The sequence below is a fragment of the Amblyomma mixtum genome, chromosome 1, assembly GCF_055824585.1.
Source record: "Amblyomma mixtum isolate Tamu chromosome 1, ASM5582458v1, whole genome shotgun sequence".
Classification (NCBI taxonomy): domain Eukaryota; kingdom Metazoa; phylum Arthropoda; class Arachnida; order Ixodida; family Ixodidae; genus Amblyomma; species Amblyomma mixtum.
In genome coordinates, this window is record NC_143012.1 from 83,973,092 (window position 1) to 84,101,066 (window position 127,975).

A 127,975-nucleotide genomic window follows, 5' to 3' on the forward strand; every position below is an offset into this window, starting at 1 on the left:
GTTTCTTCGTAAGCAAAACTTTCAGCCATTTGGGACGCATCCGATTTCGTGAAAAAAGTTCGAATGTATCTCCGATGTTGATGGCCCTTACGGGCCGCTTCATCTGCTTTTTCATTAGCCAGAATGCCACAGTGAGCAGGTACCCACTGAAATGTTATGCAGTGGCCTGCGGCAATAGCTAAATGATGTATATACCCGATGTCGAGGGAAACTGGCTGGTGATTCGTTTTCTTCAGCAGGTTGGCCAGGATCTGCAGAGATGCTTTTGAATCGGTGAAGATATCCAACGGCCGGCGGTTCGGCGCAGGATGTAAGAAACAGCTTCCTTAATGCCGTGAAGCTCAGCTGTCGTAGAGGATGTCCTCCGCTGCAGCCGGTAAGAAAGGGCATGGTCTGTTGAGGGCACATAAAGGCCACAAGAAGAGGTTTCTTTAGTAGTTGAACCATCGCTGAAGATATGGATGTGCTGCGTATATTCCTCCGTTAAGTAGGCGAGAGTAGTTTGCAGAAGCGCTGCCTGTGGCATGCGGCTCTTTGCATTCACACCTGGAACAAACTTCTTCACCTTTAGAGGAGAGAGTGTCCATGGAGGAAAGGCCATAGGTAGTAGCTTCTGTGGCTGATTAATAGTAGGAAGGGGCAGGAGATGTACTGCCTGGCCAAAGCTAGAGTTGCTGTGAGTTAGATGGACGCGGTGTAGGAAGTGTTTCTTCCCTTGCAGGACATGGCGGAGATGGGTACGCATAGTTTCCTGGGCGGCAATCACCTCTAGTGGGAGACATCCTGCCTCCGCTACTGTTCCTGACGCAGAGGAACCTTTTGGGAGGCCAAGGCATATTCGCAGGCAGTTGTTCCGTGCGGCATTGAGAGTCTTATTGCTAGATGTAGATAATCTTTGAAGCACTGGTAGACAGTAGCGCAAGGTTCCTTCAACGTAGGCTTTTTCAAGCAGAAGCATTGATCGGCAGTTGCTACCCCACCTTGTTCCCGCCATGAACCTGAACACTTGCGATGCTGCAGTAATCCTCTGGCGGAGTTTTTTTATCTGAGGTGACCATGACAGATTGTAGTCGATTACAACACCCAGGAATCGCTGAGATCGTACATATGGCAGCGATCGTCCGCCTAGGAGCAGCGGATATCGGGTCATCGTTTTTCTTGTAAACGCCATTGCAACACTCTTTTCTGGCGATAGACGGAGACCTCTGGAAGCCAGGTACATCGAAATGTGCAATAGCGCTCTCTGAAGACGTTGCTGGGTAATATAGCGCGAACGTGATGCGGTCCAGATGCAGATATCATCAGCATAAATTGTTATACGGACCCCTCGCGGAAGGTTTCTTCTTATGTGAATAAGGACAATATTGAACAAGAGAGGGCTGAGCACCGCTCCCTGTGGTACGCCCCTCTCCACTGCGTGAAAGCGTGTTGGACCGTCTGGAGTGGACATAAAAATTTGCCGTTCTTTTAAATAATGCCCAATCCACTTGTGTAGCCTTCCTCCAAGGCCAAGACTGCCAAAGGCTGCGAGAATTGCATGGTGAAAGACAGAGTCAAAGGCGGCCTTGATGTCTAGGAAAACGGCTGTCGGGATGTACCCAGCATGAAGGTACTCCTCAAGTGATGAGACGAGGGAGATGATATTGTCAGTCGCCGACCTGTTTTGACGGAACCCATTCATTTCTTGGGGGAACTCATTTCGGCTTTCTAGGATAGAAAATTATGCGCTGGAAATTGACTATCCCCTTTCGTCTGCCACACCCTGCACTGTTACGCTAGCAGGGTCGAGAATCGGCCGACGCCATTGGCTGGAAGGGGGTCCTTTGACGGGGGAAAGCCGCTTTTTTTCTTGAGTTGTATCCAGCTATGGCAAGGTAATCCGTAAGCCTAGACTCGCTTAATGACGGAGTTTAAAATGTGGACATGCGACGCGAAGTGGACATGTTTTTTGGGCGTATGTCTGACCCGACAGGACGCCTTCGTTCAGACAAGAGCCGTTCACGACCGAGTCCACACCTGGCTGCCGAAGGTGACAGGGAGCGAAAGATTTGTTTAAACGATGACTCAGGGTGCGCGTGAAGCCTATCATTTGCATATTCAATCAGCTCCTGGAACCATGCAGCGTTTGCGGGGCCGTATTCGAGGCTTACTGCTGGTTCTGGGGAAAAGAAAGGCGCAGTAAACGTCTCACTCCCTGTAGACACCTCAGCCGTGCCGTGAGGGAAGGGTACGAAGGAAGTTGTGAGAGAACGAAGAGTGAGACCGTAATGGAAGGGGGTGGTGGTGGAAACATTCATTGCCAAGCAATGCAGAGGGTACAAACCCTGCCTCCCCTTACGTGGCAGGAGGCAACCTTTACGGGGTTGTCCTTACTATTTATTTATTTATTTATTTATTTATTTATTTATTTATTTATTTATTTAAACATACTGCAGGCCCTTTTCGGGTCCATGCAGGAGTGTTTACAATGCGTCATTGTGATCAAACAGAGTAAAAACAAAAATTCAAAAATACAGAGATGTTCTCTGATCCAAACACAAAAAGCATAGAAGAGAATTAAAGAGAAAAGTCAATTTTCCCGATATAATTAAGGACTAATTTCATGGACCTCACCGCATCTTCAGGCAATTTATTCCAATATGACATAGCATCTGGAAACAGGGACTTGTGGATATTTACACTGCTGACTGGTTGACGCAGTGTTTTACTATGGTTAGTTCTAGACTAGTGTTTGAAAGGCGGGATAAGTATTTCGAATTTGTTATTTTGAAGTGGCTGTGGAGAAGTTGGAACAAAAACTTTAATCTTGAAATGATTCTTCGCTGTGACAGGCTCTGTAAATTTGATTGAATTACTAGACTGATACCGCTAGTTTGGCGTGAATACTTTGAATAGACAAACCTTACTGCCTAAAGGGCAAAGGACAGTCCGTGGAGGGCTATCCGCTTCAAGGCGTCGGTAATTATCCGGTCAGCAGCAGCGGAGCTGGCCAGGAGAGTCTCCCAGTGTGACTCCGCCGTGGTTGGGGATGGAGGGTGTGGGAAGGTGGGGCATCTGAGAAGGGTATGAATAAAGTCTCCCAGTTTCCCGCAGAGCTTAAAGGAGGAAAGGAACTGATCGGGGTAGCGGGCATGAAGACGAATAGGGTAGGGAGCAGCACGGGTCTGGAGTCGACGCCAGTGGGAGGCCTGGGTTAGGGTTAGAGAGCCGGCGGTGCGTAAAGGCTCCCGTAATACTGTGACATCGCTACAGAACCGCAAGGAGACGATACGCTCCTAACAGGGGCGATAGCTTGACAGGGAGCGGTCGGTGGCCTGGACACAGCTGCAGACAAACACATATACCCTGACCAAAACATACTAAAATCCACCCCTCCGTATATGAGGACACACATTTCCTATGCAGGCAGACACCCACCCTCTATCACGCCACATGTTATTGCCAAAAGCAAACGGCGGTGGTAAACATATAACGAACCCCAACACGGAGCATTGGGAGGCTGCGGTGTCCAGCCCTGAAGTCGACCATCTGCTCCAGCTGGTCGAACGAACTCGCCAAGCAGCAGAAGATGTGAGACAGATACTGCGCCATTTCCGTTCCTCAAAAACCAATTTACCCTGGACCGAAGGTGCCAACCATGGAGACTCCAAGCATCTTCGCCTCGACTTAGAGCGATGTTTCTCAATCAATCAATAAATCAATCAATCAATCAATCAATCGCACAACACACGGTCGTCTTTGCGTTTCGTCTCCATCGCAACTCGGCCGCGGCTTTGATCCCCCGTGTGAGCAGCCGAACTCCGTAATCACTGAGCCACCGCGGCGGGTCTTGGAACCTTGCACGGCGTGCTGCTACCTCATCATCATCATCAGCCTGACTACGCCCACCGCAGGGCAACGGCCTCTCCCATGTGTCTCCAATTAACCCTGTCCTTTGCCAGTTGCGGCCACCGTATCCCCGCAAGCTCCTTAATCTCATCCCCCCACCCAACTTTCTGCCGCCCCCTGCTACGCCTGCCTTCCCTTGGAATCCACTCCGTTACCCTTGAGGACCACCGGTTATCTTGCCTTCTCATTACATTCCCTGCCCAAGCCCACTTCTACCTACCTACCTACCGTGCCCTATAGTTATAACTGCAGTCATAGTTATAAATATAGTAATAGTTATAAGCCCACTTCTACCTACCTACCTACCGTGCTCTGCAGTTATAATCCCCGCGGCGTGCCCGGGGAGGAGTGTGTCGAGAGCGGTGTTCTTGGCGCTCGAGTGGAAGGCGGCGGCGTGTCTTGCGTGGGCGTCGACGACGCTCGGTTGCCGTCGGCGGCGGCGGCAGCTGTCGGGCTCCATAACCATCGATCACAGCTTTCACAGCAGACAGGGCGGAGGGCACCACTCTCCGGCTCTTCGGCGCGTTCGCGGCCGATCGGGTGGCGATGCGTATACGTGGGCACGGACGTGCTGGACACATCTAAGCCTCAGTTGGACTGAGGATGCTAAGACAGCTCACCCGTTACCGTACCTTAGCTGTACAGTCTTTGTCAAAAGTAACCAGGCTTCATGGTTTGCTTCTAGCTTCTATAGTGGAGCCCTTGTGGCTTTCCTAAAGGTCAAAATGTGTTGGAAGGTATGAAGACCGCCAGTCGTTCCCTTTAACGACCATTTCAGCTTCAGGGAAGCTGGAAGGGCTCCACTGTACGAGCTAGAAGCAAACCATGCAGCCTGGTTACTTTTGACAAAGACTGTACATGTCGCAGTGTGTAGGGGTGGAACGTTAGTGCGACTGAAGCAAGGATGAAAAGTTTGGCAGCGGTCCAAGTCTGCCGAACCGAGATTTCGCGTAGCGAGCGCGCAGCCCCGGTTTATATACCCCATACCCTGGCGTCACAACTGTAAGTTGAATCACGTGACACCACGCGTTAACCACGTGGCTTCTTACCGCCCTCTACCGACAGCTTGAAAAATCAGAGGTCAAGGTCGAAGTTTCAAGGTCAAAGGTGGTCCACTAAGTGGACCGCACGTGGTTAGGTGTATGAGCATAGCAACACTAGCCATGACTTATCTCAAGGTCGTTTCAAGGTCATTCTCAGCTATAATAGTGTAGCTTTCGCTACAAAATTTCTTCTGAAGGTGCGGGGAAGTGGACCCACATTCTAAACAGAGAGGAGTGTAAAGAGAGTAAGCTCACACCCTTTATAAAAGGGGGTGCCTTTTTACTCCCATATAGGCGTATTTATGTTTAGAGTGGGACTTGCAGATTGCGAGTCGAGCACACAACCCATTGTCCACAAAACTTTTTTTTTCTTTAATGCTTAGGCCTTCAATGCCTTTCTTTAATGCCGTAGGTGAACCTAGTATATGTGTTGCCTTACGAATGCATGCTGATGAGTAAGTGCATTAGAAAGTAACAGATAAAATAAGAATGAGATAAAGATAAAAGAAAAATAAATAACAGTGCTTTCGCTTTCAAAGCACGTAAGCAGTCTTATTAAGTGCCCTCCGCAAATTGTTTTTATTCGTCCAAAAATGCATATACGGTCTGCATATTTGTACAGGACCTGATGGATTTGTACTTGAAAGGCAAAACCGTAGGGTGGGAATGGGAGACGCGAGGCAGATGTGTTGGCGCCTGCCCTGCCTTATCGAATGCCTTATCGAACAGTGCAGGCGTCGCTGACCGTGACAGTTTCGCATTCCTCCGAGATTAGGCGAGAGTGTCGAACCATGGCCGAGTGCTAGCCTTTATAAAAATCGTGTATAGACAGTCTGCAGACTTCTTATGGACTCTATTGCCTTCCGATAGGTATTTTTTTCTATTCATAGTCTACAGACTCTCTATAGATTAGTCTAATTAAAGTGTATTGCCATAAATCTATAGATTATCTATAGACTGTCTGTAGCATTTGTACTGCCTATAGACTCTTCTCTAGGATTTGTCTATGGAGAGTCTATAGACTTTATAGACAGAAGTCTATGGACAGTATAAAAATCTACTAAAAGTGCATGGCCATAAATCTATAGATTGTCTATAGACTGTCTGTAGCATTTTTGCTGCCTATAGACTGTTCTCTAGGATTAGTCTATAAAAAGTCTATAGACTTTATAGGCAGGCAGAAGTCTATGGACAGTCTATAGACTGTCTATAGATAAGTCTATTAAAGGTGTATGGCCATAAATCTATAGGCTGTCTATAGCACTTGTATTGCCTATGGACTGTTCTCTAGGATTTGTGTATAGAGAGTCTATAGACTTTATAGACAGAAGTCTATGGACAGTCTATAGACTGTCTAAAAATTTTTGTAAGGGCTCGCCGGTCGCACTGCGCAGCCGAGCGCGCTCCCCAGCGTCTCTCGCGGCAAATCTTACAGCAGTCGCCAATGCCTGGGCTGCGGACAAGGCAGCAGCAGCTGTTTGTATTTGCATACATAAAAAAAAAAGACACTCGCCAAGCGTTTCGCAGAAATGACCCAACTTACAGCGGGACGGGCACACACGCGAAAACAGCTGCACGTCTACGGTGACTGACGCGGGCATCTCAGTCGAGGCGTCCTCTGTGAAAGTGGTCGTGATTGACCGGCGGAGCTGATTCCTGAATCAGTCAGTCAGTCGGTTGTACATGGGCTGTCAAAAGTTTACGGACGCGGCTTGGCGAAGATTCGTTTCCGTTCAGGGCGCAATACTGTTTAGACAGCTAATTTTGGTGGTATGTTTTTTTTCTCTATAGTGATGCGGAAGACACTACTATGCATGAATTACAACGGGGTATTCGCCCTCGACCGCTAAATAATTTATAATCGAATTTTTCTGTCATGCTGTTTCGGTTTCAGTTTCAACAGCCGAACGGTGACTGTGACGTCAAAGAGAGGTTATAGGTCACGTGAGGAACGGAAAAACTACGATGTAATCGCTGCTTCATCGTTTTAATTCGCTACAGTGTTGATCCTCAAGTGCCTGAATGATAACAAGTTCAAGTTTATTTTCCTTTCGAATGTAGAAGCACCGATTATATTTCAGTTTTTCATGCCTCACGTGACCTATAACCTATATAAAAAGATCAAAATGCTCAGACAGCGTATGAGTATCGAGCGTCATTAGCCATCTTCGCTGTATCCGGCAAAATTTTTTCGTTATATCGGGATGTCTACTTTTTTTGATGCCAACCTATACAGCGCAAGAAGACAAATCGTTTGACACCACTTCGAATGTCCTACGTCAATTAGTTTGGACGTAATGGACGGTTGAAGATTCAAGAAGCCACGGTTTGGGGAACTAAATGTCGTCGGTGCGAGTCCCTATGATGCGCTACGCGTTGATTCGACTAGTAATCTTATGCTCCGTAACGCGCCAAATCTTTTGATACCACTGCGAACATTCTAGGCCAATTGGGTGGCCCACAATATGCGTACCACTGGTACCACCCACTGGTCCCACTTGAATGGCCTTGCGATACTAATACGACCTTGAGTAAAACGAGGATGAGTGCTATATCTAAACCTCACGTTGCTCACATATAAAACTAATTTTTGTGACCACTGAAAAGGACATTGGTTTTCCAGTATACTCAACTCGCTTACGCCCGGTAAATTATTTGAATTTTTTTTGGTTTCGACGACAGTGGAATGCCATCGGGCTGAAAGCCCTGCTGCCTGGTTTTCGGGGTTGTCCACCTGTCGTAGCAGTGACCCCGAAAGGCCATTAACCTAGCAGTAAATTGTATTAATATGTCAGGCCTAAGTGTATATATGTGTCAAGTTTTCCGGCTTTTGAAACGTCCTGGGCGAAACTTTACGTGGGCGTCACTGTTCCTGTGGCGTATAAAGGAAAAATGAATAACCGCCTACCTTGCACCTGCTGGTCGTCCCCACAGCATGTGCGGTTTGTAAGGGAAAAAAAAAAGAAACAAGGACGCCTTCTGTTCGTTCCCCCGCGCCGAGTTGTGGCTTTATGTATGAAGAGCTTTGATCGTCCAATCGCGAGCTGTAATTGTCGTTGCGTGTTTTATTATTATTTTTTTGTTCGTCGTGATTTCAGTCGCACTACGCCCTTGCTTCCACATGTGCAGCAACCGCCGTGCTGCATTGTGTTTTAAAGTACGGGAGCAGAAATGGAGCGTCCCTGGTCGCTGCCGGAGGTGACGTAGCGTGACGTCATAACCCGCGCCAGCTGCCCTCGGCCGTCCCTCAGTGGAGCCTTTGTGAAAGTATATTTATGTTCGGGGAATCCATCCAGATGCGGTCCATTCCAGTCGAGAGAGTAATTACTCGTAGCATCCGCACGGGTCGTACAGCTTTCTCAGAAACTTCATAGTTGAAGAGACGTTCGTCCTGATGCGGGGTTCGAACCCGGGACCACCGCCTATCCGGGACAATTGCTCTACCGACTGAGCCAGCCCAGGACGACTAGTAGCAGCTTTAAGGGGGCCGTCTTCGTTAGCGTGGAGCTGTAGGCGCCCATGTATTTGCGAGCTAGACAGTATTCTGGAAGCCAGTATCATAGGACAGTTCGTAGAAGGTAAAGTTTCGGAGAACACTGCGGCCTGTCGGTCTAGGCGAGGCGGCCTAACCTTCCCGCGTAAACGGAACGTGGCGAGGTAGGAGGCTCGGGCCTTTTATCAAGTGTGAGCTTGAGAACAAGTGCAGTATTTGCGTCTTGCCTGGAAGGTCTGGAAGTTTTATGCAAGGCATATTGACGATCATGCCGTGCGTCGCGAGATATGTGCCAAGAAGTGAAACGTGCAAGATTGTAATCAATGCGGAAAGCTGGGTTAGTTGGTGTGTAATCATTAATTCAAAGACTAGCGCATAAGACTAGGACACAGACACAGAAAAAGACAGGACAAGCGCTAAACGACCAGTTGTTCGTTTAGCGCTTGTCCTGTCTCTTTCTATGTGTCCTAGTTTTATGCGCTAGTCTTTGAATTATTGGTGCAGGATTGTTGCGGTGGTCTTTGTGCGCAGGCGCGAGATTAGCCTTACAGTGGTCTGTCGTGTCGGCAGTTGCTCCTTCTGAGTCACTTAATTGGAAGGCTCTATCTCTGCCACTGACCCATAAAGGCCAGTGAAACGACCTGAGTTGAAAGATGACACGATGCTCACACATCTCGCAGAAAGCAGGTAGGCAGGAAAACGAAACTGTAACGCTCGGCTCACGTTGGCATAGCGGAGCAGCGAAAGAGGGCTGAGGCGCAGCGCTCGCGACCGCAGGACTGGGATGTTCCCCTTCTATCGGGATGAGGGACCAATCAAATAGCGAGGGCCTCACACGTAGCGGGCGCGGTGCGGTTCCACGGAGCGTCACCTGCGCCATACGAAGTGTCAAGTGTGCGCATAGTAGCTAGCGCCATCTGTGGCTTGCTGCCGCCAACATGAACTGCGCATGTGCAGTAGGGCTGGCGGTTTGTTTTCAACCAGTGGAGCTGGAAGAGGAGAGGCACGCATGCGCAGAGCGACCATGTGAAAAAGGACTGTGGTCGGCTTCCGCGGCGCGCATGGCGCTTACTATACATTACCGGGGCGATTGTGACCACCTGATCTGCGCTATCAACTTGTTTGTTTAAAATATCCGGTTATCTTGTCACGGGTCCTCCAACGTATGTGCGGAAGAGTATAAAGGCGGGGGTACGCCGTTTTGACGGATGGGAATGAGCCTGTCAAAGCTCCTTGGGGAGCAGGGCATCACAGTTGTGTGTAGTGACGTGAAGTTGGTCGTGCAGTACTGAAGTTGTCTTCTTCGTGTTTTCGTCAGCCTTGTCAGGAGGCAGGCGCAGTACAGCTGCGCGGCATAATGGTAGCACTCCCGGACGGAGCCAAACCCGGAAAGGCACGTCTTCCGGGTTCAAAAAAAGAAAGAAAGAACGGCAGGCTATCGCCATAACGACACGCAGGAAATGTTGCGTGGCAATTAGTGCAACGGTCGCCCAGAACAACGAGAGCGCGAAGAAATCTGCGGCGGGCCTCTCAATTTCGAGAGCGATATGGGGAAGACCCGCGACGAGGTCACTCTGGGGTCTGGAGAGTGTGGAGACGCGTGGACACAATATTACGCTCCCGTCGTCGCTGGCCGCACAAGCGTGCACGCAGCAAGTTCCCCCCGCCCCCCTCCGGCCGCGATATCTTTTCGGTCAACACAGCCGTCTCCCTCGGAGACGCGCAAACGCTGGCTAGGCCGCGCCGAAGCCTGTACGCGTGATTTAATTAGCGCCCCGGGGCAGCAAGCGGTGGGCCCGGAGTTTATCTTCTCGTCGCCTGCCTTTTCCGCGCCCTCCTCCCGGCTAACCACCTCTTTATACGGGGGCGCTGCGCATGGCGGCGCCACGGTCGCGTTTTGTTCCGCCAATCACGGGACGCCTTTTTCCGGTCACGTGGTGTCGCGCTGGCGCGCGCGTCTCGCAGTTCTCGTCTGCTCCTGTTTTCGTGCCGTCGGGACGCGGAGTGCGTGAGCGAGTTTTATAGCCTTCACGTTCGTTTCTTCGAATCTTTTTTTTTTCCTCGTTCCTTTCCCCGAGCGGTCTGGTCGTTGCTGCCGTTTCGTCACGCACGCGCCAGCCTTCCCAATTACGGGGCGCCGGTTGCGTCACGTGCCGAACGCGAATTCGCGTCGTCTGCAGTGCTTGCGTGTGTGTGTGCGCGCGCGCTTTTGCATCGGCCGTATTATGTTGTGAGTGGCGCAGAATGCGTTCGTCGTACGACGGCTGTTGCGTCACGGGACCGAAGAAGCGTGGCGAATGGAAGTGGGCGTGTAGTCGTCCCCCACGTCGCGATGTTACATCGCGACTGCGTCAGTGTAGCTGCGGGACTGTATCCTCCGCCGGCACGCGATTGCGGATAACGGAGTTTTGCCGCGTTTATGCGCTGCTAGAGAGATGCTGCTACGGCGGTCCTAAGTAGCGTTAGCTTAGGAAGGGCCGCCGTAATTTATAGCCTTGGTTACTGGGAACGCTGTGAACGGACGGCCTTGGCTGGTAAGGACGTTCATTTATTTGTTTTCTTTCCTGTTTATCACAATAATAATGACGTTGCAGCGAGATTGATTGGGGGGGGAGGGGGGGGTGCTTACATGAGCACTGCAGACTGTGCGTCACTCCCTGTGACGTACTGCCCCGGCTATAGGAATGCTGAGCACGATTCGGCGATCAAACCTCTCGAGTGGATTGCCTTGCGGAAATTAAGAAAGTACTTTATACATATGTTAGCACATGCCGGTGATGCGTTTGCGTAGGAATCCAGGAAACCCATAAGTGTTCTCTGCACGCGATCGCACCTAACTAAACTTAACTCTGCCGCGTCCGTCACTTACGATCCGAGAAACACGGGCATATCGCAGAATTCAATTACAATTACTCTTATTATTTTAAAGGGCTAGCGAATGTTATGTCCAGCAGGACTGGGCGATTAGTGTCGGGGGTTGAAAAATTGTAGCGGACACCTAAGGGTGTGACGCGATTGCGTAATGGGTCAATTCCCGCATATGCAGAAGGTCAATTTTCTTCACATTCATTGATCCCTGGGAGTCCTGGTACTCGTCCTGGCGCAGTGGTGCTGCGGTCAAGCGGTAGGCCTTGTGCGACCCAGGTTGTTCTTCCCGAGCGACCAGTCATTAGAGAGTTTTAGTATTGCGGGCTTTGCGTAATTGCGTGCATAGCGGAATAGCGGGATCAGACTGCGCATGCGCAGAACGCTAACGGGGAAATAGCGTTAGCGTACGCACGCAATTTTCAGAATTTAGCGGTGCGGCTTTTGCGTGTTTAGCGTGAAAACATGGCGGCGTCCCTCCAAGCGAGAGCCGCCCGCTTCAGCCGATTCAGCAGTCCTTGCGATTCCGGTCGGCACGTTTACCGGCAACTACGGGTGTAGTTGCTTTTCGCTATGACTTACCTTGCTTCGACGATAAAGTATAAGCTGCCATTCAGTCCAGTTTTTGAGCTACGCTCTCGATTCTGGAGCGCGCAAGCCTAATGGGACCTCCAGCTGCACTGCTACCGTCTGCAACTGCCCGAAAGGCAGCCGAAACCTAGCACAAACTTCCGGAACGAAACAAAAATAGATATGGATCTTTTTCGAAGTGTTTTATGGACTTAAATGATGTAAAGCGAGTTTAATTAAATTTCAAATAGTTTTTTTGACATTACACGTCATGTGATGGCAAACATTCTTGCTCGAACGGCTTGTAGTTAACATTGCCTTGACTAGATGGCGCCACTGCTTTACGTTTGTTTTTTTTTCATTTTATTTAAATTTCGGGGTCATTTTGCAGACGAAAATAAGCACTACAGTAATAATTCGTTTAAAAAACTCGTAAATATTATATTTTGGCAAGGTAGCGGCAGTGGCGTCCATTTTAGAAGGACCGTTAGCATCCATGTCAAGCAGGTGGCGTTTAACGTTTTCAGAATGCTATACTAAAACTGTCTGTGGGGATAAGTTGCTTGCGGCACGCTAACGTAATTTCCCTTATGTCCGCTATCACGCTAACGCTATACTAAAACTCTCTATTAACGGCCAGTTTGCTCACTATCCAAGCGGCGTTTACATGACGGGGTTGAGTTGGGGAGTTGAGTTGTAAACCGGTTACTGGATTCAGGAGTTGAGGGAGCGAGTCCAGTCAACTCCGCTTCAGCGGGTGCGTTGACTCGCTCGACCCCAACGGCAGATGGCATGTAAACCGGATCGAGTGGAAGAGAGGGAGGGGAGAGGATAAATGGGAGCCTGTTTTTCGCCTGCGCCATCGCGCCTCCGAGACAGTGGTACGGGCCGCTATCTTGGAGGCTGCCACTGCCCTCTCCCGCTGCGCTGCTCGACGCCTGGTGTCGCTGCAGTTGGACCGGTCTCGACTCGCTAAAACCGAGTTCATGTTAACACGCAGTGGTCGAGTTGGGCTGACCTTGCTCAACTCGATCCCCTGACTCGACCCGCCGCTGTCAGGTTCATGCAAACGAGGCTCCAGTGGACAGGTTGGGATGACATCGCAAGGTTGCTCTCTGGGGACGACATACCCCGTATCCTCTCCGTTGGCTTTCGCATGCTCAAAAAAAAAAACCGTGTGTTGTAATTAGCGAGCAGCGTTAACCTTCGCCATAAAGTATGTGCGTCGCGAGCATTTTCGCAAAAGTCGCTTAGAACTCCGCTTGTTCACAGTAGTTCTAACTAAATAACTCCTTTGACGCGCATTTTGGCGTATTAGGCCTGGCTGTAAATATTATTTGATTTAATCACAACCTCTACTTTGGCGGTGTGCCAGTGATGAGACCATGTGGTGCACACTGTAGTGCTGCGTTGTGGATAACAGGGTGCTCGGTGGGAGCCTTTTTGGAACTGTTGTCATTTTATCTTAAAGCTACTGTTGTTGAATGGCAAGGCATACTGTTTACTCAGAAATCGGGGGTATGTATTGGGTCAAAAGTGCCTCCGGTATATTGAGTTATATTTTTCTTAGTTTTGTCGATAAGGCCATTGGAAGTATTTTGGGGTCCCGAAGAAAACGGGTCTTCAGGTATGTAGATGACTATCTTCTTTATGTTGAGAGCGGTCACTTCCAGGGACAGATAGACAGCATTTTGACGATTTTTGAGGATTGCGGACAAGGCTTAAAATTCACCTTTGGAACACCGCAAAGAAAAGAAGTACACTTTCTTAATATAAGATTGGTTTTAAAGCCAGACCATGTTTGCAGGTCTTTCTTTCAGAGGTCAATGAAGCCCTTGCTCAGTTACCGTTCTGGTCATTCCAAGATAGTCAAATGTGGTACAGCTGTTTCTTGTTTAGGTTCTGCGATTAACAAGTCATGCGTGCATGCTATCAGTCAGAGTTTTATTCAACAAGTTCAGAGGCTGAGGTCGGCAGGCTTTCCGGATGATGCTATAATACTGGCACGCAATAAAATACTTAAAAAGATCAAGTCCTCTTGTGGGCACGAGACGCCAGAACCAGGTAAAAAAGAAATTTGCTGTCGTGCCCTACGTTCACCAGTTGTCCAACCGTTTAAAGCAGGTAGGCCGCAGATATGGGGTAGATGTACTTTTTTCTGCACCTAATAAGCTGGGCAAAATTTGCGCAATTGTTGATAGGGAAAGCAGAGAATAAAAACAAAAAAAGAGTGTGAAGTAAATCATGACTTAAATTTCGTCCCTTGTGCCAAGGGTGTGGTGTACAGTGTTCCCTTCACGTGCGGAAAGAACTAGTATAATATAGGCCAGACGGGAAGGTGCCTGAATACCCGCTTACGTGAACACAGCACCTCTTTAAAGGGGCCCCTTCCTCAAACCTAGCCTTGCACAACAAAGAATGTCGTCATAACACCTCCGCGCCTGCTGCCATGTACTCCACTTTTTAACGACACAAAGGTCTTGTACAATCACAAATATAGACTGACTAGGGAAATCAGCGAGGCATTTCATATTCACAAAAACTTCGACACATGCCTAAGCACCCCATCCGTCCTCGTTCATGACTGTGAACTATTGTATCTTCACTACCTTGACTGATGTTGACATCTTATCAGTGTTGTTGGTGTAGGTCATGCGTGCTCCTGGTTGATAGGAGGGTACATTTTATATGTTCCTTTTCAATAGACCTTCGGCTGCTAGCCAGCGCCTGTCCCGTCTTCTTCTCTCGTGTCCCTGTTGTTGCGCTGTTTTCTTCAAGTATGTACCAACTCGCCATTTTATTAAACAGTGTATGAATCTTCGTCTTTCTTTCCTCCTACGTGTTACCGTATAACCCAGTGGGCTTTCAATGGGGGTGACTAGATTTTTGACGCAACTCCGTTCGGATTACATTGCCCCTTGCGACTGTGACCTCCCAGTGCTTAGTTTCAGAATGCGACAACAAATTTATTGGCGGCATGTCCCTGTGTGACTTTAATTAGTGAGTAAAAACAAAGCGACGAGCGGATATACCGGGTGTCCCAGCTAAATGTAACCAAACTTTTAAAAAAGGCGAAGTGTCCTAGTCCAGTGAAACCAACTCAGGGTTGTTCATAGTCGCGTGGCCTAGTCTTGAGTATTTTTTTCTCTCTTCAAAGTTAATTCATTAGTTAAGTTTAATTACCTAACTTTTTAATTATTGACTTCAGGAAGAAAGTGTCAATGCAAAAGTTTTAGATCACCTCGAAAAACCGCTAGCAGTGCTGTTTCCGTCAATTTACGATTTACGTAGCTTCATTTATTGGCCTTAAAAGAAAGTTGTCACGTGACCAGCTGCTCGCTCACTTCTCTGCCCCAATGTGCACCCAAAGTCTCATCGAGGAGAGGACTTCAGAAAAAAACGGATTTTATGCTTTAAGGCGCGTCTTGGGACGTTGAAGTGGCACAGTTGTCATGTGGACGCTTTTTCTTATTGTGCGGGTTTTTTTAAAGGCCGGTAATAAAGCTACTTTACGTAAATATTACTTTGCTGCAAATGTCGCAGTAAGCTGTTTCTCAAAGCGATCTACAACTTCTCCATTGACACTTTGTTCCTCAAGTCAGTAAATAAAAAGTTAGTTAATTGAGCTTGGCTAATTAGTCAACCTTGAAGAACGAAAAAAATACTGCAGACTAGGTCACGCCACTCTAAACAACCCTCATTGGATCTCAGACGGCTAGGACACCCCGTGTTTTTTAAAAGCTTGGTTACATTTAGCTGGGACACCTGGTATAGTTGATAGATTATCGGGGGAAGCAAGCAGTCTGGAACTTGACGAACGAGAGATCGAAAACACTGTACGAGTTTCCTGCATTGGGCCGTTTGTTTTCCCGTAATGAAGAAGAAAGGGAAAGAGAGTCTGTGTGTCAAGGCGCTGCCGGAACGAAGTGTAGAGCCGTGTTTTCTGTCTCGGGGAAGTTTGTGTACCGAGGAAACAGAGCGAGGGGAAAAAGGAGGTCAAGGACTGGCTCGTAGGATGTGGTCGGGACAGCGCGTGGGAGTCCGGGCGGTCGTCATTAGGGAGGAGCCTTCACCATCCTACACACTCAATCCACGAAAGGAAGAACTATGTTTCGGCGTCCCATCAATCTCCCGGGAAGAGCTCCTCGTAGTTACTCGGTAGGACGTCAGGGGGCGCCACCGTACGGGTCGCGCTCCCGGCGTGTCGGTGGCGCCGCCTCGTGGACTCGGCGCGAACCTGCCTTCTGCACTCGGCACCGTGCGCTCGTCCGTGCGTCGCGTCGCGGCGGGTCGGTGGTGGTCGACGCGGCGAGTTTCTCTGAAGCCGGTGCGGCGCTCCGCCGAGCTCCTGCGTCTCTCCGCCTCGCCCCTGCGACGAACTCGTCGGCGGTGCTCGAGCCGTGCGTGCGCTCATCTTCTAAACAGAGGTCGTGGCCTGCAGCTTAGTGTGGCCGCGGTGTGTTGTGTACTTTGAAGGAGTGAGGGCAAGCAGCCAGTGCTCATCGGCACCCACGGCCGCTAGTAGTGCCCTGCGGCGAAGCGTGAACGCTCTCTCCTCCCCGCTGTGCGGCCGTTCGTTGTAGTGAGGAAAGGCCTCGCCGACGACGCATCGGCCGTCGCCAAGTGCCGTCGGAATCAGGGTAACACAACACGTTCGGGCGTCGATCGATAGAAGGCAAGTCAGTCGCCGCCAGCGACGACGACCATGGAGGTTTCCCCCCCCCCCCCTTTCCCCCCCGCAATCTTTTTTTTTTCCAGTCTATTTTCGTCTGCTGTTTCTCTCTAGCATTCGTAGCCGTCTCGGAAGCTTCCAGCCTCGAATTGCCCGTTTTGGGGTGTTTCGGAGGCCCAGACGTGGTCTTTAGAATTCCTTACTCATTTTTTTTTCTTCCCCCGTGGCGCCCAACCTGACCCCGTGACCTCGCGCTGCTCTCTCGCAACGCCTTCGCGCCGTGCGGCGAAGCCTAGCTCCCCCCTCTCCGCTCCTTGGCAATTACCGTGCGGTGAAGCTTCCCTTTCGGGAGCCGCCGCCGCGTCTGCCGCTCAGGTGTGCTCCCCCCGCGCGCTGCTGCGGCAGCGTGGTGGCAGCGAGGTCTATCGGCGCTGCAGCGATGTGGCCGCGCTGTTTTATCGGGCGCCTCGACTCGCGACTTGTTTTCGGCGGCTCTCGGGTCTCGCTTTGTCGACTGACCGTGAGCTTTTTGGAAAGCGCGCTACTACGAGTGGCGTTGGTTTTCTTGTTTTTAATTTTATTATACCGTGCGCCGGTGATTTGTAGTTGCGTGTGCGAAGTGTTCGTTGGCACTCTCTACAGCTTCCCCGACGTCCTAAGGATTCTGGCTTCTTAGATTTAGTCGTGCGACTTTAGGAATACTTTGGCTCTTCCGTTGAGCCGTGTATTTGTGCCGTTTCGATGGGAACCGGCGGCGCGACCCCGCTGACGAAAGGTCGCCCATAAGCCTCACCTGGAAAAGCAGGGGGACGTGAGTGAATATGGGGGCTTTACCCCAGGGCTTTGATTGACGGAAGAAGTTTTTTTTTCTTCGGTGGAATCGGCCGTCATATCCTCCCTCATGTGAGGCGGTGAAATCGGCCACTGTGTAGGCATGAACGAGTGCGGAGTTTTGGTTTCGCAATCAGTCGGGCACCCGTGCTAGGCCTTCTTCGCTACAGGAGGCTGCGCGCAAAAAATGTGAACGACGGTGACCCTTTCCGATTTGACCTCGATAACTGCCGCTTCTTTTTTTCATCCACCCGGTTGACATCACTTTGTGGGTGATACATTCCGCGGTGTAATGGTTGGGCTTCCTGAAAGTTCCCGGCGTCACCTCGTGTGCGAGGAGCGATTATGCGCGCACTGCTGTAGGACCGGCAACTGTAGAACAAATTTTACGGGGCAAAGCAGATAGGAGGAAAGAAATATGTATTTCCCCTGACCATTCCAGCACATCACTAATTAGGAAGTGGCTGTTAGCTCTACCAGACCTCCATCCCTCCCCCTTTCATGATTTTTATTGTATTTGTTTGCCTTGTATTGTTCACTCCCTCGTGTAATGTCTCAGCGTGAGAACCCTGAGGAATGAAACAAATGAGTGCACTTACATGACCGAGGAAGGCACAGCCGCAGGACGTCCACTCTAGGTCCCACATGCCCCCCATAGCCCAAACCCACCAGGGCAGTGGGCATAGCTTTGAGTGCCGGATGGGCACGGGATTTTTTTGCTGACCAACATGACCATGGAAGGCACGTCCCACTTATCCCTTATAGCCCAAACCCACCAGGGCAGTGTGGCACAGCTTTGAGTGCCGGGTGGACACGGAATTTTTTTCCCGACCAACATGACCGTGGAAGACACATCCCCAGCACGTCCACACTACGTCCCTCATAGCCCAAACCTACCAGGGCAATGTGGCATAGCTTTGAGGGCCGGGTGGACACGTTATTTTTTTTCCGACCGACATGACCATGGAAGGCACATCCCCAGCACGTTCACTCTGCGTACCACTTGTCCCTCATAGCCCAATTCCACCAGGGCAGTGTGAATTGGGCACCAGGAGATGACGAATTTCTTCAGTTGCGATATACTGCAACAACGACGCTACATGTCTACTTTCGGAGATAATGCCGCAGTACGATTGTCGCTGTGATATAAAAGAAATTTCACTTGTAGGATTGTTCCCGGCCGCGGCTGCCGAATTTCGATGGAGGCGGAATTCTAGAGGCCCGTGTACTGTGCGATGTCAGTGCACGTTAAAGAACCCCGGGTGGTCGAAATTTCCGGAGCCCTCCACTACGGCGTCCCTCATATATCCTGAGTCGCTTTGGGACGTTAAACCCCCCATAAACCTACTGGTAGGATTGTGAAAAAAAGTTGTATTCGTTTTTAAAGAAGCCGCCATGCATTCCTTTGCTGCTTGCCATCACGCACCTCCCCCTTTCTCTCTCTCTCTCTCTCCCCTCCCCGCCCCCGTGACGTACAGGGTCGGAATTTACGGTATCCCCGAAACTCAAAATATCTGTACGGGGTTAGAAGATTCTTCTAACCTCTGAGAACCTTGATAGCTTTATCAGCATCCTAAGTGCCAGGATATGCCGATGAAAAGCAAACCCTGTGACCTGGTAAACTTTGTCCAAACCTGTACGTATTTCGCGCTGTCCCATTTTGCTACCCTTGACGTTTGTGCGTTACGGATGGAGACCTTTTCTTACGGTCTCAGTCTACCGTCTGTGCCATTCTGCTATAACGAGGGAGCGGCGCTTCAGCGCTAAATTCGTTCTCGCTCACGCGACAGGCAGTGCCTTTGCCGAAGTCTGCTTCCCAGAGAAGATTCCAGGGTATACTTTTGCTATTCTTTGTGGCCGTAACCCTGAGCACTGTACACTTGAACCGTTGTGTGCGAACGGGCGACTGCCACTGTCTTCTTAATTGGGTGTTGTTGTTGTTAGCCTTTGAAAAGGTGGCACATACCCACACTGGGGGATCGGCCAGGCATCGGGTGGAGGCTGGTATGACAACCGCATGCGCATATTGTCGCGATAGCGCGGAGCTTGTAGCATCCGGAGCAAAGCTCTCCATGCTACTGCCGAGGCCATTTGGGACGCGCGTGGTCGCTGCGGATAACTGAGGTGAAATCTTGTTTGCGAAAACATCGTTTCGCTAACTTGTCGGTTTAGTGCGACGACGTATGTGGCTTACCACGCGGTATTCTCCCTACGACCGCTAAATAATTTATAATCGAATTTCTTTCTCGTGCTTCTGCGGTTTCAACACTCTGACGAAGACTGTGACGTCAAATAGATAGGTCACGTGAGGCATGGAAAAACTGCAATATAATCGCTGCTTCTGCATTCGTTGTCATTCTGTCTCTTGAGGAAGGCTGGCTCCAGCACTGCAGTGAACTAAAACGACGAAGTAGCGATTATATCGCAGTTTTTCCAAACCTCGCGTGACATACAAACGCATTTTGACGTCATGAGCCATCTTTCGGCTGTTGAAACCGAAACATCACGCGTCACTGTAGAACATGCCACCAAAATTGGTTGTATATACTCCTTGAAGCCACTGTGCGTGCGCCTCACTTCGCGAAAGCACTGGCCGTGAAGTAGTGCAACGCACTACTTCACGGGGCCAAACCCAACCAAGAGCCTTGCTGCGTCCCTGACCCTGAGGGCGCAGAAATAAAATATGTATTGCCGCGACTGGGATTCTAACCCGTGGCGACGCGAACAGGTCGGCTACGCTGGCCACTGCACGAGAGCACTGTGCTATCGCCACAGCCGGTCACGCCTATAAGGTTAAACTGCAACACACTCTATGAGCGAACCAAGCTAAACACATGCTTTCGCACGTCTACTCGCCTCAGCAACGTTAAAACACCACCACTTTCTTGTCACAGTACATTCCATCAGAGAGACACCGGCACTTCGGGTGGCCAGCGGCCGGTGAGAGAGGCACATTTTTACCCGCACACCATGTCAGCCGAGCGCAATCACCAGATCAACTATATGCGTTCAGCGGGTCGATGGGAGCGGCCTTTTTCAAAACAGCCGAGTCCAGCTATATAGGGGACCTAGACTAAACTCGCAGGGAGGCAGGACAGAGAGCCGTTGAAGCTCACTTCCGAGGATCGAAACCAAGGGAGCAAGCGTACCTGTCCCGAATACACGTCCGTCGAGAGCGCTCGATGAGCGAAGGAGGCGAAATATCGAAGCGGGTACTGCGTTCCACGAACTAAGCTTGCGCTCAAGCGCGGCAGCAGCATAGTCATGCGAGAGACGAAGGCACAAATCAGTGTACCTCGTTCATTATGCGGGACACCACTCCAGTGCCCCACTGAAACATGGAGAGAGAGAAAGAGAGAAATACTGAGAATCGGGCTAGTCTCGCTACCGCGGAGCGATTGCCGGCAGCAGTTCCACTATAGGGTTTGGTTTGGTTGGTGGGATTTAACGTCCCAAAGCGACTCAGGCTATGAGGGACGCCGTAGTGGAGGGCTCCGGACAATTTCGACCATCTGGGGTTCTCTTACGTGCACTGACATCGCACAGTACACGGGCCTCTAGAATTTCACATCCATCGAAATTCGACCGCCGCGGCCGGAATCGAAGCCGCGTCTATCCGGTCAGCAGCCGAGCGCCGTAGCCACTGAGCCACCGCGGAGGGCTGCTAGTCTCACTATAGTGCAAGCAACTTCAACCTAGGGCCAGGTGGTGTAAGTGAACACTGCTTGCTATGCGCTGAACGTGGATCCACGAGGGGAAGGACACAACTGCAGAAAGAGGGGACATCCCGCGCACTTCGCTGACGGCCGACAACGACAGGACGTCCCTGGGATAAGACTAGATCAGACTCTACTGTATAATTTGCTTCGTGAGGGCGGTCCCTGTTTTCGCCTGGTGCTCAAGGACTATGCCACACTGTCCTAGCGGGTCTGATGAGCCAGGTGGATATGTTTGGGACGTAGAATGGACGTTCTGCGGCTGTGCCGCCACACGTGTGAAGACCAATCGACGAACCTGGGGGATAAACTGCGCGAGGTTCGAAATCATGAAGGGGAAAAAAATAGTAGGCTTTTAACGTATTGAAACCAGAATAGACATGCGAAACTTTAGCCTGGTTAGCTCATGGTTTTGCTTCGCTGTGCCGCGGGTACGTCTGGCGACGATATCAGGCTCAGGTTAAGCTCTGATCGAGGTTAAGCTCATCTGATCTGTTCGCGTCGCAGACGGAAGTTGATGAAGACGACCATATGCAATGCACAGCGCGAGAGTGGGTTGCAGTTGTAAGGCCGGAATACATGCAGCGTTTTTACACGGCTGCAATTCGACGATTTCCGCCCGACGGCGCGCACTCGACGCCCGGCGTCGAGAAAAACGCCCACCGCCGGCGATCTGCTTCCGCTGCAGATACTGACGCGCGGCGTCCGGTGCGACCGGAAGCGGCGGCTGAAGCGAGCCAATAGCAGCGCAGAAAGCCCGCTCTTCCGGTCCTCTGCCTGCCGCCGCCAACATGGCCGACGAGCTACGCAGTTATTTTGGCACGTAAATGTTATTATCGTGAAAACAAACTCTACATCAGACATGAAATGTCACTTTTTTGACAGAGAACACGGCCGAATCTTGGCTCTAAATGCCTGCGTTTCCTTCCTGAAACGAATGTGTCGTAGAAAACCGCAGCCGGTGGTGTCCGCGGCTGAGCGGGCGCCCAAAGGTACGCGACGCCATGCATTCGAGCACGCAAATTCTTGCAGATACTTAAGCACACGTGCTAAAGCGAGCGCACTGGTGTCGAAGTGAACACTCTCGTGATTTTAACAGAAGAGACAGCGTCGCTGCTCTCACAGACCTAACTGCTCAGTGGTGTTTCCCACTTGTTGATCGCAGTTGCTTTAGCGTCGAGGGATACGCGGCGGCGCGCCGCCGCTTCTTCGCTCCGTGTATCTCCCGCCGGGCGTCGCGCCATCGCGACGTTTTCTGCCGCGCGAATATCGTCGAAAAAAAAAAAAACGTCGCGTGTATCCCGGGCTTAACACGAGGCGTGATCGGCTGCGCCAACAGCACAGTGCTCTCGTGCAGTGGCCAGCGAAGCTGATCTCCCTTATAAAAATGGTCTATAGAAAGTCTATAGACTTCTTATTGACTCTACTGACTTCCTATAGATATTGTTTTTGTCTATTCACAGTCTATAGACTATCTATAGACAAAAGTCTACTAAAAGTGTATGGCCATAAATCTATAGATTGTCTATAGACTGTTAATGGCATTTGTATTGCCTATAGACTGTTCTCTAGGATTTGTCTATAGACACTCTATAAACTTTATAGAACTTTATAGTCTATAGACACTCTATAGACTGTCTAAGGTTTGGTTTGTGGGGTTTAACGCCCTAAAGCGACTGAGGCTATGAGAGACGCCGTAGTGGAGGGCTCCGGAGATTTCGACCACCTGGGGTTCTTTTTAACGTGCACTGACATCGCACAGTACACGGGCCTCTAGAATTTCTTCTTCATAGAGATTCAGCCGCCGCGGCCGGGATCGAACCCGCTTCTTTCGGGTCAGCAGCTGAACGCCATAACCACTGAGACTGTCTAAGACTTTTTGTAAGGGCTGTTCGCGCCGCCGCGGGTTCGAAACCCGCTCGCGGCAATATTCGCTTTATTTATTTATTTAGGCAAGGCTTCAACGATGAAACGGCTTCCGCAATTTCAGTCACGCAGTAGAGCTTTCGCTGTAAAAAAAAAACATCTAAAAAAGCCGGACAGCCCTGCAGCCCCGACGTACTAAATGTTCTCATAGCCTTAGTCGCTTTGGGACGTTAAACCCCATAAACCTAAACCGTACTAAATGTTCTCAGGCCCTCGATAGATAAGTCCAGCCGCGTTGCTCAACTGGTTTGTTTCGGTTTGGTTTTATGGGGTTTAACGTCCCAAAGCGACAAGGCTATGAGACACGCCGTAGTGGAGGGCTCCGGAAATTTCGACCACCTGGGGTTTTTTAACGTGAACTGACATCGCACAGTGCAGGGGCCTCTAGAATTTCTCCTCCAAAAAAATTCAACCGCCGCGGCCGGGATCGAACCCGCGTCTTTCGGGTCAGCAGCCGAGCACCATGACCACTGAGCCACCGCGGCGGCTCAATTCTCCAGCGACACAACCAGGTACGAAGCGAAGTTCACCGACAGACCCTCCACCTAAGTCTCTCTCGAAAACAATTTGTTCAAGCGCCGCGGGAAGCAAGTGAACCTAGAGAGATGTATTATCAGCAGCGAGTGAAACACGAACGCGCAAACTGAGATGGCAACACAAAAACACCAGAATTTTAGCTCCTGGAAAGGAAATACAAGCGAGGTTGATTAACACTTCTGAAGAAGAATCTTCGCGCCTTCGAAATGAAATTACCCTTCGCTAGTATTGAGCTTCCCCTGGCTGAGAGCTTCTTATTTTGTTGTTCGTGGCTGAATTGTCTTGTTCGCGTTTCATTTGTTACTGATAGTACAATGATGCCTTACGCGTCGTTGCAAAGAAGAAAACACGCGCGCATAGCTTAGGTGTCTATACTCCTTTTAACTTCATGTGGGATTGCGTCGGGTCTCCTCGCGCGCGGGGCGTTGGCCTCTTGGTTCGCTGGCGCCTTCGCTTCCCGCGAAGCGCCGGGTTTCTGCGGACGTTGTCGGGACGCGGGCCCGCGGAGCGTCCCACAGTCGCCGCGGCGCGACCCGGGCTCGCACGTTGACGCCTGTCCCATCCGCGCGCGTGGCTGGAGTTTCCGCACCGCGCGATCGCGAGTAGCGCACGGGCCGAGCGAGTGCCTGCCAGTGTATCGCACGCGTTGGGGCCGCAACCTGAAGAAAGAAAGAAAGAAAGAAAGAAAGAAAGAAAGAAAGAAAGAAAGAAAGAAAGAAAGAAAGAAAGAAAGAAAGAAAGAGAAAGGAAGAAAGAACGAAAGAAAGAGAGTAAGAAAGAAAGGAAGGAAGCTTAGAAGGGTTGTTTTGTAGACCCGCAGACCTGGTGTTGACACCTGTTGCACCGCGGACGCGTCGGGTCTCAGTCAAGTCGGGAAGTGCGGGTCCCTGAACCGATCAAGGATGCCAGCTCTGTTGCCACTTAGAGCGCGGGCCCCTGTAAAGTTTGCTGTCCCGTGATGAACCGCTTTCCAGCGAAAGTGTAGCTGGGTAAACGTAGTCGGAGCCGCTATGCGCAGCGCGGGTCTCGACTCGTGATTCTTATAAGCCGCTCTCCTGATCCAGTGTCAAACTGTGACCCTCAGGGACGCCTCTCAGAAGCTTCAGCAGCTGTGACAGCACTGGTTAACGCGGAATGGAAGCGCTACAGCTCGCCTGAAAGCGTGAAACTGCGCAACAATAGCATCGTTTTTGAGACCCCCAGCTTTGGGTTTCGAACTATGGCCCGTCTTCACGTCGATTGGCGAGAGCGACTGAGGTATCCTCGTTTTGTTTGGCAGAGAGTCCGCGGGTGGTGTCGCGTGCGCCCGACAACACTGTGACTGAACAGGTCCCCTTCGAGCGAAACTAAAAAGCCAACAACCGTGAGCCCGCATTCGGGACGATAAAAGGACCTTTGAACATCAAGAAACACGCACACGTTTGAACCGCTTCCCTGGAAAGTCGGCTCCGCCCCTATAGTGGTACCCTCGCAGAGAAGAAAGCTTTACAGGCGCTGTTTCCTCTGTTGTAAGCTAAGCCGGCTTTCGTGGTATACTTTAAGAGGGTTATCTTCGTGACTTTTCGTGCGGATTGACAGCGATACCCGAACCACGACCCAACCCCAAGCACACGGATGGGTAGATGGAAAATAGGAGCGTCCCCTTTAAAACGGAGTGTTGGCAGTTGCCACCCTGCTCGGCTTTTTTTCTTTATTTTTTTTTAACTGTGTTATAAATTTGTCTTAAAATTCGCCGTTTTCTTTAAATAGGCTTTCAGTCCTACACTTATAACCTTATGTCAACTCTCTGCTTTTAAGCCACACATACCCGCAACAGAGCGCCGACTTGAAGGTGCACATTGGTGTAAAACCCACCTGTGTCTCGTGACCGGTTAGATCGCATTCTTCCCAGAATGCGATGGCTCCGGCCCATCTGGGTAGTTGGCCAACCCGCCGCGATGGCTGAGTGGCTGTTTCGTTATAGGGCGGGGACGCGGGTTCAATTCTCGTTCCTGGTGTCTTTTGCGTTCGCACTGCACAGCTGATCTTGATAACAGCCCCGGCCTAAGCTTGCCGGGGCAACAGTACAGACCACCCATGTCTTAGAACGCGCACAGTGCATGCACGTTCCCTTAGGCGAGAGGGTCGGTCATGCATGCTATTCGGTTAAGCAGAAGTCGTAGTTCAAGAAGACATCCTCTACAGATCAATTCTAATGAGGTCAGTAGGTGGGAATGCATTTCTGCAGCTGTCGCTCACATATACGCGAAGCGGTTTCGCGTACGTGTGCATATGCAGTTTTGGGCAACGAATCCTGCATCGATGCAGGTCCACGGCGCTTCTCCGTGTTGTTTCTCTCGTCGCTCCTTGGATTCGTGCGCAGCGCGGGTCCAGCTTGGGCACATTTCTCTGTTTCTTTTTTTTGTCCCAATATAATCTATGTCTCCTCACCTTCCCTTCGCCAGTTCACAGTAGTAGGCCGTATAATGATGGCGCTCTGCCTTTAACTCAAATATAACTCTTTCTCTCTCTCTCTCTCTCTCGCCGTATGCTGGGCAAACGGGCACTACTTGTAATAGGGGAGTGATTACTCATTGGCATCCACCCGGGCGCAGCCACACGGCTACAAAGGAAAGCTGTACAGCTTTCTCAGAAACTTCGTAGTTAAAGAAAAATTCGTCCTGGTCCGGGGTTCGAACCCGGGACAACCGCTTCACCAGAGCAGTCGCTCTACCAATTGAGCTAACCGGGACGGCAAGCTTATGGTAGGACGAGAGCGAATTGATCAATAACTCGAAGTGGGAACTGTGTTGGTGAAATGTTTCAGGGGAATTCCCGAAGGTGGAGTAAATTTGTACTAAGGGAGTAATTACTCATTGGCATCCACCCGAGCGCAGCCACACGGCTACAAAGGAAAGCTGTCCGGGGTTCGAACCCAGGACTACTCCACCTTGGGGGATTCCCCTAAACATTCCACCAGCACTACTTGTTCGCGTTCCCATTGCTGTGTGCTTATCTTATCTGCTTTCCTTGGGAACTGAAGCGCACCCTTACGCTCTACACATGAATGCGCCTATATGGGAGTAAGAAAGGAGTGCGCTAGAGGACAGCTTTACACCCTTTTTACTCTTTTCTGTGTAGAGTGTAGTTTCTCCGGATGGACGCGTTGCGGCGCAGCTGGCGCTAGTTCCTCTTCGGCCCGCTAGAGGGCGAAACACCTGGGAGGCGCAGTGCCACTTGGAGACGTCTTTTCTAACTTATTTTCGGCCTGCTGTCAGAATTCTTGAGCGATTGTTTCTATACTTGGTCCAGCTTCTTTCGGGCTTTGCTTACAGACCCTTAAAACTTCCAAGACTCCCGTCTGCCGCTGCGCCCGTGCTTTCTCTATCACCAGATCCACCAGTACAGTGCAAACTTATCGATGGACAATCCATAGGCCGATCATAGACCGTCTATGTGGTCTGTGTCAAGAAATTTTTTGTAAAGGCAAGCCAGACATCGCGGGATTAAATCCCCTGCATTGGCGACTGCCTGTCGATGATGGGAGAAATGCAAAAACGTCCTTGTGTACCGTGCGATGGTAGGCGCACGCAAAGAAACGCAGGTTGTCGAAATTTCCAACTACGGCGTCCATCATGGCTCAGTTGTAGCTTCGAGCGCGTGAAAGCACACATGCTGTATTATCTGTCTTCTGAAGAGGGGTATCTGCTCCAAGTCCTAGTCAATTAATCCTTTCGCCGTGTGTTCGCGCGATTCGAAATGAGGTCAGTGACCTTTTTGGCGCGTTCTGAGGTGAACAGCGAGCAGAGCGCGTAGCTGGCCACGCGCTCACCGAGCGGCGCTTTCAAATGAACTCTGGGCCACAAAACGTGAGCCCTGTTAAAGGGCAACTGCACCACTATTTGAAAATTCCGCGATATTCTAGGATTCCAATTTATAAAGGCTGCAGGTAAAGCGTGCCAAGTGTTTTTGCGCTGGCATTTAAAACAGTGCCGTAATTGACCATTGAATTTTAGGCTTCTCCTCAACGTACCGGAGCAGTGCTGGGAAGCTGGTGTGATGTCGCGGAAGGTATGATTTCAAATTATCGCAGCCGTCAACCACGCCCTGCCATGCCTCGTTGGACGCTGCCAAACAACGCTCGGCAGGCTTTGCCGTTGCTGGCGTTGTTTTCTTTTATGCGAAGCATATTGCTAGAGCTACCACTCACGCCGTCGCCGTGGGACCCCCACGTGACACCGTGACGTCACACCACGTGAGATCGGATGAGAGAGCCGGCCTCCACCTCGCGCCGTCGCCGTGGGACCCCTAGCCGTCACACCCGCGCATTCCCGCGCATTTCGAACGCGCGTTCACACTCGGTGTAGGTGAAACGCTCGCTCCACCGGGCAGGCAGACGCGGCTTCCGTGGCAATCCAGGCGCTCACCCAACGCGCGTCTCGGGGTTAGTCGGCGTTCCGCTGTAGCCATGCCGTTGTCTTCCCCCACGACGAAGGCTTCTAGTGGTTGTATTAAAATGACCAAGTATTCAACCAAGGAAAGCCATGTATTACCAAGCCTAACCACTAATATGCTTCGCATTCCCCAGGCTTAGCCAAGCTGAGCCTCAGTAATTTTTTCTTTCTTTTTTCCTTCAAAGCAAGCATTAATGCGTTGGAAAGGTGCCGTCAACTTCGATGACGTCATCGTGCGCCCCTCACTTGGCGCTGTGCGCTGCGGAGAAGCTTGAAGACCATCTCGCCATTTTAATCGGCGATTACGTCACCATTTAAAATGCTAGCCCAAAAGGACTTCGCATGTTTAAACTACAAGTTTCACACATTCGACCCCCTTTAAGCTTGTCGGTTTCGAAAACCTACGCAGTTGCCCTTTTTGGGCGCATGTCTCGAGAGTAATAGCATAGTCCTTGTGTCAGCAAAAAAAAAATTGAGATGGCACCATCAAACTGTCGGTGCATTCGTCATGTGATCGCTTTTGTAGCGCGCACTCCAGTTCTTGAAATACCTCCATGACGTCTTGTTTTGAGCATTAGCGAGCTTTCAGTATTTCTCACAAGGTAAACGTCAGCCGTTAGCAGTATTATGGACTTATATGAAAGCGAGGACTCTGCTTAGACAGCCGCAACCCAGACACATCTGGATGTGTTACTGATCGCTACGCTAGGTCTTCCAGAATGACGTTGTAGGCAAGTTAAGGTAAAAATGGATGCGAAGGCTGGACCAGTGTACAAAAGTCACTTTTCTGTAAAAAGCAACGAGAGGAAATAAGCGCGTTAATTGTTTCCCACAAAACAGCCGCTAACAAGGTTTACTAGCGCCCGTCGTGATCGCACAGGGTTTTTAGTGTCTCTATGTTGCAGCCAAGCTTTCAGGTGATAACCGGTAAAGTAGTGTCCATCCTAAGCCCAAATACCGATCCCCAGAAAGCACAACTACCAAGCGAATATGAGCCTGTTGGCCGGAAAACAGCCGCCGAGAGCAGGGCTCGCACAGCCGCTCGTGCCCCCTCGCCGACAGCTGCGCCACTAGCGGCGCGCGCTGTCCCTATATGAAACTTTGGCCGCAGTTTCGTGACCAGAAAAAGCCATTGAAGGACTATGGTAATAGTTATGCGGGCCTCATTGTGGGTGTGCTTCTGGTGGAGGCAGTGTGGGGATTAGCGCCAAAGCCGCGCATTGCCAATGGCCTCCGTGCACTCCAAACTGAAAGGAGTAAAAACGGGAGGAAGCTCCCTTTTTACTCCAATATCGGCGTATTTGTGTTTAGAGTGTGATTATCCAGCGGTTCAACCATGGCTAGGGCTTAGTGCGAGCAGACCGCCATGCGGACACGATGCGTACTACCGGAGAATTGGGAATGGGACGGACCCCGCCTCCGTGATTCGTTCCGGATGTTGGTGCACGCTGCGCTTCGCATGCCCTGTTTAAAACGAACTCGTGCGGCCGGACAGGGCGGGAAACGATTGCGCAAGGCTTTTTGCCTCTTTGCATCCAAGAAAGCAGCTTCACTGCTGCGAGATCTCGGACTTCGTCGATGCATGCCAACTGGCCCAGTTTTCTAACCGGTGGCTTAGTCGGCAAGCGTTCATACAGCCGTGGGTGCCCTTGGATCTCTTGGCATTAGAAAAGCGCGGAAACTGGACGCCTCTTTGGATGCCTATACCTATGTATGACCTCAGGGGAATCAGCCGGTGGCTGAGGATGGCTGATTACGAGAATGGTCCGTGAAGCCCCGCTGCGAACTGTGGTCTGCTGCGGACTCATGGAGGACGCCGCTTAAGCGGTTAAAGCTTTTTGTCGATGTAGCCTGTGTAATGGCGTGCTTTTTCTTCACGCAGAGGACCGCTTCTCGCAATTGTGACGCGCAGAGCATTGTCACCACGAACTGATCGAATTGCAACTGCGTTCGATTCCTTGTGTGTTCAGTTTCGTGTTGCGCTCTTCCACGGTTCATGTATGCGGCCAGACAGCGCGCTAAAAAATGGCTGTTTTACATCTTTGTCTACTTCTTGCAATCACTTCACTCTGGTCATGTATAGGGTCAATCAAAAGTTCCCAGGCCACAGGATCTGCTTTTGAGCAGTTACGACACCTCCGAAGCTCAAAATATCTAGAGGGTAGAAGAGAGTTCGAACTTCTGAGAACCTTAATAGCTTTATCGGCATCTTAAGCGCCAGGATATACCGATGAAAAGCGGAGCGTGTGGCCTGGGAACTTTTGACCAACCCTGTACACGTATAACGTGATAGTATGATAACGCGCGCGGTATCATAACCGATCGTTGCGACGTCTAGCCCTGGCGCTTCGCCGCCAGGTGTACTCGTGTCGCAAAAGGAGCAACGAGAATCCGCGAAGCCTGTTGTTTGTTCGTCTTTCCAACTTACTTATTTTGTACCTTTTCTCTTTTTCCGGTTAATTCGCCTAATCCATTCGCATTGAATACCCTCTTCTATTCACTGATAGAGGCCAAAGGCGGCTAACAGCCACGGCTCTCGGTCCCTTTCATGTCACGTCGCGAGCTTTTTCTTTTCTTTTTGTTTTAAGTCAGGATATAGCGAAGAAAAGGAGATATAAAACGAAAGAGGGGGGGGGGGGGGCGAAAGCCTAGTTGTTTCGTTCGTTTATCTGCTTTATATATCATTTTCTCGAGCACCTCGAAACCGTTGCTTTACTGAAACCCTCTCCTTCGTTGGTTAACGCATGCCGGGCACGTCGACTGGCCGATCGTCGTCAAACACCCTAACCTAACCGAAGCGTGTGAGTGGATATACGTGCGCACTCTAAACAGACTCGCGGGGGGGAGGGGGGGGGGATGCGCTCATAACCCCGCAGCCAAACTCGGCCTATATATATACACGCGCCTTCGTTTCGAGTGGGGGCAAGTTTGTTCCCAATTCGGAAACCACGCGCATACCGTATTTCCTCCAGGCAGCGGCGACTGCTCGATTAGCGACGCGAAAGCCCGCGAAACCGCTCCGGACCGGTTAATAAGAAAGCCCCTTTGCAAACTTGAAACAGCCTCTGCCCCCCTTTTCCACCGAAATAGTCTCGCCTGCGGTTCGCCACCACCACTGCGGTCGCTGCATTAGCATTCCTCGCAATCGCCTCATCGCCGCCTCCGCCACTAACGTATTCCGTCCGGTGCGCCGAATGGGGCGCTTTCTATAAATGCGTAAACGCGCGCCCACTCATTCTCCTGCCCGCGCAAGCTGGGAGCGGATTTGCGCGGCCGGCCGGTGAGCGGCGCGAGTGGAGAGGGAAAAAGAAAGCCCGTTGATTTCTTCTAGCATGCCTCTCCCCCCCCCCCCCCCCCCTCCCACCTTTTGTTCTTAATTTCGTCATTCGTGCGCTTGTGCGTTCATATTTGCGTGTTAATGTAGAGAAAAGCTCGCGGGGGCTTGGACGCCAGATGTTTTACCACTTTTTTTGCGTCAGCACTGCACAGCCCACCTCGATAACCCGTAAACGCCACCTGTGTCCCTAAAAGCTGGTTTGGTTTGGTTTACGGGGTTAAACGTCCCAAAGCGACTGAGGCTATGAGAGACGCCGTAGTGGAGGGCTCCGGAAATTTCGGCCACCTGGGGTTCTTTAACGTGCACTGGCATCGCACAGTACGCGGGCCTCTAGAATTTCGCCTTCGGTCCCTAAAAGCGTATACAGCGTATACGCGCGACCTAGTGTAGCGTGCGGTGCGTGCTACGGCCGCGTTGGTACGAGGATAGGTTATCCGTCGTTGTCCAGGTGACCTCAAAACATTAGAAAGGTGTTGGTGAAAACTATAGGTTTCTAAGAATGCAGGAGTGCCTTTCTGCTATAAGTTTTGCCGGGCTAGTTGGTTTGTACTGGTGAAAGGTGAAACTGCTCGAAAGTGTGGGGAGAACATTGTAAGGCTGAGATCTTGGTGAGTTGGTATGCATTCATACTGGTGAACAGCGCAAAACTGGTAAAACTGGCAAAACTGGCATACTGGTGAACAGCGCAGCGCTTGTCTTGTAGTTGTCCCGCCTTTTTTGCGCTGTTCACCAGTATGAGAACATTGTAAGGAACACGCACGACACTTAGGAGCGCAGAATGTCAGCTTTTCCACTGAATTTCCACAGCAGATTCTTTTTTTAGTGCGCTATAGTACTACTGCGCGCAGTCGCGGATTTCGCCGGGGTCCGTCCGAAGCCGCGCCGTGACTTTGAAACTGGTCGTTAAGGGTGTGGCGTGGCCAGCCAGTAAGCTTGGTGAAAGCGATTGGTATTATACCCTGGGTGACGAAGACGATGCACTATCGCTGTTTTATCCTACCCTCTGTGGAATGCGAAGTTGCGCGACATGCGTCTTTGTAAAAATGGGTTAATTACTCATTGGCATCCACCCGAGCGCAGCCATACGGCTACAAAGGAAAGCTATACAGCTTTCTCAGAAACTTCGTAGTTAAAGAAAAATTCGTCCTGGTCCGGGGTTCGAACCCGGGACCACCGCTACACCGGAGCAGTCGCTCTACCAACTGAGCTAACCGGGACGGCAAGCTTGTGGTAGGGCTAGAGCGAATTGACCAATAACTCGAAGTGGGAACAGTGTTGGTCAAATGTTTTTAGGGGAATCCCCCAAGGTGGAGTAGATTTGTAACATTTGACCAACACTGCTCCCACTTCGAGTTATTGATCTATTCTCTCACCCTACCACAAGCTTGCCGTCCCGGTTAGCTCAGTTGGTAGAGCGACTGCTCCGGTGAAGCGGTGGTTCCGGGTTCGAACCCCGGACCAGGACTTTTCTTTGTAGCCGTATGGCTGCGCTCGGGTGGACGTCAATGAGTAATTACTCCCTTATTACAAATTTACTCCACCTTGGGGGATTCCCCTAAAAACATTTGACCGACATGCGTCTTTTTATTGTTTTTGGACATATACGCCATGACATGTAATTTATCGGAGAGAGAGAGAAAGGGGGTTATTGGCCTTGAAGGCCTAAAAAAATGCCTAGGTAAGGAACGGGCACACGAAAGATGAACACTTCAACTTCATCCAGTCTGGTCACATGTTCGTCCTGTATGTCTTGCAGCGAGATCTGTTTATGGGAGCCTCTCTATGCTGGCGCCGCACTGATGCCAGTGAGGCTCAGCAACCCGTCTCGCGGCAGAAAGCGCCAGCGCGAACCAGGCGTGCCCGACCTCAGAACCGAACACCCGAGGGCGACACGGGCAGCACGGGGCGCAGTTTAAAGGGATACTGAGGCGGTTTTCGAATCAGCTAACCTTCTAGGGTTTTGAAGTACTGTCATTGCTGATCACGTCTGTGAAATTATTTTTTCGATTTTGGCTAAAACAGTGGCGCAATCACCAATTAAAAATGCGATGTTTAAATTTCCCGCGCCCCGCGCGAGCGCAGGAGAGGGGAACAGCGGAGAGGGAAACCTCGTCCATGTCGGCCAGCGTGACGTCATGTTGAGGAGCCGGGGATGCTTCGGCGCACCCGAGCGCGCTTTCAGCGCGCGTTGTTTCTCGTGCTGCATGCGTTGTTCCTCGTACTGCGTGCGTTGTGACGTACAAAGCGTGTCAGCTGACCTTGAGAATCAGATTCAACAGGCACTACTCTGCGTTCGTGTCCACGAACAACTACGGGCGCGACTGTGTCGTCTTCCACTGTTTTCCGCAAGATCACAAGCTCGCAGCGCAACCGCTCGCTTCTGTGACGAAGAATTCAAGCCGACTAAAGCAAGCTTACTCTGCTCGAAACACTTTCGTAAGAGCGGCTACAGGCAGAGCTTGTCCTAGTGTGATCTCTGGAGATTTCTGTCGAAAAGCCGCGGCTGAACCATGACACAGTTCCATTGATTTCCTCGCGCATAAGAGGCGTGTCACCATTCCGAAGAAGCGCCTCTTTTAAAAGTAGAAACATGCTCACTTAGCCCCTGAAGAAACCTTATAGAGGCTTAAGCATGTGTCGCTCTCCTCCGCTTAGGTGCGGCCAGACCACCTGAGACGTGCTCAGCCAGGCTCGGTTAGTGATTTTATACTCGGTTCGACGTGTCCAAGCAAGCAAGCAAGCAAGCAAGCAGAGCAAAGCACAATAAAGCAAAGCAAGCAAGCATCGAAGCACTTCATATGCGGCATCTCGTTTAATCCTAGCTAAGAAATTAAAATGAAAGCGTTCGACGTTGATTTCGGATGCAAATTTATGAGAGAAATGAATGCCAACCGAGTTTTTGCAAAAAAACGCCGCAACCTTACTCGGTTTCTTCATCAAGTTGTGACAGCGGGCGAGTTGCAGCTAGCTTGGCTTTTAAACACACATATAGTTGGCAACTACTTCACTGAACCTAAACTGCAAATCTAGGAAGGGCGAACGTTTCCGAGGCAGCGATTAATATTTTCTGGCATCTGCTGAACGCGCCAGGAGTGAAGCGTATTTGTGCGCGTATTTGGCTTGGTTTCCAGCACACCATGATTGCGTCACTATCTTGTGGTCACATGCCTCGCAGTGCTTGGCCACTGCGCTTCGCTAATTTTGACACCAACTTTGTGCTCCTTCATCGTTTCCTTGAAATACTTTCTTGCCCCAGCCTGCAACGCCGGGTACTGAGAACAGGATTTTTTGTACACAGTGCTTTGGGCCTTTTCTTTAGGATGACGCTCTTCCGGGCGAGCCAGGAGGCGTCCGGTGGTGGTAATTGACTTGAGCATTGTTCGCACCCCTTCCTTTCCGAGAATACGAGCCGAGGTTGTGCTGGCATCTTTTACGCATGGTCTGCATCGCGTCTTTGACGCTGGCGTATGCTTGTGCTAGGCATAGAATTTTTTGCTTGTGTCTTTCTTGGTTTCAGGCGATACGTGGAATGAGCAAACTGTAGTATCCTTTTCTTCGGTGGTCAGTAAAAAAAAAATACTCGCCGTATTCTCTTTTACAACGACACGGAAAGCTGCGATCTGCCCTCAACGCAGCGCCGGCTCCGCATCGGCAGCTTCTCCAGTCCTCAAAGTGACGTCACGACCTCTCTTGACCAATCACGGGCGGCGGCGCGCCGCGCGGCGTGCTCCGCGGCACAGGCCGCATATTTCCGCTAAAAAGGCAATTCGCGCTTGTTTTTGCCTTATTTGGATGCGATATTCCAGTATACAGCGTGAAAAACTATAGGATGCCGCTGCCAGCCCGATTTTCAGAAAAAGTGCTTCAGTCTCCCTTTAACAGCTCTCGCTTGAATAATGCGCTTAGGAGCTAAACCTAGAACTGCAGAATTTTTGTGTCTTGCTCTGTCCTCTGTTTTTCTACTTTGTGTGTGTGTGTGTGTGTGTGTGTGTGTGTGTGTGTGTGTGTGTGTGTGTGTGTGTGTGTGTGTGTGTGTGTGTGTGTGTGTGTGTGTGTGTGTGTGTGTGTGTGTGTGTGTGTGTGTGTGTGTGTGTGTGTGTGTGTGTGTTTATTAGGGTTTAACGTCCCAAAGCGACTCAGGCTATGAGAGACGCCGTAGTGAAGGACTCCGGAAATTTCCATCACCTGGGGTTCTTTAACGTGCACTGACATCGCACAGCACACGGGCCTCTAGAATTTCGCCTTCATCGAAATTCAGCCGCCGCGGCCGGGATCGAACCCGCGTCTTTCGGGCCAGCAGCCGAGCGCCGTAACCATTGAGCCACCGCGGCGGGGCGTGTGCGTTTGTGTGTGTGCGCGCGCGCGTGTGTTTGTGTGCGCGTGTGTTGACGCGACGGCGCATATCCGTAAGCTGTGGCGACTATACTAGCTAGCATTTCTGACTTGACGGTTGAGTTTAGAGGCCGCTGCGAAGGGCATGCTAGGAGGTAAGCCAGCATAAACCTCGTGCTTTTTTTTTTCTGTGTGTCGCAGACAGCGTCTCGATTTTCCTTTCGTTGTTCGTCGTCTGCTATTGATCCAAGTAGACCAACTCGCGAAGCGAAAGTTTCTCACGATAAAACTTCTTCTTTTTGTCGGCGTCGTTTTCTGCAAGAGGTTCTTGTTCATAGTAGTAGCGGTTGCTGCGGAGCTCGGTTTCAGAATCTGGCCGTTGTTTTTTTTTTTTTTCTATTCATGTGCCCTTATAAAGCTAACAGCCAGGGGCGTCATGTGTACCTGAGTCCATTGGTTGCACCGGTGAAGTTCCCGTATCAAAAACCGGCGTTATCATTTGGCCAAAATTCGGATGTTAGCGGATCATCGCGCCACTCTTGGCACTCATATTAGCTGCTCAAAACATGCTTTGCGATGCCAGCGCACGGTAAAGAACCCCAGGTGGGACTATACTAATCCGGAACTCTACTCTACGCTGTCCTCCATAGCCCATGTGCATCGTTCTAACGTTAAACTCCATACACCGTACCACACGGTAACCGGCTCGAAATAAAAGCTCCATTTTGCAACTTTTGAGCAGTTGCCCGTGAGCATCCCGTTAGACTTCGGCCGATGCGCGATAGTTTTTAAACCTGCAGTTTGTGAGCCAGCCAGCGTTGTGGGTTTTAAAACACGGAGTGTCTGGGCGGTCTTTCGCAACTGGCACGATTAAAGGGCGCGAACTTTCTTTTGCCTCCAAACCTCCGCACTCGTCTGGTCTGGTTCATCCGGGCTTGAGGTAGCAAACAGTGTGCGGCAGGGAATTTGAAAAGAAAGCGCGCGTAGTGCGGGTGCCTGTAAAGCTGTCTTCTCTGCGGGCACACCATCGCCGGGGCGGAGCCGACTTCTCAGTTGGCTGGCATTTGCCGCCGACTCTCTTTGTTCGGCCTCGGCAGTTCCTTCTCTTCGGCTGACCCGGCGCCCACCCGTGGCGCGCCTATTTATAGACCGGTCCGCGGTTGTCGCGAAGAGAGGAGGATGAGGGAGGAGGAAGGGGCGGGAGAGAGATAGATGGGGAGAGGGAAAGCAGGGGAGTTTAGGGGGGAGAGGGAAAGCGCGTTTGAAACTGCGGCGCACTCGTGCGGTTGGCGGCAGCAGACGACGCGCACGCGCGCGTTGAAGGGGAGCCGATAAAGAAGGCAGAAAATGCGGCTCGGGACGCGCGTGCCGACGCCGGGCCGGTTAGGCCTAACGTGGGGCGCGTGCCCCGGATTCCCACCCCCTCCGGCACGGATCTGGGTCACGGGCGCAGCGCCCCGATGCTGGCAGTGTTCAGCTGTACGCGTGGTCGATGCGAGCCGGGGTGGAGGGAGGCGAGCGCGCACTTTTATTGGGTCGAGCAATCGCTTTTTCTTTCGTCCGATGCCTTTCATGCTGTCGGGCTGTCTGCTCTTTTCGACTCTCGTTATTTGTTCGTCTTCCTTATCTGTTTCTTTCTTTTTTTCCGTCTTTCCTTATCTGTTTCTTTCCCGTCGCCTCTAAGTCCTTTTGTATCGTGTCACGGTTGAAGACGGAGCGGCGTATTGAGGTCACGCATTATGGAGCTGGGATCTCTGATAGGGCTGCCACTCACCGAACTAGGTCGGGCATTCTTTGTGAAGGAGATTTTCCTGCCTGTGGAAAACGGGTCGAAGTGGGCCAGCGCTGCGCCGCAGAAAATGACTACTGCTCGCGTTCATGTCAGGCTCCTCTGTCGTCGTTTGGTGTCAAGCGGAAAATTTCTCATGACCTGCAGTGTCTCCTCGAGAGCCATTAAACCGGCTCTTGCTGAATCCAGGTTTTGTGATAAGCGGCCGTGGAATGCAGATTGACACTAGGTTTTTTGAGAAACTTAAATTTAGATATTTAGTTTGCATGTTGGGTCACATTACCAGGCTGATTTGTTATTGCATTCTGTGAAATTTCAACGTGAGAAGCTTATATCGATGGTGCTCATAGCAGTCGCATACCTGAAAACAACATCATCATCATCATCAGCCTGACTACACCCACTGCAGGGCAAAGGCCTCGCCCATGTCTCTCCAATTAACCCTGTCCTTCGGCAGCTGCGGCCACCATATTCCCACAAATTTCTTAATCTCATCTGCCCACCTAACTTTCTGTCATACTTTGGAATGTGGATAAACCTGAAAGCACAAATTCAGATGGTTTGTCCACTGGGCTTGAAGCCGCATTGTTAAACTTCCCTTGTTGACTTCTTATTTGCATGTGGCAGCAGATGTAAGCATATCAGCGGTATCACCATTAGTAACTTCACCATTGGCCATTGTATTTGCATATTGCTGCCTGGCATTGTATTGAAGGGGATTTCTGACACTAATGCAGTGTTTTTGACGGTCCTATTATGAACAAAAATAATCTTACCTATTCAGGAGGGGATGCGGGCCAAAACATTTATTTTGGTGAAAAAGAATCGTCATTCTTAGATTTTGGTTATGCAAGGTTCATAAACTAATAAGGAACATATGTGATAAGTTTGATTGTGATCTACATTCTGGAAACGTAGAAAACAACTTTTTTTTCCGTGAAGGTGGCATGTGAGGTGTCACCGACAGGGCCCAAAAACGTTTTTTCCAATGCTCACTGCAGTGGAAAAAAGGCACATCGTATTTTGTTTTTGCCCTTTCTAGCCGGTTTAGGTGTTGTGTCAGGACTGCACCAGAAACACATTAATCAAGCTGCCCTTAAAAGACGTGATTGACAGGCAAGACGAGCCTAATGCTGTGAATAGCGGAAATGCATCATGTAATGTTTGAAGATAAATTCCAACTTTTATTTGTCTTAAGGTGTTAGTTTAACTCTAATGGTTGCCCGTGCTGCTCATCTTTACTGGTTAGCTTATTTCGATGAGTTTCCAAGAAGCCGCTTTGCAGTTCAAAAGCATAAGAATAAGTGACAATAACTGCAAGTAATTGCCTCTGGGTAGCGTGTCAAAGAAATAGGTCTTGCATATGTGTCAAGGGCTTTAATTGAGGAAAAAGGCGTGCCACAAAAAAAAAAAAAGAAACTTGTTGTTCTAATCTCTGAACTCTGTTTCCGTAGTTCGCATTTTGTGTCTAACTGCACATATAGGAAAAATATTGTTTCTATATTGCACAGCCAAAATTTGCTTTCAAGGTGCTTTCTGGACCAAAATTTTGTAGAGATCAAGACAAAGGTACCTATCGTGCTCATGGTTTGGATATTTAAGTATGACAGAAGAGGTCAGATTTTTAATTAGCAGTGAAAGCAAAAGAACTAGAATCGTTTTTAAGTGATGTAATTTTTAAAAAAATGCTCATAAAACCACAATCTCTTCTTTCCCTTATCCTGTACAGGGGACTTTTCTCGGGCTGCCACCTGTGCTGAAAGAGAGTGAACAAATTACAAGTATTTTTCAAGTGGCAGTTTTTCTAAACTCACGTATTCTCAAGCTCATTGTGACGCGAACATTTTTCACATTTGATGCAGTATTAAAATTTGTTTATGTGCTAATAACATAAGAATACATAATCTCTGAAAAACGTCATCAAAATACGTACAGCAGTTCAAAGGTTGGCCCTTCAGCCTCGTATCCGCATCCCGCTTGACTGTTTGCCCATCATGGTGCTCTGGGAGAATGAGTCACACATTATGCTATAGAGACTTGTGGTGCATTTGTCTCACATTCATACCTTTGGTTCACAGTGAGACTTCTGCTGTTTATAAATGTGCATTTGGGTGTTATTGGTGGTTTTTGGGGTTGTTGATGGTTGACCAGACCAGTGATTGGTTTCCCATTCTTGCTCATTAACTGTTGTTAAGCTTATGGAGAGCTTATCTGCATTTTTCTTTATGTTCATATGAAATCTGAAATTGGCCATTAACAAAAGTTTGTCACTGGAAGGTCGCATTGAACATAGGTGAACATTCTTGTCTTGCTAACGTCCCATAGTGTGGATGTGACAGCGCATTAGACGTAGCCTTAAGCATTGCTGCATCTAAGTTTTCCTACCGTCTGGCTGTTATCATCCACTGTGGCTAGAAAAACAACCTGAAAATTCAGCACACTGTGCCTAATGTGTTTTGGCCAGAGCACTAAAAAAAAAAAATCATGACCTCTTTCTCTCTGTCCTTCACTCCTACCTTCCTCCCTTCCCTTACGGCGTGGCGCGGTTCAGGTGTCCGTGGTTTATGTGCCTGCTGATATATGTGAGACAGATACTGCGCCATTTCCTTTCCTCAACCAATTTACCGTGCCATCTTGTAATTGTAATCAGTTATGCAGCAAGATTATGCTGCAGTTGACCAATAATGCAGCATGGCTTGCACCTGCACGAAATTACAAGCTCTCGCACAGTGCAGTTCATTAGCAGTCATAATGTTCTCTGGGCCCTAGCTACATGGTCAAGTGTCACTGATGCTAACACTCCGTGAAACGCTTCCTAAAACTAGCTGAATGATTTCTGGCGTTGTCGAGAAGAGGTCGGAACAAAGTCTGAGCCTTTTGACCTCCCCTTTGGCATGTCTCTTTTCCTCTGTTCCCCTCACAGATGGCCGGAACGCAGGACCAAAAATGGCAAAAGGACGCAGTAGACCAGAACTTCGACTACATGTTCAAAATCCTCATAATTGGCAACAGCAGTGTGGGGAAGACATCGTTCTTGTTCCGCTATGCTGATGACTCCTTCACGTCAGCCTTTGTCTCTACGGTAGGCATAGACTTCAAGGTCAAGACCGTCTTCCGACATGACAAGAGGGTCAAGCTCCAAATATGGGTGAGCCACTGCCACTCTTGCAAGGATGGGCTGCATTTTTCTTTTTACTTTATTGTTTGCAAGCATGGGAAGTGTTTGGGCGTTTTCCACAGAAATGTGCAAAAAAGCATTGAAGGTTGTGTTTGTGTACAAGGTACATACATAGTCGCGCACATTGGAAGCAGGCTTGTGTTTTGTTACCCATAAATAAAAACGAAACTAGGAGCTACTCAACACAGACTATTTTCATGCTCAGTGCTTGACTTGTGTATACACATATATGTTACGGAAACAGGTTGAAAACAATCTGTGCACAATTTGATAAGCACGTTCGTAATCGTCACCCGAACACTCTGGAGCCTTGTAAAGTGTGTATAGGGTTCCTTTGCAGGTGGGCAATCATAAATGAAGTTTAGTTACTAGGCAGAGGTGCAAATTGTGTACAAGTCTGGTTTTGTAGCATTTGAAGAGGCTAGCATTTTGCTTGACAAAGTGGTAGTATGATGAGAAATCATTGTCCATCTTGTCTGCCATGCATAAAACTACACTGTGCACCTCTGTCTCAATTTTTGATTCTCTTAAGCCCAGAAAAAGCTTTTCATGTGGCAGACATGGTGATTTTAATAACAAGCTTGAGGCGCACAAGTCTTTTGAAAGGAGATGCTCTGTAGTGAATATGAGGTGCTTCTCAGTACTAGCGGTTTAGGAGGGCCTTCCATTCAGTAAGCAGGGCGTTGGAGAGTTGCACTGTATTTTGTAATGAGTGAACATTTCTTGTCTTGCTTTGATAAGCAACTTTCTGAGCACACTGTTCTCGTATGTCTTCAGAAAGCGACAGGTAATGTGTGGCTTGAAGCTGATGCTGAGCTTTGTAAAACAGGAGGTCTGTTCGATTTGGCTGCACTCTCGCTCCACTAGCTTCATGAAGTTCCAGGGCGGTGCCACGAATGTGCCGCACCAGCTCATGCAGCTTAAGTGCAGCTTTGCACTAGCACTGAGCATCTGCTTCCAAAACAGAATGAACAAGTGCAGGCTTGGTTGTACACTTGCCATGGTGTCACCACCGGATTGAAATCAGCTGGGTGCCACGTACATGAATAGCCACCAACAGCTCGGAACTTTACACAGCAAATTATGATGAAGTTTGCCCACGTACAGTACGGTCCACTGTTAAAGGGAACATGCGATCGTGTGGCCTCAGCGCTTCGCGGACCGCTGCCACCGAGAATTTGTGGGAGTTGTCGGCACAAGACGCATGTGCAGTAAGCATGGCGGCTGGTGTCTCCGCGCATGCGCTTCATGCCGCCTGTTCTCGCCGCATTTAGGCAGCAGGGCTTCGTGAAGCGCCGAGGCCACGCGATCGCATGTTCCCTTTAACAGTGGACTGTACTGTACATGAATAGCCGCCAACAGCTTGGGACTTTACTTAGCAAATTATGATGAAGTTTGCTATTAGCCAGCCCCAAGAAATCGCTCTTTCTTTTCATTTCATTTTGCTTTTATCATTCTTTCATCATGCTTTCATCATGCTTTTATCATTTCATCATGCTTTCATTTCAGTGAGTGCAAGACAGCAGGGTGTGTTTGTATAGCACGAGGTGCGCACTTTTTCAAAATGAACACAGCAGTGCTGCACTTCTTGAAATGGTGCATCAGGTGCAGCCAAACTGAACATGCCTGGGATTTTGGCGAATGCATTGGGATTCATTGGAGAAGTGCAGTGTAGCTGTCATTACAGCCTCCTTGCTCTTTGGGAGGGCAAGAAACTCTGGAACTCTGGAGCTCAGCTCTTTATAGATTCACACATACTGGCTGTGTATGGTAGACTTTACTGTACTCTGTTTCACATTTAACGTGCAGCATTGTGGGAGCTGCACAAGTGATGCACCCGCAAAAGCATATTACTCGGCCACTTATCTTTCATTCTTCTCGAGGTCTCAGTGTGGGCTTATACGCAGATATGGAGGTGTGTAGAGACTAACATGCTAGGCATTGCAGATCACAGTCAGAGCACTCAGCTATTCAGTTATTGAGCCCTAGCCCCAGTCGCAGATTTCCGTGATGCTTGCCTGTCCAAAGTCTCCAGTAAGTGGCCCACCTACCACGGTGGGCATGTCGCAACCTGCCCAAACGCTTTATGGCCAGCTATGCAAAACACTTTATGGCAAAACACCCTATGGCCACAAAGTGGGTTTCGAATCCATGGCAGCTTGAACAGATCAGCTTCGCTGGCGACTGTATCAAACCAGTATATGTCATTTCCATAGCCGAACATCCTGTGTGTTTAACTACCCGTCTCTTGCATCGCACTTTGGATGTCGTTGTCTTTATCCACTTCCATCTGTGCACAATAGATCCAGAACACACCGCTATCGCATTTGCACATAATTCGTATTTGGCCTAACCATGCTAAATCCGTCATTTTTTTTCTGATGGTGAACTACTTTTGAGTGTAGACGAAACTGGAGTGAATTGGCATGCCTGCCGCATATCACTCTGCGACATATTGCTCTTACGTCTCAAGGTCTCAGTAACGGCAGGGTGAAAATATGATAAGCGGTAAGACGAAGTCCAGGACATTGCAGGTGATAACATTTGAGCTTTGTCACAAAGAAAGATGCTTGCAAAGAAAGAAAGATACCTTGGACATATGGCGAACTACTTTCTGGGCACGTGTGCAGCCAATGTGAATAGGCCTGCCTGCTTTGGCAGCATTGAACTTTATTATCTGTGAAAAGGAGAATAGAGGTAGAGCTGCTTGGCAACATCGGGTCTCCTTTGCAGATTACACGCTAAGCTGTTGTGTGTAATCTCTTTTTTTCTTTTTTTTCATCGCGTGAGCTGACTCACAATCCTTTCCCATTCAAGCATCTGTTTTGTGGGCAGGCATTCTATGCAATGTTGGTGAGCTCTTCCTCTGCTACCCTCTCCACACCCTTGTGCGGCTGCTGTTCTTATGGTGGTCTTTTCCTGCAGGACACGGCTGGCCAGGAGCGCTATCGAACAATCACGACAGCCTATTACCGTGGGGCTATGGGTTTCATCCTAATGTACGACGTCACTAACGAAGAATCTTTCAACAGTGTTCAAGACTGGTGAGTAACGCCCACTGTGCCGCATGTCCTTAAGCAAGCTATTGAAATGTTTGATAAAATTTGATGTTTAGTTATGAAGACACAAAAAAAATGACAAAATGAAGGGGACACTTAAGCACCAATTTAAGGGTATGGCGCGGTAGCGTTAACGTACTAATGCCTGTATATGCAGAATTGGTCATTCTCTACTTTACGTTCGTAGATCCCCTGGGAGTCCTCATACCACTCCTGGCGCAGTGGTGCAGCAGTTAAGCAATGCACCACTGCCCTGGGATGGCAGGTGCTGCCACCGGTGGGGCTTGTGCTTCCCAGGTTGCTCTTCCCGTGCAACCTCTTGCGACCTATCATTAATTTAATTGCCACCTGCTACGGTGGGCAGGTTGTGATTATGGCACAAGGTCATGTGACCTAGGTGGCCCACCTCCCTCCTAGGTTGCTTCTCTGGAGACTTTTCATGAATTTTTCGCTCGCGGTCAGCGACGCCAATGCCGAATCTTCTGGGACACGAGCTCTTTAACGCTATCACGTTGAAATGTGTTCTGAAGCTGCAATGGATATGCACTTGCATAATGCGTGGCATACGTGGTATCCAGGTATAGTCATTCACATATGTGCCTATGTCTTTTAAAGCAGTGTTTCCACTTTGACTGGTAGACCTCTAGTGCAGTTGTCCTTGTGCAGCGGTTGAATTTCGACGAAGGCAAAATTCTAGAGGCAGTGTACTGTGCGATGTCAGTGCACGTTGAAGAACCCCAGGTGGTCGAAATTCACGGAGCCCTTCACTACGGCGTCCCTCATAGCCTGAGTCGCTTTGGGACGTTAAACCCCATAAACCAAACTAAGCCTTGCGAAGCCTAAGAGGGCTCTTGTTACTTTACACAGAACCAGTTATGTTCCACAAGTGAATTGTGCTGCTGTGAGGCAGGCGAATTTCACCTGAAGCCTAAAAAGACAGTCTGTTCAAGCATTTATATCTTCACTTGCTACTGATCTTCTGACCCTGCTTGATGCTCCTGTGGTACACTAAGCATGCCCCTGAGCATGTGTTTTTGAAGGTCTAGCATGCAGGGTATGTACGGTTTTGTATGAAAAAGAAACGTAATTATGTCGACAGTTCAACACAGAATCCTGTGAAGTTCTATTCATATGCTGTAGGAGCACCCCTGGTAGGGCCCTTTTATAGTTGTGTGGAGGAAAATAAGCTGAGGGCAAGGTGTTTTGGCCTGAAAAAGTGTCACCACTCCAGGAAATGCTTGTATCTCCCTCAACAGTCTAACAGCCATCCTTGAATGTCTTTTGGATGTCCACCGGACATGCATGAAATGTTTCTTGGAGACTTAGGGTTACAACACTGCTTCAAAACTAAGGACAGTGTTGTGACGTTGCAGCTTTTGCTCCACATATTGATATAAAGGTAGCCTGTGTTGTTCAGTTTGATGCTAACTGACTGGAATTCAGGCTGCAACATGAGCCGAGCTGTTTTGGAGGGTGCAACTACTGGAGGTCTATGGCATTAAGGCCTAGAGCAGGCATCAGCGGCCTAAGTTTTGGTCTTAGTTTTCTTGTTATTTAAGCAATAGCAAAAGAATTATGTTGGCCTCATACTACCGCTAAAATTGCTTGTCATCATGGTCAGCTGTTTGTTGGTGTGCCATTTATGGGAGGTCATAAGTCGGGAGCTGTTGTTTACACAGTGAGGTGATAAATCGTTGAACAGATAGAGTGGTGCTATCTTCCACATTGTCTCACAGTGTACTTCATTCACTTAGGTGTTTACAGATTCCGACAAGTTGCAGAATCATTCCAATGACGTCCATGGGACATTTAAAGGACGAACTGCTGTGTCTTATGTTAGCCAAATTATGAGACCTCCACTCCATCTGTAGTGTTCTTCATGCCAGGCTCAGACGTTCGTGTGTAGTTAGAACGTCCACTAGGTATGTACAGTGTATTTGGTGTGGCGTGCACATAGTAATGTTCAACAGCCTAGCAAGGGAACAGCAGTTCGCAATTGGTAGCGAGGTGCTGGAAGTAGTAACAGAATATGTCTACTTAGGGCAGGTAGTGACCGCTGATCCGGATCATGAGAAGGAAATAACTAAAAGAATAAGAACGGGGTGGAGCGTATATGGCAGGTTCTCTCAGATCATGACTGGCAGTTTGCCAATATCCCCAAGAGAAAAATATACAACAGCTGTATCTTACCGGTACTCACCTGTGGGGCAGAAACGTGGAGGCTAACAAAGAGGGTTCAGCTTAAGTTAAGGACAGCGCAGTGAGCTATGGAAAGAAAAATGATAGGTGTAACGTTAAGAGATCGGAAGAGGGCGGAATGGGTGAGTGAACAAACGCGGGTTAATGACATCCTAGTTGAAATCAAGAGGAAGGAATGGGCTTGGGCAGGGCATGTAATGCGAAGGCAATATAACTGCTGGTCCTTAAAGGGCCCGTGCCCACCCCAGCGCAGCAGACACTCTCTACCTCTCTTTGAGCGAGCCTCCTCTCCTTCCATTCCCTCCTCGAAATTCTTCTCTCCCGCTCCTCGTCGAGTAGGCTCGGCAAGGCAAAATCACCCCTTCCTTCTCCGGTGTAAGCCGGAGGCGTGGTGTCTGTGGAGTGCGTCACAGGGCGACGTCATGGCCCCGCCTTCAATAGAATTCTTTTCTTGGTTTTTGCATTTTCTCCGCACACTGAACGATCGAGAGGCGCGATCGGCTTGACCACCTAGACTTGTTAGCGAGCGCATCCTTTCATACATCTGTTTGTCATTCCCAGTTAACGAGCCACCTTTTCATTTTCTTTTAGGCCTCCCCACCGTTTCACGAGCGGAGGGGCGGAAGTCGGTTGTGTTCGAAACACACGGCGAAGCGCGGACCCGGCAACCGCCCGTTTGCTTTTCTCCATGCGTGTTTGTGTTCTGTGTGTTTGTCTTTTCTCCGCTCCAAAGCACATGTCATTCATTGGAGTCAAGGCGTACGCAATATGCACGAAAGATAAGGGGTGTGTGTGCGGAGCGGTCAAGTGGGCGAGCGAGGGAAAGGCTCTGCTGCACTACTAATTAAAACCTTGTTTTGGGGGGCTCGCATAGAAGAAAAAAATCTGAGAAGGGAGCGCGTACGCAGAACGTCTCGTGACGTGATCACGGCGGGGGGGGGGGGGAGGGGGGGGGGGCGAACCAACTCCCTCAGTTTTACTATTTTTTTACTTTTTATGGCTAGGGTTCAAGGCTGTCGCCGCACGCTCCCTCCGCAGTTTTTTTTTTTTTTTTGTTCCTTCATGCGGGTTTGTAGGCATGAGCCAGAACAGAAGGCGCTGCGAAAGCCTTGTGCAGACGATGCGACGCCAAGGCTACGCCCAACCTTCTCCCGTCAGTCAGAACGATGCACCAATGGAGTGCCTTTAGTGAAAGTAGCCCCCCTTGACGTCAGCGGGGTGCAGAGTAGTGGGCCGGGCCCATTTTTGAAGGAAGGAAAGAACGAACGGGCTTTGATTTGAATTTTCGCAGCTTTTCGGGGCGCGCATGGCTCTAGTATTTTGCAGAGGTTATCTTCGATGCCTCATCTATGCAGTGGGCTTGTTTTTCAAAAATGTCCGGACCCTGGGCAGTGGCCCTTTAAGGGTAATGGAGTGGATTCCAAGAGAAGGCAAACGTAGCAGGTGGTGGCAGAAAGTTAGGTGGGCGGATGAGATCAAGAAGTTTTCGGGGATACGGTGGCCGCAACTGGCGAAGGACAGGGTCAGTTGGAGAGACGTGGGAGAGGCCTTTGCCCTGCAATGGGTGTAGTCAGGCTGACGATGATCATCATGCACATATGATCTTTAGATCTGCTCTGTAATAAGTCAGTTAAGCAGTTAGTGCACCTAGCAACATTGATAGTCCTCCAGAAGAATGGCCTGAGGGGCGAGTTGGTGCATGATAAAATGAACGGCGGCGCAACTAGGACACTAAGGCGGATGTTAGTGTCCGTGTTGCGCCGCCGTTCATTTTATCGTTGATAGTCCTGTTTATGCATTCTGTGGCGGTGGCTCTTTGAGGAGGGATCCCTCGCCTGCCCGCAGTGGATGTTGTGCTGACCTGCTCTTCCTTCCGTTCGCCTGCAGGGTGACGCAGATCAAGACCTACTCGTGGGACAACGCCCAGGTGATCCTGGTGGGCAACAAGTGTGACATGGAGGACGAGCGGGTGGTGAGCGCCGAGCGTGGTCGCCAGCTGGCGGACCAGCTCGGACTGGAGTTCTTCGAGACGTCGGCCAAGGAGAATGTCAATGTCAAGGCCGTCTTCGAGCGCCTCGTCGACATCATCTGTGACAAGATGTCCGAGAGCCTCGACTCGGACCCCGCGCTCCTGGCGGGCGGCGGCGCCAAGGGCACGCACCTCACCGACAACCCCGCCGCACCTCCAAACGCCTCCTGCCAGTGCTAGAGCCCCCTCCCCCTTCTGTCGCCCTTCCCCTCGCCCCCTCCAGTCGGCCCGCACTAGACAGGCCGGTTTGGGCCGCGTTGCACCCGGCTCCTCCGTCACGAACCGGGACTTCCTTCGCCCCGCTTCCCTGGTTTGTCCACTGCGCAATCCATGGCCCCCTTCACACCCCCCGCTGCCTCTGCGTGAAGCACTGCACAGTAGCAGTGTCTAAACCGCCTCAGACAAAGTCGGCACTGGTGTTGAACCCACTGTAGTTTTGTCGAAATGGCAAGCTGCTTAGCTGGCCAAGCAAGAGAGCTGGGTGTAGCAGCCCCTGATAACTCCGCAGAGAAAGAAGGAACCGGGCACCATCCGGCCCCGGACTAGCCGGACTAGCGCGGACGACTTGGAGGGATCCTCTCTGCCTTGCAACCCTCTCTGTCCCCTACACCTTCCCCCGACTAAGCAAAACTCTGCTCCTTTGCTGTTGTTGTTGCTGCTGTGACCGCTGCCAGCTTGACTGCCGCAAAGAAGAGCGAACAGCTGCGCCTGGAGGGCTGCTGAACAGTGTAGGCGTGTGCGTGCCCTTGTAGGAGTAGAGCATCCGGGAAGGTCTATCAGTGGGTCAGTTTGGTGTACCGCCTGTTCCGTATTTGTCTGTCCGTGTTAGAAAAAATTCTCCTGCGCAAACTACTGGACTGTATGGGCTGAAACGCCGACTACAAGGTAGCTTATGATAGTCTTCGTCTTTCGATATGTAATTTAACATCTAAACTTGCCTACATTTTCAGGAATCGGCGAAAAACTGCATTCGGCTGTGGCAGAACTTTTCGTCCAGGCGAGCAAAGAAGCCACTTTGACAGACTGCGCCATCTGGCGAGCGGTGTTAATTTCAAGGAGCAGACGACACGCACATCCGAAGAAACTGCGCGAGGTGCGCATTCCAGCCCCAAGCCGTGACGTCGGTTGCCTCACTGCTCGCCAGATGGCGTAACCTGTCAAAGTGGCTTCTTTGCTCGCTTGGACGAAAAGTTCTGCCGCAGCTGAATGCAGTTTTTCGCCGATTCCCGAAAATGCAGGCAATTTTAGATGTTAAATTACTTATCGAAAGACGAAGACCATCATAAGGTACCTTGTAGTCGGCGTTTTGAGCCCATATAGTTCAGTAGATTGCGCAGCGGAATTTTTCGTAACAGGGACAGATAATTACGGAACACGCGGTATATTCTGGCAGTTGAATCGAGTATGAAGGAGAGGTGGAAGAGGAAAAGCACCAAGGTAGCCAATGCAAAAGCAGAGTGTGCAATATGTTGTCTAAGTACCATTCTCCTTCCTGTGCCGTTATTAGTAGTCGGATCGGGGCTCGGATGCCGTGGTCACTTTGAATAGAACCAGCGCTCGGGATGCTTGGTTTGTCTAGCAAGCTTACACTTGTGTGATCCACTTGTCATACGCTGAGGAGCTCGAGGTCGTGCTACATCTCGCCTACAGGTATGGCGCTGAGCTGCAGAGAAATGGAAGTACTGGTGCTTGCGAAACTCAGTTGGCCTCGGATGTGCTTGCAGTCAACCCAGTCCTCCCTATTCACAGTGCTTCCTTTGTGAGCTGGCGCTCAAAAACACCACTCAGCTTCACAGTGTGCTTTACAGCAAGTCGGGATCGATCACTCTGGTTGCAGTTTTTTTGTGCCACTACTGCCTGCAGTGCACGCATTTATGTACGCCCCCTCTGAAGAGCTGTGGAGAAAAGTGTTCGCATGGAGGGCGGCCTTGAACCACCTGCGTTGGCTCGCCGTACTTTCCAAGACCTAAGAAGATTGAATTACTGTTTTAGTTAAACCACCTTCCGAGTATGTTCATTGTAAGCATAGAAGGTGAAGGCCTTGTGAAGGTTAGTGCCTTCAGTCTGACTGACGAAATACAAAAGATTGTGCAGCGGTCTCTATGACTTTACTTACCACTGGATTTTGAGCACTTCAGGCAACTCTGACAGATCAGCTCAAGGCTAATGTGGTTCAGTCCTTCGCACCTGCAAGCTGTATTCTGCATTCAACGTTACCGGTTACAAATAGTATACTTTTAATGTGGCTGTGCACACTTCAAATGACATAGTTTTTGGTCCAAACATGGATGGAAACAGCATGTGAAAGCATCTGTGCTGGTCTCTGTGCGTCGAAATGGTAGATGCGTATAGTCTAGGTGGGGTCGTCGTGCTCCCGAAGCTATGTGGCCTGTGAGGAATGCTCGTTTCTCGGTCAAGTTTTGGTCCTTTCGTGAAAGTTCGTGGTCCTTGGTTTTGACTGACAGCTTTCCATCGCCGAAGAGCGGCACTGAACAATCAAAGGATAACACACACTGCCAATTAAGTCACACATTCTGTTTTCCACCACCAACTCCAAGGAGAAATGCTTCAGTTGCAGGAGTGATTCCCACTCTTTCCGCCGCGTTTGCAGAAATTAGCCAAGTGATTGCCAGGAGAGTCCAATACGGTTCCATTGCTGATTCCTTTTATTCATTTACTTTTGCATTGAGAATCAGCAGGGTGAAGTCCTTTGTCATAGCATGCGGAAGAAGTCGGTGCGTGCTCTCTTCTACCGAGACAAGATTTCTATGCTTCTGGGATTGCTTGTACGCGTCGCAGTTTTTTATGAAATCTGCTCATCTTGGCAGTTGGCAAATTTGGTTAGTGTAGGCCACAAGTGGTATTGACTGTATGGCACATTCCTAAAGAGCGACGTTCACATTGGAGCATCGCGCTGCGCTCGGTCAAAAGTGGCGGCAGTTGATGTCACACACCGGTCGTCACTGAGGAAAGGATGGTGCGAGAACAAACACTTTCCAGCCTCGAATCCTCTGTACTCTTTTGTTGGCACATCCTCTTTCGTGCTGGAAAGTGGGGATGTTCCCGTATCGACATATGTCTGGAAGCCTTCCGCCAAATCACATTATGGGCAGAAGTGCTGTTCCTGCCGTGGTCTATCAAGAAAAGTGCATGTCTTGCCTTGGGTGGTTCATTGGCTCTTGAAGACGATTTGACGACAGGTGTGTTAGGGGTTGCCTTTAACGGATCTTAGGTTTATCGTTGGCTCTTCGGCAGCCCGTCCAGGCGTAGCAAAGCGCTCAGAAGACAGGAGAGACCTTAATAGCCTGAAGCCAAGTGATGCCCCCCTTTCTTTCGTTTATGTTAGCAACTGGCCTGTTTTGCCCCTGTGTTGTTGTTGTTGTTGTTGAAATGTTGAAGGAGCGCTTGGAAATTGAGTTCACCCGAGTTTCGCGAGGCTAAAATCAGACGCAGCAATTCACATTCCGTGACCTCGCTTTTACGAACGTGTATCGGGGGAATTTCACGTCCCCTCACTTGTTAAAAGAGTCATGCCAGTCTGGTGTCTCCTCAAGGCTCTTTGCTGCGGGACTCGTGTCTTGCCCAGCCACCGATTGACCCTGCGAAATTATCCGGCCTTAGAGAGGAACCAACAGTCGATGCCAGACGGCTGCGTGTCTGGTTCAACATTCCAGCGGAAAAACTGCGAAACGTTGCTGCGATGTAAATCAAAGCCTGCGTTCCAAGGGCTGCTCCATGGTGATCTGGTCTAAAGCGAAAAGATGTGTACGTCCTGTGTGTGTGCCCCTGCTTGTTTTGAAAACGTTTGCCTGCCCATTGCTTTCGGACGAAGCGGTGGACGTCGAAGTTGTCGACCCTTTAATTTCGGCGCGCCCCCTCCACTAGATGGCGTGGTAGAGGTGAGGCGCCTGTTGACAATGAGTGTGACTTCTGTAAATGCTGGTTGCCTGTGTATAAATGTGTACATATATTCTCTTACAAGCTCCGTTTCTTCCCTCTCCCTTACGACAACCCGGTCCTCTTCCCCTCCCCCCTTTTAACCCGTTGGTGGTATTGGAAAGGCAACAGTGGGAGCAGGAGAGATAGCCCTGCAATAAGAAACAAAACTCGAGGATAGCTTTTAAAAAAAAAGGAAAAGAAAACAAGATATCCTTTCTTCCTTGTTTGTGGTTCAGGCCAGGTCGAAACAAAAACTGTCGTAGTTGTTTTTACTGCGTCCTCTCTGTCGGCGTGTATACCAGGGCTCGCATTTTAAAAGGGAAAGCCCGTGGGTTTTTCTTCCTGGGTGTCTTCTACGCCTTGTTTGGGGGTGGTGTCTAAACATGTACTAGAAAGATAGTGCAACAACATTCCGCGACTGTCCCTGGCTGTCTTTCCGGGATCTCTTTTCCTTGTCTGTGTGGTGACTGTTTTTTACGATGATTCCAAATTTTCCAGTGTCGTGCTAGGTTTTTTCTGACTGAAGCCAGCCCAGTTTTCCTTCCCAGGTGAAAATCTTTCCCAGCTCAACTGGTTTATGAAACAATATCCAGTTGGTTCCAGTTGGAACCAACTGGAACCAACTGGAAATTGTTCCATAAACCATTTGGGCTGGGAAAGATTTTCGCCAGGGTTACCTTCAGGGCATGCACGCTTAGTTGGCACAGCTAGGCAGGCAGGAACTCGTTGTGTTCTGGTGTTGAGACTTGATATTACAAGCATTTTGTGTCGCCCGTATACATGTGTTGCTTAATATTGAAAACTGTGTATGTTATGAAAGAAAGGCGAACCCGCACAAAGCATGCCTGGGGAGTTTGTTTTTTTTCTCGCACATTCAACATGCTTGCTTTTCTTTTAATATAGTCAGTGATTCCGCTGTTTTTAAATGGAGCATGGAAAATCACTTACACATATAACACTGAAACAAAAAAAACCTGAAACATCCTACACAGCTGTGTGTGTGTGCGCGTGATTTTATATATCATTCCAGTTTTTCATGGTTATATCTTTTCTGTGTGCCGCTAGAAATGCTTAGCTTCAGTTTTGTCGCTTTGAGTGGCTTTCTCCGAGCTTTTATTGTTGTATTGTTTGATCAAACCGCTTTTGCCTCGGTGTGACCATTGTTGGAAACCATCTTTCTTTGCACTTGGTTCGCGTTTATATTGCATTTATATTTTAAGGCCAAAGAGTATTCCTACTGCATTTATGATTACTTTACCTCGTTTGTAAGAGAAGTATATATTTGTTGACAATGTGACCTCTGTTTTTCAATAACATTCCAGCCTTGGGCTAAAGAAACGAAAGGTTTTATAACTGGCAATCTCTTCTAGTCAAACGCCCACGGCAGTGTATACCGACTGTATCTCATCAGTGAGCACTGAGTACTAGTCATTTATATCCCGCAGTGAAAATTTAGTCACGACGAACCTCAAGCAACTCTTCGCCGAGTACTACTGCAGGAATGCTGTCATTCCTTTAAAGCTCCTCATTACTAGCCTGTCTCTAGTCTTAAAGCCTGACCAATGCTCTAAGCAGCTTCCTCAAAGACAAATTAAAAAAAAGCACCATCTAGTCAACCTGGTTTGGTACTGTCAGGTTTTCTTTCTTTTTTATTTTTCTGGATCAGGATAAAACAGAGATGGGCACAAGCCTACTTGGAAGATGTTCTCCGGTATTTTAAGAAGCAGCGGGGCTGCATTTTGCCGAAACATGCCCCAAGGTGCATTCTTTTTTTCTTGCAGGGACGAAATAAAAAATTTTGGAATGTGACAAGATTATTGGACCTGTGCAAAGTGCAATTCTTAAATTGGACGCCCTGTTCATACATGCGGTTAATATATAAATAATGGTGTTTGTCGAGCCGCGGCAAGAGAGGCAGTGCATTTTTTGCATTAGGCTTAACCACGTGTCCGAGACACCTGTGGTCTGATACGTACACAACCCAAGTCTTTCTTTCCAGTTGGTGCAAGTTTACCGTAGTGGTTCCTTTACTGTCCTGCACCCGGTTTCGTATGTGACAGTTATGTGAAGTGTTGAAAAGTATGCGTGCAGTTCTAGGTGTGTTGCCGTAAACAAACAATGTGAACGCCTCTGTGAAAATGCATTAGGAAATGATGTTTTAAACAAGCAAAAAGAAAAACTTACAACTTGCTTTCAAGGGTCGGTCAGGCTTGGCGCCTGCATGTGTATGCTGTGTGTTGGGGGGAAAACTAGGACGTAGTGATACACTGTGTGTCTCGTGACATCTTTCCGAGGGGTCTGTAGGAGAGAAGTGGGGTTGGGAGTGTCGTGCAACCGTGGCGGTTGTTCAGTCTAGTAGAGGCAACCGTGGTTCCTCGAAATCAAGCCTGGAGAAGCGTGTGTGGTCCTTGCTGTATTCGAAAATGCCAGCGGCCCGCTGTGCTTTCTTATGTCTCTCTCTCTTTCTCAGTGTGTATGTGTGAGTACTGAGTGGAGGCTTGAATGCACAAACTGCAGTTTGGTTGAGAGGTTTTGGGATGGCATTGTGCAGGAGCGCAGACTGGTACAGCTGCACATTCAGACTGGTTATGTTACTGCGACTAATTGCAGTCCTTGTGTATTTGTTTTTACTTGTCTTGATTTGCTTAAGCTCATAGTAGTACTAGTCAAGCTTAGCATTCAAGGAAAAGATTGGCTGAGCACAGATTTGTGTTGCTTAGGGAACACAAGCGGCTCATTTTGCATTGTGTACAATCAGCTTTATAACCATGCTAGATTGTTTTATTAAAATGATCACTCATGGCTGTGCAAACCATAGGCAAACTGCAACTTGACGCTATAACTGGTCTGGTCTGCCTGCCTGTAAAAGTCATTCCAAAATTTCTCAACTGTGGACTACTGTTGTGACAAATTTGAAATGAAGTGTGGATAGTCTTCTGGCCCGGGAAAAAAATCGCCCTACCCCCTCCCTAAAGAAAATGACAGACTAATGGAAACACAGAATTTGCTATAGTTGTTTTGTCCTTTGTTTGTGATCAGAAACCTGCGGTCATTCGCTAGCGTTTTCTTGTTGAAAAATGACATAAGGGTACCACGGTTCCAAAATTGTTTGCTTCCTATTCGCGCTCAATTTTGTCACAACAGTAGTTGTTTTCTGTTTTCTTCCGTTTTAAAATGTTGTCTTCTTGTACAGGACGCTTGGCTGTGCTAGGTTGTAGTAGAGAAACTTTGTTAAAAAAGAACACGAGTGAGTGAATTGACAAAAAAAAAATGTTACAAGAGAAAACTGAAGATGCCCTGTGCCGTTGTTTTTTCTGCATTGAGAAAGAAAAAAGTGGGGGAAACCTCCGTGCAGGGAGCAGCCATTGTTGTTGCCCTTTGCTTTTTACTTTCCAGACAGTGAGAGGGAGAATGATTCCTCTCTCTATCCTTTATTGCCTCTTGTCTTTTTCCTTGAAAGAGGATTCTGTTGTGACAAGTTGTAAGATTTTTTTAGTTTCCATGCTGTGGAGTAAACAATAAAAGCAAGGAAAAAATATGAAAAAAAAAAATAAAATTCACTGGCTGAAGTTTTGCATTGTCTGTCGGAGCAGTATTGGCTCAGAACTCGGGAGCATGCCAAGGTTTCTGTTGGGAAGCGCCTCTTCCTCGTGAACGACATTCTGCGGAGTGACATGGCACCCACTCTTGCATCCCTTGGTATGCACAGGCACAGCACAGCAAAAATATGGTGGGAGACGCTGTACTGACACAAGGCAAGCAGTTGGCCAGATGAAGAGGTGGTACGCACAGAGGGGACACCTGGAGGTGCATAGTGCAACCTTCGTGTGCTGCACTTCGCTTTAAAAGCAGCTGTGAAACATCATTGGGCGTGTTTTTTATTGTATTTTTGCGACACTAAGAGCATTTTTACAAACAAGTAAGCCATCGATGTGCGAAGAAGACTGTCTTGTCCACTAGATGGCGTCAGCAGCCAAGCCATTTCAAGCAGTCTGTTATATTAGTGCCTATGCACAGTTTTGTCTCGTTTATACCCATGCTGAGTGATAAAAAACCAACTAGTGGTCTAACCATACTGGTCACAGTGATCAGATTCCAGGTAGTAATGTACGCCTGTTAGATGGAACTGCACACACAAGGCAGAGGAGAAGGCACTTCTTATTGGTAGCTGGATTGTTAGTATAGACTGTTTACAGCGTGCAGTTCTTCCTTTTGAGACCAGATGGCGCCTCAAGTGCACTCGGAACACTGCGCAATACACTGGACAAAGGCATCTCCCGAATGCCTTAAATTAACCCTGTCCTGTGCCAGCTGCAGCCACGAAACATAGAGTTTCTTAAGTTTACCTAGAGAGAAAAGTGACAACACTTTTAAGGTAAGTTTCTTAAAAAAAGCACCTCATCCACCAAGGGCATGCTGGGAAGGTAAGATTTCTTACTTGGCTTGGCTAGTGTTGGGCCAAAAACGTGGATTCTGCCTCGGAAGCATTAGTTGTGCCACAATGCTCTCTTCTGTGCACAGGTTAAATTATTTCAGTTGTATGTTTTTCATTTTTTCAATGAGTCTGATGCAAGTGAAAGTTCAATGTAAGGCTAGTGTGAAAACTATTACAGTATTTCTTGGATGTGTGCCTTGAGAATAGTGTTAATGTTATAAATTAATCCATGTTTTTGGCCATGCTGCCAAAGAATACCAATGAAGCCACATAAGGGTGCTGTGCCATAGTCCGGATACAACTGAAGTCTGCATTGAAGCTCGGCCTATGTTCAGGACCATTGCACAGAATTCCTGCGTAAAAAAAAAATTATCCATAAAGTTTTTCTTGCTGCCTAAACAAGAAAGTAGTCGCTAGACGAAATTATAAGCTCATAAATTTTGATGCCTCTAGCTTGTTTGATACATAAGCCAAACATTAAAAAAGTGATTTCATTTACTGTTGAAACTTTTCAGTGGAATAATGCAGGATGCTGCCGACCATTGCCCATGGTTACCAACTGCAATTTAAGTTGTATCCTACTATAGCAACACATCACAAAAATCTCAAAAATCATTTCTGCGTTTTTCTACAGAACATCCAAAACTTAAGAGAGGAGCAGAAATGGCAGTTCTGCACAATGTTTCAACTCACTTTTGTCCTTGCCACGTTTGGTCCACTTTCACCTCGCAAGATGGCAAATTACCCGGACCAGTCCACTTCAGATCACTATCGAGGCAACTTAGCAGAAAGCTTTTTTGATGGACCTCCATGAAGGAAGACATTAGACCAGGCAGGAAGAAAGCCCACACCACTGTAGCGATTACCCATATGCACAGTTTCACATAAGCCAAAAACAGTGCAAGCAGGGCTGATGTGTGTTGCGTTCAAGACACCAAATAAAACGAGTTCAAAGTGCAAACAATATATAACACTCACAGTCCCAAAAGATTAAGCAGAAAACAAAAGAACCTGTACACAGATTGTGCAACAGGTGTGATTCATTACATTCCTTTGCCACACAAGAAGTCATAATTAGGCCAGACTAGGTGGTGCAATAATACCAGGTTGCAAGAATGGCCCAGTTTACTTGAGTCATGCGTGAGCAGCAACCCTGCCGCGGCAGTTGAATTTCGATGGAGGCGAAATTCTAGAGGCCCGTGTGCTGTGCGATGTCAGTGCACGTTAAAGAACCCCAGGTGGTCGAAATTTCCGGAGCCCTCCACTACGGCGTCTCTCATAGCCTCAGTCGTTTTGAGACGTTAAACCACATAAAACCAAGCCAAACCAATCATGCATGAGCAGCAAACTGACCCTGCACTGCAAATCATGAAGGTGCACTCCTTATTGTGAAACAAGTGGCTATTTCTTCAGTACTGTAAGAAGCAGTGCAACCTCATGGTATATAAAGTGCATAAAGTATATGCCATCCAAGCCAAAAAAGATCCACGCATCAGTATTTTATCTGTATGCATGATGGATAAAGAAATAGCGTATTTCAGTAGACAGTAATAAGCATGCACCTATAGTAAGACCTCGAATGGCCAGGAACGTGTTCTTTTTGTTTGTTTTTCCTTATTTTGCTCGTTATTTTTCTGCTTTTCTTCTCCTTTCGCACGGCTCCTGCGTATACCTGTAGGTTCACAATATATTTTAGTTTTAGGCCAGAATCTATTGTCTTAGGTTATTCATGTGTTCCTTACTCTACTAGAAACATGCTGCCAGATTAAGCTTTGTTCCAGGCAAACTGTGCTAAGGTCCTAATAGTTCTAGCAGAAAAACAGAGACCCAGGTAGTACCAAACATAAAATGTTGTAAAATTGTTGTGCAAGTTGCAGTAACGTTGCACGTTACAATGAAACATTATACTGAAGTTAAAATTTAACAACTAATGTCCTGTGCAGTATCATAAACATTAGTTTGACATTGAAAGCTAATATGCACTAATACTGCGCTCTAAATGTTGTTATAACGGTAGAAATTCATAAAAAAAATGTTATACATTGTATTGGAACAGCCTTCCCCACTATTTCGCTGCCATAACCTGCCCATCAACGTTTACGACTGCTGTCAACGTTTGCATCTTGTAAACCCCACCTCTTATGTAACACCCCAAGAGATGCCTTTAAAGGGAAACTGCATAGGTTTTAGAAATCAATGAGCTTAAGAGGGCCAAATGTATGAAAGTTGCAGGTAAAGCATGTGGAGTCTTTTTGGGCTAGCACTTGAAGTAGTGAAGTAATCACATATTAAAATCCGGACACCCTTCAAGCTTCTCTGCAGCGCACAACGCCAAGTGGGGGGGGGGCACATGATGATGTCATCGAAGGTATTGGTACATTTCCAACGCACAAACGCCTGCTCTGAAGGAAAAAACCAATGCCGCCAAAGGCAACCCTGTCGAGAGTTGTTTGGCAGCATCTAACGAGTCAGGGCAGGGTGTGGCTGATGACAGCGGTAAGTTGAAAACATACCTTCTGTGACGTCACGCTGAATTTCTCTGCACTACTCTGGTGCATTGAGGAGAAGCGCAAAATTCAGTCGTCGATTACATCACTATTTTAAATGCTAGTGCAAAAACACTTGGCATGCTTTACCTACAGCCTATATAGATTTGAATCATTGAATATCGCGAAATTTTCAAAAAAGTGCTGCAGTTGCCCTTTAAGGAAAATAATGTGATGTGATACGATATAAACTATAGTCTAACGTCCATACTAAACAGTTTCAATATTGTGTTCTAAATGTTATTTTATTGCTATAAAACAGCATTACAAATATGTTTCAAGCATTGTGTCATGAACTTTTGCCACTGTTCTTACATTAAAAATATTCAAGTAGCAGTACTTTCAAATAAAACTCTTAAATTGTGCCTGCCACAGACGGCATGTACAGTCGCATTATTTTGTCAAAAAACTTTACTTATTGCCCATTCACCACTAATACTCGGGACACCCTTCAATAATGGTCATAAATAAGCTTGTCTCCATGGTATCCATCCTAAGATAAGTGAGTTGAATCTATTGGTTGTGGTGTATTGCAGAACTCAAGTATTGCCCTTATTTGTCCTTGCAAGGCATTAGTTATGTACAGTCTTGGTCAAAAGTCTTAAGGCCAAAGGCTTTTCGCTTCAGCCGCATAGCAGAGCCATTACGGCACTGTTAAAGACTAAATGACCTTGAAATGCTTGCAGGTTTATTCTTGCGGTGGACAAGCTTCCCGCTTGACTTGTGTTTTGAATGATCCGCTACACGGAGCATTCTATAGGAACATTCACTTTGCTGCAGCTGAACACTGTGGCCTGAAGACTTTTGACCGTGACTGTACCTTCACAACAGGTGGGCCTGCATGCTCCCACAAAGTTAATGTAACATTTTACAGAATTGCAAGGTCATACCAACGTTTATTTACAATGTTTCAGTAAGGTTGGCAAAAAGGACATTGAGGACAATACTGCATATTTCACCAAAATAAAAAAGTAACATTGTGTTTTGGTGCTACCTGTGGATATAAAACACATGAACACAGGACTGGCACTGGTCTCTGTGCATTCTACGTTCCTTTCCTTTGCACTAAAACTACGCATTTAATTCAGGAACATGTACCAACTAGCCCTAACCAAAGTAATGGCAAACAATTTCTTTAAGTCGGCGAGATCCAGAGAATGGTGGGAATAATCGAACAGTCCAAAAATTCAATGAGCTTGAAATAAAAAAAACTTTGCAGAGAAAAACCAGCCTGAAAAATTAATATCGCGATTTTCCACGTTACACTTGCTAGCAGCTTGTGTTTTAGTCAGAGCCATGCTTTTATCATGTCCACACTACACCTTACGTCCCAGATACTGCAATGTGCGACGCAACCTCTAGCCCACCAAAATTGCGAAGACCGATCAAGGTAACTGACTGCCCCCTTTTCTGTTATCGACGCGTCTTATTTGTAAACCACCTACATAGGAACAAAGAGTGTGCAGTCATCTCGAGTGGCAGCAAGGACGTACAGATATTGCCAAAATTATCCAAGCCAACCACTGCGATTAAGTCCACTTGGATCCATGATAGTGCCTGCAACAGCGCCAGAGAAGCCATGGCTGTATGTGGTACTAATCCGTTAACTCATAAGTTAGGCTGAAAAATCTAGCTTTCCAGCTCCACAGAGTCTGAAATGTTGGTCGTGAATATATACATGTTCTTATGACACGTGTTTCGGTTCCTCAATAAAGTCTTAAATATTGCACAAGTCCAACAGCGATCCAAAAAAAACAGTCAGCTACTTATCGTGCAATGGTACTCAGTGAGGGAGGGCTTCCGGTTTAGATACCCTGGCTGCACCGTCATCTGTCCACAGTGAATAGGACTAGGCAAGCATGCAACTAGTGGCACACACTAGTGTCACAAACAGTGCTGCTTTGGTTAGTGCAGCGTTAAGAAAGGTGGGAGACCTCACAACGGTGCTTTCAAACACACTGCCACACCTGCAACTGAAGGAAAGCACACACTGTATATGTTGCAAGAATAATTTAATCAAGAAGCAAGCATCAATGTCAAAGAACATATTTTGCACACAGTAATCATGCACTTTGTGAGACATTCATAGTCCTCAGTGCAGGCACAAGACTTGAATGCTTCATCACATGTCCAAGGCATCCGGCAACAAGAGTAAACAAAAATGACGAGATCTAGCTCGCTGCAATAATGCACCAGCATTAAGCACAATCAACAAACTTCATCACTGCTGTCAATAGATCAAATGATACACTAAAAATTTGAACATATTTACACAATATACAGAGAAGCTAAATCTTCTTTGTTTTCTTCCGGCTGTCTAGCTTCCGCAAGTAAGGCACACAGCATATTCTTCATGTTGGTTGTACCTGCACGAAAGGGCAAGGAGCTATGAATGCATTGCAAGGAACCGGAACCCCTCGTTAGTGAAAAATAGCACTGGAAGACACAGGTACTAATTGAATGCCAATGCTCACTGTAGTGTCATCAGCAGTTAACTATCCAGTTAACGCTATGCAATGAGAATGTAAAAATTGGCCAGCATTTCTAGCAACAATTTAACAGTGCCAGCACATTGCCAAGTATTTGACCAGTACTTTAAATGTACTGTCAACCATGCAAAACTTGGCTTAACGCAGGTTCAGACAAAAGCATCCACAATGGTGGGAGTGGGTAGGACAGCCAAGATGCTTTCTGGAGCAGCTATGGAACAGAAATAATCATCATGGAGCAATTTAGAGCACAAATACAGTAAGACTTCATAATTTGTTTATAAGAAATGTGCAGCGGCTCGAAAGCACGTGCCAAAACTTCGCCAGCCCGAAGACCGCTCGTGCATGCATATGGCATAAAAAGTCCACCACAGAAGTCCGCGTTGCAATACTCATTTCTGCCCATTTACTACAAACCTTGGGACATAGGAAAGATTGCCGCGTGGCAGTCAGGTTCGATATAAGTGGGCTTCAACGGCCCTTAACCTTTTGAAATGGCATCAACGTCTAAGGTTATGTCTGCGTGGAGAGTCAGCACATAGCAAGTACAAGGCAGGGAAAGGAGTCCTTTCAGGATTCTGTTTCGCCCACTCCCTCAACAGAGACTCTTTTCGGAAGGCTTTAATTACAAACCGACTCTCCATGATCTTCTGCCCCAGATGCCTTGAGGTTACCACTGAGAACCGTAGTGGCACACATTCCTTGAAAGAGGTTATCAATGACAGTAATAATGTTGCTCATCATTGCCCCAATATGAACATTTCGTATGACAGCCACAGAAAGCAAGAGTGGAGGCATGGGCTAGTTGATGGTCGGTGATAGACAAAAAAAATAGTGCAAAAAGAAACAGGGATGTGAGACAGACATAAGACAACAACATGCTAATGGTGTCTTCGACTGGTCGTTTCAGATCGCTCTAGAGCGCTCTGAGATGCAGCCGCACGTTCGGCTGGTCGAAATCAAGCGCTCTGACTACATTCGGCTGGTTCTCTCAGAGCGCCCGCCTCCAGCTCAGAGCGCTCTGAGGTGCTCCGAGAAAAAAGTCGGAGCGGCCCCGAGATGTGTTCACGTGACAGAGCCACTTCCGCCGTCGTTGACACCAGCGGCAGCGGCGGCGCCACTGCGGTGTGGCAGTTCCGGAAGTTACGTCCTTTTTTCTGCTTCCTGTGCTTTCGCTCTGAAAACTTGTTGGCCATTCGTCTTGACCGGTCTCGCCATGCGCTCGGAGCTAGAGCGGCTCTCACTTTGCCAAATCCGAACCGGATCGTGGGAGCGACCAGTCGAAGACACCATAAGCAGCAGGAGCACACAATGCAGTGATTTAAGGGAAAGGGAGAGGGAAAAGCACAGAGCAGGGCAGCCAGGGAGAGGAGGAGAGAGAGGAGAAGAAAACAGTACATGGTGGCTGCTTTGATACACCATGATGCAGTGACTGCTCGGTGGTCTTGATCCGGTATTGCGTGCCGCTTTCGCATTTCTTTTCATAGAAGATAACATACTCATGTAGTGAGCTATGCAAATGTAACGCTCATGAGTATATATGCCACATGAATCTCATTGATTGTCTGTGATTCTTCGCTGTTTTTTTCATTCATGACTGGCGTGAATTGCTAAGCAAAGTTTATGAGGTGTATCTGCACAATGAACACCATGCAGCGTGCACATCTGAAATGACAACAACAACAAAAAAAAGCTACCCATTTCTGCAGCGCACTCACTTCAGCACAGAGCAGAGGGGGCAGAACACCTTCTCGCAAGATACACAGGGCCGAGTGCAGGATTCGCACGATGTTCGGTCACAAAAGGCACACGCCGATGCCGCAACACACTTCCGATGGCACGACCCACACTGCTTGGGCTGCAAGTCCACTGTCACAGAAGTCAGGAGAGAAAGTTGGAGAAAGTGAAGCAGAAATCACAATGGTTGAACGCACTCTTTAAAGACTGGCACAAGCAGAGTGCCAAAGCTCAGCTTATTTGTTTCAAACATCCTCAGTCATAGAGACCTTTTTTTTGGAAGAGTGATTAAACTGACTAGAAGAGAGTGGTACAACAGCAGCAGACTTAAGCAACGGCAAAAGTGGTGAAGCATTATTATTACGGGGATATGGTGGCTGCAACTGGTAAAGGACAGGGTTAATTTGAAAGACACGGCAGAGGCCTTTGCCCTGCACTGGGCGTAGTCAGGCTGATGATGATGATATGTGTAAGATACAGATGAAACCAGCACAGCTAAACAAGGAAAAAAGGCACACACGATATACGAAGCATACCTGTCACGTCCTCGTTTAGTTGCACTGGTTTTATCTGTGTCGTGCAACTAACTAGTCTGAAATTTTGATGTGATATGTGTTATGGTTCAATGCTAAGTGTTATGTCGCAAGAAATTTTAAGAACTAGAATTGCATATCTGCAATAGGAGCACAGAGTACGCTGTGATGTTTACGGGCAATCTAAGAAGAGCCAGCCATGTCTTACACATGACTAACACCAGTACGCGGTGGTGTCATGCATATCAACATGACAGCGGTGATGCAAGTAAAAGTAATCACAGTAATAAGTTTGCGAAGCTGCCACCCATAAGATAACGAAAACTGTACCAAGCACTGGAGATATGAGCTATACGCATGTGAGCAAGAATGCAGATAAGGAAAGCATCCGTGTGGAGAGCCTGACTTAGATTTCTGCAAGTTGTCAGTTGAGCTGGCAATGCTTAGCACAACATGGTCTATTTCAGACTTCCAAAGAATCACCTTACTGACTTTATGTACTTTATAGGGCCCCTTTAAACAATGGTGTCCATCACAAGTGCCAGAGGCGGGGAGAAGAAATGTCAAGAACAAAAAATTCAGGGGCACTTTGGCTCTATAAAGTGCTGCAAGGCGACAGCCTTTCCTGGCGCACTGTTTGGCATTGACTGCGAGGGTGTTTGTGCTGTACTAGTGCTTTATTTGACTACACATTACAACTACACACTTTGACTGCCGACTTTGACTGCTTCTTTAGCACGACTCTCTCTCTGCTTCGACGAGTTCGGTTGTATCCATGGCTCTGTTCGCAGTAATGAGGTATGTGACGTGGTCACCCATGGACGTCTTGCGCCCCCTGTCGGAGCGGACGACAACTATTTTATTAGTTGTCGTGTGCTCCAAAAGGCGGCGTCAGGCATCCGTGGGTGACCTCATTACTTCGAATCCGCGCACTCTGACATCGTAACCATTTCGACCAACCGAAAAGCGTGACACCTCTGATGACAACCTTAGGTAGACAACGATGAGGCATTAAAGGCTTTCGCATTAATATCAAAAGCATGTGTTCATCATAATAGCAGCACTGTGCGTACTTACCTGGAGTTGTTCCATTCATTTGTCCTCCTCTGTCTGGCTTCACTGTTCCATTATGCTGGTTCGAGCCAGAGTAGAGCATTTTTAATGTTTTAGCTGCAAGAAAGAAAATGGAGAGATCTTTTGATCTGCTTCAGAACTGAATGGATTTTTACAGCGAGAATGTCTCCATGTTTCCGTGGCAGCGACCACCATCATAAAATCAGCATTATTTACTCTTGATTCTACAAAGATGCAAGTCGTGCCGCTGTCCAAGGTTTCGTACAAATGTATCCGAAAATGTCATTGCGTTCAAAGCCTAGCGAGCCGACTGTAGTGGGCTCCGTAGTTTGACAACTACGTAAGTAGCAAGGTAGTGTTAAGCACTATATGGACACAGAAATGAGCAGAAACATGTTGATAAACTTTACAAAAATACGGCACCACCGGCAGCACATCTTTCGCGTCCAAACGTTACTGTGAACCACTTAAACGCACACACGCAGCGTATTTTGTCCCGACTGTAGACGTCGACTCACAGTGTACGGCGGACATGCGTTTTTGGCAATTCTTCTCCGCTTCTCTCTCGGACACGTAGAACTTGCACTGTACGGGGATTTCATCAGCGAACGGGTTCGTCCTTTTCATCGCCAAGACAGGCCTACGGTGATACATTTGCACTTAAACAGTGAACCAAATCAATCAAATCGCTTCACTGAACCTCCGCGCACTCCCAAGTCGCTTTCCCGCTCTTTGCTCAGTTGGATTTTGTCTTCGAGTCGACTTCAGGCAAAACGCAAGCCGGCTTTGAAGTCGGATCACGTTGGCTTTGCGTGAAGCCGCGAAGCCGTCCGTGGGAAGCCGCATGGTGGACGGGCAGAAACCAAACAATCTCGCCCTGCGTATGCGGTCGTACTCGCCCCCCGTCTCCCGTGCGTGAGCACGTCGAATCGTCGATGCGTCGCAACACCGGCCAGCACAGGCCGTACTCCGCACCGCTGAACGGCTGATTTTGGGGCCGTTACACTGCGGGCGGAGATCGCGGCGGTGGTTTCGAGCCAGCGGCACGCAAAACGAGCTGACAGCGGCTTCGGAGGGGTGGATCCTCCCGGAACACCGCTACGTGATCGCGGCGATGTAATGTCGCGGCGACGTTTAATCGGTGCGCGCAGAACTTCGCAACTAGAGTGACCCGCTGGTCGGAATGAAGAAAAGTGTGGGAAACTCGTCGCGATGAACTTTCGCCCGTCACTGTCTTCAGGATGAGTCTGAAGGCCTTCGACTTGGTTCCGCTGAGCGAGCGTGTATCGACAGGCGCCTCAACAACAGAGGTATTAAACGCACGCTGGCCGGCTTTTTCAAAACATCAACCGCGTTGTGACTTTAAAGGAACTGTTCTAATAACTTTGCGTGCACGGGCACGCACTTCAAACGTGAGAGTGTTCAAAGAAGCTGCTTCGATTAACAGCAGCTTTTGCGCTCCCAATCTGTCTGCGTGTCTGCAGATCTAGTCTAGTGTTTAAACACAGTCATCTCCTGCCGTGGAAATGACAGGCTTATCTGCCGCGTTACATCTGGCGTGACGTGATTGTGAACTGAGGGTAATTTAAAGTTGCGTAGTTGTCGCTGCGATTTCAAAGCGCTCATAAAAGTGCTTTCAGTTCGTATGTTGAGACGTTAGAGGGCCAGTTATATGATCTTGAGTGTGCAGTAGCTTGGAAACTTGTTTGGGGTGCTGGCCAAAGGAAGGAAGAAATTGCACTGGGACTGCACTTGTACCTATGTAAGGGCTGCAGCACACTGATACAAGCATTCTAAATTAAACAGAGGAGTCCTAATCAGATCAAGCTGTCTTAGCTGTGTGGCACACTGTCTGGTTATCCATAAGTGCCACCTTGCTAGCTCTTGATTCTCTACGTGCTGCTGCGATCACTGGTTTGTAATAGCTAACTGGTAGTTCTCTATTGGCTCACATATATCTATACCGCAGTGTGCGAAAAGTTTATGACAAAGGCCATTCTAAACCAGAATCGACGTGGGAACACCTGTGCAGCAATCATTCCATGGTCACCATTGCAAACTGTTTGAACAGCACATGTCATAATGCTCAAGTTGGGAATAAAGAGTTTGTCATACTTCCCTGAAAGGCTCTCTCTGAGGATGTTAGGAACATTCAGAAGTTTTTCTCAATACTAGTTATGCCAGCGTGCAACTTTCAGGCACCAAGCGCATTAGTCAGCCAGTCATATGTTGTTATACTGTATAGTTAGTACCAAGTGTAAAGGGATAGTTCAGATCTTGTGTATTTTGCTGTCTCTGCATTATGAAAAGCATTGAACACATTGCAGAGGATTCCCTCACTGTTTTGTCTGAATGAACTGCACCAATGCCCCATTTTTCTTTTCACAGATCACGTGTTTAGAATGCAGTGGAAGGACGCTTTACGTTGGCACAGCTGATGGGTGAGTAGAGCTGTCTCTACACCTGTCAGTTTGTGCGAATGTTCAGAACAACTTGTGCTCAGGGCCGCTTTGATGTAAGCTTGGTTTAGTGGAGGAGCTCGTGTCCATTGTCAAACAAGGTTATAGAGCTTCCTCTCGAACTTTCTGCGTTCTTGTTGCTGGACGGTGCAGTAAAAGTAGAATGTTGTTGTTGAAGTTGATTGCAGGGGGAAATAGATCCTGCACAGGAAGTCTGCGCAGTTTTGTGACTTAGAATTGCTGCTGGAATTGAATGGTAGTAACTTAGGCACCACTAATGAATTTTTAATTTCTTGCAGCTGCGCTAGAGTACACCTTCATACCAGCGGTCACTTAGTGGGAAGTGTTGCATGACAATGAAAGTGTGTTACAGTGTCTTGTACTTTTGTTAATAGGCAGTGCAAAAATTGTGCTGAGAAAAATTGAGAGGATTGTGAAACGGAGCACTGGCTGTCTTTAAGACATATCAAGTTGAAAAATAAAACGTTGTTGATCTGTGTGTCGAAACCCGCAAGATTCATGACAGTATATTGTGTGTAGGACTAGAAACCTTAGATGAGCAGCTGCTGTTTCGTTAATAATAAAACCTGCCACGGTGGCTTAGTAGCTTTGATGTTCAGCTGCTGACTGCAACGTCGGAGGTTCCATCCTGGCCCCGGCAGCCGTATTTCTATGGAGGCGAAATACAAAAGCACCCATGTGCTGTGTAATGCCAATGTACGCTAAAGAGGCCCAGATGATTAAAATTAATGTGGAGCTCTCCGCTCTAGTGTCCCTCATAGTACGAGTCTCTTCAGGACGTTAATACCCAGTAATCCACAATCCTTGTTGAACATGAGCTCACTACAAGGTTGCATTCACATAATAGCCTAATTAGTAGCCACACTGGCTAGTCATTGTTTATAAAATTAGTTTCCACTTACAAACAACGAGCTCAATAGTGACATGCCTTACATTTTGTCTTCCCATATCGATAGTGTATCAAAAATTTCACCATGGCTATTAATCTGGCCATTAAATATATAAATAAGCCAAATAAAAAAAAAGCCAAAAAGGTGGCAGCAAAAACAACTGCTGCTTAAAAATTGCTTCTTAACTGCAGTGTCCAGAAGGGTAGAATTAGATTGATATTTCGTGTAAAAGTGTAAAAGCCTGGGTATGTGCAGATTAGTCATGGATTCCTTGTTAATTACTTCGAGATGTGTCAATTGTACGGGGCTTGATCATTAGATATGCTTGTGGAAACTACTGTTCCATTTTAATGGGTATACCCCTCTGCTCTTGGTCGTGGCAGCCGAAACGCTGCTGGCCATAATGAGTACTCTAACAGTGTTGGCATTGTCGTATTGCACCATCATCACCTGATTATCGCGCGCGTGCGTCATTTCTGGCCACAGCTTCCTCATCCAGTATGACCTGGAGGACCACAGCTGGTGCGATGGCCGGCGGACAGTTGCTGCCCGCAAGGCCCGGCTGAAGTACATTGGCACGGTAAGAGATCTTGCGTGACTAATTTTGGGAATGAGGAAATCAAATTCAAGATGACCAAAAGGGTCAGACCTATCAAAACAACCATCATCATTATCAACAGCACACTGTAATATACCGAGTCATCGTCCACCCCCCACTTTAGGAAAAATATCTATTATGTCAAAACCACCGAATCATCACACACCCTTAGATCGCTATATCTTTTTACCGTGATTGGCAGCGCCTGTACAGACATTGTCGCAGTTCGATTGCCTGATGACCCCTGCGTGATGGCACCAGACCTAGGTGTAGTTGTGTGCAAAAGATGGTGCTTTCTTTAAAAAATAGTCTGCATTCGCTTTTGGTCACAGGTTGATCGCAGTCACGGCTTCAAACTGTGCTCTTTGGAAGGTGCCCTCGCAGGATGCGAGCAGTGGATTTCGCAGACAGTAAAACATTCTTTTATGAGTCTTGCGAGCAAGTTAACATCCCGTGATTAAAGTTGAGTGTATGTCTGGTCAAGCCAGGGTAGATGCAAACAAAAGATTGCATATTTTCTAGTTTTTTTGTAATTTTTTTTGGTTGATCCCTGAGACATGGTCCGCCCCACTTTTTCTATGAATTTCAGGTTGCGAGGGGATGGGGGGTGACATGGGATATTACGGTATCTGTTTCCACTTCTGGACAAGGGCTGCTCCCATACTTCTCCATTTAATGCTCCTAATCTCGTCTGCCCACCCAAATTTCCGCAGTCCCAAACTACATTTACCTTCTCCAGCAGTCCACTCCATTACCTGAAGGGACTGTTGGTGATCTGTTCACTTTGCAGGGAAGGTTAACCTATGTGTGCCTAGCTTCCTACATGTAGGACAACAATATTTTTATTCTGGTTTACAGTGCATGTGCAAACCAACCAGGAGCAAGCAAGAGGCACAACAGAACACCTCGCTAAGGCCTGCCCCCCTTTGTGAAAACTACAATGAATTCAAAGCATTTGACAGTGCCGATTGATAACAAGCACTCAGAATATAATAACAATACTGTTTAGAAAATGGACAACAGTAATATGTAATGTTTTGTTATATATTACACTGCAATAAAACAGCAAAAGCATGAAGATAGCATGGCATACTGGGAAAGCAGCATATCAAGGCACGTCTATTTTATAGCTCACGTCACTTTGGCTTTCCATTGCCAGAAAGTAGCTGGATGTAAGCTTTGAGAGCTCGCGGTACCACAAACATCAACTTCTGGTGGTCATAATACCTACAGGAATTTTAAACACGGAAGCTAACTGTTCGAAAGCTGTAAACTCTAGGGATGCGGAGAATGTTTTTTCAAATTTACTCATACTGTTTTTTTATTTGATTGTTTATGTATAGCTAGCTTTTATAGCAGTAACTGTAAAAGTTTATTGTTTAAAAACTTGCGCTGACTAGCCTAGGTTCGAGGAGTTCTAAACTTTTCCCATGCAAACATTGTGTTGTATGCGTTCAGCTGTGTGTGTTGATAAACAACCACTCATCTTCTCTGGGAGCAGGGAGCAAGTTATATACCATATCAACCGCATTGCGATTTTACAAGAAAAACGCAATTTTTGCTCATTGTCGCAAAAAAAACCGCTGCGCGTGACGAAAACTGTGATTGTAAAGTCGATGTCAAATGTTTGAAGCCATGCCACACATAATAGGTAACGTGTTTGCCTAGAATGCTGCATTGTACAATAGCTCAAAAGTAAAGTCGGTGTTGGGAAAGATATTTCCACCAATAAAAGGATGATTCTGAGTTTTGATGTCAAGTAAATATTTTGTCAAATTCCTCAAGTTTTCGAAAGAAAGCTTGAAAAGTTGAGTGAAAATAAATTCCATTGTGCACATATCACAATACTTTATTTATTTGGGTTGGCACAAGCACTTTCTCCTTTTTTTTTTCCTGTGTGTCTAGTGGGACCATGCAGTTGATAAACCGTTGCAAATGTTGTATTTGTCTCTTGTATCCGCTGTTGAAAATGGGCTTCTTTTGCGCATTTGTTTCTGTTTTATCGTCATCCCTTCCGACTCGCAGAAAAAGCCAGTGCGGACGCTGAAGGCAATGTCGGCACTGGAGAGGCTGCTCTGCCTGAGTGACGGCAATTTCATGTGCCTTAACATGGTCGACCTCGATGTGAGTCCTTTTCTGCCCGACTGTGCCATGTTACGGAGTGTTACCTTGCTGTATCTGCTTTTACGGGAATACGACAGTAGTAGCATGTTGCGTCGCTGCAGCATAGCACCATTTACAATTCTTCATTGATGACAGTCACATTTCAGTGGCATCAGAATGTCTTTGTGCTAAGATTATGGTTAGTAAAATAGCTGAGGGGATGGAAATGAGCACCTGGACTCATCCCAGCTAGCTTGGTTCATGATTTGATGTAGCTTAATGCATAAATATCCTCTAATGAGAGTATGTTGTTATTATTATTATTATTATTATTATTATTATTATTATTATTATTATTATTATTATTATTATTATTATTATTAACTCTGCGTCCGCTTTTCTAGCCAGCATTACGAAACAAAAACTACATGATATAATATTTAGCTTCAAGCGAAATAAACCTCCTGGTATTGACGGCTTGTCAGCAGATTTGCTCCAAAGGAATTTCGGGGCATTGTCTGATGTCCGGATTTACATGCTGAACGATTTTCTACACACTGCGTTTTTCCCAGATGAACTTAAAACTGCTATAGTTAAGTCGCTATTTAAAGGAGGACAGAAAGACGACATGAAAAACTATCGACCCATCTCGATCTTGCCTATACTTTCCCACGTAATCGAAAAATTTCTTTTGAGATCCATGTCATCCTTTGTTGAAAAATTTTCTATTTTGTTAACCCGTCAGTTTGGTTTCGTCCCCGGTCGTGGTACTGTAGCTGTTCTGGAAGTGTTCTCAGATGAACTTTTCTCAGCTTTCGATCAAAATTTGTTCAGTGTTGCTTTATTTTTAGACATTTCCAAAGCTTTTGAAACAGTTCATCACGGCATTTTATTAGAAAAACTGTACTCCGTGGGTTTCAGAGATCCGTTTTACGATGTGCTCAAGAATTATCTTTCCGGTCAATCACAAGTTGTTGTGTTAGACGGGTTGACAAATGTAAGTAGTAAACTTCCATTGAAGGCCGGAGTTCCGCAGGGCTCCATATTATTACCCCTTCTGTTCAATCTGTTTGTTAATGACTTATCCGAAGTAATTTCCAAAGGTCTAATATTTCAATACGCCGACGACACTGTTCTGCTTTCCAATCCCATCATCCATACATGCTACCAAAGAAGGGTGAAACAAGAAAGAAGGCAGCTAAAATGCACCCATAATTTCTTTTTTCTGTAAATTTTGAAATTTCCCTTCTTGTTAGGCCACCTAATAAACCAAACGGGACAAGGGAGCAATGCAGGGCCACAAAGTTACAAAACTTACTTCGCATCTGCATGAGTGGGTTTTTATCTTTTTATTATTCATGCACTATTGCAGGTGTTAGCCTCCCTGTCTATGATAGGGGCAAGAACAGACAAAACGTTGAACTGAAGCATAATTTAAATTAATTCCAGAGTCAATTTTACAAAATAAGGACAATTTCTTGCTTACACGGTTGCCAGTTTGCACAAAAGGATAGAGGACCTTACCTGCCATTTTTCTGAATCCATCAGTAAACAGGACGACCAGAAATCATTCTAAAAAATCATTACTTGCAATGCATTCCTATGCATTGTATTGTTGTTCATAGAGCAGTATTGCATATCATTTAATGATGGCCCGGCCGCTGTGTCTCAGTGGTTGTGGCACTCGGCTGGTGACCCGAAAGACGCAGGTTTGATCCCGGCCGCGGCAGCTGAATTTCGATGGAGGCGGAATTCTAGAGGCCCGTGTGCCGTGCGAAGTCAGTGCACGTTAAAGAACCCCAGGTGGTCGAAATTTCCAGAGCCCTTCACTACGGCGTTCCTCATAGCCCAAGTCGCTTCGGGACGTTAAACCCCGTTAAACCAAACCATTTAATGATAGACGTGCAACTTGAAATTGGTTTTTTGAGGAGAAAAGTGGCTTTAATATTCATAAGTGGTGAACTTTAGCATGTTTTGGTAGCAGCGTTTGGCATGGTATGTTGAAAAGCTTGTATCGTTTTAATTATTTCATTACGGTGTAACTGTTAAGTGATGTTCAGCTGTTTGCAAATCAGTGCCTTTCATTAAACATTCATCGCATATTTGTCGCTGATGCATATGCTTGCACTGCCGTCTCGCAGATCCTTGCTCCGCTGTCCAAGTTGAAAGGCATCTCTGCATTCTGTGTCAACGAGAACCCCACCCGTCACGACCCTTTCTGCGTTCAGGTGCGCAATTTTCACCGAGGTTGAGTCCACTGACGGCTTTTTCCGGTGACTCGCGTAGTTGTTTGAAATAGGATTTGCCGTGGTGTGCCTGCCTTTAGCTGTTCGGAGAGTAGTTTTGTACGGAGAGTAGTACGGAGAGCAGTTCTGAAGATTGAGCTGCTGCTGCAAGTTTATTGCGCCTTTTGTTAAATTCTCCTTTCTTGCCGCATTTGCTGCCTTTTGAGATTTTACGTCTTGCACCTCAGAGCTACTGAAGGGCGGGAGTGATAACTATTTCATTCATTCATTCATTTTGTCAGCCTTGCTCATAGATGGATTGAGCCGCTTACACAAATCAACGACGTCCTCGATATAACTTGTGAAGTTCTCGCCGTTCTGTTGGGCACGACTGTGCAACCGTTGTTCAGCACGAAGTTTTCGGACAGCGGGGTGACCGAAAACGTCAGTCAGGCTGCTTTTTAGAGCCGCCCAGGTAGTAAAATCCGCCTCGTGGTTGCGGAACCATAAGTTGGCGACATCGGTCAAGTAGAAGATGACGTTCGTGAGCTTAACGACGTCATCCCATTTGTTGTATGCGCTCACGCGTTCGTAGGAGGCGAGCCAATCTTCTACGTCAGTGTCGTCAGTGCCGCTGAAGATCGCCGGGTCGCGCTGACGGACGGCACCAGAACAGAGGACAGGCTGGGCAGGTTGGACCGAGGTGTCGGACTTCGTGGTAGAGCCTTGTAGCCTGGGCATCGTGGCGTAGGTCCACGGGGAGAACAAGCAGCACCTCCACCAAGTGTAATGTGGAAACTCGCACAGTTAGCGTGGACGGGCACAGTCCTTGTCCCAGCGGTGCCGCTCAGCAGGCCAGCATTCGCAAGCGCAAAACCCGAACTTCGTCGGCTTCGCCTATCTTCTTCCTCGCCTTCGTCGGCGCTAGCTGCTGGGGCATCGAACTCCAACTCTCTTTCTTACAATTCATTCATTCATTCACTCATTCACTCATTCATTCATTCCTCAAAGGTCCCAGTGTGGGACTTTACATGAGGGTTGGTCGGGTGTGCGGTGATAAATTGTGACAGGCTTGTGGTATACTATGTTAAATAGAATTTAGCGCAAAAAAACAGACAAGGGACGAAGTAAGAGACACAGAGACGTTCACGAGCGCTGAACTGTGGTATGCATGGTTATGATGAGACAGCTTCTTCGATGGCATTCCTGAAGCGTGCAGGATCACCGATGTATTAGTGAAGGCATGCACAACACAGCTTTCATGCCCCTTGTGATGCACAATGACCTGGCTGTCATTCGGCATATTTAGCTGCAGCATATGATTGTATAGCTCTGATGCTATTTACACAAATGGAAGTTCTGTATCCAGCTGTCTCTGTAAAATGGAATCAAAAGAAAGATAAGGAAAGCAGGAATTTGGAAATCACTTGTTACTGTTCGCTTCTCTGATGGAACCAGGTTCTGACTATCGATAAAAAGCAGAAGTTTAAATATTGCCGCCTTACGTAGTAGCACTCTCTATAAATCAAGCAGGAAAAGCACATGAGAACAGTTAGCATTGTATATTTCTGGGGCTAAGTAGTGGCCTAAGTCACAGCTCATCGTTCTGTGCATTTGACATGCTCTGGTCTGCATTTTTAAGGGTAACGGAGTGGATTCCAAGAGAAGGCAAGCGTAGCAGGGGGCGGCAGAAAGTTAGGTGCGTGGATGAGATCGAGAAGTTTGCGGGGATACGGTGGCCACAGCTGGCAAAGGACAGGGGTTAATTGGAGAGACATGGGAGGGGCCTTTGCCCTGCAGTGGGCGTAATCAGGCTGATGATGGTGATGATGATTGTCTGCATTTGGGCACTTCCCTGGTGCAGGTGTGCGCAGCCAAGCGGAAGCAGCTTCAGCTCTACGCTGTCACGGACAGCAAGGTGATTCACCAGGGCGACATCTCCTTAGCCGAGCACCCCCTTGCCTTGGTGAGGGCGCTATTCATTTTGCTTGGCGAGAACATCATCAATTTTTTTTCTTTTTCTGCCATGATTTAAATTTGTCTTGTGTTCCAAAACTCTGCCACCTTAAAGGGGACCAGAAACACAATCTGTTTTGCCTGTTGATTGCATACAGTGAGTTATAATGGTGCTATTAGCGCCGGTAATGCCGCGTATATTTCGTTTTTTAATATTTTAATGTCCTCCCAAAAACAACTTCATGGCTCTGATGGTGTCGCCACACAGTGGCGGGTTTTTAGCAGCGGATATGACATCACCTGGCGCGAGCTTGATGATCGGACAAACAGTAAATATACTGCAAATTGTGTGAATAAATAGAGACACATTTTGTCACCTGTCTGCGTTTTATATTAGATCAACAAAAACAATTTGTTTGTCTTAGATAAAAGCCCTGCAAAGCAAGTAAAATAAAAATACACCACCAGGGGCGCTCTGGCATGGAAACGACGCTGCCAGTCTCACAGAGAGCAGGCAACCATGGAGTACAAACTTCCGCGACGTGCTCTGGCTGGCTGTTTTGATTGGTCGCGCCAGGTGCCGTCATTGGGAGAGCGAAACAGGAGTGGGAAGCCCCGCCAAAATCGAGTTGAGGGCAGCGTTTTGTTTGCTTGTATTTTGAAATTTCTTCACTGAATAACTCCCGTTCCTGTGCATCGATTCCTGTAATTCCTTTTAAGTCAGCATCTGTGTGACATAAAGAACCCACCTGAAGTATAGCCGGTATTCCCCCAGGCAGTGCTTCGCAGCCCCTTTAAAGGTGCACTGAAGAGGAATCTGAACTGGTCTTTTTACCGCGGGAACTCTTATCTACACGTTCCGAGCATCCTTAGGAACTTGAATCGGGTGATTTCCCTAACTTAAATTGGATTAAACGTCCGTGCTCCTGCTTTTTTTTTCAAACTCGCCGCTGTAGGTGGGAGGAGTCAACCAACCCATGGAGTGGCTTTCAGGCAGTCCCGGCTTGCCGCTCTGCCATTGGCGGAGTGAGACGTAGCGGTCGGCGAAAGCAGAGAGTCCACGCGTATTTTTGTTTTCGTGGGCCTGATTTGAATTGAATTGAATTGAATCCAAACTTTATTTCAAAAATGTGCACATTCTTTAGAATGAGCCACAGGCCAAAAGCTAAAGAAAATAGCTTGAAAATGCCTGTGGCTCATCTAAGAGCCATTACAACATAATAAATAAGATAAACACATTCATACAACGGTGGCAGGTCGCATACGAGCACACTATAGAAAAAATTAATATTTACAATTGAACGGATTGCTACACAGAGATGTAGTTTGAAACTAGAAAAAAAACAATTAAAACTGAACAAGATGCATTTGAAAGTTACACACACTGCTGGGTTGATGACAAATGGGAAAAGGACACCGATACATACACAAACTACAGCTATGTAGTTTGCAGCTATGTAGTCTCTGACTGGATCTATTTATTCACGGAAACCTAAAAAACAAAATAAAAGCTAAAACGAAGCTGTCACACGACTGCCTAAAAGGCACTCCATGCGTTAGTTGACTCCTCGTACCTTCAGTGGGGGTTTCAAAAAAAGGCAGCAGCCGGGACGTTAAATCAGATTTAAATTAGGGAAATCGGCCGCACAGGACAGCAGTTCAAAGTTTCTAAGAATGCTCAGAATGTGTAGATTGAGTTCCTGTGGTAAAAAGACGCGTTCAGATTCCTTTTTCGGTGCACCTTTAATGCTGTGTTGATGAGCTTGCTGTCGACATATAAATGAATGAGCACTCAGCTGTTCTCAGCATGTTTGCTAGAGATATGACCTTGGAGCATAAATACCTGGTTTCCGAAAAATTTCATGGCTTTTCATTGCATATGTTCTTATGTTGTATTACCGTATTTTCCGGTGTATAGGATGCACCCCAATTTACCCAATTAAGCTTAATTAAACATGCTTGTGCGACCATCGCAAAATGCGCCGTACCTGTCAGAAGTTCCTAAGCACCGCTAAGTGATCGAAAAAGGCAACACTCACGCAATACCCGCCGACGTTTTAGCAAAAAAAAAAGAAAAAAAGAATGAAGGAACTCTCCTTATGTCTATAACAACATTTTATATTAACTTAAGACCTTCGAAGACTTCATCTTAAGATGCGCTATCAAAAATCATGCCCATCTCTGGAGACAACTCGGCTAAAACATTCTCTTTTCACTACGTACACGGAGCAAACAAAGTTGCAAAGGGTGACTAAAAGAAACGCCGGCTTGTCTTGACAATGGTGAGAAACGCGATTGTCGCCACCTTTTGGCATTTCACATCACTTTTGCTTGGGGCCTCTGAAACGGCCGCGGGTTTATGATTCCGGAAGTCGTCATCCCCACCGTTTAATAAGTTCACCTAATAAAGTTGCTCTCGGTGGTTCCCGTATTGAAGTATTAACCGTGGTACAACCGCTTATTGGTAGTGATATTTTTTTGGTGAAAAAAGCTTGAACATGAACCTGAGTAATTTCTGAACTCACAAAAAAAAGCAGAAAAAGTCGCATATAAGACGCACCCTTGTATAGGACGCACCAGCAAGATTTTTGAAAAAAAGCCGCGTCTTATATACCGGAAAATACAGTATAAGCATTTTGAGCTGTAGTGTCCAGTTGAGCCTTGTTGTAGTACATCTAAAGGGTTGCTGAAGTTTTTTCAGTATAGCCATTGTTTTGATGTATCAACATATTTCAGTGTAGAGGCCTACGATGTGGGAAATTTGTGGACGCAGGGTCGATTGATTGCTTGCATTTTGCGCTTATCATTGTGAAAAAAGAATAATGTGGCACTCTTGAAGTCTAGCAGTTTGGGTAACAGTACTAGATGAAAATTGCCGTTTGCATTGAAAGCTCTTCCTTAAAGGTGCACTGAAGAGGAATCTGAACTTGTCTTTTTGCCGCGGGAACTCGATCTACACGTTCCGAGCTTTCTTAGAAACTTCGATTTATGGCTCTGTGTGGCTGATTTTCCCAATTAAATCGAATTAACGTCCGGCTCCCACCTTTTTTTTTTTTTAATTCTGCCTCGTACGGTGGGCGGAGTCGACCAACGCGTGGAGCGCCTTTCAACCAGTCCCGCGGTCTGCCATCGGCGGAGTAATATGTAGTAGTCCGTAGTAGCAAATAGTCCGCGCGTATTTTTATTTCTTCGGGCTTATTTTGCGGCTATATTATCTGCGAATGAAACTATTTATTCATGGAAACCTAAAAAACAAAATAAAGCGAAACCAAAGCCTCCACGGGACTGGGTGAAAGGCGCTCCACGCGTTGGTCGACTCCGCCCACCGTGCGAGGCAGAATTTAAAAAAAAGGCGGGAGCCGGACGTTAATTCGTTTTAATTGGGGAAATCGGCCACACAGGGCAATAAGTCACTGTTTCTAAGAATGCTAGGAACGTGTGGATTGAGTTCCCGCGGCAAAAAGACGAGTTCAGAATCCTCTTCTGTGCACCTTTAAGTTCTTTATCCTGTCAGCATTGAATTCTATGTAAGAAAAAAAAAAAAAATGGAGAGGTCAGTGCGAGGAGAGGGACTGTTCAGCTGGGTGCAGACCTCGATAGGACAGGCAGTAAAATCTATGTTTTTTGTTTTTTTCACAGGCCATGGACGGAGACTACATTTGCGTTGCCACCGCAACGCAGTACCTGGTCGCCTGCTGCAGCACGGGCCACATTCAGAACCTGGTGCCCTACGAGAGCGAGCTGACCGTGCCGTTTATCAAGCGAATTTCCAAGGTGAGGCACAGTCCGTGCTGGTTGCCAGGGAGTTTCAAACTTAGCTTCGTGGAGCTTAGAAGTGTTGTCCAAGACCACAAAGGCCCTCCAGGTGGTCGCTTGAGAACTAAGCTTCTTTCTTGTTGTTTCCTGGCTGGCGGTGGCACGGGTGAAGATTGGTACAGCGTCGGGATTGGGAATGTAGTCTCCGTGTCCTCGTTGTCATGACAGCAAAAGTTCAGTATGGACAAGCATGAGATGTTTTATAATCGGCAGGCCCGCCGTGTTATGCAGGGTATTTCTTCCCTAGTATGTGGGTGGAAATGATGGCTAGACAGCCCCTGACATTCACATCAATGGCGCTCTTCGGAATGCTTGTCCTTTTTATTGGCATTTGATTGACATTTATATTTCTGTTATTGGCAATTTTATTAATTTCATAAATGTGCAGAGTGCTTGAAAATTGCGACCATTGTTGTGCTAGATTTCTTGCAAAGTATGCCTGGGTACAGCTTTAGAATGACTGCTTTGTGTTGTGTCGGATGTGCTGAAATATCGCCACAGAATGATCTCAGAGTTGCATTACTTTGCATTCTGTGGACCAAACTGCAAACATAGGTGAGACAGAATATGTTGGATTTCATCCAAACTTTCAGTCCACTCAGTTAGTTAGTATTAAAGCTGCTTGTGCTGTGCATGCTTTTATCCAAATGCACTGATAATTAAATTTTATTTTGAATGCTCATACTAACTTCAGGCACTTTTTCCCAAGCTATTTAGTCACTTTCTACTAAATGCGCTATTCTGTAATGCGGCAGACTGATTGCGATGTTGTATGATTGAAAACAAGGTAACAAATATTAGAATTTTTTACACTTCAGAAAATCCTCTTCGTAGATGATTACGGCTCAAGCTGTCAGAAGGGTGGGATAGAAGTCGTAACCCCCCCCTCCTTTCCCCAAACAGTACACAGTCCATTTTTTTCTTGAGTAATTCTTTTCATCGATTTATTCGTACGATGCATTGCCATGTTTCGATGTTCAGCAGTGCCGCCTTCAAGGTCCAGCATGATATGTCAAAAGGCCACCAAAGTCCAATTGAAGTTGACCTGTATCGATAGATTGCCACATTCTAATGACAAAGACTATTTTCACTGAAAACAAAGTGTTTATAATATAGAAAAGGCCATACAATCAAGCACAAGTATTGCCACCACTGGACATTATCACACGCGGACTGTGGTGGCATCAACACAATTTTTTATACACTGATTATTGAGCCTAGGCTACTTAGGTATTCACTTCTAAACAGTGATGACAGAGTGCTTTTCAGGGAAGTCTTTGCATCATAAGTTTTGAATCAAGTGGCAAAAAAAAAAAATTGCAGGGCACATTACACTCTCGTGTAAAACTGATGACACAGCAATGCTGTTTGAATTTGGTTCGACTAAGTTTGCTCTTAGCGTTTTTGCTGTCGTCGAAAACGTTCCTCATTGGTTTTCTATGGCAGCCTTAACTACTTGATGTGAGCGATGGACGAACTTTGATATGAAAGATATTGCTACGCATCATCGGAAGAATCGACCATTACATTCAATGTTTCTACAGCAGTACCTTAAAACGTTCCACAGTTGTCTCACAATTGAAATTTGTATGCAAGAAAATCCTGAACTAGAGCTGTGTTCGCAGTAATGAGGTCACTCACGGACGCCTGATGCCCCCTGTCGGAGCGGACGACAACTAATACGATAGTTGTCGTCCACTCCGACAGGGGGCGTAAGGCGTCCGTGGGTGACCTCATTACTGCGAACACAGCCACCGCTGCGTACAACTAATGGAACAACCTCCGGCTTAAACAGCATTGCTGTTAAAAATGTGCCATGTTCAAGTCCAATTTTTGCAGTGCAGCTGACTGGAGCTGTCTGCAGTGCCCTTATTACAGCTAACTCTAGTTTCTACGTTGTTGCTTGACAGCAAGCAGCTTCGCCATTGTGATTAGCTTGCATGTAGAACGTGTGTGAGACACCAGTGGTTTGTCCTCCGTGGAATTGTAGGACGAGTTCCTCCTCAATGGACCCAGCGACTTGGGCATCTTCGCGACGAGCTCGGGAGTGTCTCAGCGCCCGCCTCTGCCATGGGGAGCAAACGTCTCCGCCGTCGCCTACTGTCATCCATACGTGGTCTGCCTCTCAGAGGACTACGTCACGGTTTACAGGTGGGTCTCACTGAGATAGCGGTGGTCCCGAAGTTTTTAGGGATTTGAGAACATGCTTTTCACACACCTAGGCATTCTGAAATGAGCGCAAGAAAGAAGTAAAGAAAGAAAAAGCACTATGGTGCACTTTCTCAGCCACCTAAATATTTTTCACAAATCACCAGGTTGTTATGTAACTACTATGAGATACTGAGCCAGCGGCCACCTAAAATTTGAAGGTAATCACGAAGTATTGGGGGATGGGCATTTTATTGGTTCAAGTGTGAAGTGGACGTGTCAGAGTGGGCCCTTGTTTGGTCCATCGGTCCGTCGACAAATCATTAAATTCAAGATCGTTAGAAACGCATGAACGAACAACAATGAATGCATGCGGGGAGGAAGTAAACAGACAGATTATGTGATCACGTGATCAGAGACGCACGGTGAGCACCACTGCATATGGCTTTCAATTCATCATCATCATCATCAGCCTGACTATGCCCACTGCAGGGCAAATGCCTCTCCCATGTCTCTCCAATTAACCCTGTCCTTTGCAGTCTGCGGCCATTGTATCCCCTCTAACTGCTTCACATTATCCGTCCACCTAACTTTCTGCTGCCCCCTGCTACGCTTGCCCTCTCTTGGAATCCACTCTGTTACCCTTAAGGTCCAGCGATTATCTTGCCTTCACATTACATGCCTTGCCCAAGCCCACTTCTTCCTCTTGATTCATTGGCTCTCCCTTTCCTAAGCTCCTTTAATCATGTTCACTGAGTTCCTGATCTTCTTTCTGGTTCCTTCTTTTGACCCTCTGAAGCATTTCTTTGGAAACTGCTTGACCTTGAGCTTCGGCATATCATGCGAATGACCTCATTGTCACGATCACCCCCCCCCCCCCATCTCCCTTTCCCTCTGGGATAAATGTCAGGGAGGTACCAAACAATAGGGCTTCATGTGCCTTTTCTGCATTTTTATACTTCTCCCAGACATGGGACTAATCACATGAGTGCTTGCCCGGTTTAAAATTCAAAATCTCGAGAAAACTGGAGGTGAGCGCTTGTTCCAGCACGAGTGGATACTCGGTTCTTTACTGCAGTGCCTGCGAGCAGTCATCCATTCCAGTCATCCACTCGTGTACTGCACAATCCATGCATTCCAAGCCGGCACGGATGCACTGTGGTTCCAAATTTGTGGGTTCACCGCTTGTGGTTGCAGTGTTTCTGCAGCTGCATCTTGCCTTCAGTAGCAGCTAACTGGTCAACAGTGTGTGAATAAGGAGTAACTCTTCATCACATTTCATCTGTACTGTCAGCTGACTGCTTGTTTGCTGAGATCTCGTCTCTCAGGACTGCGCACTGTGTGGGATCAGTTCATTTGTAGCGCATATTATAAACAAAGTTAGAGCAGATAGTTTCAGCGAGGCCCGCGTAAGTTATCCTCATTTGTGTGGAACACTTCTGTGGCAAAGTTGAGTGTTATTCCGATACCTCGACGAGCGAGCGAGCGACTGGACAGACCTTCAGACATCTTTAGTCTTGATTGCTACTTTGAGCAATCACCCATTTCTCACCGGTGATTCATGGCTAACTGCCCTCTACTTGACTCCTGCCGATCACTGTTTGTTTGTGGATCAATCGCTGCAGCATCTTCGACCAGCAGCCGAAGCAGCGGGTGCCCTTTGTCAGTGGCACCTTCCTGGACAACTTTGAGGGCAAGTTGCTCCTGGCTGGCCGGGACACCCTGTTCATGCTGCAGCCCGTGCCGTGGGAAACACAGGTGATGATTGGCCCCCTATGCCCCCCATGTAATGGCAGTTCAATACCGCACAGTCCAGCAAGGCCTCAGTGAATATGGTCCAGGTGTCTGCTATTGCTACCATCTCATACGAACAAAAGATTGTTTTAAACTTTCCGTCGTGCAAGGCAGCATAATTGAATGCATACAGAGCGTCTGCTTGCATAGTGGGTTTACGCATAACAGCCTTTCTCTGAATTTGTTTGGTTTCTGTGCTTTAGATGTGTTGTTAATTAATACTGTATTTTAAAGAATATGTGACAAATTATTTTCCTCAGTTCATTTGTTTCAGAATGCAATTTATTCGGAATCAAGGTACGAATATAACAGTTTTTTTTTTCTCGCTGCTCAAGATAGCTTCAATGACCCTTGCCACATGACTAGCAAGCTTCTAGGAGAAGCCAACTTTATGGCGGCTTTGGGGCTGCACATGGGTAAAGGAGGGGGTGGCTATGAACGTGCAGAGAAGGTGAAACAGTCTGTTGAAAAAGGAAAGGCACTGAAAGGGTTGAGTAGTGTAGAGAGAAAGAATAATCCGCCGTGGTGGCTCAGTGGCTATGGTGCTCGGCTGCTGACCCGAAAGACGCGGGTTCGATCCCGGCCGCGGCGGCTGGAATTTCTTTGGAGGAGAAATTCTAGAGGCCCGTGTACTGTGCGATGTCAGTGCACGCTAAAGAACCCCAGGTGGTCGAAATTTCCGGAGCCCTCCACTACGGCGTCCCTCATAGCCTGTGTCGCTTTGGGACGTTAAACCCCATAAACCAAACCAGAGAAAGAATAAGGGCAAAAGGGCCTAGGACTGTGCAGCACAAAACATGTAGCAACGGTGGCACTGTGGTGATGGCAGTTGTTTGTAGCTGCATGAGAGGCGGCATGCATGCGTACATGCATTGGAGCTTTTGCTGTATTTGATGACGTCACACGCATTTATAAAGTGTCTCCCCTCAGATAATGTCGTCGAATTTGTTGCTTCTGTGTTTTTACATGCCGTCTCCGCTCCTTCCAAGCCCTCGGCTGTAGTTGGCTTAAAAAGGCTGAGATCACATTATAATCATTTTTTTCTTATTTTTCGTGAGGTCTAAAACTCCACCCTTCGCGTGTTAAGCTCATCGTCACATTACATATGTGTAAATATGGTACTTCCAGGCATTCATATTGATGTCGATCACAGTATGCTTATACCATTGTAATGCAGTCAGACTGTTATGTGTGACGTTGGCCTGGCACCTTCATCCTTAATTAAGGTTGCAATTTGGGCGAGTTGCTACCAGTTCATTGTTAAACAGCGCTGGAAGACTGGACACACTTTCCGCGCTGTTTAACAGTGAAGCTTCATCCTTAGACTGGCACAATGAGGCATAATTTTTAGTAAAGGCTTGTCAGTGGCGGATAGAGAAAAAGGTAATGCTTATTGTGCTACGGTGAAGTACTGTGCACGCAACTGATGAAGGTAGAAGATTGCACTGATGAAGGTGGAAGAAGTTTATATTGTTGAATTGCCAACAGCCAGAACAGGCAGCACAATAGGTCACTGTGCACTGCTGCCTCTGAATGAATTGGAGCATCTTAGAGCATCTCTTGCCATCCAGTCCCTTTAAACATTTGTGGGTTAGCTTACTCCTGTCACTATGGTTTGGTTTGGTTTGGTTTATTGGGGTTTAACGTCCCAAAGCGACTCGGGCTATGTGAGGGACGCCTTAGTGAAGGTCTCCGGGAATTTCGACCACCTGGGGTTCTTTAAAGGGGCTGCGAAACACTGCTTGCGGGGATACCGGCTATACTTCAGATGGGTTCTTTATGTCACACAGATGCTGACTTAAAAAGAATTACAGGAACCGATGCACAGGAACGGGAGTTATTCAGTGAAGAAATTTCAAAATACAAGCAAACAAATCGCTGCCCTCGACTCGATTTTGGCGGGGCTTCCCACTGCTATTTCGCTCTCCCAATGACGGCACCTGGCGCAACCAATCAAAACAGCCAGCCAGAGCACATCAGGAAGTTTGTACTCCATGGTTGCCTGCTCTCTGTGAGACTGGCAGCGTCGTTTCCATGCCAGAGCGCCCCTGGTGGTGTATTTTTTTTTTACTTGCTTTGCAGGGCTTTTATCTAAGACAAACAAGTTGTTTTTGTTGATCTAATATAAAACGCAGACAGGTGACAAAATGTGTCTCTATTTATTCACACAATTTGCAGTATATTTACTGTTTGTCCGATTATCAAGCTCGCGCCAGGTGATGTCATATCCGCGGCTAAAAACCCGCCACTGTGTGGCGACACCATCAGAGCCATGAAGTTGTTTTTGGGAGGACATTAAAATAATTATAAACGGAATATACGCGGCATTACCGACGCTAATAGCACCATTATAACTCACCGTATGCAATCAACAGGCAAAACAGTTAACTAAGATTGTGTTTCTGGACCCCTTTAACGTGCACTGACATCGCACAGTACACAGGCCTCTAGAATTTCGCCTCCATTCCGTCACTGTGGGGTGTCTGTTTTGAAGCTTTTCACCACTACTTGTAAGCAAAAAGACGCAGCTAATTAGTTGTTTTAGGTTTGAAGTTTTGGCATTGAAACTTTGCACCTGGCAAGAAAGAATAGAAAATGAGTGCAGGTAATGACTTGTGGCTGTTTTTTCACTTCCTCACTATTTCTGTTTTTCCTCTGCAATTTTTTTTTTTTTTTCAACATTTAAGATCTGCAATTTCGAGAGCTGCCACTGCATGCACTGTTATTAAAAAAGAGTCACTTGGAAGTAACTGCAATCGAAAATCGTGGTTCATATTAAACTGACTGATTTCTTTCAGTTATAGATCATATGTGATACTTCTGCAGATTGCAATGCATGCACAGGCTTGCTTATTAATGGAGAGGTCTAAAACAAGGTACTCTTATGAACAGGGTTCACTGTGCCTATTCCATCCATCGTTTCTAAGTTTTTAGGAGTAATTAGTGTACTTAATTATGCAAGCACTAATGAAATGCATACCTGTGATGCGTGGCACTTATATCTGGCCATTGTAGTAAATGCAAAGTTATGTTGGATAACAGAATGTTAATCTTGCTGTAATCACTTTGTGCTTTTGCAGGTGCAGGCACTTTTGGCTGATGAGAAAGTAGCGGAGGCGTTGGAGTTGGCCAGGCACTCCAACAAGACGGGCCTTTCACACGAACAAAACAAGGAGGTACCCTGGGCGTTCTTTTTGTTTTTTTTGTCTCTTTCTTTTCTCTTTTGCCTTGCTAACAAACAGGGTTCAGCCTAAGTTAAGAACAACGCAGCAAGCTATGGAAAGAAAAATGATAGGTGTAACGTTAAGAGATCGGAAGCGGCCGGAGTGGGTGAGGGAACAAACGCAGGTTAATGACATCCTAGTCGAAATCAACAGGAAGAAATGGGCTTGGGCAGGGCATGTAATGCGAAGGCAAGATAACCGCTGGTCCTTAAGGGCAACGAAGTGGATTCCAAGAGAAGGCAAGCGTAGCAGGGGGTGGCAGAAAGTTAGGTGGGCAGATGAGATTAAGTAATTTGCGGGGATACGGTGGCTGCAGCTGGCAAAGGACAGGGTTAATTGGAGTGACATGGGAGAGGCCTTTGCCCTGCAGTGGGCGTAGTTGGGCTGCTGATGATGGTGATGATGATGGTGGTGATGATTCAGAGCACTCCCTGGGGCCGATAGTGTAAAGCTTAAAAAGCTCATGGTTATGCTTTATGTCAAATGCATCACTTTCAAGAATTGCATTATGCGCAGTGTTTACAGAAGCAAGGCAGGTTCAAGTAATCTCAGTCTCTGCCCTTTTCATGCATGCCATGCTTTGTAGTGAACAATGCAGAAGGAAAGAATAAAGTTAAGGCGTGAAAATGGGGAAGAAATGCTAAAAATTTTTCATATGAGGCTTAATAACAAAACGGAGGAGCATCTCGCACTTTGAAAGACATGCACACATTTTTTTTTTTTTAAGGAAATGTGTGCAAGATAAATCATTGAATTCACTGATTCTGAGCTAGGTTCACTGAGTGGAAGTACGGAAGATGACTTGGGTGAAAAGAATTGCAAGGGAGCATTTATGGCTTTACATTAGGTCGTTGTTTTTGTACACACTCCACTCTGAATTGTTTTTTGGTTTTACCTAGACAGTAGATAAAAGGTAAGAGGTACCAAGACATGAGGTCCTTTATTCTGATCAGATACATGTTCAAAATAAGCGACAGAGTCAACGCAAAAAAAAGAACAACTTGCTAGTGCCTGCAGCCTTTCAACAGTGAGATTAGTACTAATACAATAGAATTTTGTTTATTCAAACTCACTTGATATAATCTAATTTCTAGTTTATTCAAATTGGTACAGTGTTCCCGTGGGCATAAAGTGCATTAGAAAGGCTAGAAAATAAGATTTACAGTCACTGACCAAGTCCAAATCAAAAATAAAAGGCATTTCAGAGCCCATGCGGGTTCCTTGATCACAGTGAGGTGAAGAGCAAAATCTGACAATATGGCTCTTGCTTGAATCGTTCATCAAATTGACGACCAGAACCATGAATTGCACGGAAAAAAAAGCATGCCACTAACCTACGCATGATCAGGACATTGCAAATGTCGCCTTTAAATTTTCACCAGCTGATCTTGTCCACCTCATTGCGAGCAAGGAACCTGTATGGGCTTCAAAATGTCTTTCTTCTTTGAATTGCTCGGTCAGTGACTGTAAACATTATTTTTCACTTCTATGCCTGACCAGACAAATCTTTGTCAAATCCTTGACTACATTAAAAAGGTTCCCATTTCTTAATCTCCAGCTATTGTGCTTAACTTATATTGAGGTGCATATGCAGATTCAAATTCAGAAGTTAACAAAGAAATTGAAACCAAGCCTAACCGCAGCAGGAGTGCTTGTTCTTACACTGCTAGTCCTTACACTTTTGAAGACTCATATCAAAATATGTAATTTGCGCAGTATATAGTGTAAGCGTGCAAATTAGGAGCACCAAACAAACCAACCCATCTGGTCTTTAAGCAACAGCCATGCTTCCTGCGACCACATTTATCCAGCAACACTAGCTACACTGAGTATTAACTTGGCATCATTCTGTAACTTGCAAGGGAGGAATGCTTTTCTGTCTTGTGAACTGAGTTCTCCTCTTTATCAGTGTCGGCTGTCACTGCGGTCGTGCGAGAAGCCTGAAGCACATTGCATGCTCCTAGTTTCGGTTGAGGGAAGCACAGTTAATTATATGTGCAAACATACCTACAAGATGCGAAGAAAAAAAAATTTTGTTAATGAAGTCATAATAATGGAATCTTCAGGAAACATGTATTTTTGCATGCTGATTCCAAATATGTAATTTAATTTTACGTGAAACAAGTCCTTGTACACTTATACAATATGTTATGCAACTTTTTGCTGACAGCTTTCAATAAATTTTATTGCAGGAAACTTGCTAGGATGCATGCCACTGGCATGTCTTGACATCAAACTATGCAATGAGGGCAAAATTATTATCCTGCCTATCATAGAAGTTGAGTTACAGGGTTCTGAATTTGCCACTTGTGGGTTTCTAAGTGGACACAGGCCACCACCCACCGCGGGTTCGAGCTTCGCGCGAGCCAAGGGCCCCGATCAGTCGTCACCACACACACACTGGGACATCGATGCGGCGCACTCAACCTCCGCTGGGAGGAGAGCGATTCGCCGCAAAGAAATAGGCCTCCAAATTCACAAAGGAGACGTTTATTCACATCGTCCTCTAGCTGATACACACACACTCAATAGTCACCCCGTCCCGGGGGCGCGCGAGGAGCAAGGCTCCGCTGCGCGCACGAAGCGACTCGAGTAATGCGCGCCGCTAGCACGCCGCTGCAGGAGAATGTCCCCGCGGCAGTGCTGTGATCTCTCTCTCGTGTCGGCCGTTGGGCCGGTTGCGAGAGAGAGTGGGCAAACAACGCAAGGTACGCCTGTCGGAGGTCGCTGGACCCCGCTGGACAGGCTCGAGCCGCTGCAGGTCAGAGGACACGTGCGGGCGAGCTCGAGTATGCACTGGTCCGAACGGCAGAGGCCGGCACGGACAAACAGTAACGTACGCACCTTACGCTGTCTCGGAGGGATCTCTCTCTCTGGGCCCCGCTCGGACGGTCGCGCCGTGCGCGGCCGCCCGTAGCGGGTCCCGATTTCCCGCCAATAGGCTCCAATGGCAAAGGCCGTTGGGGAGCCGGGGCGGAGCTGTGGCCAAATGACAGTGATTAGTCACCTAGCCGCCTCTCCACCGCCTGAGGCGGGAGCAAGGGAAAGAGGAGAAACAACGCAGGAAGCCGGCACAGCCGCGCAAAGGCAACGGCGGAAAGCCAGGATTCCCACACACTTCACAGACGGGAAGAAACTGATGGTTTCAAAATCCTGTAACTCGCCTTCTATAAGAGGCAGGATGATGATTTTACCCTTGTTGCATAGCTTGATGTCAAGAGAAACCAATGGCGTGCAATATAACAAGTTCCCTGCAGTAGAATTTCTTTAAAACTCTCGGAAGAAGTTACCTAACATATTACCTAAGTGCAACAAGGACTTGTTGTACGTAAAATTAAATTACGTATTTGGAATCAGCACACAAAAGTACATGTTCCCTGCAGATTTCATAGCTGTGACTTCATTAATAATTTATTTCTAAGACCCTCTTCCCCCTTAAAGTCACTTCGGAACAGTCGACAAAAAACGGTGTTGAGAAAGAGTGCGCGCCTGTCGGGTGCTTCCAGATGTTGCAGAGGATACAGCTCCAGGCGGGCTTCATCGAGTTCTCCAACCTGCAGTTTGCGGAGGCGGAAGAGCTGTTTCAGGAGGGCGGCCTGGATGTCAGAGAGGCGAGTCTCTTTTCCATGTTGCAACAAAGATTTGAGGCACCGTTCTGGTTGCATGTATTATTATCATGCTCGTAAAAAACAATGCAACCATACAACGGGCGGGATTTCTCTTGCCTTGTCACTGGCATCTTGACTTGGCTACTCTTTTGAAGCCTCATGCGAAATTCTACAAGTGAGCTTCCCGTTTATTAGAGTAGACCAATACGAGATGGCAGAACTCGTACTAGAAGGATTGGGAAGGCATCAGGTCGAGTGCCGTGGGTGCAAGCGTTAAGAATGTAACACGTTATGAAAGGATCAAACAAAAAACTGCATGTTTTCTGATCGCATGTGACATGTGAGAAAGCCAACATGCAGAATTTTGCACAAGGTTCAGGCCTAGCAGCATCCAAATGTGATCGGTCCACACAATAAACAACGAAGGAGAAAACGGCCTTTGTGCTCTCTAACTCAATCTCCAGGTAAAGTTGCTCAGGTTTTATAACGGCCAGATTTATGAAAGTTGGTGTGGTATTCGGTCACTGCCGGATGTTCTGAAATTTCTAATATCAGTTTCTCGAGTCGGATATGAGCTAAATGAAAAACGTATTCGATTTGTATTCAAAATTTGAAATATTCACAAACCCCTGTTTTTTTTTTTCTTTTTAAAGTTAAAGACCACGAATGGTAAAACATCAGTGGTGGGAACCTCATTAGAGCCACCATAAACTCGAATTTGAAGGAGGCTAGATCAGTGGAGTATCTTTCAAGGATGTTAAATATGCTTATCTCACCAAAAACAGAGATTTGTTAGTTGAGAATAATGTAGGCGTAAAGTACTTGTGACAGGTTACCACAAACTTTTTCACGTTACGAGGGATGATTTTCTGTGAGCAAGTTTATTGCCTGTGCTTTGTGAACTATTTTTAAAAGAAAAAACACTCATAGTGTGACAAAAATGACTTTCATTTTTTCTTTGAATGATTTCTTAAGCACTGTAGGATCAGTGAACACAAGATGTGTAAAAGCCCGAAAATAGCAGCACAGATGACCACAGTAGCATTGTCACATGCTTCCAGCCTAGGCATTGTACATGATTTCATAACACCATGCCTGACATCCCAAATTCTGCTGCAGTGATTAAGAAGTTTGCGGGGATACAGTGGCCGCAACTGGCAAAGGACAGGGTTAATTGGAGAGACATGGGAGAGGCCTTTGCCCTGCAGTGGGCGTAGTCAGGCTGATGATGATGATGATGAGTGTGAAGTACAAATTTGCTTATTTTGTGGCGTGTTGTTCAGCTTAAATGCACTTTTTAACTCTGAAAGAGCTGGAAAGCAATTATGGCGGGCCCAATTATTTGACTGCATTAAAGAAATGCAATGAATTTGTGTGTGAGAGATCTTTCATGAACATTGATGCCTCAGTGGCTAATTATTATTGTGTCTTGGCAAGGACAGTCCACTGCATGTAGTCAAAGGTGCTTGCAATATTTTTTTTCCAGCTTTCCATCCAACTTCTGTAATAGTTAAAAGCCATTAGACAAACAGCTTTTGCACAGAACTGATGTAGTTTGGTAGCCAACCTATCGAGTAGCACTTTCAATTCCAGCAATGTTGTTTTCTGCGTCAGTGTCTCATGCTGTGAAATTGTGAGCAAGCACACCTGCATGTGTTCTCCTTTCGTTGAGGTGGTAGCGCTCAATGGGCACCATGTGTTTAGCAAATCCGTTTACATTTGTTCAATTTTGTTCCGCGTGAGTGTGTGTGTGTAGGTATGTGTGTTTGGGGGGGGCTCGAGGGGGCAGGTTATACGGAATGGAAAGTCCCCATAACTGCCTCACTCAGGTTGGACACCTGGACCTTGCTTGGAAGGAAAGGAAAGGAGGGGTTGAAAGGAGTGAGGTGCAAAAAAAGTGCTGGCACATTATGCTAATCAGTCTACGAAGGGCGTTGGTAGATCTAGGTCTAACCCACTGGTCTTGGTCTCTCATCTTTGGCACTCTGGTAGGAGAACCAGTTTGCCTATGCACTGCATTCTTATTTGAGTGCATGGTGAAAATACAGTGGTGATAGTGTGTTTTCCTATTAATATTTTTTTATCTTGGCGAGTTTTCACTTTGCATTGATGGACATATCGTAGCAGTCAGTCTGCTCTCGATGTGCCCACAAAGGCTTATGTTCTGGCAGGCTTTATAAATGAGCAACTGAAGTTATTACTGCATGTAAGTGCATTGCCCATTGGCTCTGTGCAGCAACTGTGACTAATCTGTTGATCTTTCCACCGCTGTGGCTTAGTGGCCACAGTGTTTAGTGGCCAAGGTCACGGCATCGAATCCTAGCCATGGCAGCCATATGCAGAAACGCGCATGTGCCGTATGATGTCAGTGCCTGTTAAAGGGGCACTGACGGCAATTCCATCCAATCATTGTTCTCATTAAAAATCGGCTCTGTGGCTCGCTCTGGCTATATTGACGATAGTCCAGTAGCGAAAGATGCATTTATCAGTGAGAAAACTGGGTTTAAAAATCTTTCTTGTCAGTCAATTTAAACTTATGATGGCCTTACCGAAAAAGACTGCTTGCCACCATTTAGAAGTGAATGGTAATGCAGCGTAACCTCTGGGATTGGTGTCAAACAATTGGTGTTGACGCATGCATTTTACTTGCAAAATCAGCTGATAATGACGACACCTGTATTTCATTCTAATGCAACAGCATTAAAGGTCCCATCCTCCGGCAAATCCAGTGTCGGTGTTGTGAGCGAAAAATCACGGGCATAGCTATGGCAGGCGGTCCCCAGAGAGCAACCTGGGAGGCAGGTGGACCACCTGTCACGTGACCTTGCGGTGTCATCACAACCTGCCCACCGGAGAGTGAGCAAACAGCACGCAGTAGCAGAAGGCAGTTAAATTAATGATTGGTCATTAGGAAAGAGCAACCTGGGTCGCACAAATTAAGGCCCACTGCTGGGAGCACCTGCCATCTCAAGGGAGTGGCACATCTCTTAACCGCTGGACCACTGCACCAGGAGAGGTATGAGGGCTCCCAGGGATCGATGAATGTGAAGCAGATACCGTATTTACACGATTGTAAGTCGACCCATCTTTCAAAATTTGAAAATCCGAAGTGGGGGGGTCGACTTACAATCGAAACCAAAGCATCACACTATAAATAAAGGTGAGACAAACGAGACAAGCGTGGTTGTATTTTTTGCTGCGCGGCTCCGTCGCATCGTTCTTGCCTTGAGCAGCTATGTCAACGCGCAGAACCGGCATCCCCGCCCCAGCGCGAAGTGGCCCGCTGATGGTGGCTGTCGATAAGCAGCAAACCAGCACCAACCTACTCCCCGCACGTGGCCGCAGATTGCGTATGCTGATAAGCGGCGGCGGCCCGATAACGCCTTCGCGTTCTACTTTTTTTTTTTGTTTACTTTCAACCGCGCACTCGGCGCCGAAGGGAGTGTCGGTAGTTGATGGAAGGCATAGAGTTTCTTACTGTTCCAATCGTGGCGGCACCCCCCTCTGAACCGCAGCGGCACCAGGGAGTGTCGGTAGCCGAAAGAAGAGCCGACGCCGCTCGCGCGAAATTTCTCTCTGGCTCTGACGCATTCGACTACTGCCGGCCGCGTTTCACAAGTTTTTAATGTAGTGCTTCGTCATTCGTCATTTGTGCTCCAGGTCTGATAAGCGACCGGCGCTCGTTCGCGGCTACATTCAAGATGTCTGTCATTCTTTATGCCGAAGAAACGAACTGCGCGCCGGGCCGCAAGTTCGACCTTCGCACTGAGTGATACAGGAGTGGCAGCTACAACGAGGAAAAATTTTCAGCTGTTCCTCGCGATGTCATGATGTGGCTTTTTGCGAAGTGCAGGATTTCACTGCATGACGATGTTAGAACGACGAGCTGTGGGTCTGCAGCAGCGATGACTACATGACGACGGCAGCGCTAGCGAGGACGATGGAGCAAGTGTGGACGAGTAGCCCAGTGACTAAGACATTTTTGTTTTGGAATGTGCCCACGGGCACTCCCGCGTGCAGCAGCCGATAGTGGCTGGTGATCAGCGGAGGCCACAGGATAGTACTGTCGCGTTCTAGTTCTACTAATAAAGGCCAAGTTTAAATGACCTCAAGTTTTTTTTTTTTTTTTTTTTCACAATTGTGATGTGGGGGGGTCGACTTACATTCGAGTCGACTTACAATCGTGTGAATACGGTACTGACCTTCTGCAGTTGTGGGAATTAACCCATTACGCTATTGGATCATACCCTTACGGCGAAGCTTAAGTGATCCCTCCCATTTTTTTTGCGTTCTTTTGTAGCTTATAACAGCTCCATTTTTGGTGAGAGTAGCCTTTTTTGCAATTAGAATGTGGTACTCTATCAATACAGGACAACTTCAGTTTGTCATCAGTTTCCCTTTAAAGAACTCCAGGTGGTCAGAATTGATCTGGAGCCATTCACTACATCTCTCATGTACCGTGTACCAATATGAGATGTTAAACCCCGCATACAACAACAACAACGACTACCTTTTCAACTCATTCTAGCTCATCAGCCTCTACCCCGACCTCCTGGCAGCATCATCCGCCTTCAAGAAGGCCTCACCCAAGCTGCATGACATCGACGATGTAGTGCAGATGTGCGGCGGTGATAAAGACAAGGTGGCCAGGTGCCAGCAGTTCCTAGCATCCTACTTAGAAACCTCGAGGCAACTCTTCTCCGAGAGCAGAATGGTGAGTACATGCACTGCGGCACGTGCAGCCTTTGTCAGAAGCATCTCGTGCCACTTTGCATGTTGGTGTTACAGCGAGAGCTGTTAATGCCACATTTCCTCTCTATGTGGCGTCGGTATCGTTGGCGTCGTAACACACCATTTGCAAGGTGCCCCGCTCATTGGTCAGAATTGAGTGGTGTCATGCATCACACCTTGACAGCGTGCCATGATGATTGCCTAGAATGCCAATCACTGATTGGTCTGAACACAGTGACGTCATTGTGTTGCTATGTTGTGTCGCTTCCATGCAATGAGCCTCACTAACGTGACTAGTGTTTATGTGCACACTTGAGTAACTTTGTGGATTGTGTGCATACTTATTCTCCTTTCCTCCTTACGCTCATCTTTTGCTATGGGGCATTGTTCAGTATGACTGTGACCGGGAATTTTTTGGCAGCTATGAGCGAATTCAGCTTAAACGTAAGACCCTTGGAATAGATGCAGCCCTCATTCTAGTGCAGTGGGCTCTTTTAATCTGAATTTCCTGCCTTTTTAATCTGATACTGTAATCCTGTCAACATGGCCTATTGAAAAATTATGAGTAAACCAAGCTCCACATGATTCAAAGAACTTTTCAGTTCCCTTCAAGTTCCTATCATTGAGCTGACTGCACATGACTTCAAGAAGTTTGGTTTGTCGTGCATTTTGAAATTGATCAATGCAGTAGTACACATACAAAGAAAAATATTCTATAAAAAGTAGGTGTAAGATTAAGAATGTAGTGAACTTCCGTGTTTGACTGTAGGCTGTTTCATAGATAACCACAGTGGCAGAGTGGAGAGGTCTGTACCCATTTGGCACCCAGAGGAACCGTGTTCATGTGAAGCAGGCATGTTAGGTTAGAATGGCTGCCGTAACTTGATTGTGAGGTGCCCTCGGCAACTTTAGCCAACCTCTTGGCACCCAGCTGTTGTCTATCTCAACTGATGTTGACATTCGTCATCCTTTCCAAGTGTTTCGCCCCCGTGCCCGTACTGTTACCTGTGCCGCTTCTTTTTTTCACCGTGTTTCTGTAGACTGGAACGACCTCTCCAATGACATCGCTACCATCTCATGCCCATCCACATTCGCCGAAGCTGTTACCAACCATTTTTCAACATAACACTTGTTCATGTGACTGTATGTACCCACAACTTATGTAATACCCCCAGTGGGTCTTTAAGGTATTAAAATGAAATGAAATGAAATGAAATCTGCATTAACCCTTTCAGGCACTTTGTACACAATTGTGTAAGCGGCAAACTGACAGCTTTTTCTGAGGAACTGGAGCACGTAACAGTGATTTCATTACTTCAGTCAAATTGAGCACCCTTCTTGTTGCAAATAAGATGCTTTTTTGTACCATGTAGCGAATGCAGTAAATAATATTTCACATAACAGTGAGCTAGGTAGCACTTTGTCCGCCGTTTTTGTGCAGACAGATTTTTCCGCGATTGAAAACATCGATTGTTTTTGCTCAATTTCGAGCGTAATGTGAATCTTCGAAACACAAAGTGATTCCATGATCCCTAGGGTGTTTACCTGACACACGAGAACATTTTGACGTTACTATTTCTAACAAATCTGACACTTTGTATGCAGTTCGCCACATCGTTGTAAAAACTTACCTGCTGGTCTTTCACGTTCGAAAACTAACAAATTCCCTTTCTTGAGGCCTGAATGTACTACTTAGGTGAAAAAATAATTAATTTCATTCAGAACAAAAAATGGCGCCTGAAAGGGATAACAGTGCCACCCATCGCAATGCAGGAGGTGAACAGTGCCCTGCTCAAGGTGTACGCGCTCTCCGGAGATGACTCCAAGCTGCTGGGCTTCCTACAGAGCAATGGCAGCATCTGCTGCGATCTGGCGGACTGCGCGCAGTTCCTGAAGCGCCACGGCCGGCCGCATGCTGCCGCTCTCCTCTACCATGCTCACCGGGAGTACGAGAGCTGCCTACGCCTCTGGGCAAGGTCAGTCCGCAACATCACTGGCCCCTGTGACTACTGCAAGGCGTTGGTGTTTGGTTTCTCAGTCAGTATTGTTCCTTTATCAGTGTAGGTGAACAGTGATATCAATTTCAGGTTACCTTGTGTTATCAGAACAGCAGCTTGGGCTTGTTGGTTGTTCATCTTCAAGTAACATTGCAAAAACACAGACGGGACACATAGAATGAGAACAAACAACGAGCGCTGACTTTCAACAAGTTGATTTCGAGGCAAGCATTGCTCTATACACTGTTGTGAAAAAAAAAAAAAAAAATGAGGCACGGACACGTGACTTCTGCCACACGTATCATCACTTCCACGGTAATCGTCGTACATCCAACAGCTCCAGTTCTTTTTTATCAAAAGTACAGATGGTTTGCTGAGGCAATCATCTCCAAGCTTTTCTATCTCGGCTGCCTCAACTATCTCGTGAACCAGCTGCTCGGCGTGTATATTGATCACTTTGCATTGTGCATACTCAGCCATGCAAGCTTTGGATGGGCAATAACTCACATGTATTTCAGTATGCCTGTGTTTTTCGTCTGTGTTTTTGCGCTGTTACTTGAAGTTGTATCCTTGCACTGTGAGTAGTTTGGTCAGGTGGTTCAGGTCGAGCAGTTGTTGAGCAACCACTGTGAGACTGACCTCGCCGATACACAAGCACCACTACCATCTCCAAGTGTGGTTTCAACCACGGAAGGTTTAATAGTACTATAGTGCTCAGATCCACGCTCAGCACTGCTAATTCGTCATCTTCTGTGGGCGTCCCGATCACAGCAGCCTCCAACTGAGCTGCTTGTCACTCCGACCACTGCTGAGTTACTTTCTTTATTTTGGAGATTAAACTGTATACTGCTGGAGTTCACCTTCCTGACTGCCTGTTGTCATCACAGCATGACAAGATTATCCCAGTCCATCAGAAGTGGTCAGATAAGAGTGAAAAGTTTCTGTGGATGCAGTCATCACCAGACAGCATGAGCAGTGCCATGAATAAGGATAGCTTAATGCTCAGCTATTGTAACAAAGTACTGTTTATGAAATACAGCACAAATATCACTGCTTCGTACTGTGCATGTCATGCTAATATCTTGTGTGCCTTTCATGCAATGAGTATTTCATGAAGTTAGTGTCCTCTGTCATCCTTTATTTTTTGTTCGTGTGCATTTGTGCAAACACTGTGGAGTCTCTTGGCAAGAGCAGCAGCCAATATTTGTTAACACGTTCTCGTCACTGGAAATGCTGGATTCGCATGGTACGAAGATGAAATGTCTTCAGTTTTGATGTGTTTGGAAAACGACCTCTGTCCTCGCAGCATCAGACAGCGTGGGCTGTTTTGAGACACCTTATGTCATTTTGCTTAGGGTCATGTAGAAGCTGGAACACACTTTGTGGTCATATCATGCACCTGGCATATTGTGCTTTATGCAGCAAAAGAAAAAGAAAGAAAATCCGAATTAGTACACAACATCTACGTTCTTAAACTCTAAATGAGTATGCTTGAAGCCAATTTTATTTTAGCATAAATTATGTGCATACAAACTGGTTTGCGATAGATCCAAGCCGGTGATAATATGTAAGCGAACGCCTCCATCAAGTCACGTGTTACTGCTCCTAGGCTTGTAGGTGTTACTGCTCGTAGGTTACTGCTCGTAGCTGGTCAGAACATGTTTGTGGAGCCAAGAGTTAGTATGTTTAGTCAGTCTTTTTAACTATTTGTTGCAAGACTTTCCGCTGTTGTTGCACTGCAGCATTCTCTCCGGGGAGCTCGAGGACAAGACATTCCCAGGCCTTCAATATTACGTTGACTACCTCTCTAGGTAGGTGAGGCCTGCCTTCTGTTTACTATCTCTGAAATGTTTCCGTCTTGCTGCGTGTTGTGATTCCAAGCATGACGTGCTTTCCTAGTGTGCAGACTATCAGCTAGCTTTCGGTTAAAAGATCGTGTTGCACATAATGTGCATGCAAGCTGTTCAAGTTGATGATCAAGCTGCAAGGCACAGTAATGCTGCTCAGATGCATCATTGTCATTGCAGTGCTTATCTCTCTCATGCTCACACTTTTATGTTGATTCACAGCTGAACGAAAGGTGAAAATCTGATAAAAAGTTTAACTGAATTCTAGGAGTACTCACCCCCATGTGTTGGGGATTACCTTTGTTTGCGCAGTTAACACTCCGTAATTGGAATTCAAAGGGTACAGAAATTTAATTAAAATTTTTAGGATGTCAAAGTGATGGGAGTCTTCTTAAAGGGGGATGATAGTCTTTATTTATGGCTGGAATCCCATGAAATTTTGCACACAAATGCATTTTTCTCTTCTAATTTCAAAAATATTCATAATTGAGCTGGTGGTCTTAGATCAAAAGTTATCTAGAGCATAATTAGGTAATTTCTTACGCAGCTTTAATGAATGTTTCGGAACTCTCTGGCTCTCAATTCACGTAATTAAAAGCAACAAAATGCAATGAGAAAGTTCATTAAAGCTGCATAAAAAATTACCTAATTATGCAATAGACTTTAAGATAACCTTTGATCTAAGACCACCAGCTCAATTATGATTACATTTCTAGAATCAGAAGAGAAAAACGCATCTGTGTGCAAACTTTCGTGAGATTCTTGCTATAAATAATAACACTTGATGCTGATGTGACAAAAGAATCAGTTCGACTATACTGGCATTCGATGTTAACTAGATTCCACTGTAGCAATATGTGTCACACTTTTATGGGAATGTGAGACCGACGAGCCTTTCAGACTCACCTTTGCAGTGATTAATGGTAGGAGCGCTCATGATAGCCATGAATGAAAACTATTCATGTTGTTTGCGTATTGCCTGTGAATTTTGGATACACTACTTCTCCACTTTATGATCAGCATGCAACAGTGTAAAAGCTTGTACACTTGTGGGCACAGGCTTCATTTGTGCCCATATAACACAGCTTATTTGTCAGCTGTTGAAAGGTGCTCTGTGGGGGAACCAGGCAGTAATTCACCTTTGACAAGCCAAGTTTTTACTGCTTTCACGTTATGTGGGTACTGCAGATTGCATTATATCTTGCTGTTCATTTTATGCCATGCCATGTTTGTCATACCACTCACCAATGTCCAGCAAAGCAAGAGTCGCATATGTCATAGCTGTGCGTGTTTGTGAGCACAGGATTCTAGCATAGCTGCCATTGTGTGTCATGACAGGCATCAAATCTGCACATTCATGGAGTGTCATTCACTCTGTTACACGCTGAACATGGAAAATGTTGAATGACACTGTCTTTCTAGACGTGTGCATTTAGAATTGGCCATTGGTATATCCGTACACCACTGGCGCTTTCTTCAAGTGTCTGTCCTTGATAAATAATTTTTCAACTCTGTACATACCAAGCATAGTGCAGTGCGATGAACATGTATTTGCTGGTAAGAAAAAAAAAGCATCGGAAGATATATAAACATGAAATCTCTCCTTACTTGTGGGTTCCTCACCTGTTTTTTTCTCAAGTAGTTTTGTAGTAATTACCATTACCCAAATGTTATATAAGCAGTATGTGCTTTTTGTGTTCCGGCATGTCTACAGCTGCCTGACTAGATTTGGTTCCCATAGAAAGCTGAGACATTCATCTTATTACGTCTGCGCTGATGTCATGCAAGATTTCCGTGTGTTGTGTAATGTCAGCGTATGATAGAGACATTCCAATGGTCAAAGTTTAATCAGTAACCCGCCTCCACAGTGACTCTTTCTCTGATCCTCCTTTCACCCTCTCCTTCATTTCTTCCCTCACCCTGTGGTTCTGAATTTCACTCATCATCAGCATCATCATCACCATCAGCCTGACAACGCCCAATGCAGGGCAAAGGCCTCTCCCATGTCTCTCCAATGAACGCTGTCCTTCGCCAGTTGCGGCCACTGTATTCCCGCAAACTTCTCAATCTGATCAGCCCACCTAACTTTCTGCCGCCCCCTGTTACGCTTGCCTTCTCTTGGAATCCACTCCGTTACCCTTAAGGGGGGACACTGGTCTTGAAAAAAAAATTTTTATTAATGAAGTCACAGTTACGAAATCTTCAGGGAATATGTATTTTTGTGTGCTGATTCTAAATATGTCATTTAATTTCGTGTAAAACAATTCCTTGAGCACTTGTGCACTTTTCATGCTAGTATTTTGCGGAGAGTTATGAAGAAAATTTCCTGCAGGAAACTCGCTGAAATGTATGCCATTGGGTTCTCTTGACACCAAGAAATACAATAAGGGTGAAATTGTCTTCCTGCCTATCATCGAACTTAAGTTATAGAGTTTTGAAGTTGTCGCTTCAGAAATGAGAAGGAAAGTGTGTGTTCCCGTTTCTGAAGTGGTAGCTTCAGTAGCCTATAGCTCGAGTTCTATGAGAGCCAGGATGATAATTTCACCCTTATTGCATTCCTTGGTGTCAAGAGAACCCAATGGCATACATTTCAGCGAGTTTCCCGCAGCAAATTTTCTTCAAAACACTTCACAAAATACTTGCGTAAAAAGTGCATAAGTGCTCAAGGAATTGTTTTACACGAAATTAAATGACATATCTAGAATCAGCACACAAAAATACATGCGCCCTGAAAATTTCATAACTATGACTTGATTAATAAAATTTTATTTTCAAGACCAGTGTTCCCCCTTAAGGACCAACGGTCAACCTGCCTTCGCATTACATGCCCTGCCCAAGCCCACTTCTTCCTTCTTGATTTCAACTAGGATGTCATTAACCTGCGTTTGTTCTCTCACCCACTCCGCCCGCTTCCATCCTCTTAGCATTACACCGATCATTTTTCTTTCCTTGGCTCGCTGCGTTGTTCTTAACTTAAGCTGAACCCTCTTTGTTGGCCTCCACGTTTCTGCCCCGTAGGTGAGTACCGGTTCACTGAGATCACATCAGTTACTGTGCCTTTTCTCTCCTCATAATCAATTATTATTATTTAGTGACCGCCTGAGTGGGCTGGCGTGAATGTTGCCTTGTTGGTGAGCCCTCGAGCTGCAAACAGCCGAAGCCTCCTCAGCAGCCCTGTGTGCCTTCATCTTACAGGCTAAGCAACCACAAGCTGCTATGGTCGTTTGCAGAACTGGCACTTGAAAAGGACCAAGAAGTCGGGGTCAAGGTACGCACTCTGAAATTCCTAAAGTTGTCCGACGCTTTCAGAACACGCACCTCTGCTTTGCCAAGGCCTATATACAGGGCGTTGTGGTGTCATCCAGAGCACAAAATAATAATAAAAAATAAAAGAAAATTGTTTCACAGTTGTTACTGCCCACTTATAGAAGCGATGGAGTTGGGTGCTTGCAATAGTGGAGTATGCATTGTGTGGTGCATTTTTCTATTTCGGTGACCGTAAATTTAAATGGAACACCGCTTCGGTCAAGAGCTAACTGAAATCTGTACGTCTAGAGTCGGACAACACGGTGGCAGCTTGAGCAAATGCACTATCTCCAATTTTTAGGGCACAAGTCAACACACCCAAAATATTAGCTCGTCTCGAAAAGTGCGCTGGGAAGCTGCAGACTGTAGGCATGTAAATTGATTCTCAAAGACTGAACGCACATGCCGCTCAATGTCTGCACTCACTAGGCGGCATTTGGCTGCTGAGCACAGTAGGCTATGGGAGTCTAAAACTAAGTCACGAATGCGGCTTCATGTTTTCAGCAGCCAAGGGTTGTTGATTTCCTCATGTTGTGGTCTATAGGGGCAGCTCGCTTGTTGAGGTCATTGACCTGCAGGGTGCAGAACTGAAAAGGCTGAGGAAAGCAATGTATTTGCTGTTAATTCCTCCTGCCCAGTGACTGTTCTGAACTGGTCCATACATTTACTAAAAGCTACTTTAGTGTTATAATATGTCCTCCAAATATATATATACTATAACTGTTACTTATATAACAGTGTATATAACATATATAACAGGCCGTTCACTTCACCACGGTCAGCGGGCACACACCGTTTGCTCGAAACGCCATTGAGAGCGCTGCAATTTGGTAGCGCACGAGCGTAGTCACATGGTATTTTTTCATATTTCGCAGGCTTTCTTTAGATGCCGAAAAAAAGGACCCCATAGGAGATACGATGCTACAATAAACTGGATCGTTTGTTTATAAACTTTCTCTACAACCTAACTAACGGTCTTGGCACTAAAATGGATATTTGAAAATTTGCATAATCCATCTTAGTTAATTAACTAATTAAGCGCAATGAAAAAAATGTTCTGAGAGCGCCACATGATGGCGAACAATGTTTCGGTGGTTTCAGCAGGCCGCGGTTTACCGCATTTTTTTTAGTCCTTGGTTCAAGTTACGTGAAACACCCTGTATATATATTGCCACATATCATTGTAGTGTTTGTTCACGCTCAAGGCTGCAGGAAAGGGCTGTTATCATTTTTTTTCGTGACAAGAGAAGCGACCGGACTAATCTCGATTGATCGCAGCCATGAAAAGCTGCATCTCGGTTTTTCCAGATTACTGTAGTTGATCTTGACCTGTTATCTCGAAGTTTCCTTGCCGGCTTTAAATTGAGCGATGCCGCGAGCAGCGGACATTCGTAGTTCGACGACTGACGAGCACGTTTGTTGCTTACGCCGCCGCCGAGTGATTCAGTTCTTTTGCGGGCGCAAGTCAGCCCAAATAAAGAGCTTCATTTCCAGGTCTTGTTGGTGTCCTACTGACCGCTGGACTGCCGTCACTACAACGTGACAATATATATATATAGATTGCACATATCCATAGTGCAGCACCAACAGGCAGCTACTGCCTGATAGACATGCGCTCTAATCTGGTCTGACGTGGCAGTTCGTAGGTTAATGACCAGCAGTTTCCCCCGAAGCCAGGGCAAACAGTGATGTTCTGTTCCATCCGTAGATATTCACAGACAGGCCACCTGACGAGCCGGAGTCGGACGAACTCAAACCGGAGAGTGTGCTGGAGTACCTGCACCGGTTCACCGATGCGGTTGTCCTCTACCTGGAGTACCTCGTCTTCCAGAAGAAGCTTGAGGTGAGTGGCACATGTCATTGCACTGCTTGGTCACAGGGCTCTTGAGAGTATGCATGCAATAAAGCATTAATGGAGACGTGAAAAACAAACGTCGCCGTGCTGTTCTCTTCTCAAAAACCAGCAACCATTGCCCAGTCTTTCGCCAAATAAATTTACCGTGATGCTAGCAGTTATTGACAGTTTTGCGGAGTCATTCGATAATTTGAACTTTCGGATAATTCGGACGTTTTTCTGGTCCCTTGAAGTTTGAGTTAACAAGCTTTTACTGTATCACTGCGTCAATGATGTGCAGCAGACTGTGCTAGTCACCTTAATCGCTTGGATGTTGGCAGCTCAGAGCTTTTGTTGGATAACTCATACAATGTTCCAATCTGAGATTTGATCTTTTTCCAGCTCCCAAAGCTAGGGTGTAGCCTACACAATGGGTCGACAAATTTGGGAGTAAATACTTAATCATGATGGGCTGATGCTAGCTCGAACGATGAACCCACAAACGAGAAACGGCTTCTTGCTAGTCAGTTATGTGCTTTTTTTTTTTACTTTCTTCCATTAAGAAAGGCATTCTGATTGAACATAGCTTAAAACACGATTCCTAACTTTTTCGTTTAACACATAACCATAGGTGATGGCAGCCAAATTTTCTCATGGGTTGCTCTTGCTTGAAATGCGTGGTAAAACACTGAAAAGAAAATTCAAATGAACTGCGAGTGATACTCAGCTAATTCCCATGATTTGGCTTTTGTTAATTGCAATAATGGTGGTGACTAATGAGAAAAAAATACCACAACATAATGCAGGGATATTACAAATCCCTTTAAGGAAAAAAGTGCCAAAAGTATGTTTTTTGGGGGGAGATCTGAGTAAGGGAGTTTTTGGTTATGGCATATGAAGTAACTGCTTCGCAATGAAGGGATCCTTTGTTGGCACGCATAATGTTGCCTTTTCAGAAGGAGAAATACCACACCCTTCTGGCAGTGATGTACTTGGACGCAGTGTTGCGCTACCTCAAGGAGAATGGGCCCAGTGCTGACTCTGCAAAGCTCAAGACAGTGCGGTGAGCAATTTGTCCGGATGTCTTTCATGAAGCACTTTGTCAGCCGTGTTTCGGCGCAGTAAAAAGAGAAAGGCGGAAGTAACGTTAAGGCATTCACGTCATCAGTGTCAGCCTGACTACGCCCATTGCAAGGCAAAGGCCTCTTTCACGTCTCTCTCCAATTAACCCTGTCCTTTGCCAGTTGTGGCCACTGCATCCCCGCAAACTTCTTAATCTCATCCGCCCACCTAACTTTCTGCTGCACCCTGCTACGCTTGCCTTCTCTTGGAATTCACTTTGTTAGCCTTAGGGACCAGCGATTACCTTGCCTTCGCATTAAATGCCCTGCCCAAGCCCATTTCTTCCTCTTGATTTCAACTAGGATGTCATTAATCCGCGTTTGTTCTCTCGCCCACTCCGCCCGCTTCCGATCTCTTAGCGTCACACCTATCATTTTTCTTCCTATAGCTCGCTGTGTTGTCCTTAACTTAAGCTGAACCCTGTTCGCAAAGCAGTGAGGCTAAGTAGGGGTAGGCAAGCTGGGGTACAGAAAACTAATTGAGTGCTGTGGTACAAGTTTGAATCGAGCTGGTCAGTTAGTTGCTATTGCATCTTGCAAGGTGCTTGTTTACATGCCAATGCCACGCCCTGTACCTTTCACAGCCCCCTGTTTTCTTGAGCAGTTCGCTAGCCTTAGTAACTGAAAGAGGTTGCAGCATTTTTATGATGACAGCTGCTGCTACTGCAGGTGAAGTCACAGCCACGGTGGCTCAGTGGTTATGGCGCTCGGCTGCTGACCCGAAAGACGCGGGTTCGATCCCGGCCGTGGCGGCTGAATTTCTATGGAGGCGAAGTTCGAGAGGCCCCTGTGCAGTGCGGTGGCAGCGCACATTAAAGAACCTCAGGTGGTCGAAATTTCTGGGGCCCTCCACTGCGGCGTCTCTCATAGCCTTCAGTCGCTTTGGGACAGACCCCAGAGAACCAAACCAAACCAGACGAAGTCACAGTGTGCATCCAAGAGCGCCACTATACCCTCTCTGGTTGCCCTCTGGTTGCCAATAGTGCAATCAGAAATCTATCTGCTCAAAATAATTTTAACGGTTGTCAAGTTAGGTGCTAATTCCTCTTCCTTTCCCCATTGGCCCTTCAGGGACAAGCTTCAGCACTTGCTGCGGACATCGAACTTCTACCGGGTGCAGCTGCTGTTGGGCAGGGCCCTGGAGAACAGCCTGCACCAGGAGTGCGCCATCCTCTACGGAAAGGTCAGTGACTACAGGACTATGCAGCTGCTGGAGGCTGGGATTTGGGTTTATAGTTGGTGATGGGGTCAGTGCTGAATTGAGCCATGAAGTGTGTAGGGATGCAAAAAATTGCAGGGGACACTTAAGCTCTTTCTTAAGGGTGCACTGAAGAGGAATCTGAACTCGTCTTTTTGCCGCAGGAACACGATCTACACGTTCCGAGCATTCTTAGAAACTGCGACTTATTGCCCTGTGTGGCCGATTTCCCTAATTAAATCGAATTAATGTCCGGCTCCCGCCTTTACTTTTTGTATTCTCCCCGTACGGTGGGTGGAGTCGACCAACGCATGGAGTGCCTTTCACCCAGTCCCGAGGTGGCTTGCCGCTCTGCCATCGGCGGAGTAATACGTAGTAGTCCGTAGTAGCAAATAGTCCGCGCATATTTTTATTTCTTCGGGCTTATTTTGCGGCTATATTAGCTGCGAATGAATCTATTTATTCACGGAAACCTAAAAAACAAAATAAAGCGAAAGCAAAGCCTCCATGGAGCTGGCTGAAAGGCACTCAATGCGTTGGTCGACTCCGCCCACCGTACGGGGAGAATTTAAAAAATAAAGGCAGGAGCCGAACGTTAATCTGATTTAATTAGGGACATCGGCCACACAGGGCAATAAATCGAAGTTTCTAAGAATGCTCGGAACGTGCAGATCGAGTTCCCGCGGCAAAAAGACAAGTTCAGATTCCTCTTCACTGCACCTTTAAGGGTATGAAGCGATAGCGCAATGGGCTAAGTCTCGTTTATGCAGAAGGTCATTCTGAAGCTGAATACCGCTGAATAAAGAAGGGCTGAAGCTGGAGACAGATGTCCTGCGATGTCTGAAAACCCACTTGTTTGCTTCTTATAGATATAAAACGTGTGTAAACCTGGGATACTTGAGTAGTGATTGGAGGATTTTTTTTTAATAGACACTAGCTTCCTTTCTTTAATGGGATGACATTTAGGCTGTTGTCTCACAAAAAATTTCCGGATTCTTCGTAACGAAATCCCTGCTAACATCATCAGGCTCACGTGACCCCGATTGACCAGTCAGATAGCACTGCCAAATCTGAAATTCCCTACGAAATTCCCTGATTGGACGAGAGAGGTCACGTGGCCTTGTGACACCTTCACAACCTTCCCATGGTGGTAGGTGGCAGCTTGCCCTCTGGATTGTGAGCAAACTGCCCACTGTTGCCAAATTCAATGTAGCTGCCACCTACCTGCCCACTGTGGTGCTGCACCTGAGTCATAGCACCGTCATGGCTGAAAATGTGAGGACCCCCAAAATTTGGAACACTTAAGCGACTACAATGGGGATCACTAACGCTATTGCATTCTACTCTTAAGATGCGTTAAAATTCCCCAGTGCTTTTTATTTGTTGTGTATCATTTTTTGATGTTAAAATAATCAAGATTGAGTGGCTGTGGGCAGCTTTGCTTCAAAGATGAAACTTTTGAAGTAATATGTGCTAGCCTCAGCATCATTGCACGCTGCCTATTGTTGCTTAGACTGCAGCAGTACAAATAGTGTTGCTGATGTTGCTGCCTGACTATTGCGGGCAATTGCAGGCTTTGGAACTGTCTTGCTGTAATGGTTCTTGTAATATTGCTCATAATTGCATGTTGTACTTGTGCATCGCGTAAGGCCTCAAACTTTCTGAGCAAAATATCGCGGTAAGCATCAAAGAACGCTTCAGAATGCCCCATGTGCTATATTCAGAACGAAAGGATGAATATAGAATGATTATAGTTTTTTTCCTTAGCTTTCAGGCTAGCTAAAGTGACCTTCGCCACCATACTTGAGAGCCACTAGGAGAAGCCCACTTTTTTTTTAACTGCCTTGAGGCAAAGCGTGCAGGTGCAAAGCAGAAGGTGGCTGTTGAAAGAAGGCAGTGTGGGTCGTTCAGAAAGAGAAGCCGCAGGAAGAGTTGAGTGTAGGAAAAGCAAAGAAGGACAAACGGGTGTAGGACTGGGCACCTTAAAACACCAAGTAGCAGCAGCACAACGCTGACCATGAAACTCTGCATGCGGTCAAGTATCAGAGGCTTGCCTTTGCTGAATTGTGGCGTGCGCATCTGTGGTGTTTCCTCTTAAATATGTCTATGCATCTGCTGCTTCTGTATTTTAGCATGCTGTCTGCATTTTTTGAGGGGGCCCTTGGCTATAACTGGCATGTACTGTTTGAGATTGCATTATAATTGTAATACTACTTCTTTTTGAAATTCTCCTCGAGTTCTCAAACTGCCCCTCGCCTTATATTCAGGCAGATAAGGTAAAATGGTAATTTTTTCATTGCTCTGTCATTCCTCCTGTTGTCTGTAGCAACAATAGCATCAAAAAAAGAAAGTATGGCTGTAACACACAGTTTCGCAAAAACTACTTAAATCCCCAAATTTTCATGGATTCGCGGGAAACTAGGGGCCTTAACATTGACATCCAGAGGTAAGCTCCAGCCTTCTGTTCTCGGTGGTTATCCTGAACATGCTATCTTTTTATGTAGCTAAACTTGATTCATTTTTGACAATATAGGTATGCGCAGAGATGTCATCACTAGGTGAGGGAATCTACAAGTTTGGAACATTGTGATTTACCCGTGCGTTCCTTCCTTCCTTGTGGTAGCTGGAGGACCACGACAAGGCACTGCGCATCCTGGTCCACCAGCTCAAGGACTACCAGGCAGCCGAGGACTACTGCCAGCGGTTGTCCCAGGGACGGGACCGGCGCTTCCGCCATCGCCTCTACCACACCCTCCTGGCCGTCTACCTGGACAGCAGCCTGCCGTACGCCCTTCCTCTGTTGCCATGTAGACATGTGCTCTTACTCGAGTCCAGAACCCGGTGCCAGCATAGTGCTGTGTCTAGTATGCGTTCGCTTGGTTGCCCTATCGGTCATCAGTAGTTCTCTACTAGTTCACACCTTTATCGTTGTCATCAATGACCGCAGAGCTAAGGCCTATCCTGGTGACCCCCTGATTACCCCTACCCTACACAAACCGCAGCTACTGTACCCCTTCAGATTTCATAACCATGTCACCCAACCCTTCTATCCGCTGCCCCACTCCATCTACGTCCACCTTAGCTCTGCAGAAGCACCCTATACCACCCACCCACCCACCCAACTCTACCCTCCAAAAGCGCCACCCTCCATCAACCCGCCTGCCTCATCACTTCATAAGGCAGCCACCTACCTACTAGAAGGCAGCCATAATGCAGCCACCTACTAGAAGCCCACATAACATCGAAGCAGAAAAATTGAAATGTGATATATGCACCAATCCTACGGAAATGCTTCGCATCAGGCTTTCATTTCCCTTTGCATGACACAACGCATTACACACAGTTCTTTATATCCACCTCTACTGCACACTTAGTCTTCTTTGTACTTCTTTACACTTGCATGTTTCTACTTGTTTTCTCCATTTACACGTGTGTGCCTGACTCCATTGCAAACGTGGTTTAGCTTCAACTTCTGCTTTGCATACCTTGGGTCTGCATGTTTATGCCATTGCTCCAGTGCAACCGCTTGTAGGCCCATTCTCCCTTTCAGCTTGATACTTACGACGCTTCATTTTTTGCATCTGCTGCTTTGAAGCTCTCGAGAACACTATCCCCCATCTGTTGCTGAAATGCTGTTCGAAGGCGTTGCTATTCGGCTCACCGGCTCGCCGCACATCTTCGACACTTTGTATACCAATCATTGAAGGTGCTGTTTCTATAAGATCCACTCACAAGCACCACGCACCACCATTAACCATCAAGGAAAGCTCACACACAACCGTTTCAATGGAAGAGTGGTGTCTGGCGTGTGTGCGCCACTCCGATATCTCTGTTCCTCTTCTCAGCTCACCTTCCACTTCACCGTCCACCTCCCACAGTAGCCACACATGAGGTTGTTCTTGTGGCAAACAACCTTCAAATTGTGCATTCATCCACCCAGGTCAGAACCTCCTCTGTCCAAGATAGCCACTTCCTGGGCTTTCCCCAACAAATGGAGAGGGGGATTTCCCTCTATTTTTTCACCTACCAAGAGTGGAATGTGGCAGGTGCTTCTCAGAGGCTGTGTGTAGAACATCGCTGGTGTACACTTTTTTCTAACATGGGGGTCTAATGCTACGCATTAAAAGTGATGGTGAAATCAAATTCAAAGACACAGTGGGAAAGCCAACTGGTCCACACAAGCACCACCCTCAGCCACCTCCCCACCCCAACCCCTTAGCTATGCAGCTGTCCACCCACCCATTCACCCACCTGTGTCCACCTTCATGATCCAGAAAAATTCTGTCGCCCATGGAAAGCCTTGGCTTAGAGTAAAGGCATTGACTAGGGTACAAGGATCAAAGTAATCATTGAGGGTGATTCCAGCTGCTTTCACAGAATTGTAACACTTGCGTGATTATCCCGTTATTTTTCTGTGCATCTGCTGATGTCCCTTTTTATAGCCTTGGTATTCTGTCCCTAGCGAGCAGGTCCAGCGTGTCTTTCTAGCCTACCTTTTTTATGTTTATGTTGTAGAGGCAACAAGTTTTTGTTCCTCCAAGTTTTTTTTGTTGCCTTGGTTTCTCTATGCTTCGCCCTCTTGTATTTTATTGGCAGCTGTGTCTGTTTGCCAAACTACTTCTAGGTTTACAACTTTTTTCCTTTGCCCTACCAGTTTAGTTATGGATAACGACTCTCCACAGATGTCACTCATACATGAGGGGTTTTTTTTTTCTTTTTTTGCCTGACACTTTTGACTCCTTCTGTTGTTATTCTTGCTCTCATGCTGTCTTGATTTCATTTCTCCAGCCGAGGCTGCTCAAGCTATACGCATAATTGAATATTGTTCCTGAATTGCTGGAAACATTCGGAAACCGGTAACGGTGGTTAGTTAGCAAAAACACAGTTACAGCTGTGCTCAGGCTCCCAAGGTTTTTAGAATTTCATTCGAGGGGAATAAAACTGCTGCATGTTCACAATAACATAGTGGTCTCTGCAGAAATATCTTGAAATCTTTCTGGGAGCTTTCTGGAATACACTTTCTGGGAGCCAAATTAGTATGAAAAGCTGCTTTGCCTTCCTCGTAAAGCAACCATCACTGTGTGCTATTGTTTTGCAGGAAGAATGACCAGGAAGCCTTATTGCCGGCTGCCATTCAGCTGTTAAACAGTGAAGTGGCCGAGTTTGATGCCGTGAAGGTGAGGATTCTTGTTTTGTACGTGCTGTCTGTAAGCCGGTACGCTAAGCTATAAATGTTGTCAAACTGTGAAGGTCAGACAGGCATCACTGACATGGTGAGCCTCTCATCTTAAGTGTTAGCCTGAATTCATTACTTAATTTAAGCCTTAGACATGCAGTGGACGTGCAAAGATATGTACAGTCTATGTCACCCCTGTGTAGAGTGCTCGAGCGGTGTGCACCACGCAGTAAAAACTAAAATTGGAAAGCAGCTCATGATCTCTAGGTGAAGTGCTCATGCCCACCTTGCTTGCAGGTCTGTGTGGCAGTATACTTACGCGCGAGTGTTGTGCATAAAAGCTAAAGGCTGCGATGAAGTGTCAGATTTTTAATGCAGGGAAGTGTGCCGCTCAAGCACTTTTCACAAGGGTGATTCAGACTGCCGTCTGTACCGTGTGCTGTTGTTAATCCTCACGTGCTTAATTCAAATGTCCAAGTTAACTTGAACTGACTGTTTAGTCTCGTCACCATGAGGTATAGGAAAACCGCTTCCTTTAAATTAAAGTCCACATAATTCGAACAATTTTTTGGCCCCGTGCAAGTCTGAATTATCAAGAGACGGCTGTACAGTGCCCATTATGACTATGTCTTCTAGATTCACTAGAACTCTGTGGCATTGCAATGCTTGCAATAACTGCAGAATGAAAGAATGGTACTATACTTTTGTATTCAAATTCTGTTCACTACTGATGCGTAATAGCAGAAGAAAGGTGCATTTGTAGATCTCAACATCTAGAAGCAGTACTCTATGAAAACAGATTTAAACAGCCCCCTTTTACATTGACAGCTGTTAAGCGCCTGTTCCTGGATTCTGCGTCATATTGCGATAGTCACTAATCATAGCAGTCAGCATAACCGGTCGGTGCGTGACCATGGAAACCACTCGAAGGGTGGTTACTGTGAAAGGAGGAGTTGGGTATGACAAGAGGGGAGGGAAGCATAACCAGCGGGTGTTTACTACAGGAAGTGTGGTTACCGCAAAAGCCAGAAAGGGGGTACCATGGGAACCAGCTAGAGAGTGCTCTCTGTGTTAAGAGGAAGGTATGGCGAGAGAGCAAGGCGCAAGGAGAGAATGGTTACCATGGCAGCCACCCGCAGGCTAGTTACCCTGGAAAGAGGAGAGTATGGCAAGAGCATAGGAATTCGTAATCAGAGAGTGGCTACCATGAGAACAGAAGAATGTAGCATGGCCCCTCTGCAGTGGCTGCTGAATGGTCATCTCATTATGGTCACCTCATAATGGTCTGAAGTGAATGGCTATGCATGATGGGATCAAGTTTCTCTCTGTCAATGAAAAGGGGTACGTGTTCTTGATGAGAGAAAGCAAGCTTTTTCACGGGATGTACTTGATATCGCAAGGGGTTTGCATAGCTGTCTACTGAGTGGCAATTTTCACTGTGAAGACTACAGTGAGCTTTGGGGAAGCGTCTCCTCGGTGTACCAAGTGCATCAGATCCAGGAAAGCCCTGGGCAGCCTGGAACTGCCCGTATGCATCTCTGGATGAAGTCCTGAGCTGCCCGGGGAAAGCTCTGAGCTTGGCAACTCAAAGAGACCACCAGGTAGTACCATGGTTGCTATTGAACAGTCTTTTCCACATTGAGAAAAAGCTTGTTTCCTCATCAGTCATTTACATTTTGGTTTCTGAATGGACGCCATATTTCTTTTTTCTTTTTTATTTGATTTGTTGCCAATGCCGGGCTGCTACTTGGCTGCAGAATGAAATGATGACGTTGAACGTCTTCCTTGCAGATTTTCAGTGTCTTGGTGTAGTGCAAGTTGTGTCTGGCCGCGTGGATCTTAACCACGTGGATCTTGGCCATGTGGATCAACCGTAGATTTTAACAGTTCATGACGTCCCATTCTGCCCCCATTAAAGGGTGCAGTATTGCAGCCAGAAAAGCTCTGAGACATTTTTCCATCCCTTGGCATGAAGAAGTTGTGGTAATTGTACCGGCTCCCGCCAGGGAGATGGCCCACTCTAAAGCCCACCTGGATCAGAGTTGAGCCGAAAAAAAAGAATTACACAGTTAATTTTGCAATTACTGAACTGCAACTGAGAGGCGAGGAGAATGCCTGAGTTCACTGCTCGGGGCTGTTCAGGTGCTGCAGCTGCTGCCGGCCGACTGGTCCGTGTCCCTGATGGACCAGTTCCTGACCAAGGCGGTGCGCACCTCCCTGCACCGGTGCAACATGGCGCGGGTTGAGAGCGCCCTCTCTCGTGCGGAGAACCTGCAGGTGCGGTGGCGGGAAGCCCTGCTGCACCAGAACTCCATGACGCTCACCGAGGACAGGTGGGTGCTCGGGGTCACTGTCGTATTAAGGCGAAAGCCTTTAATGGCTCATACTGTCGTCTGTTCGTTAACAAAACGTGTCACACGCCTTTAACTCGGGAACTAGAAAAGATAGAAGAAAACCAATGGTTGCTTCAGGTGGAGGAGGAAAAATGAACCGAGAAGCCAAGTTTGATGACTGTAGAATAATTAGTTAATTAATTATAGGCAAAAAAAAATTCGCTGTGGCTTAGCTTGGTCAAGCCTGGTAATTGCGAAAGCACTATCCATACCTGCGCCATGGTACAGCTGGTAGTGTAGCTGGTGGTGGTGCTTGTGGTTAGACTTGTGGTGATGCATCGGTTATACAATCCAGTCCAAACCAATCCCATCCAATCCATTCCAATCATATCCACTTCTATCCAATCCAATGCAATCCAATCCAAACGATTCCAATCCAATGTAATCTACTCTAATCTAATGTAATCTAACCTAATGTAATCCAATCTAATCCAACTAATGCAATCAAGGTCAAATGAAGGTCAATGGTGGTCACCGCTGCGGCACGATGGTGGTCACCACGCAAAGTGCAAGTAGTATTGCTTTCGCAATAAAATGTCGAAATCGTGTCAAAATGGCACGGATGTCGATATCGCCACGAGAACGGTGTGACGTCACATCCACCGAAAGTCGTCACGGCATAGTGAAAATTGTCACAGAATGGTCGGAAAAAACGTTGGATTTGTGTCAAATTAGATGGAGAAATGTGTAATTAAGCGTAATTAACACTTAAGATCCCCGAAAGATGTATAGTTTGGGTATAAATATAGCCACGGGAATGGTGTGACATCACATCCACCGGAAGTCGTCACGGCATAGTGAAAATAGTCACAGAATGGTCAGAAAAACATCGAATTTGTATAGGTGGAAAAATGTGTCATTAAGCGTAATTAACACTTAAGATGCCCGAAAGATTTATAGTTTGGAAGTTGTCACGGCATAGTGTCCTCGGCTTTCGCCTCTCAACACTTTAGTTGCCAAAGTGTCCTCACGATTTTTGGTGTGTCATGAGAATTTGAAACTCTGTCAGTCGATGGACCTGCGAATTTGCATGCTCTGAGTGCTCTGACAAAATAGGATGCTCTCACCTCTTCATCAATTTAGTGCAGAGCTTGCTTCCATAATGTTGAATTGGCATCAAAATGTTCTTTTGACACGAGAGTTCAGGTGAAGCTAAGTGACAAATGATTGCAAAATACAGTTTTCAAATTATACTTCAAATTGCTTGTTACTAATCACTGCGAAGTCCCTAACATTTCAAATTATACCCCACTGTGGACATTTCCCCTAAACACATTATACCAAAAAAACATTTTGTTCGTACAGCCTTTATTGAAAGCTCAGTAGGCAGTGTGTTCATGATCCAGAAAGCCAGAATCTGCGTTAGCGCATCACTTATTATTCTGGTTCTCACTGGCACAAAAGACAAACGCAAGAACTTCTTGGCATATGTCTTTTTGTTTAGCCTTTCATGTCTTGTATGTTGCTTCAACTGTGAATTTTAGCACAATGTGCACTTGACACAACCGATGGCTTCTGTAGGCTGATTTTATCTGGTGATTTGCAAATTCCGTAGACGAACCTTAGAGAATCTGTACGAGGACGAGGTTGCAGATGCCCCTCAAAGGAAGTCCTCAGCCAATGGCGTCGACTGATTTTCATGATGCTGTGGTCAGTCTGATTAAGGCATGGCTAATCCCCTTTCATATGTCGCCCTCTGCGATGTCACGCTAGCAAGTCCTAAGAGATTAACCACAACAGCATGAGAATTGGTCAGCATCATTGGATGGAGGGCTTTCTTTGAGAGGCATTTACCGCTTCATTCTGAAGATGTCTCCAACTGTAGTTAATTTTGGAAAGTTCTTTTTGGCACCCCGACTTTTGAACACTGATTATGCCTGCACAGGTGGTGCAAATGCCACAGCCATTGTCGCATATTTTGTGGTGATATGCATTCTAGGCGTTGCGCACCAGATTCTCACCGTCCACAGTGTACACTGTTTGTACGGCCATATATAGCATACGCATGTAGCTTACATGTATAGCAGTGCAGTTGCAGTGGCTAGATCTAGCCACGGTATTGTGGCACAGACGTGATTCTGGAGCAGAATCCACAGTTTCGGCCCAACACTAGGCAAGCCAAATACAAAACCATGTCTTCCCAGCATGCCCCTTGTGAAGCGCTCTTTAAGAAACTCTCATAGATGGTGGCGCCACTTCTCCATCTTGGTGATTTTGAGAAACTATGCCATGAGGCACCAGCTGTGCTTGCGCAGTGGCAGGCACGTGCTAGAAGCTGCTGCTTTCAGCCGTCGCCAACGTAGACTGCGCATGCAAAGTACAAGCTGATTTCAACCAGTGGAATACAGGAGAGGGACATGCACAGAACAGTAGTGTGGAGAAGGTGCTTTGGTGGGAATGCACTTCTACGGCAGTTGCACCTAGTGTTTCACATGTACATACACAACTTTTTAGATTGTAAGTGCCAGTTCAATTTCTACTCAAGGGAGTGACATTTGCTGTGTTGCAAAGCTGTGCTGTGGTGTAGAGCTTGTTACAGAAATGCTGACACTTTTGTCTGAACGTTATGAAAACCAGATTCCTTCACATGGCACCTTCCTTCATAGAAAAATTGGAAGAGTACGAGTCCCTGTCTCTGAGGGCTCGTGTTAGTTCTTTATAGCTTCCATGTTTGACTAGTGCTAAAAAATCAGAAAGGGATGCTGAAAGTCTCTTTTTAGTATGAAAGCACTACTCCACGGTGTCAAACCTGACCAAGAATCTTGTCGCGTCCTTGACCTTGAGTGAGGGCGCAGAAATGAAATAAATATTGTCTCACCTGGGTTTCGGTTCTGCAACAACGCAAACAGATCACCTTCGCTGGCCACTTCACGAGAACACTATGCTATTGCCGCAGCCTGTCACGCCTCGTGTTAAACTGCAACACACTCTCGCGCTGTGCATTGCACATCTTTGTCTTCATCAACTTCCATCTAACGGCTCGAACAGATCAGATAAGCTTAACATTGATCAGAGCTTAAGCTGAGTCTAATATTGTCGCCAGACTTGCTGACTACTCAGGAAAGCAAAACCATGAGCCGAGATTAAGCAACACATGCTTTCGCATATCTACTCGGTTTAGCTACATTAAAACCGTACCGTTTTCTTTTGCTAGTTTTTGTTGTTGTTGTTGTTGTTGCTGCTGGTGTAAACTGATTGAAAAGCATGTTTTCCTCCTTTCCACTTTGCAGGATGTGTGCTGTTTGCCGCAGGCCCTTCCAGGAGCCCTCATTTGCATGGTGCCCCAATGGGTCCATCGTGCACATCGACTGCATGAAAAGCATGGCCGGTGGTGCCCAAGGACATTCCAGGGGGGACAGTCTGCGTGCCAGCCCCAGATGATGACCGCTGGCTCGAAGCTAGTCTGTGTAGGCTTTGAGATCACCGTGGATCCTTACGAGAGGCCTAGTCTAGAGTATTCCTGCAAGATGATAATTAATGCAGTGAAGCAGGTTCACATTAGTGTCCTCTTGTGCTGTAACGAACGAAGATGAGCGGATGTGTCATGTTGCTGCACCCCATGCCCACCCCACTTGTACAGCGTTTATGTGGTGTCCGCGAAATAAATGTATTTATTTTCTCGGCTGAAGTGTTTATCTGCGTCGCATACTGATGTGTTTGGATGGGGAAAAGATGTCAATGGCACTCATGGTTTCCAAATCGGAGGATTGCAATGGCAGGTAAGCACATGTGCGTGTGTGGTGTTGCTTCAGCTTTAGGGCAGTGGCAGCTGTCATCATAGTCCAGTCAGTTCAACAGCAGAAGTGTACATTGCATTCAGGAAATTTAACCAGAGTATGATTTCGGCATCTAGCAGTCTTTCTGGATATAACTGATATGCCTATATAAGGACCAATGCAATGCAATCCAGAGGCTTATAGGAGTATAGATGTCAAATTTCAGTCGCATGTTTTTGTCCTTCTAATGATTCACAACACAAGTTTTGGCGCTTTGATTCACTACAACGCTAAAGCCAGCATGCCTCAAGACCATGAGCATAACGAGTGAAGTAGTAGCGATTATATCGCAGTTTTTCACGTTTGAGGTCATAGCTATCGCTGGGCTGTTGAAACCGAAATGGGAGAGAAATGAAATTCCATTATAAATTCTTAGGTGGTCGTCGGAGAATACCACGCGGTGATCTATGTATAGTAATGACTTGCGCATAATTACAAAGAAAACGCGGCGAAGAGTTCGGTGTCGGTAATTTTAAAAAGAAAGTGGTATGTTTTGAAAATCATCATCATCGTCAGCCTAACTAAGCCCACTGCAAAACAAAGGCCACTCCTAAATCTCTCCAATTAACCCTATTAACCACATTTTCCCCGCAAACTACTCAATCTCTTATCCCCCTACGCAACTTTCTACCACACCCTGCTATGCTCACCCTCTCTTGGGATCTAGTCTGTTACCGTTAAGGACCATACCTGTCATCTTGCCTTCACTTTACATGCCCTGCCCAATCCCATTTCTTCCTCTTAGGAATAAAAATACGTTGAAATAATTTTGGAGGTTGCATTATGCAAGCGGTACTTGCATTACATAAGTGGTAGTATTTCTTTCTTCAAGCTAATATTACTGATTTCAGTAAGGAGCTTTCGGACTGTTGAAAACGGACGACCGTTAGTAGAGCCTGGAAGAGTATCAAAAGGAACTCCAAAGAGAGTTCTTTTGTTGTTGTTGTAAGACTGGTTTGTTCAGAGCACAGTAACAGTGTTGAGGGGAGCTGAGGGGCAGCAGGCGCCATATTGATAACCGGAGTTGCAAGAAGTTGGACAAGTCGTGTTGCCAGCAAGCATATGGGCACGTGTTGCCAAATGCGGCAAATTCTGTACTTGCTTCTGGTGAGGACATTTCGTATTTAGAGCGCTTTGTTCAAACCTACTGCTGCGAAGAGAGCGCCATTGATAGCTCTCGTGGTCCTTTTCGGCAAAAAATGAATGCCGATAAATGCATGCCTGAGCCCTCGAGTTATTAAATGTGCTATTGATTTAAGGTTCGTAGATTGCCAAACGTGTAATTCGATATTTTTTGGAGCGACCTCAGTATCACCTTTCCCGATGCATAACTTTGCCTTCTAAAAACTGATCGTTACCGTGTTGAGCGCAGGCGAACGTGACATTAGCGGAGTGGTCTAAACTTGTGGTGTTTGCAAGACTGTCAGCTGGTTTATAGTTTAGTTTATGGTTTAATTTATTAGGCTTAATGTCCCAAAGCGACTCAGGCTATGGGAGACGCCGCAGTGAGGGGCTTCGGAAATTTCGACCACTTGGGGTTCTTCAACGTGCACTGACATCGCACGGTATAAGGGCCCCTAGAATTTCGCCGCCATCGAAACTAGACCGCTTCGACCGGGATCGAACCCGCGTCTTTCGGGTCAGCAGCCGTGTGCCATAACCACTGAGCCACCGCGGCGGCCCAGCTGGTCTATCGCACGCAAAGCAATATCGCTGCGAAGGTATGCAGCCAAGTACAAAATGATACTGACCGCACAACGGAAAATCGAAATTCCCTCCATGAGTCAGAAGCAGACGATTGGATGGACGGAAGTGAAGATACGACTTTGTTCTGACTTAAGAAGATTAAGGGACGGCGCTATGCTAAACCGTTGCAGATTCTTTCTTCTCGGCTAGGGCACTGTTACCGTGTTTTCTTCGGCAGGTTGACGTTACATGCGAGTGCGGCTTATACGTGTGCACCTCATGTAAATACGCGCAAGACGCCATTAGAAGCTTCCGAAGAGATAAATGCTGTCATGCGAAATTATTAACAATAGCGGGTTACCGTGTTTGTAATGGTGTGTGGCCGTAACGTCACTAGCTGCGCGCGATTAGGCGCATATGCTCCGAAAGGTGGCGCCATCTTTCCCTCAAAAACGAAAGCTAACGCTTGAGCAACTGCCTGAGTTGCCGAAGCAGTTGTGCTGTGACAGGACGCCGCACCGGGAGCACGCAGTTGCAGCTGCAGAATAATCGCTTGCTCAGGCAACGCAACGCGGGGAATGCGAACGACTGAAGCAGGCTTGAAATGGTGCACATAGCCGGTACATTTCTGTCCGGGGGTGTAGCTCAGTGGTAGAGCGTTCGCTTCGCATGTGAAAGGCCCCGGGTTCGAACCCCGGCACCTCCACTCACGGGTATTCTTTTTAGTTTCTTGATTGCTTGTAGTCGCAATAGTAGATTACTATTCCTCATGGCACCCTGGAAAATCGCTCTTCTCTTCATTGCAACTAGTAATCGGACTGCCAAAAGCCCTCTCTCTCGCTTGTCCAATGTCTGCTTCGCTCCGGCCAGCATCGCACATATTGTGGGGAAGCTCTTGTAGTGAAGTGAAATTATTCCAATGCGTTTTTAATTTTCATTAATTTGGCCGATGTCTCATAAGTGGCCACCTAGTTGTGTTTCTTTCAGATTTCAACTCTCGCCAAATCCGAAAGCTGCTGTTTTTTTTGTTTTTTTTTTTGTCTTTCAGAGACATAAATTTCCAGAAAACTGCAGTATATCTGAGAGAAAGCAGTATATGTCACATTATTTTTCGGTCGAACCGTCGGTGTTGTCGGCACTGCGTGTCGAAAATAATCGGGGCTGCGTAAAAAAAAATCGGATCATGCCAACCGTTTGCCACACAATTATCCGGATTGTGTCGTACGATTCAGGGTTTCGTGTAGCATAAGCGTACTAGTTAAGTTAGAGCCTAGCATCAAGGCAGGGATTCGAACCGGCGACCCATTTCCGGGGCTGCGTATCATGCGGTCCACCGAGATAAGTGAGACAGTTACTGGGTCATTTCTTTTCCTAAAAAAAAAAGAATTCGATTGGTCCAAAGGGCAAGGCGTCGCGTTTCCGTGGGCTCTGGCAGCGCTGCAACACGTTGTCGTGTTCCACTCTTGCTTAAGCGTCGTGAAGGGCTCCGTAGTGAAGGGCTCCGGAAATTTCGGCCACCTAGGGTTCTTTAACGTGCACTGACATCGCATAGTACACGGGCCTCTAGAATTTCGCCTTCATCGAAATTCGGCCAGCGCGGCCGGGATCGAACCCGCGTCTTTCGGGTCAGCAGCCGATCGACATAACCACTTAGCCACCACGGCGGCTGAAAAAGACTGAGGTACGTATACATAGTATTACATACCACATCTGATGTCTTTTTACTATGTACTGCTTTTTTTTTCTAGAAAACCAGTCGTCGAAACGGCTTGAAAATGATATGTCATTCAATTCCCAGAGTCATTCTGAGTGCACACAGCTTGCGCCTTGTAAAGGGTTAAACTGCACAACCCAAACCAAACGTGTATTAAAAATCAATATTTTCCTTCTTGGTAGGTACCGCTCTCCGTTACCGTCTCGGCAGTCATTCATCCTCGTGAGATCGTAGTCGGCGTTAGAGTGAGCGCGTTACGTCGATGACCCTTCATGACCAGCAGATAACCCTGCTGTATAGCATTTGAGGCCAGCAAACGGTGCTCCCTGCGATCTGATTGTGCTTGGCTTTTGCCGATTCGTGTGTGGTGGTGGTGGTGAAAACTTTTATTTTGTGAAAAAGAGTTTGGGAGCCACAGAGTGGCCCCGCTACATGGTCGGCGTCCCTAGTCCGGGACACCGCACGACGAGGCCCCGTCTCTCGCCCGTTTCACCAGAGCCCTTTGGGACTCAAGCGAGGAGCAGTTGAGGAGGGCAGTCTCCCATGCCTCTCTGGAAGGGGTAGGGGAAGGGGGGATGTGGGGATTTTGAGTATATGCCTACACCATGTGGAAGATATCACAGGTCTCCCCACAGTGTGGGCATCGCCCATCCGTGTTAGGATCGTAATGTTTTATTATTGCAGGACCTGTCTGCAGGCGCCTTAAAGTTCGCTCCCCCGTCTTACTCAGCCCTTTTGCAGGGGCCGGGAAAAGGCGGTGGTTGTCGCTATAATGTGTTAATATTTCCCTGAATCGCAGCAGCGGCTGGTTAGTCTCCGAGCCAGAAGAGCTGGGATGAGGAGCCCGGTGAGTAAGCGCTCGGGCAGCCGCGTCAGCGGCCTCATTACCTCGTAAGCCCTGGTGGCCAGGAGCCCAAATGATTCGTTTGGGTGTTGGATCAGTGGCAGTCCGTCGTAGAATACAAGCAGCTAAGGGGGAGATCTCCCCTGCCAAGTAATGTTCACATGCTTTTCGGGAGTCCGTGATGATTATTCTCGAATTGGCGTGGGCGGTAGCAAGCGCTATCGCTACTTCCTCGGCCCGCATTGAATTCGGGGCTCGAAAGGAGAGTCCATCAACGTACATTTCCTGGTGAACGACAGCGGCCGAGTAAAATCCCGTGGGCGATGGCCCTGCTACGTCTACATAATATACACCGGGCATGTGCGGTCGCGCTCGGCGAGCCCGGCGAGGACCCTGTGCTATCGCCAAACCAGGCTGGGCATTGCCTAAGGCGTCCACTAATTTTATAGCGGAAGCTCTACTGCTCTCATGCAAAAAAAACTCAAGGTCATGTCACTCCGAAGAATGACCTTCAAGCGGTGGAGCGGGGGGAGGGGGGCTGTGACGTCATAACACGTGACTCGCGACGCCTCGGCGCATGCCTCGGCGCAGCTGAGGCGCGCGGAACCAGCGAGTTCTCTGAGCCACGTGATTCGCCTTTCATCTAAGATAGTAAAAAGCGCGAAGCATTGCTTGATGTTTGCAGATAGATGGAGGGGTCAAGCTCTGGAGCCAGAGCTTCGGCTGTATATCGTATAATCGGCTGATTGAATCTGATTATTCTTATGATCTACAACGTCGACACAGCGCGTTGGCGAGTGATAGAGTGAGGAAACGTTAAACCACAGCAAACCGTGTCTGACCATGCTTAATCGAGCTTCCGCTCTGTAAATTAGATGCAGCCTGGTTGAACCCCAGGTAATTTTTTTTTCTACTTCTCGTCCGCCAATTTTTCTTTGAAGAGTTTCGTAGAATCGGGTTGCGTGGCCAAGCGTATTTCGTAAAACTGAGACGCATTAAACCCAACGACTTACTATCGGGTGAAACAGAACTCGTTCGTAAAACTGAGCTTTGCAACGCGTTCCGGTTTGTGTGGACTGTATTCCGCTTTGAATGCCGTTCACTGCGCGCCGGCCGAAGCTAGAAGAGGGGAAAATGATAACTGGTATTCTAGTGGTACAATAATGGCGCTTTGGCCAAAGAGCAACGTGTTTGGTAAGTAAGCTTCTCAAAGACAACTTTACCCAAGCATTCCACCACAGAGAAACGCAGCACCGGGGACAGGGGAAAGCTTGTGCCCGCTGCGGTGGAGGCCGGCAGCGAATCTCCATTCAACTTTTGTTCAGAGCAAAAATCAACGGTTTGGCTCTTTCTGGCAACATCGGTGTTTGTTTGGCACAGCAAGACGTATTCATTGCCAAGGATATCGGATTTGAAAGGGGAGAATTATTTTCAGAGCGGAAGCGCTACTACGCGAGGCACCACTTCTGATTCAGCGTCGGTTCGCCGCTTTGACCTTCAAAGCCTAGCAAGGTCAAACTAGGACTTAGTCATTCTGCCATAGCCATATGATATACAAGGTACGGCACGGGGGTATATCTAATGACCAACTAGCATGACCACTGACCAGCGGTCATGTGACCTTTGACCTTTAGAGCTGAGATTCGCATCGCCTGATGTGACGTCATGCGATGACGTATAGTAATGACGTCACACCATTGGCTTTGCTCTCGCTCGTCTACTAGGTTCAGCCGGGTTGAACCTCAGCCATTTTTTTCCTTGCAAATCGAATGAAACCCCTGACGATATGCAAGAACGAAAAAGAGTCCGTGACCATCGTTTGAAAGTGAACGGTAGTGTAACCTGGCTTCAGAGATCCGCGGTTAAATGCGTCTTGGCGTCATCATACGTTACTTGTGAAAGCGGCCGACGGCAGCTATATTTCATATTTCTTTTGTCCTTTCTAGCTCACAGAAGCGCCGTTTTCAGTGCGTCATCAAAGTGCCATAGTCTATCGATAGCGGTCAACTTCAAATTTTCTGCGGTCCCTTTAATGCTACATAGTCCTTTCCATAACAGTTTAGACCTTTGTTTCCTTGTCGCCGTTGGCCTCTAATGGAACGGCGCATACCAAAGGCGGAGCATTGTGCATTTCGTGCCGTGTCTTCTTCTATTCCTCTCCTTTTCGGATAAGGCAGATGTTGCGCACCTTCTGTTGGCTAATGTGAGCCTGTTCCTGTCCTTTTTTTTTAAATCCGTGTTCGTGTTATAAAAAAGTTCAGAATTCCAGTACGGTTACGAGAGTGCGTAACACGTGTGTTCAGCGTTATCCGGCGCGTATAGGGAAGGAAGGAATATCAGAAAACGAGGTTTCGTTTGGAGGAGATGTAGTGGGGGGAGCACTTAAGAAGTTTCTGCTTGTTCATTTATTGTCATTCAGGCTCTTTTGGCAGGTTAGCGGAAGAGTTGAGATTAAATGCAAAACAGCGCTATTATACTGCAGTTTTGCATGTCTCACGCAGGCTCAACTCGTCTTGCACGTACGTCAAAGCCACCGTTATGCTCTTGAAACCGATGTACAAAAGATCAATTACAAATTACTTACTCGGTGCCAGCGAGTCTTGAGCGTCATTGAAAAAAAACGCACCACAAAAATCTGGTATCCCTACTCCTTTAATCCAGAAAGGCATTCTCCCTGTGCTCTGCACACGAATTACCCTTTATAGGAGTAAAAAGTGAGCAACCTCTAGCGCCCTTTCTTTTAGGGGCACGGTATGTGGCCAACCAAGCCCTGGGGTATAGATTTCCATCACTAAAAACACGGGATTTTGCGGTTCGCAACGGAAACGAATTCCCTTTTCAAAACATGCCAAGTTCTGTCAGTTACGGACATTTTAACCGAGGTTTCAACCTCCTCCATTTGCTAATCACAGGACTTCGGTTGCCGCGTTTACAAGACTCCTCCCATTGCCAACTGCATCAAGTTACTATGCTTAATTGCCGTAGAATATGACTCCGTCGCCAAGAGTAAGCATTTCGTATATTTAGTGATCGAACTTTACTCCGGGACTTGGGCAACATACTCTACCGTTAAAAGGAAGTGAGCTAGAGGACAGCCTGCTCCCTTTTGTAGCGAAAGCTACACTGGCCATGAACTAGCGATTTCGCTGTGGCGGTGCTCCGAGGAGGCACAGAGACCGACCTTGAGCCGTTGCCTAGCAACCACCGCAGCTGGCGCTCGCCGCGCCATCTGGCATGACGTCAACACCGCGCGCCTCGTTGTTGCGCTTGCTTTCGCTACGTATATCCTAGCATAGCCAAGCTAAGACACGCCAGTTATTTACTCCCATATAGGCTTATTCGTGTTTAGAGTGTATTTAACGTCAACCACCCACCTGTTTGGCAGACTCTCTCAACTGCGCTGATGCTCGAGAGAGGCAGCACAAGCAAACAGGTCAGCAGCGGGTATACATGATACACTCAACGCAGTGTGCGTCGACTTCCTACGTATTTGCGTCGCCCGTCTCACGATGAACCGGCAAACGCAACAGTATTTACGTGTCCGTTAACACGTCAGTAATAAGGAAATGCCGTAAGCGGATGCCCCAAAGAGATGGGGGAAAATAAATTCGCTCACCTGATCATATAAGGCTACGAGACCACATCGCGCTATATATCTAAACCAGCAAACACACGCCCACAGGTCAGGAAGACGTCACCCCTGACGCCAAAGTTTCGCGTGCAAAGAACACGAAGCAGCCGTCTCTTCTAAATAGACGTTTATTTGATTTCACTCAAGTTGTCCTCCCCGCGCACCGGGGAACAACGCATCAACAACAAAGTGTCCAAAACATGGCGGCATCCAGGGGGAAAAAAAATATTAAAAAATCCAAGCCGGCCCACTCAAATAACGCATAAAAAAAAACGAACAGAACTGGAGCATGGTCCATTAAAGAAAGCTACAGGGGAGATGCAAAAAAAAAAATAATAACTCGTAGAAACGTGTCCACAAAGCACACAACGAGAGCAAAACAGAATGCTTGCACGGAATTCAGGATATTCAGAGTGTATTGGGGATACTGAGGGACGGGTATTGTACACGCCCTGTTTATTTTAGATGGGGACGGTCCTGCGACCATTTCAGTCGGCAGTTTAGCGCACGAATGCGTCTAAGGCACTTCGGTTGAGCAAGACACGCGTACCTCGACGTGGGACGAACAATCTTTGCATACCGAATCTCGAAAGCGCCTCGCCCACCTGAACCGACGACACCGGACTTCGCTTGCCAGTTGGAGATCGAACTTGCCAAGCTCAATGCGAAACACGCGCGAACGATGGACGTAGACAAAACCATCGATGGCAAGGTCCGCGTCTTCTTCTAGTCTTCTGTTCTTTCTAGGTGGATTTACAAGCTCGAAAACGACCACCCTGAATCGACGATAAACGTCATAATGCGGAGCAGACGAAAAAGAAACGCCCTTTCGTTCACGGACGGTAGAAGACGCAGTCCAGAACAGGACATGTGTTCTCGCATTGTTACCTCATAAGCTGCAATAAGTTCATTCACGCCAAAACACGTTAGTCAAAAACAAACATTCGGAACTTTCAAAACAATAATTGGAACCAACTGAGGACCATTCGGACCCAGCTGGGGTTCAACTGTTAATTCAAACTGGTAAGCAGACGACAGGGAATGGACGCGCGAGTAATGCCATCGTTGCCAGCCCAGCCGCTGCTTTGTGCTAAACGGAATCGATGGCCATGGAAGACTAAACAACACCGCTTATAGAAAGAAAAAAAAAGAAAAAGGAAAGACACCACGTTGCTCTGAACATGCTCACGCGAACAACACGAACCTTCTACTCCTCGCTTTAGGGGGACTTCTATGCGACTCACGTCCAACAAGCAGTCGCGACGCAAACTACAAACGTATACAATTCAACATCCCGAAACAGGGAAGCGAAGGATAGGTTCGCCAGCTCCAGACTGGAACACGATAACAAGTCAATAAGGGTCGATGTCACATCAGTAAAAAGCAAAGAAAAAACCTCCTTAAGAAGGGCACTTTATAAGACCTCGAGAAGAGACGAATTTAAGGTTTCAGGCTGAGACCAACAACGAACAAGAGAGAGGGTCAGATAGTTATACCAAAAAATTTTTACTGGAAAAAGAAAAAAAAGCTAATGCCCCCCAAGCTGCAAAAGAAAAGGAAACAAGCACCACATTCACACAAACAGCACAGGTAAAAAAAAAAAGTCAGTTCAAATTTGACACAGAAGAAAACGTCGAAAGGCAAAAAAGTCTCGTGTATACGTGTATATATATATAATATGGTCAGTGTAGAACAGATACATCTCTCATTGTGTAAAAAGCTTCAAAAAACACGCGAATAGCCGCCACCACAGTCAAGAGTGCATAGCACGAATTCTGGGCCCCGGGTTTCAGAAGAACTGTGAGAAAGAGACAGACGACTCCGCGAGCGACGTGTGTGTGTAAGTTAAGTGCACCATTTTTTAAGCGTGGCGGTATGATAACAGGGAACGAGGGGGGTGGGGGGGGGGAAGCTGTCACAACCATATTAACCCACAGGCTTACGAATAACAACGTACAAAAGTGTAAAGAGAAGCTGTCAAGGCACTTGTCGATTTCACCGTGATGATTCGAGCGTCGCAGTGAGGATAACGAGATCAAAACTGCGCTTAGGCCTCACCTCCTCTAGTGTTTTTTTTTTTTTTTTTTGGAAAGAAGCACTTTCCAGCTAACTACATTGGCAGTCGCTTCGCTTTGGAAGACCTTCGCTATAACGGGGAAAAAAGGCACGGCACCCTTTCACAACATGCACCACACGTAAGCTGTCTGCTACGACCACCTTAAGCACATCGGATTGCTTCACTTAATCGGGGTGTACTCCGGTCATTAAAAAACTTCAACAAGGCTCGCGTGACGTTGCAAAATACACACCCGAGGAAAGCGGAGGGTATACCCTTCGGGTAAAGCAACGAACATCTTCCAACGATCCGTTATCAGCCTCCAACTAAGCACGGTCACATCGGAATACCACGGCCATACGGCATGGCCGCCCGGTATACCGCTAGGCGGCGTTGGCGCAGCCACACTTGATGACCAGACGCGATAGCTCCATTGAAAGCACACCACCAATTTTTCCGCCAGCATAGACACTCGGGCTCCAAATAACGAAAGTCTGAAATGGCAACCTTAACTTTCCTCGTCCTCTTCGAGGCATTAACGTCCGCAGATGGTGGCTAGATGCATCATCATCCGCAGGCCGCTTTTCGGAACGACCGTGGCTCTGTGCACATAACGCACCAGCCACGATGTGTCGCTCCGAGCGCTGTAAGTGGACCCAGATGTCCACACACACGCAGGCCGCGCCTGATCAAAGAGGCTGCCGGCGTAGGAGGAACAGCCACTTTATATCCCGGCCCCTTTCGACCGGGAAAGCTCCCGAAGTTAAAAAAAGAACAAAAAAGTCTTCAGTAGGTCGGAGAAGTCGCTCGGGCGCCTGATCACACAAGCCTGATAAAACTTCCTCGTTTTCGAATTCGAATGCGGCGCTTCTCGCAAGCGCGGATGCCTCTTTCTAACCAATATAACAGCAAGAAAGAAAAAAAAAGTGAAAAAAAGAGCCCGGGAGCTTTAGTGGCCTATGGCTGGCCCGATGTTACGTCGAATTCGCCGGCCGCGCAGGCTGTTTTATGGACGCCGGCCCGAATCGGTGCCAGCTGGGCAGACGACGACTTCGGGTGGACGTGGCTTTTCGATCGAGGTTTGGCGCTCTTGTCGAAAGCCCGAATTACTACCTCGAAAAGTAATCGAATGCGGCGAGAATGCTGTGTTTCCCTAACGAGACGGCTGATTAC

At 47.1% G+C, this 127,975-nt stretch overlaps 3 protein-coding genes and 1 non-coding gene across 5 annotated transcripts in view; 3 read left to right on the top strand and 1 right to left on the bottom strand.

Moving 5' to 3' along the window:
• Window positions 1-48,770, top strand: part of Rab3 (RAS oncogene family member Rab3) — a 63,876-nt gene extending 15,106 nt beyond the window's left edge. Inside the window, exons 1-4 of one of the 2 annotated variants that reach the window (XM_089553623.1) lie at window positions 16,138-16,534; window positions 40,356-40,580; window positions 43,536-43,654; window positions 47,756-48,770. In XM_089553623.1, coding sequence (XP_089409749.1) covers window positions 40,356-40,580; window positions 43,536-43,654; window positions 47,756-48,077 — 666 coding nt within the window. In that variant the 5' untranslated portion in view covers window positions 16,138-16,534 and the 3' untranslated portion in view covers window positions 48,078-48,770. Of the gene's footprint in view, window positions 1-16,137; window positions 16,535-40,355; window positions 40,581-43,535; window positions 43,655-47,755 lie in introns of those variants that run through there. The other variant, XM_089553618.1, reaches the window with a different exon arrangement.
• A 12,042-nt stretch (window positions 48,771-60,812) lies between these two features.
• Window positions 60,813-65,406, bottom strand: LOC149367025 (uncharacterized). Its single transcript, XM_089553634.1, has 4 exons — window positions 65,169-65,406; window positions 64,654-64,746; window positions 63,025-63,175; window positions 60,813-61,183 (listed from the first exon to the last, which is right to left on the bottom strand). The coding sequence occupies exons 1-4, from the start codon at window positions 65,302-65,304 to the stop codon at window positions 61,135-61,137; spliced, it is 429 nt and encodes a 142-aa protein (XP_089409760.1). The 5' UTR covers window positions 65,305-65,406; the 3' UTR covers window positions 60,813-61,134.
• A 57-nt stretch (window positions 65,407-65,463) lies between these two features.
• LOC149367026 (transforming growth factor-beta receptor-associated protein 1 homolog) lies at window positions 65,464-116,718 on the top strand. The gene is made up of 22 exons (XM_089553628.1): window positions 65,464-65,960; window positions 67,039-67,091; window positions 68,507-68,600; window positions 70,644-70,742; window positions 72,863-72,949; window positions 74,811-74,912; window positions 78,542-78,676; window positions 80,709-80,869; window positions 82,492-82,624; window positions 85,741-85,836; window positions 89,391-89,495; window positions 94,021-94,206; window positions 95,997-96,199; window positions 97,963-98,031; window positions 101,263-101,335; window positions 103,082-103,216; window positions 104,164-104,270; window positions 105,400-105,511; window positions 108,150-108,310; window positions 110,625-110,703; window positions 112,845-113,035; window positions 116,326-116,718. The coding sequence occupies exons 1-22, from the start codon at window positions 65,892-65,894 to the stop codon at window positions 116,474-116,476; spliced, it is 2,601 nt and encodes an 866-aa protein (XP_089409754.1). The 5' UTR covers window positions 65,464-65,891; the 3' UTR covers window positions 116,477-116,718.
• Window positions 116,719-119,191: 2,473 nt separating this feature from the next.
• On the top strand, window positions 119,192-119,263 carry TRNAA-CGC (transfer RNA alanine (anticodon CGC)). The gene has a single exon. It is a non-coding gene; the product is annotated as a tRNA-Ala (tRNA).
• Window positions 119,264-127,975: the final 8,712 nt, after the last annotated feature.

Coding starts and splice junctions, on each gene's coding strand:
- LOC149367025 (XM_089553634.1), bottom strand. CDS start 65,304: ATGTATCACCGTAGGCCTGTCTTGGCGATGAAAAGGACGAACCCGTTC. Junction 63,176..64,653: donor AATGAATGGAACAACTCCAG/GTAAGTACGCAC, acceptor CTTCTGTGACAG/TGGACTTGCAGCCCAAGCAG. Junction 61,184..63,024: donor CCCCTCTGCTCTGTGCTGAA/GTGAGTGCGCTG, acceptor CCTTTCGTGCAG/GTACAACCAACATGAAGAAT.
- LOC149367026 (XM_089553628.1), top strand. CDS start 65,892: ATGAGTCTGAAGGCCTTCGACTTGGTTCCGCTGAGCGAGCGTGTATCG. Junction 74,913..78,541: donor CCGAGCACCCCCTTGCCTTG/GTGAGGGCGCTA, acceptor TTTTTTTCACAG/GCCATGGACGGAGACTACAT. Junction 105,512..108,149: donor GCGCCATCCTCTACGGAAAG/GTCAGTGACTAC, acceptor TCCTTGTGGTAG/CTGGAGGACCACGACAAGGC.